This window comes from Dromiciops gliroides, chromosome 2, assembly GCF_019393635.1.
Source record: "Dromiciops gliroides isolate mDroGli1 chromosome 2, mDroGli1.pri, whole genome shotgun sequence".
Taxonomy (NCBI): Eukaryota; Metazoa; Chordata; class Mammalia; order Microbiotheria; family Microbiotheriidae; genus Dromiciops; species Dromiciops gliroides.
This window is the reverse complement of record NC_057862.1, coordinates 664456348-664600105: the sequence shown is the minus strand read 5'-3', so window position 1 is coordinate 664600105 and position 143758 is coordinate 664456348. Positions and strand designations below refer to the sequence as shown.

The window sequence follows — 143758 nt, the reverse complement described above, 5'->3', positions numbered from 1 at the left end:
CAGGCACTATGCTAGCAATTGGGGATACAAAAAACAATAAAAAAAAATAACCCCTACTCTCAATAAGCTCATAGTCTAATGGGGAAGATAAGAAGGGAAGGGAAGAAGTATGTATTAAATACCTATATGTGTCAGGTACTGTGCTAAACACTTTATAAATATTATCTCATTGTTCTTTACAATAATCTTATACATATTATTATCCCCCTTTTACAGTTGGGAAAACTGAGGCTGTACATAGGTTAAGTGACTTATCCAGGGTCATACAGTTAGTGTTTAAGACCAGATTTTATCTCAAATCCTCATGATTCTAGGCCCAGAGCTCTATCAACTATAACACATGAAAACAAGTATAAACATGCACACATGTATCTATAACATATGATAAATTACAGCTAATGTACACATGTGATATATAATATTTATGTGTGCATATATGTGTATGTGTATTTTAAAATACATATACATACATAACACACTCATATATAGGATAAAATGGAAGTAACCGAGGGAAGGCACTAGAATTAAGAGGAACCAGGAAAGCTTCTTATAGCAGTAGGATTTTAGCTGGGACATGAAGGAAATCAGGAAACTGAAGAGGTAAACACAAGGAGGAAAAGCATTATTGGCATGGGGGAATGTCAATGAAGGTGCCCAGAATTGATAGATGGAGTGTATTGTTTTAGGAAGAACAAGGAGGTCAGTGTCACTGGATTAAATGATACATAGTGGTGAGAAGGGTCTAAGAAGACCAGGAAGTTCGGAGGGCACCATATTATGAAGGGCTTTGAATGCCAAACAGAATATTTTATATTTGATCCTGGAGGTGATATGGAGTCACCAGAGTTCGTTGATTAGGAAGTTGATAGGTTCGGACCTATGCTTTTGGATGGTCAATTATAAGCTGAGCAGAGGGTAGACTGGAGTGGGGAGAGACTTGAGGTGGGCAGACCCAACCAGATGCTATTGCAGTAATCCAGGGGTGAGGTTATGAGGTCTTCAACCAAAGTGGTGGCAATGTAAAAGGAGAAAATGGGGAATATCCAAGAGATGTTATGAAGGGCAAATTGATAGCACTTGGTAACAGATTGGATATGGGAGTCAAAGAGAGGGAGGAATTGAGAATAACACCCAGGTTGTGAACCTCAGTGACTAGAGGATGGTGATACCCCTACAGTAATCAGAAAGTTAGAAAGAGCAGAAGCTTTTTTTTTTTTTAAAGTTAATTTCACTGTGGACATATTGGATTTAAGATGTCTACAGTTTATCCGTTTGAAGATTCTAATAGATAATTTTCTCCTGATTTATTCAGTAGCATGTGAGTTTTAATAGTGGGAGTTGAATTCAAGGATTATGCTTAACAGGGCAGAATTTGAATGTATATCTTCTAGAAGGAGGAAGAGATCAAGGAACACCCTGAGCCCCTACAATGTTATGATAAATATCTGGGATAAAGGGAAACTGAGGCACACATTTCTGAGCATGATCAATTTATTCACAAGGCTGGTATTTCCAATAAATGGGATCCAAGGACCCTCAGAAGTCAGGAATGCATCTGACAAACAAACCAACTCTTTCCTGTGGTTGGTTACATAAGGTACCAGTGATACAAATTAAGCTAATACTGTGATTGGTCCAACACAGAGATGGTGGGCTTACATTTGGCTTGATACAGAGAAGGGATTTCCAGAACCCACAGCAATGAGAAAACCTTAGAGTTGGCTGACATCCTCTGGTAAGTCTTCTGGTGGGCAGACATCATGTGACCAGATTGAATCACATCCCCCCATGGTCAGCAGAAGCTCACAGATATTGAATCTTTGTGATAAGGCTGTAGCCAATAGGAACAGGGAAATTAAACTTACAAACTCTACCATGGAGGCCTATACAACCCAGTCTAAATCTGGTACATAAGTATTGATTTCTGTGATTAGATACAATTCTCAATCAACAATTAATAAATAATACAAAATAAAGTGGGGTGTCAATTTTCAATTTCTCAGAAGCATCTCTGAGCAGATAATTTTGGTTGAAGCTACTCACCATACCCACCTCTTTGGGAATTGAGAGTGATTCGAAAAAAAGATCTGCTCTTTCATCAACTTTTCTTCCCTACGTCTGTCTAGTAATAAACAATGCAATGTACTCTATTCAGTTCTTTTACCTAAATATTTCTTGTGTACTTATTTTTGCCTCGAGCATAAAGAGATCATGGATTAGCTAAAAATACACTTAAATTAGGCTTGATCCAGAGAGGGGATTTCCAGAACCCACAGCAATGAGAAAATCTTAGAGTTGGCTGACATCCTCTGGTAAGTCTTCTGGTGGGCAGACATCATGTGACCAGACTGAATCACATCCCCTCATGATCAGCAGAAGCTCACAGATATTGAATGTTCGTGATAAGGCTGTAGCCCATAGGAACAGGGAAGTCCCCAAGCCAGCCATGATCACTCCTCTTGGCTCAGTTCCTGACTCTCTGAACTTCTCACCACTACCCCCAAACCCTGCTTTTATATGTTGTCTTCCATCATTAGAATGTAAGCTACTTGAGGGCAAGAATTGTCTGTTTTTTTTTGGCTTGTCCTTGTATCCCTAATACTTAGTACAGTGTCTTACACACAGTAGGTGCCTAACAAATGGTTTCTTCCTCTCTCTCTCTCTCTCTAGTCTGAGTAAGAGTTTACACCTTGTTATGATACCCTATGACCCACATACTCTACAGAAACTCTGTAAGATCCATGCTTCTCCATTGAAAGGTTTGGTCCATTTTCTTCCAGAACAGGGGTTCTGAATGTGGAGAGCATTTTCCACCATGAGTTTTTGTCAATGCCACATTTTAAAGATTTATTGATACTTATGTTTTCTAAATATGCAGCATACATGGGTAATATTTTCCTTTGTACACACCAAGCACAAGCCCCACACTTGTAGTTGACATCTGCTTCCATCTTGGGCCAATAAAATCAAGTTTTTAATTAGCCCTAGAGTGGTTCTTTGAATACAATGTCCGCAGTCATCATGAAGAGTTTTCAGGGCCAAAGAGCAACATGCCCTAGGAAGCACCAACTACTTTCTGGTACCATGTGTAGGATCAGTAACAGTCTGGAGCGCCTCTCTGTTGGACTCTCCAATTTTTACCATTGTCTCAAAGCACGTTGGAGACAATGACACTTAACTCTTTTGGTGTGATGGACCTCTTGGGCAGTCTGGTTATTATTTATTGTCCCATCAATAGATAAAACAAAGGCTCTATCTATTTTTTTATCATCTTTTTTTCTCCCAGAATAGCTAAACAAATTATTTTTTCTTTTCCTTAGCTTCCCTTACCAGCTTCAGCTCATTATGTGCTTTTACATTCCTGTTGCCATTGTTTATGGGACCATGACCTACTTTTATATTCTCCCTCTGCTGTGTGGTCTTGCTTTCAGCTCCTGTGCATTTCTTTGTAATCCATTAATTGTTGGTAAGTTACTTGCTAATTCACACCAGACAGTCTCTGTTCTCATGGAGCCCACATTCTAATGGGTAGATGACATGCTTAGAAGTCTTAAGCTTTGGAAGGTTCCCATGGTACTTTGGGTAGAACAGAAAACCACATGGTGATATATTTTCTCTACTGTCATTTACACTGACAAAAGCCTATTTGTTTCTGATTTTGAGCCATTTCCAAGACCAAAATGGTGTGGAGAACTTTCTCTTCCAGGTCTTCCCTAAATGTGGTTGCTTAGGAGGTAGAAGTTGTAGCTCCTGCCCATTGATGGTGGGTAGTTAGTGGCTGACAGTAGCGACTGAGGTTGTGGCAGTTGCTTGCCTCACCTGGCACCTAATGATCCCCGTATCTCCCTCAGGTGCCTTGCCACTTCAGCTAGATAGGCATGTCTGACAGTTGGGATTGGTTCCTATTGTATTGGATCCAAACACCTAGAGCCAGGGGATGGTTATCTTGTTAACACTGGCACTTTCTTCAAGAAATCTCAAGTTTTTTTCAAGCAAATCACACTTTCTTCTGTATTGTCCCTTGGTATCTTCAGAACTTTATTCTTGAGCATCATCTATCCATCCTGAACTAACTTCCCCTGTAGCATTTTAATTTATTGGGATCCTACCTCTCGTTTCTCTGAACCCTTTAAAATTTGCTTCCCCCTAAGCCTAGGATACATGTCAGATTGTTTGGATTCCCTCTCATTTAACACAAACAGTAGGATGGAGTATGAGGTCACTTCTTTTTAGGGTTTCCATCATTTCTACCCCAGCAACTAGTTTTTCCCTGTTAGTGACCATCACATCCATAATAAAATTTCTCGGTTTTGTCCGTCCACTTTTTGAAGTCTAAGCCCAAACCCCAAATCCATTAGTATGAAATTCTCTCTTCATTGGAGGAAATCCATGCCCTGTGATGGCTTGAGGCATGGCGTAGAGTTGGGGAGAATGGGAGATGCAGGCTTTTCAGGTTCTTCTGGCTTCTGGCTCTAAGAGAAGATGGAAGATAGCAACCTTACTTCAGGTTGCTGAAGGGAAAAAAAAGACTAGGAAGAAACTAACATGAGAGGGGTTGATAGTTTCCATCGTGTCTCTATCTTCAGCTTGCTATGCTAGATACTATGGGGGAATTTTTCCTTTGTATGAGATCCAAGACCCTCTAGGTTCAGCTGAGTTAGTTTACAACCAGTTTGAGAGTTTTTCCCCATTCCATATTGTCTAGCCTATATGCTTATGTGTATACTTTCTCTGATTTCTGTGTGTAAAGTCTGAGTGATCCCATGATTTAACCTTGCTCATCCTTTGAGGACATGCACAGTCAGCCTATAGGAAATGGCAGTGCACATGCTCATCAATTGCATCTCCTTGTGATATTGTGATGAGAGAGAAGCTGACCCCATATCATTATTACACATACCAATCAAAATACTTTTACCCTAGGGTATGCTTTGTCTGTAAGTGGGAGGGGTGCTTTAAGAGAATTTGTCAGACCTTCTGGTCCAGCAGGACAAAACTTCTGGCAAGAGGTGAGATCCACCAAATTATTGAAAGGGGAGGAGGGCTATGAAGAATCATCCACTATGTGGGGCCTTTCTTCTACCTTAGCCTTGGCAACTGCAATTGCCCAGAACATCAAACCCAGCAGTTGGTAGTATTATTATACAGGTATTTCCTCTTACTGATTTTTGATTAGACTTTTGGTGGAAGATAAAGAGGAGAACTGTGAGATTCTTTCTTTCTCTCTGCTTTCACAACCCTAGCCAGGTTGGAGATCACCAAGAAAAAGACAAATAAGAAAAATAAAGATTTTTTTTCTTTCTTTTCCTCCCAGTTTGTAGATATTTATGGCATTACAAACTAATTAGAAATTTGAAACTGACATGTAATATTGTTACTGTAAACTTTCTTTTTTTATTTAGAATTGTAATATTCCCAAATTACATGTAAAAACAAATTTTAACATCAATTTTTTAGAACTTTGTGTTCCAAATTCTCTTCCTCCTTCCCTCCCCACCCCCCTTAAAACTCAAGCAATTCAATATAAATTATACATGTGTAGTCGTGCAAAACATTTACACATTAGCCAGGTTATGAAAGAAAACAGACAAAAACAAAACTTCAGATAAAGGAATTAACAAAAAAAATTATGCTTCAATTTGTATTCAGATACCATCAGTTCTTTCTCTGTAGATGGAATGAATTTTTCATAAGTCCTTCAGAGTTGTCTTGGATTATTATATTGTTGAAAATAACTAAGTCATTCACAGAAATCATCTTACTGTTATTTTGTATACAGTACATTTCACTTTGCATTAGCTCATGTAAATCTTTCCAGGTTTTTCTGATAGCATCATGCATATCATTTTTTAAATAGTAAACTACATTTATATAGTACTTTAGCCAATTCTGATGAGTGTTAGATGTAGATTACTATACCCAGTTGGGTATGTGTGTTAATCCCTCCTTGAGGCAACTCTGATGAGTTTAAGGTCTTTGAGCCTTTTCTGATGAGTCTAAAATTCATTTACTGCCCTGCTTCTCCATCTCTTCTCCCATTTCCCATAAGCCCTTTCCTGTTTCTTTCATGTAGGATTTCACCTCTCCCCCTCTCCCAGTACATTCCCCTCACCCCTCAATTTAACCCTAAAAATGTCATCATAGGACAGCTAGGTGACACAGTGGACAAAGCATCTACCCTGGACCCAGGGGGATCCCAGCCAAAACCCAGTCTCAGACACAAGACAGTCACCCACTGCACGACCCCAGGTATGTCCCCCAACTCCAATTTTTTATGGTTCTCTAGGTTCTTATATTTGAAAGTCAAATTTGCCATTCAGTTCAGGTCTTTTCATCATGAATAACTGAAAGTCCTCTTTTCCATTAAAGTCCCATTTTTTCCTCTGAAAGATTATAATCAGTTTTGCTGAGTAGGTGATTCTTGGTTGTAATTCCAATTCCTTTGCCCTCTGGAATATCATATTCCATGCCTTCTGGTCTTTTGATGTAGAAGCTTCTAGATCTTGTGCTATCCTGAATGGGGCCCCACAGTTCTTGAATTCTTTCTTTTTGACAGCTTGCAATATTTTCTCCTTGACCTGAGAGCTCTGGAATTTGGATATAATATTCCTAGGAGTTTTCCTCTTGAGATCTCTTTCTATTTTATCTTCTGCTTCTAGAATATCAGGGCAATTTTCCCTGAGAATATCTTGGAAAATGATGTCTAAACTCTTTCCTTGATCATGGTTTTCAGGTAGACCAATAATTTTCAAATTATCTCTCTTAGACCCATTTTCCAGGTCAGCAATTTTTCCCACACTGGAAACTTTCAATCTATGGTTTAAAGATTTTTCTAGCAGCTCAAACATCTTTTTTATTCCACTGAGATAAAAAGGATTTGAGAAACTTTTTTAGAGAAATGCCTGTTAGCAATTTCAGATGGAAAGTACTTTATCAAATTATGATGTTTACCAAATGGAAACTCTTAGAAGTAAATTAACAGAATGAAATTATTTGACTATAGCATACTAACATTGTCTTTGAAGGACCATTTGAAGGGCATGTCCGAATCCCCAGAACCTCATGGGGGCTCTAAAATTTGAGACGCTGGCAGCTTATGGAGATTTTGAATGCTACCATTAATGATTATAATTTCAGATTTTATTTGGTTGAAATTTGTCCTGAAACTAAATTATAATGTGGTTCCATTTAAAGTGAGATGTGGTCTCCTATTAAGATAATTGTAGTAAATCAGATGCAAAATACATGTGATATTTGACATTAAGGCAATTTACTTGGAAACCTGAGTTCATATTCAGTCTCAGACATTTATTGACTATGTGGACCTGAGCAAGTCACTTCATCTCTGTCTGCCTCAGTTTTCTCATCTGTAAAATGGGATAATAATAGCACCTAGCTCCCAGGGTTGTTGTGAGGATCAAATGAAATGATTGTACAGTGCTTAGCACAGTGTCTGCCGCATGGTAAGGACCATATAAATGTTAGCAATTATTCATTTTTGTTAAATGTAAGCAAGCTATCCTGGGTTTTGAATATAATTGACACATGATGCCAAGTTGGTAGATGATGATTTTCTAAATAAGAGTATTTGGAACTGCATTTAAATGAATTGATATTATTTGACTGGCAAAAAAAAATGAAAGTTTTTTGTTATGTTTTAAAAAATCCATAATGGTTGCTTATGTTACTGTTAGGCTTCTTGTTTTTCTTGTGTTGTGAAATTTGGGAAACAATTTTATCAGAAATGGTGTTTACTTGAAAATGAAACCTAGAAAGTTTTGCAATTACATCATTAGGAAAATAATTTCCCTGTTAATCTGGATTCTATTAGATTTTGAATTGAGCTGTTAAAGAATATGGTCACAATGTTTAAAAACTGTCAGATACTTAATTGGGTGTGTTTTGCTTTAAAATGGAGAATAATAATTTACTGTTTGGAGAAAAAAATAGCAAAGGCCTGTGGTCCTTATCTCTTAAGTTTTTAGGCTTTTCTATTCAGGCAGGGTCACAAGATCTTATCAGCTCTGTTGACAGCATGTTATAAAATTCTAAAATAATGGAGTTTGAGAAAGTAGGACCACTCCCAGTTGAAGTGTGTGTGGGGGAGACTTATAAGTTTGCTTATAGTAAAGAGTGAGTTTCAATTTATATCATTTGACCATTGCTTATGAAAATTATCAAATTGTATTTGTTAATAATGTGTTGAAGGTACATAGTTGAACCAATTTAGTAACAATAGACCTCAGATTCAAAAATTTCATTTTGTCTTAAGGATTAATAAGAAATACAGATTGGGGGCAGCTAGGTGGCGCAGTGGATAAAGCACTAGCCCTGGATTCAGGAGGACCTGAGTTCAAATCTGACCTCAGACATTTCACACTTACTAGCTGTGTGACCCTGGGCAAGTCACTTAACCCCATTGCCCTGGCCCCCCCCCAAAAAACAGAAATACAGATTGGAAGCTTATTGTAGTCAGTTTTTTCTTTAGTTTTGAATGAATTATACCATGAATAAATGGTATGTATGAAACTACAAAATATAATTATTTTTAATTTATAAATGAAAGATGAATAAAATGTCCTTAACTGTGCTCATTGTTATTGCAACATAACAAAAATAATAACCTATCTCTAAGATGTGATTAGTTGAATTTTGCTATTTGATGTAAAATCTCTTGGAACTGTAATTTTATATTATTCTAAGTTTTGATTTCAGGCATGATTGCATTATCATTAAGCCAATAGTCTACCATTCAAGGGAATGCCATGGGGCTGCCCACAGGGAATGTGGTCTGAGAACTGCTATTGATGAATGTCTCTGGTAAAGTTGAGGGGACAACCTTGTATAGGGGAAGATAGGATTCTCTTGACTCAGTTTCTCCATGGTGCTATTTCCTTTCTAAACAGGACATTTTCCCACCTTGTTCTGAGCCTGTTTATGATATCCTATGAATACAGTAGAACTTTACAGAATGATTGGCTATTAACTATGAAGTAATTACAGACCTTAGGAAACAGGACATTTTAAGGATATTAGGCAGAGAAGTGAAAGGATTGAAAGTAGGTACAATTAGGGCCAATGATATTAAGGCAGGTGAGACAATTCAGGAAGTTTTTCTAATCCTGCCTGAGAATTTTAACCACAGAGATATACCTGAGGAATTGACAATAGGGAGTTATTCCTAGAAATTTCAGATCTGTCTATCCTTTGAGGATGAGGAATTACTTAAAGAAATAGGGGCCCTACTAATCAAAGGAAGCATTCTTCCAGTGAGACTGAATGTCACAATTAAATACAGGAACTTGATTTCATCTACAAGTAAGGCAGAGACCATACTTTTTTTGTTTGTTTGTTTTTTGTTTTGTTTTGCAGGGCAGTGAGGGTTAAGTGACTTGCCCAGGGTCACACAGCTAGTAAGTGTCAAGTGTTTGAGGCCGGATTTGAACTCAGGTCCTCCTGAATCCAGGGCCAGTGCTCTATCCACTGCATCACCCAGCTGCCCCAGAGACCATACTCTTTATGAAAAATAGATACCATCAGCCCCAAATTGTCATTAGAAGAGAGGCTTGATGTAACTTGGAATGTTACTTGGTATACAAACTGTAGTTAAGATACTTCTCCTTGGAAAGGTAGAGGACCACAGAGGGCAAGAAAGTCTGACATAATAGCACCTCCATCAGGTTATCTTCGGAGAAACAGATCCACCTGTTGGGATAACTGTGGAGTAGATGGTCTTCTACTCCTTATGGGTCTACTCTACTTCAGTTCATAGGACCTCAAGCAGACGTGACGGTAAAAATGGAGAATGTGGACTACAATGTGGTCCTGAACAGTGGACTCAATTTACCTTCCTTGTCCAATCTTTCTTATGACAGGTATTTGGGGAAAATATCTTTAAAGCCTGTGATAGGGCTTGGACTTGCTCGTTTGAGTGATACTGTCCATATCCAGCATGGCAGCTAAGTGGTGCAGGGGATAGAGTGCTGGGCCTGGAGTCAAAAAAGACTCATCTTCATGAGTTCAAATCTGGCGTCAGACAGCTGTGTGACCCCTGGGCAGGTCACTTAATCCTGTTTGCCACAGTTTCCTCATCTGTAAAATGAACTGCAGAAGGAAATGGCAAACCACTCCAGTATCTTTGCCAAGAAAATCCCATGGACATTACGGTACAGAGGATGACAAAAAGTTGGACACAGCTGAACAACCCAAGTTTTATGTATACCAAAGGTTGGTTACCTGAGATACCAGGAAAATCACCCTTGTTGTTTCAAAATACTGATGTTTGTTTTTATACTAATTACAGATTTTGGACTCACCCTGGCTGATCTTTGCAGAGGACTGAAAGGAGTTTCAGTCCAGGGGAGAAATATAACCTGAGGTCCAAAGGCCATTGGTCATCGATTCTCTCTTCATTGGTGGAGAGAAATGCCTGGGGCATGAGGGGCAGGAGAGAGATAGTCTCTTCTGTCTCTTTCAGCTCTTCTAACTTCCAGCTCTGAGAGAGAAGGGTAATGCCAACCTCACTTCAGGTTGCTGAAGGGAGAAAAAGACTCCTGGACCCTACACCCAACTTGCTATACTAGAGACTTCAGGGAATTTCCCATTTGGGTGAGATCTGGGTCTTTCTCCCTAGGCTGAGTAGAGATATCTTGCTGCTAGTGGGGAGCTCCGTTACCCTGTCTTGGGTGTTATATATGCCCCTCCGCACACTTTCTCTGATTTCTGCTTTGCTATCAAAGTGGCAAATGGGTTTCTTTGCTATTCACTAGAAGAATTCATTGTGAAACTAGTACTTGGTGAGAAAAGGATCATGCCCTTTATATAAAGGATAGGACTCTAAGGTTCCAGGCACCTTGCTAAATGCTAAGGATACAAATAAAAAGCAAAGACGGTCCCTGCCCTCCATGAGTTTACATTCTAATAGGGGAGACAACGTGTAAATAAATAGGAACATACAATATACATACAGATGAGGTTGCTAACAGCTCAAGGAGGGGTAAGAAAAGGCCTAATGTAGAATGTAGTGTTTGAACTGAGACATGACAAAAACCAAGGTTTCTAAGACATGGAGGTCAGCAGGGAGAGCATTCCATAAGTAGGCATGGCAGCTACTTGGTTATGGCACAAATAGAGACACTGTAAAGAAGATGCAAGTCGCAGGAAACATCTCTCCCCTTGTCAGAATGGGAACCTCCATAAGTGCTAACTAAGCTGACCTTGGGAGAGTGTTCACCACAATGGGGAGGGCAAGGACCCTTTCTCCATCTAATTATTTTAAGACATGCTGATGGGGCAGCTGGGTGGCGCAGTGGATGGAGCACGGGCCTTGGATTCAGGAGGACCTGAGTTCAAGTCCAGCCTCAGACACTTGACACTTACTAGCTGTGTGACCCTGGGCAAGTCACTTAACCCCCATAGCCCCGCAAAAAAAAAAAAAAAAAAAAGACATGCCGTTATACATATGATGGAAGACCGGCCAATGAGAAGGGTCCAATGACGTGGAATGGAGGGCCCCAGACAAGGGTAAATGGAGCCAGTTTGAACCAGGTGGTTAAATTTTCAGGGTGAGCATTTCCATCTCAGAAATCAGCAAATGCTACAAATCAGGGATTGATTTATTGTTTTGTTGATTGTCTAGACTTAATAAAGTGATGGAGAAAATGTTATTCATGTGTGTCCTTGCATACATAATTGTTGCTGTTGTTGTTACTATTCTTTTTTTTTTTTAGTGAGGCAATTGGGGTTAAGTGACTTGCCCAGGGTCACACAGCTAGTAAGTGTTAAGTGTCTGAGGTCGGATTTGAACTCAGGTCCTCCTGACTCCAGGGCCGGTGCTCTATCCACTGCGCCACCTAGCTGCCCCTACTATTATTATTATTATTATTTGGAGAGCTATACAAGAGTTTGTCATCAAATGAAGAGGGTGAGTAAATAAATAGTACCCAAACTAACAGTGGATCCATAGCTGTGTCTTGCAAAAAAAAGAGAGTAACTATTAATCAGGTAATGCCACATTCAGAAGCAAACTGGAAAGGATGAATGCTTTGTAGTAATTGCTTTGAATTTGAACTTACTTTCCCCAGAGATCAGGTGGCAATGGGGAGATTGTGCCCCCACTTTGTGGGGAGGCTTTTGTATTTCTGATCTTGATATATTTCCTCAGGAAATATCCATTTGTAAAAGCTCATTGATGTTCACTTACTAGCCGGGTGACCCTGGGCAAGTCAATAATCTTCTTTGCCTCAGTTTCCTCTTCTGTAAAATGAGCTAGAAAAGGAAATGGCAAACCACTCTCGTATCTTTGCAAAGAAAAGACCAAATGGGGTCACTTAGAGTTGGACACAACTGAAAATGATTGAAATCAATGTTCATTGGTCAAAATGATTTTGGATTACTAATCGCTGAGTCAATCAATGATATAGGAAAGATTGTCATTGATGAGTGATATTGAGGAGAACATAATGGAATGGAGGCTTGAGTTGCCAGGATTTAATTCCTTAAGGGAATCTCTAGAACCCTGAAGGGGAGATGGAACCAGTTGTATTTTAAGAACCCCACCGGCTAGCACAGGCATGTAGGTCAGGAGAATAAGTCCAGAGTGTCAATTGTTGTTTACTCATGTCCAGTTCTCTGTGACCCCATTTGGGGTTTTCTTGGCAAAGATCCTGGAGTGGTATGCCATTTCCTTCTATAGTGGATTAAAGCAAACAGAGGTTAAGTGACTCGCCCAGGGTCACACAGCTAATGAGTATCTGAGTCTGGATTTGAACTAAGGTCTTCCTGATTCCAGGCCCAGTGCTCTATCCATTGAGCCACCTAACTGCCCCCAGAGTGTTAATACATACCCCTACTGAAAATGGATTCATGTTTGATTTCCAAAAGTCAAATATAATGTAAACATAATTGCTTTACTAATAACTGACATTCACTTTTAAGGCCTACAATAAAGCTGGGAGAGAGGTAGTTCTATTATCCCCGTTTTAAAGATAATAAACATGAGGGATTGAGAGGTCAGCCAGAAAGCATTTAACATGGGCTTTGACACTTAACATGTGCAGGGCACTGTGCTAAGAACCAAGGGATATAAGCAACATGGTTTCTAATGGAAGAGACAACATGAAAATAACTAGGCACTGTCAAGTGATCTACATCACAGATATAAGGATTGTCTGAAAGGAGAGGCACCAGTAGCTGGGGGGGACCAGGACAGTCCCCTGTAATATTGGGGTAAGAAAGGAGATTAACAGCCTCTTTTCAACAAACAAAACAGGTTTTATTAATGGGAACAAATCTACAACACAGGTGAAGTTAATAGAGCTAGGGACAATGAGAAAGGGGATAGAGAAAAGGAAAAATATGTCCCACTTCCCAGATAGTTAGAATCTGAATCTCTAGGGTAAAAAGAGCCTAGGCACCCCAAACCTGCCTCCAGCCCAGCTAGCCCAAAGAGCTAGCCTAGCTTCAACAACACAAACTCACCACCACCTGGAATCCGCAGCTCTAAGGAGAATGTGCCATGTCTCCTGGCTCAGTCAGAAGCTCAAAACACCCCAGCTACTCTCTCCCTCACTCCCAGGTGACCAGACAAGCACCCAAAAGCCTCCCAAGAAACCAGAAAAAGGGCCATCCACACATACAGCCCCAAGCTAATGGGCTGATAGCTTTGATTGACAGAACTAAAAGGCGGCTCTACAGCTGAAAGCCAGCCAGCTTCTGGATGCTAATGTGGCATGGCTTTTAAGATTATATCTTTTCAGTCTGACCATAATGAAGCAAAGATGTAGTCATGGAAACCCCAAATTACAATTAATTCCTTACAGAAGTTAAACAGTGGAGTCAGGGTCCTCCACAGAGACAGGAGATGGAGTGGGAGAAACAAGCCAGTGTCCCTGAGTTGTAGAGTGTGTGAAGGGCAATAAGGTGTAAGAAGACTGGAAGGGGAGGAAGGGGCCAGGTCCTGAAGAGCTTTAAGTGCCAGTCAGAAGACTTTACATTTGATCCTGGAGGTGATAGGGAGCCACTATAGTTCACTGAGATGGGATGGGGAGGTGGGATAGAGTGATAAGGTCAGACCCACAAATCACCTTGGTGAAGTGGCTTATCTAAGGTCACATGGCTACCAAGTGTCGGAGATGGGATTTAAAGCCAACTCTTCTGAGTCTGGTGTAGCATTCTTTTCATTCTGTCACACAATCTTGTAATTGTAAATTCATATTTTCATAGGTAATTAAAGAAGCAGGAAGGGACACAGTCTAAACCTCTCCTTTAAAAAGGAGGAAGAGGAAGTCAAAGGATTTGAGGCAACTTTCCCAAGGTTGTGTATTTGGCAGCGGACTTGAAATCCAGGTCAGGAGGGGAGAGGCTGGCACCTAGAATCACCCCAATCAGGATAAAACACAACCATCATACAACATATTGGTGACAAGAGTTTTTCAGACACTGGTTATCATCATAGGTGCTGGAAGCCATTTGGTTATGTCAGTTGAAAAAAAAAAACTGACAATGGCAAGATGCCCAAGAAAAAGGAATTCTGAAGTGTTGTTTTGGGGCTCAGGAATAAAGAAAAGAAGGCTTGAAAATTCTCAAGGATGCTGGGATCCAAGAGGGAGAGCACTTCAGAAGGTTCTAGTTTGGAAGTAGGAAGCTTGTGAATGCCTTTAGGCTGCCAGGGGGTGCAATTTTGGCTTCAGCTTTGTATTGGGATGATAAGAACATGGAATACATTCTACTGTTGCTAAACTTGTCTAACCTGTGGCTCAGATCCCTGAAGGCTTTTGGGGCTTACATAAACCAGCTCCAATTTGGGGGCAGCCCTATGAGAAAATTTCTTTGGTTCATTATGCCCCCACTCAGAATATACTCTAGGAAAATCACCCCAAGTCATTCATGGCTAGGTCTCCACAAAAATGAGTGAAAGAGATCTCTAACTCCCATCAAGCATTCAAGGTAACAATGGTATTAGGTAGACGGTAGCTTCTGTTTCACCCCACCCTCTGTGGGGTCATCTACGACTATTAATAATCGACATAATTCTCTTCCTTCTCTGTTGAGTTCTACAGGCTACTCACAGTCTTCCCCCAGACTTGTACTAACACTATATCATTTGGACTCCTCCTCTAGGAAATACATTTTACAGCTGCTAGTCACTCAGGCGAATGCCTATTACTTACTGCCTTCCTCCTTCCCCACCTCTGCAAAAGACTCTCTGAACACCTGGAGTCCCTGGAAGGCAACTGGGTTGCTTGCCAATCAACCCCTTTGTCATTTTACCTGCACTGTCTGATTTTTTTTAACCTGACCTGTGAGTTAATTGGAATAAGGAACAACCTAATGAGGAAAACTTCCTCTTCCAGTGTATGTCAGTACCTTCTCTGCAAATTATAGTCTTTGAAAATTGCTGAGCACTGACAGGTTAAATAACTTGTCCAGAGTCATGTAAGGCAACTCCCAAGATTGGCAAGGTATAGGAAGTCTCTGATCAGGTCACACAGAGGGGCACTTTACCGTTTTAGCTCCATGCCTCCCTGTTGCTCTGATTGGTGAGTTCTTCATAGTCTGCTCTCTCTAGGGAGCCTCAGTCAGGCTTCACCTTATGTTCTAGCCAACTTCCCATCCACTGTCCTGAGCAGATAGAGGTCTGGCTTTGGAGTTAGGGAGACGGCTTTAAAACCTACTTCAGGAGTGAGATGAGCAGAACCAGGAGAACATTGTACACAGTATCAACAACATTGTGTGTTGATCAACTGTGATAGACTTGATTCTTCTCAGCAGTACAATGGTCCAAGATAGTTCCAAAGGACTCATGATGGAAAATGCTCTCCAAATCCAGAAGAAAAAAAGAACTGTTGAATCTGGATGCAGATAGAACCATACTATTTATATTGTTTTTGTTGTTGTTTTTCTTTTTTGAAGTTGTTCCTTTTTGCTCTGATTCTTCTCTCATAACATGACTAATGCAGAAATATGTTTAATGTGATTGTACATATATAACCTATATCAGATTACTTGCTGTCTTGGGGAGGAGGGGATGGAGGAGAGGGAGGGAGAAAAATTTGAAACTAGAAATCTTATAAAAACACATGTTGTGGGCAGCTAGGTGGCGCAGTGGATAGAGCACTGGCCCTGGAGTCAGGAGTACCTGAGTTCAAATCCAGCCTCAGACATTTAACACTTACTGGCTGTGTGACCCTGGGCAAGTCACTTAACCCCAATTGCCTCACAAAAAAAAAAAATTAAAAAAAACCAAATGTTGAAAACTCTCTCTAAATGTAACTGGAAAATAATAAAATATCTATATTTAAAAAATCTACTTCAGACCCTCACTATGTAACAAGCCTTCAATCTCTAGGTCTGTGTCCATAGAATGAATCTATTGGACACTATGGACTCTAACATTTCTTCCAACATTAAACCTCTGATACCCCTTCCATGTTCTCTCCTTCCCCACTGCACCCCCTATTCAAGTTTGGAGCCGTAATTGAATCAATACCATCATTGCTACAAGAAATCACCTGTTAATCTACTTCCCTATTACTCTACTTACCAGCCTGTAGATTTCCTTCTTTTTCTTTTCTTTTCTTTTCTTTTCTTTTTCTTTTTTGCAAGGCAATGAAGGTTAAGTGACTTGCCCAGGGTCACACAGCTAGTAAGTGTCAAGTGTCTGAGGCCCCATTTGAACTCAGGTACTCCTGACTCCAGAGCCGGTGCTTTATCCACTGCATCACCTAGCTGCCTCAGCCTGTAGATTTCCAAAACTAAATATCCCTTGCTGGCCACCATTCCCTTATATATGTCCCCACCCCCTAATAGAATGTAAGTTTCTTAAGGGCAGAGAATGTTTCAGATTCTGTATTTGTTTTCCTGTTACTTAGGACAATTGTACATAGTAAACACTTAATAAATGCTTTTTCATTCATTCATTCATTCATTCATTCATTCATTCATTCATTCATTCATTCATTCATTCTCGTGTAGCTTACCACCTGTTTCTGCTGAAAGGCAGCTGTTAAAGATTCCTGGGGGAGGGGAGAAGATACTCCTTCCTGCCACCCTCTGACTTAGATCTCTTCAACAGAGGTGAAGCTGAAAACCTCACAAATCTTTCAGAGGGACTCCTTTCATTGGACAACACACAAGGTGGCTGTTGTGGCAATGGTCTCTGCTCCCAAGAATCCGAGCCGACCAATTCATGGTGGGCTATCTCTCATTACAGCAGGTCATCCACCAGGAGGCACCAGGGGAACACATCCATTCCTTCTAGAGCATGTGTCGCAGTGGATGGAGATAGGTAGATAGATTGGGCATTTATTAAGCACGGGGTCCTGGAGATGCAAATACAAGTAACAAGACCATTCCTTTCTTTGAGATTACGTTTCATTTGGGGAAGACAAGACATAAAGGAAAGAGGGATAACTTCACCTATGATAATAAGTTAGCATTAATTCAGTACCTACTATGTGTTAACTTTGCTAAGCACTTTACAAATCTCTCATTTGATTCTCACAACAACCTGGAAGGGAGATGCTATTATTAGTCTCATTTTACTGATGGGGAAACTGAGGCAAACATAGGTTAAGTGACTCTCCCAGGGTCATACAGCTAGTTAAGCATTTGAGGTTGGTTTTGAACTCAGGTCTTCCCAACTCCAGGCTAAGTGCTCTATACACTGTACCACCCAGCTACCTCTGCTTCCTGCTTCAGATGTCCCCTGAGGAAAGATGGCAAAAACTGGCCTGTGACTTGTGCTTGAGACTTCCTTCTCCTGCTGTACCTGTCTGACCTGTGAAGAAGAGAGGTAACATAAAATCTACTATCTGATCGTGTCTTCCATCTTCTGCTGTACCTGTTCCCTGAGGGTAGTGGAAGAGGGAAATCAGGTGGGATCATGACTTCTATCTCCTACTCCAAATATTTAACTTCCATCTCTTACTGAATCATCTCCAGACTCCTCTGGGATGTCTTCCACTCAATGATTAATTTACTCACACCAGGTCATACTCTAAACAACCCAGCGATTCTGAACCCCTGTAGGTCATCATCAAACCTCATCACCCTCCATTCCTCATCACCCACCATTTATTTCTTTATTCCTATCTCCCGAACCCTCCTATCCCAAAGTCCCAACTTTCCCTGCCCCGCCCCCCACTTGAGAGAAATGATTATTAAATAACAAATGATTGGAGAGATCCTTGACCTTTCCCCAAAATTTATCCCATGTAGAATATCTTATCTAGGTGGAATTGTTGCCTGACCCAATTAGAAAACCTTACAAAGAATTTAATCTAAAGTCAATTCTAGCCCATTGTGTTCCACTCTGTCAGGTTTGGGCAGGGGGTGGGGTAGATCCTTTGCCTACATTGTCAAAAGCTAGAGGTAATGTAGAAGTAAATGACATGATGAAAGTCATCTCCCCCAGCACCTCATTAGGATGGGTTCACCTTAATTATAATATTAATTCCTCTCATTACTTGTGTTTTTGTTTTTGTTTTTTTGCAACAAACATTTTATTTTTTCTGATTACATGTAAGGGCAGTTTTCAGCATTCATTTTCTTAGGATTTAGAGTTCCAAAATTTTCTCCCTCCCTCTCTTTCCTCCCCCCTCCACAAGACAGCAACCAATTTGATATAGGCTATATATGTACAATCAACAAGTGCTCTTTTTATCATTACTTTCTATGGGAATGCATAGTATGCTTCATCATTAGTCCCTTGGGATCGTCTTGGATCATTGTATTGCTGAGAGTAGTTAAGTCATTCACAATTGCTCATCTAACAATACTGCTGTCACTATGCACAATGTCCTCCCAGTTCTGCTCACTTCACTATACATTAGTTCATATGAGTCTTTCCAGGTTTTTCTGGGGTCATCCTGTTTGTCATTTCCTATAGCACAAAACCATTCCACTATAATCATATACCACAGCTTCTTCATTCATTCCTCAATTGATGGACATTCCCTTGATTCCCAATTCTTAGTCACCACAAAGAGTTGCTATAAATATTTTTTGTACAATTTCCCCCCCCTTTTCTCTTTTTCACTATTACTATTGTTAACTGTTTCTCTCAATCCTATTCCTTTCCCCCATGATATTTACTCTATTATCTATTTTCTTTCACCCTATCCCTCTTCAAAAAGGATTTGCTTCTGTCTGTCCCCTCCCCCAATCTTCCCTCCCTTCTTTTGCCCCTCTCTCTTTATTCCCTTCCCCTCCTATTTTGCTGCAGGGTTAGACAGATTACTCCACCCAATTGAATGTGTATGTTATTCCCTCCTTGAGCCAATTCTGATGAGATTGAGGTCTTTGAGCCAATTCTGTTGAGTGTTAGGCTCATTTACTGCCCAGATTAAATAGATTACTCCACCCATTTGGGTGTTAATCCCTTCTTGAGGCAACTCTGATGAGATTAAGGTCTTTGAGCCTATTTTGATGAGTGTAAAGTTCATTTACTGCCCTGTTCCTCCCCTATCTCTTCTCCCATTTCCCATAAGCCCTTTCCTGTTTCTTTCATGTGGGATTTTACCTGTACTACTTCTGCCCTTTTCCCTTCCCCAGTGAATTCCTCTCAACCCTCAATTTTGCCCTAAAGATGTCATCATGGGGCAGCTAGGTGACACAGTGGGCAAAGCATCCACCCCAGACCCAGGGGGACCCCAGCCAAAACCCAGTCTCAGACACAAGACAGTCACCCACTGCACGACCCCAGGTATGTCCCCCAACTCCAATTTTTTATGGTTCTCTAGGGTCTTGTATTTGAAAGTCAAATTTGCCATTCAGTTCAGGTCTTTTCATCATGAATAACTGAAAGTCCTCTTTTCCATTTAAGTCACATTTTTTCCTCTGAAAGATTATACTCAGTTTTTCTGGATACATGATTCTTGGTTGTAATCCCAATTCCTTTGCCCTCTGGAATATCATATTCCATGCCCTCTGGTCCTTTAATGTAGAAGCTGCTAGATCTTGTGCTATCCTGACTGGGGCTCCAAAGTACTTGAATTCTTTCTTTCTGGCAGCTTGCAATATTTTCTCCTTGACCTGGGAGCTCTGGAATTTGGCTATAATATTCCTGGGAGTTTTCTTTTGGGGATCTCTTTCAGGAGGTGATCAGTGGATTCGTTCAATTTCTATTTTACCTTCTGCTTCTAGAATATCAGGGCAATTTTCCATGACAGTTTCTTGGAAGATGATGTCTAAGCTCTTTCTTTGATCATGGTTTTCAGGTAGACCAATAATTTTCAAATTATCTGTCCTGGACCTATTTTCCAGATCAGCAGTTTTTACAAGAAGATATTTCATGTTGCCCTCTATTTTTTTTATTCATTTAGATTTGCTTTATTGTGTCTTGGTTTCTTGGAAGTCACTAGCTTCCATTTGTTCAATCCTAATTCTTAAGCAATTATTTTCATCAGAGAGCTTTTACATTTGGCTTTTCAAGCTGTTGACTTTTTTCTCATGTCTTTCCTGCATCACCCTCATTTCTCTTTCCATTTTTTTCTCTACCTCTCTAACTTTATCTTCAAAGTCTTTTTTGAGTGCCTCTATGGCCTGAGACCAATTCATATTTTTCTTGGAAGCTTTAGATATAGGGGCCCTGACATTGACATCTTCCTCTGAGGGTGCACCTTCATCTTCCTTGTCACTAAAGAAACTTTCTATGATCCTCACCTTTCTCTGTCTGATCATCTTGCCTTTCTTTTACTTGACTTTTAGCTCCTTAAAGTGGGACACTGTTTCCAGGCTGCACTATCCCAGGATTCTTGAGGTCCCAGGTGGTATGATTTAAGGAGGAGCAGGTTCTTCATTCACCTGGCCTGTTCCCTGGTCCATAGATGACCCCAAACAAACTTGCTAATCAACCAGTTTTGTGTGCTGTGGTTGTCAACTCTGACAAGCCTGTGCCCCTCCCCTACCTGGGCCACTGCTATTCAAGCCAAGTTCTGCTTTAGCACCAGCAGAGACCCCTGTAATCTCCCCCCTGCCAAGGGCTTATCCCTCTCACCTGACTGTGAGCTTAGTTCCAGAGGACACTGGCACTGCAGCTGATTCAGAGGCTCTGGGGGTCTCTTTCTCTGGTGAGGCCTTCCTGGGACTGGATCTGTGTCATGGTGACTGTGGGGTTGGACTCCACTCCTGTCTCAGCACAGCAGCTCCCTCCTTCTAACCTTTCAAGCTGTCCTTCATTGGAAAATGATCTCATTCTTCTGTGAATTTTGCTGCTCCTGGAATTGTCCTATGGCATTATTTGGATGTTTTTTGGAGTGATCATGTCCTGAGTTTGAGAACTCACTGACTTTTTTCCTCTTATTACTTGTTAACCAATCAGAGTCAGTTGCCACCCTCAGGAACACCTACTCTTCCAAGGGGATATAAGCACTGAGTAGGTTTCATTGAATGGATCTTTGGCATTTGAGAGTATTGTTGATCCCTTTTATCAATTATATGCTAGGATGATTAATAAAATTATTAATTACCCAGAAATTATGTCTCTCAAACTGAGTATGTTACATACTCAATTCTTTATTCCCATCTCCCTTAACCCTTCCACCCCCTAGTCCCAACAATATACTATCCACCCCTTCCTCTGTGCCTGATAGAATGCCTGTTCCATAGGTAAACTTGCCTTTATTTAAATCATTTCCTCTCCCCATCCTATCATCTTCTGGTCAACACCAAAACCTGGCTTCCCTCTGATGACACAGCCTCCCCAGCCACTGTTTCCAATACAGACTACTTCCTCTCATTCTCCTCAACTCACTGGCCAAGGTAGGGAACTTAGAAACCAACTGGCTCCCCATGGCCACTTCCAGGTTCTCCCTCTACCCCCATCTCTCTAACTTCTCTTCCTTTGAGGTCCGTACAGTCCACATCTTCCACCCAATCAAAATCCTTTTGGCTGTTGTCTATGGACCTCCAGAACACCCTTCCTCGATGAGTTCAGTACCTGAATCCCTATCTTTCTTCCCCAATTCCTGCCCTCGTGTCAGGGGACTCCAACAAAACCTACTGACTGCCCCTCAAACACCTCAACCTACTCATTTCCCATAAGCTAGTCTTCCATACCACCTCAACCACACACAAATATGGTCATAGCCTCCATCTTGCCATCACTCACAAATGCACCATCTCCTTGTTCAAGAATTCTGAAATCCCCTTATCTGATCATAATCTATAGGCTTTCCTTTTCTTCTGCCTTATCACACCAAACCCTAGTCTGGCCCCCACTTTGACCTCCAAATCTTTGCCCCTGCTCAGCTCTTTGCCAGGCCATCACCCCTGTACTAGCCACTCTCCTCTTTTCTCTATCTTGACCCTTTGGTGAACCAGTTCAACCTGTCGTCTTCTCTTGTCTCTGGCTTCCTCATTGTATCACTAATTGTATCCAACCAAGCCTCCACCTGAGAAGACTCCCATCTTTGTGGTTGGTTAGTCAGTCATCAAGCAGACCTGCACCTGGTCAGGCTTTGTTTGTTATTGCTTATAGAACCTCTACTGTCACCTGGGATGATCCTATGCCCTATAAGAGAAAGATCAGTGAAATAACAAAATAAAAGAAGGTACTGAAGAAAGTTTTGACTCTGCTTGCCTCTGAGATCATCTTCCTTTTACATTGTAACATACATAGTTATTTATTTGTTGTCTTCCCCATTAAACTGTGAGCTCCTTCTTTGTAGTTCTGAGGCTTGGCACAACACCTGTCACATAGTAAGCGATTAATAAATGTTTGTTGACTGACTGAATGACCGACTGTAATTCAGGATTGTAGCTCATAGAAATTAAAGAAATGGACTAGAAATAGAATAATCTATCAGTTTTTAGGACAGCTGGAGAGGTGGGAGAGCCAGGTCACAGGCCTGGGCAGGAATAGCTATGTCCTATAGCTCAGTCCTCACAACACTGTGAATGGTGACCATTCAGCGCTATTCAGAGAAGTTATAGTGCTCAGAGAGAGAGGGAAAGATAGAAGGCTTCCTGGAGATGGAGAAGTGTGGCTTGGGGGGGAGAAAGGATGGGGGCCAGGGGCTTTCCCCTGGGTTAAAACAGCACAAAACTGTTCTCAAATCATCTATACAAGTCACGGTGTAAAATAATATAAGCAGTGAGAAAAACAAATTCAGTTGAGTGGGAGAGGGAATTAGTTATTATAGTGGTGCACAGATGGATGTTATTAACAATGTTTCCATCTGGTAGTCTCTTCTTTTAATTACTTATGCATGTTAAAACTAGGAGCTAAATTCATTTGCTTCTACTCTTGTGGAGAGAGTGCTGGACCCGGAGTCAGGAAAACCTGAGTTCAAATTTGGCTTTCTAGCTCTGTGACCTTGGGCAAGTTGTTAAATCTCTGTTTGCCTCGGTTTCCTCACCTGTAAAAAATGGGGATAGTAATAGCATCTACCTCAAAGGGTTGTTGTGAGGATGAAATGAGAGAATAATTGTAAAGCACTTAGCTGAGTGCCTGATACATAGTAAACACTATATGTTAGGTATTATTATTATTGAGGTGTGTTCATTACATTTTGGCAGCCTTTATATTTTAGTGCACTGGATTGAAGTCCCTGTTGCCCTACACTAGTTATGGCGCTGATCCTGGGTAACATTTCTTTGATGCTTACTTTTTACTTTTTTAATTAATTTTTTTTTCTGTGGTGTTTCTTAGACATTTTCATTGTTCTTGGAGGGTTGCCTCAGATGTGAGCGTGCTCATGCTGGGCAGGGGGGAGTCTCAGGCAGCTGGCTACACTGCCGAGTTGTCCAAGGTCCTAAACAGGATTTATATGAGGCAGCTGGTTAGTAAAGTGGGTAGAATGCTGGACTTGGTGTCAGGGACACATGACTGAAGTCCAGTTAGGTTTGTTGACTTGCCAACGTTACAGAGCTTAGCAGAGTCAGGATTTGAAATCCGGTGTTTTTTTTTTTTTAACTTGTTTTTGTTTTTGTTTTTTTGCAGGCAATGGGGGTTAAGTGACTTGCCCAAGGTCACACAGCTAGTAAGTGTCAAGTGTCTGAGGCTGGATTTGAACTCAGGTACTCCTGAATTCAGGGCTGGTGCTTTAACCACTTTGCCATCTAGCTGCCCCCTGAAGTCCGGTGTTTTAACTCCAAGTTTAGCCCTTTTTTCAATGCACCCCATTATCTCCCTCCTTTTTTAAAATTAAATTTTATTTTTTAATGGAAAGAAATCCATTTTTTCTCCCTCACCCTACTCACTTTATTGGGGGGAAAAAGGAAAACAAAATCTGTGAAACACATTTGTATAGCTAAGCAAAATAAATCCTCTCACCAGCCATGTCCGATCAACTAAGCAAATGCCTACTGTGTCCTAGGCACTGTGGAAAGTGGCTGTCCGAAAAATAAATGTCTCCTTCCATACTCTGAATTCATCAGCTCCCTATCAGGAAGTTGGAAACATGCTTCTTCATTTGTCCTCTGGGATTCCAGGTGACAAATGTGTTGATAAGAGTTCTTATAGCTTTCCAGGCAGTTTATTTATTTATTTTGGTTTGTTTGTTTTGGTTTGGTTTTGGTGAGGCAATTGGAGTTAAGTGACTTGCCCAGGGTCACACAGCTAGTAAGTGTTAAGTGTCTGATGCTGGATTTGAACTCAGGTCCTCCTGAATCCAGGGCTGGTGCTCTATCCACTGTGACACCTAGCTGCCCCAGTTTATTTTTACAGTATTGTTGTCATTTGTCATTTGTTCGCCTACTACTACTCATTCCATTCTTCAGTTTATACAAGTCTTCAAAATTGTTTATTTTTGTAGAATTCAGCATGATTGGGACTCTCTCCTTATTGGTGAATATCAACATCTGATGGGTGGGGAACTGATCTCCACCAACAAGGAGAAAGTGCCATACTCATGGACTTTGGGACTGGGGTTACAGGAGTATAAGTCGTTTCCCTTCTGCTTACTTTAATCAATCAATTAATCAGTAAACATTTATTAAAGCAACTACTATGTGTCAGATACTGTTTTAAGTGCCAGGCATAAAAAAAAGGCAAAAGACAGCCTCTGCCCTCAAGGAGCTTACAATCTAACAGGGGAGAAGATATGAAAACAAAGCTATACAAAGCAAACTGTATACAGGATGAATAAGAAATAATTAACAGAGGGAAAACACTAGAACTAAGAGGGGTTGGGGAAGGCTTCTTGTATGAGATGAGACTATTTTTCTTTTTTTTCTTTTTGTTTTTTGTTTTGTTTTTGCTGGGCAATGAGGGTTAAGTGACTTGCCCAGGGTCACCCAGCTAGTAATTGTCAAGTGTCTGGGATCGGATTTGAACTCAGGTCCTTCTGAATCCAGGAGCAGTGCTTTATCCACTGTGCCACCTAGCTGCCCCGGGACTATTTTTCTAGGGTGAGAAGGCTACTTCCTAACTCTCAGAATTCTTATCATCTTTCAAAGTTCCATTAAGTGCAGCTTTATTCATGAAATATCCCCTGATTTCTCCAGTTCCTAGACTTCTCTTTTGTGAGCATGCATCAGGGGGCAGGCCTGGAGTGAGTAAGACCTGAGTTCAGATCCAGCCTCAGGCTCTTACTAGCTGCGTGACATTGGGCAAGTTATTTAATCTCTGTTTGCCTCAGTTTCCTCATCTATAAAATGGGGATAATAGTAGCACTTACCTACCAGGACTGTTGTGAGGATCAAATGAGATCATATTTGAAAAGCACTTAGCACAGTACCTGACACACAGTAAGCACTATAAAAATGCTAACTACTACTGCTGCTGCTGCTGCTGCTATTACCTCACTTATAATTTACAACAAACTGGGACAGGTAGGTGGCGCAGTGGATAAAGCAGCGGCCCTGGATTCAGGAGGACCTGAGTTCAAATCTGATCTCAGACACTTGACACTTACTAGTTGTGTGACCCTGGGCAAGTCAATTAACCCTCATTGCCCTGTCCCCCCCAAAAAAAGAAAAAATTACAACAAATGATTCAGTGCCCCCACAACTCTGTACTTAGTAAACAAGGCTCAGTTTTAGAGTATCCTCAGAATAATACCTCTTTGGCTCATTCTACTCCCATCCTGAATTTCCTCCAGGTCTTCTGAATATGCATGGGTCTCCACAGATATAATCAAAAGGGCTCCCAGCTCATGCAAGTTTGCAAGGTAGTCAATCAATTGATCCATTTTATCAAATGTATTATTATTTATTTGTTTATATTTGTTAAGTGCCCCCTATATGCCAGGCACTGGGCCAAGGCCTTTGGATACAAAGACAAAACCAAAACGTGCCCCCAAAGTTTACACCTGAATAGGGGAAAGACAACAGGTGCATGGATGGGTATAATTAAGAAACATAACTTGAATATCAGGAACAGGTTTCATTCTACAAAACAATGCAGAACATCCAGAGGATTCAAAGTAGCCTGTAAATTACCCAAGGCTCCTTCTTTTCCAATGACTTCACCTTATCCCTGGGATCTATCCCGTTCTCCAGCCTCATAATGGCATTCTGTGATTTAAAGAGGAAACTACACCATCTGAAGAATTTTGGGGAGTAGCAGAGGGTAAAACCCTGATAAGTCTTTTGTTTCTCCATTTTACTCTTGCTCCTTTTCTCCCCAGGAGGCTGATACTGCCAAGGAATTCCCAACTTTTTGTCTAGAATATTAAGTTCTGGAACTATTGAAATTGGCCACATGGTTTCTCATCTCTTGGGGCCATTGTTATGAGCACCTGCAACATGAGTCTATCCCTTGTAAGGGAGGCACTTTGCAAGCCTTGAAACGTTTTATGAATGAATAAACATTTCATCAAACACTTATTATAGAAATAGAAAAGTTTGGGGGCAGTTAGGTGGTGCAGTGGATAAAGCACCAGCCCTGGATTCAGGAGGACCTGAGTTCAAATTCAGTCTCAAACACTTGACACTTACTAGCTGTGTGACCCTGGGCAAGTCACTTAACCCTCATTGCCCTGCCGCCCCCCCCCCAAAAAAAAAGAAAAAGAAAAAAATAGAAAAGTTAGAAAGTCTCTGCTTTCAAGGGGCTCACATTCTAATGGGGAGACAACCCACAGGGAAGGTTTCAGTTGAAAGTCAGATTTAAAAGTCCCATGGTTCTTAGCATGTAGTGGCAAAGCAGATATTAAAGCTTCTTCTTAAATGTTATTTCCACTGGTGAAATAGCAGTTTGTGATATTTTTTTTTAGGGTTTTTTTTTTTTTAGTGAGGCAATTGGGGTTAAATGACTTGCCCAGGGTCACACAGCTAGTAAGTGTTAAGTGTCTGAGGCCAGATTTGAACTCTGGTCCTCCCGACTCCAGGGCCAGTGCTCTATCCACTGTGCCACCTAGCTGCCCCTAGAAGTTTGTGATATTGAGCCATGTGACAGTGCCAAGGACTTTACTGCAGCCCCTGCAGGAGCAGTGGCCAAGCTGCTTCTCCACAGGGGCTGCTTCCCAGGAGGATGGCTGAGGGCACTGGGCTGGAAGCATTTCTTTTCCCAAGGTTCTTGGGTTCAGGGTCCTGGACTGTCTCATCAGTGTCTGACGTCCATAGGAAGCTAGGGTGACCTACCAGCTCTGTAAATGGCAGCTGTTGGCACTTGGTGGATTTGGCTGGTTCCTTTTCCACAGCAGTTGCCTTCCTGGATCATAGCCATGAGGGCTGGGCTAGAAGCAGGGGAAGTGGTCTGGTGAAGGGGGTGTTACCAATTCCAGGGCTCCTGGGCTTATCTGCCTCTCAGTGACAGTTGGTTAGCAGTTGTTGCTGGTGATGATAAATATTTATAAATATAGGCCTCTACCCAGATCCTGTAAAGGCTCTCTGTGTAACTAGTATCAAATGGTATAATTGCATGCAGAGTCACTGAGCTGAAAGATGGGTTTGGACCTAACCTTAAGTATACACAAAGGTTGGATTCTTTTAGTATTTATTTGTAAAGTTCATAGAATAACTAGGGGCAGTGAAATGGCTCAGTAGATAGAGTGCCTGGCTTGGAGTCAGGAAGACTCATGTCCCTGAGTTCAAATCTAGCTTAGACATTTACTTGTTATGCGACCCTGGGTAAGTCACTTACTCCTGTTTGCCTCAGTTTCCTCATCTGTAAAATGACATGGAGAGGGAAAAGCCAATCCACACCAGTATCTTTGCCAAGAAAACCCCAAATGGGGTCTTGAAGAGTTGGACACAACTAAACAATGACATAGAAAAACATGTAAAATAAAATACAATCGCAATATCGATGTGGTTTGTATTTCAGCATTGTCAGTTGATTAAACATCAGGAGATTAGGTGCTTTAAACAAGAAATTTAGAATATTCATGCCCCTTTAATCATAAATCCAACCCTAAGTACATGGCATAAGCCTAAGTTGCTAAACCGAATTTGGGCTGAGACTCAAAGAAATTAGATACTCTAGGTAAAAGTACTTTAGAAACCCTAACATGCTATTTTTATTTATTTGTTTTTATTCTTCAGATAATAATCGCTAGCCTTTCTATAGTGCTTCCAGGTTTGCAAAATCTTTTACAAATATCTCATTTGATCCTTGTGCCAACCCCAGGAAGTAGATGCTATTATCATTCCCATTTTACAGATAAGGAAACTGAGGCTGACAGAGGTTAAGGGGATTGGCCAGGGTCATAGAGCCAGTTAATATCTGAGGCCAAACCCGAACTCAAGCTCTTCTGATTCTAGGCACAGTGAACTACCTAACTTCCTCCTGCCCAAATCAAGGATGCAAAGTCAGTCACTTATGATTTTTTTTTCCTTCAAAAATGTATCCCTGGGACAGCTAGGTGGCACAATGGATAAAGCACCAGTCCTGGATTTCAGGAAGACCTGAGTTCAAATATGACCTAACACACTTGACATTTACTAGCTGTGTGACCCTGGGCAAGTCACTTAACCCTCATTGCCTTGCAAAAAAAATGTATCCCTAAGACAGAAGTAGTAACTATGAAAGAAATGATGAGCAGGATGCTATCAGAAGGATGTATGAAAAATCCAAACTATCAACAGAGAAAGAACTGATGGTATCTGAATACAGATTGAAGTATAATTTGATTTGTTAGTTCCTCTTTCTAAAGTTATTTTGTCTATTTTCTTTCACAACCTGACAAATGTGAAGATGTTTTGCATGACTGCACATGTATGACATATTGAATTGCTTGATTTCTTAGGGACGGTTGAGGAGGGAGGGAGGAAGAAAATTTGGAACACAAAGTTTTAAAAAAGCAAAAAAGAAAATTACTAATATGAACATTTTAAACATACACGTTGTATACTCAATATCTGATTGGTTACTTCCTCATAGAGAGAGGGAGGGAGGGAGGGATAGAATTTGGAACTCAAAACTTTAAATAAAAATGTTCATTTAAAAAAAGTATCCTGTATTTCATTCTAAATTTTCCCTAGTATTGGTAAGCAAAGTGAATGCTAAGAGACAGACAATTCTTTGCTCTACAATTATTATGTAGTGTCTTCATGTAGGGTGTATGGGGGTGTTCAGGAGGATTAACACCTCTGGTGCAAGGGCTACTGGGCCTTTTTCAGCACTGCTCGTCCACCTTTGGTGTCCACCTTTCACCCAACTCTCAGCTGTGGCTCCAAGAAGCTGGAGTATGTGTAGCACACTCCAGTCAACTGTCTCAGCAGATAGGTAGGCTAAACCAGGTTGAGGGTAATCGACAGGCCTCAAACATGTCAGTGAGTTAAGGGGCTGTCTACCCCAGGCATATGAAAACCTCCCTCTTAGAATGGGCAAATGAGAAGAATTTGTTCCAATGGCCAAGAAGGCAGCTGAAGCAGGCGTTGTAGAGCCCTTCAGAGCTGGGTCAGTCCTGCCATTTTGTTTTGTTTTCACTGGTAAATATCACCCTTTCCAAACTTGGCTTTTTAGAAACACTAGTTTTTGGCACTCAGTACATCAACAGAGACTTCAGCAGGATGGGTGAGTAAAGCTGCATAATTACCTCACTTGTTCCTCCACGTGATGCAATTTAGAGAATTATTAATAGAAGCATTTGTCTTGTTGCAACAGCAACCCATTGTTGACACATCCTCTACCATGCACGGCATAATGTCTTAGACACATAATGCCATAGGCTTCTTTTGGGATGATTAAAGATCAGTCACCCAGTCTCAGGCCCATAATCAAACCAGTAGATGTAAAAATAACTTTGAGTGGCCTTGTCCTAGACTGCAGTGATCTCATGCAGTCTACCCTGTGGGAAGATACCCTGTGGGAAATGGGGCTGATTTCCCCAGGCAGCACAGAATGGGTGGAGAAATGGAAGCAGAACTTTCATTTGGCTAAACAGACATCCTGGCCCAGTCTTTCACAGCTTTCCACCAATGAATGGTGTTAGTTACTGGGAGGGGGTGGGGAGGAGAAATTAACAACAAAATGGAAGTTTTTGAATGTTTAATGACATGAATGGGGGGGGGGAGGGAGAGAGAGAGGAGAAGAAGAAGAAGGAGAAGAAGAAGGAGGGAAAGGGAGGAAAGACAGAAAAGACAGACAGAAGGGAGAGAGAGGCAGAAGACAAAGACAGATGAGGGACGAGGGAGTGTATAAAACAGAGACAGAGACAGAAATAGAGAGACAGACAGAGGAAAGAGAGGGGGAGACAGGAGAGAGAAGAGATAGAGATGAGAGAGAGAACTAATTGGGGAAGAAAATGGTTCCTCTTCATCACAATTATTTAAAAAAATCCACTACATCAAAGGAAAAAAAAAAGACACTTTGTACAAAGATGTTTGTAGCTTATAGTCTGTGTAAGATTTAAAAACTAAAAACCTAAAATGCCAAATGGCTAAGTGGATTGAAGATTGCACTAACCTAAACAAAAGCAAATATGGAAAATACACTGAAATGTGGAAAAGTCTACATGAAATAATGCAGAGTTCAAAGTAGAGCTGGAAGTTCTGTATATATCTATGTAAAACAATGCATAAATATTTGAAAGTATGATCATAAGGACTAAAAGAAGGGCCATAATATTAGTTATTAAGAAGTTTCCATCGATGTCTGCAGGTTTATTTTTTATTGTAGGCTTGATCAAACATTTCAAAATTATTTATTTTCTTAACTTTTTTTTTTCTTAAGGAAACTGGTTACAGCTGATTTGGGAGTATCTGAGAGTGAACTATTTTGACACCTGAACTGTACTTGAAATTTAAGATCAAGGCTTACATTTTCAGCAAAAAAGTGGGGCTTTCCTGCTCCAAGGGACCCTGTCAATCTGAAAGCTATGTTCAGGGTATGGGTCCTTTATCACTTCCCTGAAATTGGAGAGGTGAGAGATAATGTGGTGCGGTAGAAGGCAAGCAGGCTTTGGGAAGAGAGAATTTGGGATCAGATATGACCCTGGGCAAGGCAACCTCTCAGGAACTCAATTCCTTATTTCTAAATTGGTCTAGAAAAATGTGACACATGAAAAGTCCAAGAGACAATTTCTGGGGTTCTAGCAATTGTTTTATTAATTATGGGTAGTGAATGATTGATAAAAGAGTTCAATAGCACTCTACCAAAGACCAATCATAGAGGCTGCTCAATGCTTATATACCCTTGGAAGAGTGGGTGTTCCCAATAGGTAGAAATCAATTCTGATTGGTTAACAATTTTTTTTTAACTTTTTTTTTTAAGTGAGGCAATTGGGGTTAAGTGACTTGCCCAGGGTCACTCAGCCAGTAAGTGTTAAGTGTCCGAGGTCGGATTTGAACTCAGGTACTCCTGACTCCAGGGCCGGTGCTCTATCCACTGCGCCACCTAGGTGCCCCGGTTAACAATTAATGAGAGCATAAATATTATAATGAGAGGTGGGTTTGTTTTTTTTAAATATAGAAAAACAATTTATTCCATCATAAGTACTTACAGTTAGTTAGTTAGGACAGTTAGGACAGTAACAGGCTTCTGGTTGGACAAGTTACCCCAAAGGGCAACGTATAAAACAAGTGGTCAAGGACTAATACCATTTTTGTAGGGTTTGTTAAAAAAAATTTTTTTTTTTTTGGTGAGGCAATTGGGGTTAAGGGACTTGCCCAGGGTCACACAGCCAGTAAGTGTTAAGTGTCTGAGGCCAGATTTGAACTCAGGTCCTCCTGATTCCAGGGCTGGTGCCACCTAGCTGCCCCTAAAACAAATTTTTTTTTAAGAAAGAAAAGAAGCTGTCCAGAATTAATTTTAAAGTACATGTCAGTTACCAATTGTTCTGTTTTCAGATTACTGGGCAGTCTAGCAGTAGTACATATGTCAGGTAAAAACATGCACCTTTATAATCTGGCAGTCCCAAATTAAAAAACAATTCACAGAAAAGAGAGAAATAATATGAAAATATAGCTCAAAAATATTCTAGAGAACAAAACTATATAAGAAAGGGAACAGAGATATTTGGTAGGTACAGCTACAACATTATATATATGGCTGTTTGTGCTCTACGAGATGAGAAGTGGAAGGAGGGGACTCAACAGTCACTAGTGAAGAAAAAAAATTAAATAAAACAAAAAAAATGTTAATAAATAATTTCTTTTGGTGAGGCAATTGGGGGTTAAGTGACTTGCCCAGGGTCACACAGCTAATAAGTGTTGCTGGACTTGGCAGCACATTCTTTTTTTTTTTTCGGTGAGGCAATTGGGGGTTAAGGTTAATAAAAAATTTTGACTGGATACAGAGGAAACCAGAAGGGGTAGGCTAATTTACAACAGGGTTGATCTGTACCATAGAAGGTTAGTCATGCTAATTTTAGTCTTTGAATATCTATAAACAAGGGAAACAGTTCAGACATCTGCTCAGATTCCTCACTAGGATATAAATCCTGTCCATTCTAATGAGGGGAAGGGGACCTAACTTTGATCACGTCACTTCTTACACAGACTCATCTCAAATTAGGGCAGTCTATACAGAAGGATCGATCCTGAAGCCAGTCAGTGAACAATGAACAATGGACAATGGCAGGATAAGAATTCCACCTCAATAAGATGATCTGGGTGGGGTGGATTCTCTGGACAGGGTCAGAAATGTCCTTGAGGGGCTGCATTTTGAAAAGAGGAAATAAAAAGGAAAAAAAAAATTCCTGGAATCCTCATTTCTCCCCACTGCACCATATATTAGTAATTAGTTATGTTATGTTAATCATCTAGATACAAATGAAATGGTTGATGAATATATAAACTACCTGGATTTGATAGAGATGCCTTATTATCCAAAAGCATTTTATGAAACCTTGGATTAACAAGATCAAAATGCCCTCCAGCTCAGGCCAGACAATATACAAGTGGGTGTTGAGTAAACCCCAGAGTTACTTGTGTATCGTATATCATTTGCCTTTCCAAATGTCTGGGAGTTTATAGCTAGAAGATAAGCTCCCTTGTACTGTGACTTACTTCCCTAGGATAATTGGTAGATTTTATGGTTCTCTAACAGACACCTTCATCTATGGGACCCATCCTGTCTTCCTCCCCAGTACTTGTGAAAAACCTCTGGGTACCTTTGGAATCATACATTCTTGTCATATTGTTTGCTTTTAAGTTGAACTGTCAAAATGATTTGTATCATGCTAATGAAAATGAGAACATCCTGTAACTAACAAGACAGGAAAACAGAACATTAATCAATCTGGATTTGATGGATCTACCGCTGAGCAAAGAAGGTTTAAATACTTTTGCTCACAAAGGAATTTTGAGTTTCTTTTTCAGAAGGAGTATCCCCAGGTACATGCCTGTTTGCTATTGGGACAGTGAACTGGTTCTGTGTTTTCCTAATGGCTCTCTATCTGTTCTGTGAATTTCTCACTGTTTTCCACAGAAGATGGTTATGAAAATATATTTTGGACACTTATTAACAATCATTTCTCTCATAGAGCATTTATTAAGTTCCTACTCTTGTGCTGTGCTAAGCACCAGAGATTCAAATACAAGCAGACATGACAGTCCCTGCCCTCAAACTGTTTATATTCTTTTTTTTTTTTTGTGGGGCAATGGGGGTTAAGTGACTTGCCCAGGGTCATACAGCCAGCAAGTGTCAAGTGTCTGAGGCCGGATTTGAACTCAGGTACTCCTGAATCCAGGGCGGGTGCTTTATCCACTGCACCACCTAGCCACCCCAAACTGTTTATATTCTAATGAGGAAGAAAACACATTTAGAGGTGTTGAAAAAGGGTCTTTTAATGTTCATTCTATCTCTGTCAAAAAGTCTATGGAATGTATCTATAATAAAGTTAATTTAAATACCCCTGATCTTTTGTTATTGTTCAGCTAGTAAGCACAGGAGGCCATATTTGAACTCAATCTTCCTGACTGCAGGCCTGGCGCACCACTTTTCTCATCTAATTCGTTTATCTAATCTTTTACTAGGCACCCACTTATTCATACTGTTGTTTTGTAACTATAAAAATATGGTCAAAATAGGCTTGACTTCTGCACTTGAGGAATTGACCATTTAGACACTCGGTCTATCAGAGAATCTATATTTCTCTCTCTCTCTCTCTCTCTCTCTCTCAATGGGCAGCTAGGTGGATCGGTAGATAGATACCAGTCCTGCAGTCAAGAAGTCCTGATTGAAAATCTGGCCTCAGACTCTTACTAGCTGTGAGAAACTGGGAGAGTCACTTCACTCTTTCTTGGTTTCCTCATCTGTAAAATGATCTGGAGAAGGAAATGGCAAACCACTCCAACACTCCAATATCTTTGCCAAGAAAACCCCAAATGGGGTCACAAAGAACTGGAACTAACTGAACAACAAATAAATTAAAAACAGGTGTACACATTAAGTAAAGTATTAACAACCTTCATTTTAGTTGAATGAAAATTTCACATTTTTAATAGGTGGTAGTTGGCGAGTTGGCATCATTATCCTTTAATTACTGTATAAATACTTGTTAGTTTTCAAAGTCTTTGTACGTCTAGTATCTCACTTGTGCCTCCTCACCACCGGGAGTGGTGACCAAGCATAGTCTTTATCATTGAGGGCATCTAGGAGAGAGGAAGAACATCAGGACTGGTATCAGCAGATCTGGGTTCAAGCACCACTTCTATCTAGTTCATACCACCCACATGAGCTTGGGAAAGTCCACCCTTCAGGTCTGTAAAAGGAGGGGGCTGGACCAGATGACCTCGGAGGTCCCTTTTGGGAAGGGGAAGGGATTCCTGGGGAAAAGGTCTAAGGCATGGTAAGGCATGGCAAGGCATGTGCTCCAGAGTCATGGGAGACAAATTTAGGATGATAGCATAGGGAGGGAATCGGCCAGATTTCATGAGTTAAGAAGTGAAGGGGTAGTGGAAAAAGTTATGAAGAATGAATGAGGGGGCAGCTAGGTGGCACAGTGGATAGAGCACTGGCCCTGGAGTCAGGAGGACCTGAGTTCAAATCCAGCCTCGGACACTTAACACTTACTAGCTGTGTGACCCTGGGCAAGTCACTTAACCCCAATTGCCTCACTAAAAAAAAAAGAAAAAAAAGAAAAAAAGAATGAATGAGGGGGCAGCTAGGTGGTGCAGTGGATAAAGCACTGGCCTTGCATTTAGGAGGACCTGAGTTAAAATCCAGCCTCAGACACTTGACACTTAACTAGCTGTGTGACTCTGGGCAAGTCACTTAACCCTCATTGCCCTGCAAAAATTAAAAAAAAAAAGAATGAACGAATGAATGAATGAGAAAGCACTGTGCTAAATCCTGGGGATACGAACAGAAAAATAAGACAGCCCCTGCTCTCAAGGAGCTCCTCTTCTAATGTGGGAGATAACCCTTATGAAAAGTTTTAGGTTAAGTCTGATAGAAGAGGCCTTTTAGTGCAGCAGCAGCCAAGTAGATGGTGATTTCTCCTCTTTTATGTTATTTCCCTTGATAAACCCTTACCCATTTCTGAAGTTGGACCACAGGGGAGTGTCAAAGACTATCTTTTCTAGGTCTTTAGCAGCTGTGGGCTTGAAGGAGGCCTGTAACAATTGTAAAGGGCCCTAAGAGCCAATTCTGACTTTGATTTTAGCTCTTTGGGTTGGGCTGGAATTCTGCCATTCTTGAGGTCTTTAGGCTTTTCCAAGCAGCTTGTAAAACAATTTCTTTAAAAAATATGGCAGGTGATAAAGTTCTAACTGGGGTGATCACAGTAGAAATCAAAGAACTGATTCAAAAAGAAAGTAAAATGGGAAAAGCAGTAGGATTTGGTGACTTGGGGTGGGGGGCAGGAAAACATATCCAAAAGAACTGAGATCCGTTTTGCTATTGACAGGAACAGGGAAGTCAAGGAGAGTGGGTTTTTGACAAAGGTGATGTTTTGGACAGCTTAAGATCAAGGTTAACAATGGAGATATTTAGGCACTTGGGAGAAACAGGTGGGGTCAGAGACAAAAATTTGGAAATTTTCTATTTGGATGATGGCTAAAGCTAAGAGAATGGATGAGTTCTCCCAGAAAAGCATATAAAGAGAAAAGAGCAGAGATGGAAGGTCTGAACTTTGGAACACTCCCAGGTAAAGAGTGGGAGTTGGAAATAGAGCCAGGAAATGATGCAGAAAAGGAAAGAAGTAAAACAAAACATTTAAAAAAAAAAGGAAAGAAGAAAAAAGGTGGCACTGAGTCTCCTGGAATGAGAAGGGGGGAGGAGGTCGTGGAGCGTGTGGTCACTAATGTCAAAGGCTGCAGACAGGTCAAGGAGAGTGAGGACTAAGGGGACTGATTGACACTGAATTTGGCAAAGAGTGCTGGAGCCCTTTGAGTCCTGGGGCAGAGTAGGGGATGGGGGAGAAGCCAGACTTCCTGACCCAAGTAGGGAATGGGTGGTGAGGAAACAGAGGAAGCAGGTACAGAATTATTGTTTAAGCGTGCTGACAATGAAACAAAGGAGAAGATAAAGATAGTATTTGAGTATTTGAGTAAAGTGGAGTCAAATGAAGCTGGCTCTTCCCCCATCCCCAAGATACTATTTAGACATACCTGACCAGTAGAGGACAAAAGATGCAGAAGAAGGGATGATTGTGGGAGCAGGGTCCCAAAGGAGGCAAAAGGGGCTCCAGACTGTAAGAAAGCCTTGGATAGCTAATAATAATAATAATAATAATAACATAATAGCAGTTATATAGTGTTTTACAAATATGACCTCATTTGATCCTCAAACCAACCCTGGGGATATTAGTATTCCCGTTTTACAGATGAGAAAACTGAGGCAGAGGTTAGGTGATTAGCCCAGGGTCACACAGCTAGTGAGAATGGATTTGAACTCAGGTCTTCCTGACCCCAGTTACTAGGAGGATGGGAAGGGATACTTTTTTTTTTTTTTGGAAGCTGAAGAGATTGAAAAAGTAAATTTGCACTGATCTACTGTTGATGGAGTTGTGAAATGATCCAACCATTCTGGAGAGCATTTTGGAACTATGCCCAAAGGACTATAAAATTCTGAATGCTCTTTTATCCAGCAATATCCCTGCTAGGTCTATATCCCAAAGACACCCAAAAGAGGGTAAAGGATCTATCTGTACAAAAATATTTATAGCAGCTCTTTTTTTTTTTTTCTGGTGGCTAAGAATTGGAAATCAAAAGAATGCCCATCCATTGGGGAATGGCTAAATAAGCGGTAGTATGCAATGGTGATGGAATATTATTGTGCTATAAGAAATGACAAGCGGGATGATTTCAGAAAGGCCCGGAAAGACTCATATGAACTGATGTATAATGAAGTGAGCAGAACCGAGAAAACATTGTGCACAGAGACAGCAATTTTGTTTGATGAACTGTGAATGACTTAACTATTCTCAACAATACAATGATCTGAGACAATCCCAAAGGACTAATGGTGAAGCGAAATATCCACCTCCAGAGAAAGAACTGATATTGATGGAACAGACGTGAAGCATACCATTTGTCACTTTCATTTTTTTAATTAAAAAAATGACTAATATTATGTTTTACATAATCGCACAGCACAACCCCGTATTTGATAGCTTACTATCTTACAGAGGGGGGAGGGGAGGGAGGGATAGAATTTGGAACTCAAAAGTATAAAAAAAAAGTTTATGATTTTTTTAAAAAGAAAAAGACAATTTAGAGAAAGCGAACAGTTTAGGGGCATGACCACGGAATCGGCCAGGCAAAGGGCAGGGCATATGCAACGGCACGGAAGAAAGAGGCGGCAGGTCCCGTGATTGGGTGGGGGAGGATGGGGTGGGTCAGCTCTGCACCGCTACAAACCAGAGCCCCCTTTTCCTGGCTCCAGCAGCAGCTCCTCTCCCTCCTCCTCCCGTTCCGCAGATAAATACAAACACACGTACACATGGAAACCACAGTAGCCCCGCCCTCTCTCAGCCGCACGTGCGGGCACGTGCAGAAACCACGCGCCCACTCGGCTCCACCCTTCTCCTGCGCTTGCGCCCTTCCTGCCTCCTTGAACACCCCCCCCCCCCGCCCCCTTCTCCCGCTGAGCCAACCGGGTTCTAAGGTCACTAATTAATCACAATGACTAATAAAAGCCATTGGCTTGCTCCTGCGGGGGAGCCAGTCCCGAGTCGTCCCTTCCCATCCCAGGACAGTTGGTAGGGTCGCAGCGGCTGGCAGAGCCTCCGCTACCAATGGGGCCTGGTCAAGTTGGCCACCCCCGCCCTGGCCCAGGGGAAGTCGGGGAAAGGAGAGGAGTGGGGATGTGGTGCGCGCGCTTCCTTAGGCAGTGTCTGTGTTTCTCTTGCCTTCCCGGCAGAGGTTCCCCCCTCCGACAGTGAGCCATTTGGTTTGGCCTGGTCGACCCGGATTGGGGGAGGTTTGATGTTGCAGTCTTGGATTGGAGGAGATTTCCTCATGACGTATGCCTTCTCTCTGGCCGCCAGGCCATAGGCTCGTTTTCACGCCGTCCCCGGGGGAGGAGTTAGAGGCCATTTCCCACTGGATGCGGAGCCTCCCCTTTTCCCTTCACGCACTCCCTTTGGCCCGGAGAGCGCGGGGGTGTCCGGTGGTTTCTCCCTGCTTTCCCCCTCGCTCGCTTCCCGTGGTACGGCCCACACTTTAACCGCGGCTGCGCGCGGCCGGCCCCGCGCTCGGCGCTGCCTGAGTCCCGGGTCGTGGCGCTCGCTCCGCTCTTCTGTCCCCCTCTCTTTTCCTCGGACGGCCCGCTTGGTACAGCCCGCGTCTCGGCGCTCCCTCCCCGCCCTCCCCCTCGGGCCGGCGGCTCTTGGTGCCGCCCGGGAGAGAGAACCAGGTCATCGGTCGGTTCCTGTGAAAACAAAAACAATCGGCGGTGGTGGCAGCAGGAGCAGCAGCAGCAGCAGCGGCGGCCGAGGCGTGAGCCGGGGCCGGGGCGTCATGGAGCCGGGGGACGCGGGTAGCCCGGGGCGCCGCCACTGAGCCGCCGCCGCCGCCGCCTCAGCCTCAGCCGCGGTCGCCGCCGCGCGGCACACGACGAGGGCCCGCAGCGGGCCGGGGGAACGGGGACGGGGCCTCGGGACGGCCCGGCATGGATCAGTGCGTGACGGTGGAGCGGGAGCTGGAGAAGGTGCTGCACAAGTTCTCGGGCTACGGGCAGCTGTGCGAGCGCGGCCTGGAGGAGCTCATCGACTACACGGGCGGCCTCAAGCACGAGATCCTGCAGAGCCAGGGTACGAGCGCCGCGGGCCGCCCGGCCCGGGGGCGGGGGCGGGGCGGGGGGGAGGGAGGGGGAGCCCCGGCGGGGCAGGGGCGCAGCAGCAGGGGCTGGGGTTGCGGGCCACTGACATCTCCAGCTCCCTTCCTCACGTCCCCCAGCCCCGAGGAGCATTCGCGCTGGGCCCCGGGCGCCGGACCTCGGCTTCAGTCCGGTCCTCTTCGTCCCTTGCCCCAGGTGTGGTCAGCGCAGGCCCCCCACCTCCAGCCAAGAGCCCGAAGGCTCTCCGCATTCATTCCAGGGGCCGCCCCCCCTTTTCCCTCGGAAGTGCCTGGCTCCGGGGCTCTGGGCGCCCCGATGGCCTCTGGGCCGTTCTTTCCCCCCTTTCCTGTAGGGACCGGCCAGGACCCAGCGAGTCATCATGGCCCAGAGCCCCAGGGGCTAGTCCGGCAGCCCCCTCCCCCCCTTTCCTTCTCCCCTGGCCCGGGGATCCCCCCACGGCCCGATGACTGGAGAGGGCTGGGCTTCAGCCCATCCTGGGGTCTGTCTTAATGATCTCATCGCAGACCCTCATTAGCCTGGTTCGTGACCGCGAGAGGTCTGTCACTTTGAACCTGGCTGGGTCTCAGTGTCTTCATCTGTAAAGCGAGGGACCCGTTTTCAGTGACCCAACTTTTGTTCCTGCTCTGACTCGGTTACCTTGTGAGTATCCCTGGTCGCATCCTCTTCCTTCTTCGAGAGATGAATTACGCCTGGAGGGCAGTGCTGGGTACCCGATCTCTTCTAGTTACATTCTCTTCCATTTGTTTTCTCTCTCCTTCTTTCCTGGGTAATGTTCGGAACTGGATCCCTACTGTCCAGAACTTGCTGGTTTGTTTTTTTTTGGGGGTGGTGGTGGTTAATGCATTGGTTAATGGGAGGTTCAGCACTGTCTGGGCTTTTTGGCAGCTCTATTACTGCGAACGTGTAATCTATTCCAGTTGCATCTTTCTCTTCCCTTCCCGTCCTTCTTCCTTTTTCAGAGGGTTCAGCATGGAATCCCATCTCCTAGAGCCCCTTTGGGTCTTTTGCCGCTCAGTTATTGGGATTTTCTAATCCATCCTCGTCACATTCTCTTTCTTTTCCCTCCTTTTCTAATGAGTTGAGTGTCACAGGCCTCCTGGGTCTTGTAATCCGTTGTAGGGAGCTTTTAGCATCAAGTTGTGCTGTTCAGAGCCACCTGGGTTATTGGGTCTCTTCAACTTTTCAGCCCTCGTACTAGCAGCACCTAATCCATTTTTAAAGTTGTTTTTCCCTTAGACTCCTCAGAGTTCCATTTTTTGGGGGGAGGGGGTCACCCTTTCCTTTCTCCAAAGCTCAGCCCTCTCTGGAGGGTGGGGGAGGGCAGGCTTTCATGTGGTCTCTGCTCTTGAGTATCCCTTGGCTCCACCTCTTTGGGCTGTGGAATCCCTTTCCAACCATCTTTCATTCAATTATTAACCTGCAATCCTGTCAGGAGTTGACAGGATAGGTGGGTGGGTAGGTGAGGTTTTTTAGTTTATTAAAGAGCTTCAGAGTCCAGAAGGGATCCAAAAGGGATCCAAAAGGGCTGGCTTCTTGGAACCTCTTGGATAATGCCATGTATTCTTGTATACCTATTTGTTTTGGTTTTTTGGGGGGCAGGGCAGTGGGGGTTAAGTGACTTGCTCAGGGTCACACAGCTACTAAGTGTCAAGTGTCTGAGGTCGGATTTGAACTCAGGTCCTCCTGAATCCAGGGCCGGTGCTTTATCCACTGCACCACCTAGCTGCCCTAATGACATGTATTCTTGAAAGTCAGTGACTGAGTTCTGAAGTTAGTAAAGAGTCAGCAGGAGGGGTTGATGCAGGTTGTCTTAAATAAAGGACAATGTTTGCAGTTGTTTTCCTTTAGAAAAAACAAAACATTTGGAATTTTTATTCTTTACCAGTTTGCTAGCAATAGTAACCTTAACCGTAGCTTTTTGGGCTCTTCTGGAAGGTACTCATTGTGAATTGCAAAGCTATCATAATCTTGCCTGGTAACAGGCTGAATTGACCCGGGCACTTAGCTTGCCAGCATAACCGCATGAGGAAATACGTTCTTTGCCTGTGTAGCTGAAGCCGTTGGCGGTCTAGTTTGGTGGGGTAGTGCAGGGTGTTTTCTGCCCAATCGTCTTGTTTCCCAGCAAGCCGAGTTCTTGGAGAGCTTTTCCCAGGAGAGTATATAGTGCCTTCAGTTATCCTGGTAGGAATGGTTAAAGGAAGCCCAGAGTGAACCTGCCTTTTTTTGGGGGGGGGGAATGGTGTGGTTGAGGGGATTTGTTTCCATGGAGATCTTGATGGGGCCTTACGTAAATGAAAGCTCCAAATGTCAAATTTTTGCACTTTTTTGCACGGTTTCTAGACCTGGGTTTAATTCAGGAGCCACTGATAGGATTCTGGGGGGGCATGATAAGAATTTCTCTAATCTTGCTTCACCAGCACTCGAAGTCTTAATTTCCCATTACTGTTTCCCAGGAGGACTAAACACATTCTAACTTGCATTAGTTATTTGTGTTTGTAGTTATTTCAGGCCTGTCAGACTCTTTGTGACCACATTTGGGCTTTTCTTGGCAATGTGCCTTTTAAATGGTGTGGCTACTGTTTTCTAAAATTATTACTACTTATATATTAATGGCTATTGCACCCGTTTTGGCAGTAAGCATTTATTATTAATTAATATCATATATACCAGTAAAGAATTGGCTGCCTGTTTCCCTAACTTCCTCTTAGTCTTAGACCTTCAGGCCTTCGTAGCTAAAGAGCATGTACCAAATGACAGCATTCGGAGCCAAGGGAGTGGGTTCAGGAAGCCAAGAGAGAGAGGGCCAAGACTGCCAAGATGGTGACCCTTAGCTTTTATCCTCTTTTGATAGTGGCTGGTACATTGATCAAAGTTAATTGGTTAGCATCATTCATTTCCATTGTTGACAGGACCTGAGGGTGGTCCAAATTAAAATCGAATTCTACCAAATGATGTCAGGGTTTGAATGCAAAAGACCCTCCCTTAGGTTGCTCAAGCCAAAGTCCATTAGATAATGGTTTAATTATTAAATTAATTTAGTTAATTAAAGGTCTTTGGTTTAATCCCATCAGTCTTTCAGTTAGGGGCCCCCTCCCAGGGCTGAACTTTCTGGGGTGTTGGGGAGAGAGTAACTAAACTAATCTGTCTCTCCCCTAGAAATCCATTATTAAGAGTTATTTTCTCACATGAAGATATTGGAGTCTTTTGCCACTTCCTTTTTTAGCTCATTTTACAGATAAGGAAACTGAGGCAAACGGTGAAATGACTTGCTCAGGGTCAGACAAGCTAGTAAGTGCCAGATTTGAACTCAGGAAAATGAGTCTTCCTGACTCCAGGTCCAGAGCTCTATCCACTATAGCGCCACCTAGCTGCCCTAGTTATATACTTGTTTCCTTGCTAAATCATATGCATAATGTTGTAATGGTAGCTGCTGCTGTTGTTGAGCCTTCCTTCAGGGAGGAGGGTCTTTCTTTTCCCTCATTGGATAACGTGTGTGTGTGTGTGTGTGTGTGTGTGTGGGGCTGTTGAGCATTTGTGTAGTGCTGTGTTGACTGTAAGGCCACTTGCTTTTGACCTGTGGAAAAGAAGCTGCAACGGCTACCTTGTGCCTCGTCTCCCCCCACACCTTGGCCTCACTGTTGCAGCTGTTAGACGCCCTGGACAAGCCAGGTGGTGGTTAAGTATTTTGAAATTCCTTTTGTGATGCTACCATGGAATTATTCCAAAATTGCCGCCTCACCCGACTTGGGTAAGCCTATAATAAGAGTCAGGTAGGATGTGAGGAAGTTTGGGGTGGGTTTGGTGAATCCAAAGCCATTTCAGCTTAAATTGACTCAAATAAAATGTCCTGAGGCAGAAATAAATTGTGGCACTAAATATGGTGACTAATACTCTACTGTTCTTGACCTTATCATTTCAAGGAAGGTTTCTCAGAAGAGTACTTGGTATGAAAAGTACCTTCTATATGTCATCTCAGTTTATCTGCACAACAGTCCTGGGAGGTAACGAGGTAACCCAGACTCCAGTGAATTGATCTGCTCTTGTTCACACAACTGGTCAGCTGCAGTCGCTCTCTCGGCTCTAGGGACAGCCCTTTCCAATGTACTTTACCCAGAAATGTTCCTATTTCCTGGCTGGCCTACACTGATGCTTCCTTGCGTTTGATTAGTGACATTTGTACATTTTATTAAGCTCTTGGATTAACTGTCATTTTGACAGTCCTGGGAGGTGTAGGTGTTCTAAGTTACACCTGGCCTTGCTGGAGGGCCCAGTGACAGGTGGCATGGGGTAAGGAGCACAGGATCTGAGGTTGGATGATCACGGGTTCAGACTTCGGCTCTACTCAGCAGCTCTGGGCCTCCTCTGCTCAGTTTACCTCTACAGATCTTGGAGGGTACTGGCCTCTTGATCACTGATGTTTGAGGTAAGAGAAGATTCACACTCAAGTTTTTTTCCTCCATGGTCTTTCCATGGAAAACATCCAGATGTGCAAGTGAATTCTTTAACATTAAATGTGTTTTTTGTGTTGTCTCAAGTTGAGAGTTCTCTCTGTGTTTGGTTCATTTATAACTTTGGGTGTAAGATGATTTAACTTAATCATTGATCTGTTTTTTCGCCAACCATGTAATCATTTCTCCTTTAGGTTTTTGCGCTATTACAGGTTATTTCCCTAGTTAGCATAGCCAGGTCCCATTTAGTGTGACTAATGAATCCCCCATGTGGTTGTATTATTCAAATCTATACTGTATATTTCCAGTGGACTGGAACCAGTTACTTTATTTTATATAATTACGACTTCGATGAGTGCAAAATTGAATACATTGGATAACTTCATTATTCATACTAATCAGGACCTAGTGGAATCTAATTTAAGGCATGACTCTTGGCCAGCTTTGCTGTTGGTATTGCTTAGATGATGTGGAGAGTATTCTCTCCACTCTGCGTGTATACATTTATTGCCTCCATGAGTTTGTCACAGATGGTTGGTCGGCCCCATGTGCTCGGGGCCCTCCTTGAACTTTCTTTTTTTAAACATTTTTATTTAAAGTTTTGAGTTCCAAATTCTATCCCTCCCTTCCCTCCCCACTCTGAGGCAGTAAGCAATCAGCTATAGGTTATACATGTGCAATTATGTAAAACATTTCCATATTAGTCATTTTATGCAAAAAGACTTGAATAAAAGATAAAAAACAGCATGTTTAAGGCTGTGTTCCATCAATATTAGTTCTTTTTCTGCGGGTGGATAGTCCACTTCATCATTAGTCTCTTAGGATTGTCTTGGATCATTGTATTGCTGAGAATAGTTAAGTTCCTCAGGTTTTCATGAACAATATTGCTGTCACTGTGTACAACGTTCCCCTGGTTTCATTAACTATGTATCAGTCCATAAGCCCAGCTTCCCAGGCTTTTCTGAAATCATCCTGCTTGTTATTTCTTATAGAATATTCCATTACAATCATATACCACAGCTTGTTTAGCCATTATCCAATGGATGGGCATCCCTTTGATTTCCAATTCTTAGCCACCACAAAAAGAGCTGCTAGAAATATTTTTGTACAAATAGGTCTTTTTCTCTTTTTTAGGATGCCTTTGGGTTATAAACCTAACCAGTGATATTGCTGGATCAAAGGGATTCACAATCTTATAGCCCTTTGGACATCTTGAGCTTTCTTGATATCTATGGAGACCAAAGGGAGTGTACAGACCATCTCTGAAGTTTTTCCTCCCGTATGTGACCAGACTGTCACCTTCTGGTTTTGTTTATATTGTGAATGTTGAGATTTGCAGTCTTCACTGCCTCAGGTAGTACTTGTATTGAGAGCCCCAGGAGCTAAGTTCATAGTTAAAAATAAAATAAACTGCACTTAATTTTCAGCTCTGAATTCTCTCCCTCCTACTCACCCCTCCTTGAGAAAGCAAGAAAAATAGAGCCGCCATTATAAACCTGGATAGTGAGGCAAACACGTTCCCACAGTGACTGTATCTCTATTCCTTAATCTGCCCTTTGAGGCTATTTGCCTCCTATCTGGAAGTGGGTTAGCTAAGTTGTCAATGTTTGTGGACGGTCCCTGTGCCCTCTTCTTCTCCCCACCATTGCCCCATCACTCCAGAGGTAGAAGGTGGCCATGCAGGACAGAGGGCCGGAGTTTGTGTATTTGTTTGTGTGGTCATAGCCACAGATCTCATCACCAAGTGGCTGGGCCATTGGTGGCAAGCTTCTCTATATTGAGGTAGGCTGGTCATGTCCTATTGCTGGGACTGTACTTAAAAACCTTTCTAGCTTGGTAGTACTTACTACTCAAAGCTTGTGGTCAGGAACCATAGGGCCACAATAAGATGTTGGAGTAGGATTCTTCAAAGGAATTTCAGGAAAGGCAGCTAAGTGGCAAAGTGGATAGGATAGAGCCAAATATGGCCACAGACACTTATTAACTATGTGACCCTGTACTGGTCACTTAACCTCTGCCTCAAGTTTCCTTATCATTTGTAAAGTGCTTTGTAAACTTAAAGCATTATATAAATGCCAGCTATTAAATAGGGAGAAAATCATGATGGCTTTTTCCTTGAAGAATGGAATGCACCTACTAAAAGCACTTCTAATATCTTGGTCATCTCCCAGAATACACATGTTCTCTGCTGTTCATTCATACAACTAATGATAAGCCCTTTGCTAGATGCCCTGGTGAATACAGAGAGGTATAAATGATAGTGCCCGCAGCGGAGGAGTTTGCTTGGCAATCGAGGCGATGGAGACAGAGCCACTTATGAGGGCTTAAGTAACCATGGGACAGCAGAGCAAGATATGTCACAAGGGAGTGTGTGATACAATTAAGATAGCGTACAAGATGAGTACTGGGAATTCAGGGGAGATGAGGGTCAAGTCAGTCAGTCTTCACAGTGAACAGTGGAGCAGGATTTTGACCTAGGTAGAGGAGGGAGGGCTAAGAAGGGGAGGCAAGAGTGGTTAGGTCCTGTGGAGAATATGGGCCAGTAGGTGAGGAGAGAGAGACAGACAGAGAGAGACTGAGACTGAGGTGTTTGTGTTTTATCCCAGTGCACTGGGGAGCCGAGCTCCCATGACTGCTCAGTACAGGATGGAAGAGAGAATGGGGCTGAAGAGCTAGGAGGTTGATCTGATTAACTAAGACAGGAAGAGCTTGTACCAGCATGGTGGGTGGGAGAATGGACAGATGGAAGAGGGCTTAGTGATCAGATGTGGGTGGAGGGGTAAAGTCCATGAAATAGACTCAGTAAATGCTTTTCCGTTATCCCATTAGCCAAAAAAAGGAAGTCGGGAAGGGCTGCTTCTGTTTGGGGGAAAACATAATTTGGTAAGTTGAGTTTGAGGTAACTGCAAGTGTTAATGTCCAGGAGGCCACAGAGATCATCACGTGCGTCTTTGTAGAGTCAGGTGCAGGACTCTGAGATAGTCCAGCCCCTTTTATAGATGAGGAGACTGGATACCAGAGAGAAGGAGGTCGTTTGGCCAGGGGTGGAACACTGGTCTCCCAGATAGATGCCTTGTTCCATTTGGAGGAGGGCTAGAGATAGATTTGGGAGACGAGTGTTACAGGAAGTTCTTGACCTGAGGTTCATTGAGCCCCAGGGATTCCTGGTTAGAATTCAGGGGGATGCCTGTGAACTTGTTTTTTTTTTTTAATATTTTGTTAACTAGTTCAGCATATTGATTTCCTTTGCAATCTGATGTATTTTATGTCTTTAGAAACTTTAGTCTGAGAAGGGGGATCCCATGCGTAAGGGGCCTAGGACACACACATTGGGAAAGAAAAATTGAGGGGCTCAGGACACACATGCCTTCCACCAAGAGAAGGCAAAAGGGTCCAGTTGCTGAGAAAGTTAACTCAGAAGTGAAAAGGGGGATCCAGAGTAGTGTGTGAAAAGAAAGTAGACAGATCAGTCGGGAGGATCCAAGACTACTTGGTTTGGTGATGAGGGGGAAATAACGACTTTGAAAGAGCAGCGTCTATACTGTCAGGGACTGAAGGCAGATCGATGAGGGCATAAAAAGGTAGGATGGAAATAGGACTTGGTTTAAGGGGGTGGGTTGGGCAGACATGCATATTGGAGAATAGGAAGGAGCCAATGAAGAGGGAAAGGCTGCTCAGTTTTGGGAGAGACAAAGACAGAAGGTGGATGGAATGGGAAAATCGAGTTGTATTCGATGCTAGTGAGTTCCAGCAAAGGCAGGGAAAGGCTGCAGAGGGTTTGCTGTGAACTTAGTGTGGAGCTGGGCTGGTGGCCCTGGGTTTGTGAAGGAGCTTTCTGATCCTAGAGCAAGGATGGCGTGAGGCTCGATGTCATGGGCGAGCTGAAGCCACTTGGGCTGGTCACAGATCACGCTGGTTTCTTTGTGGATAGTCTAGACTTTAACAAGTGATGGAGAAAATCTTAAAAATGCAAATCAAATTGAAAGGGATGTTTGCAGTTTTTTTTTCTGGAGAGTCAGTTAAACATTTACCAGCACATCCATGATCCAAATTGATAGATACTAACAACTTAAACTTATATTTTAGAAATTAGTTTTGTTACCGTTTCCTTATTAAAACTTTTTACTGATTCTTTTTGTTTTCACATCAGTCATTTTACTGTCCTTATCCTAAGACTCTCCCCCCTTCATCCCCCCCCCACCTCATCGCTTGATGGTTTTTCTGTGATTCAGGAGTTGGATTTTATTTTATCCATGTTTTCGTTTACCTTGTTGGCCTCGTACATATTGTGCTTTAGGCTGTTTATTTTGTTCAGCTTCAGTTTATACAAATTTTATCCTGTTTTTCTAAACTCCTTGTGTTTTTTCTTACATACTATTAAAATGTTTCATATTCATGCCTTTCCCCAGGGGAGGGAAATTTACTGTATTTGAGGTTCATTGCCACCACAGGGTTTCCCTTTGGTGTATATTAGACGTCGGCTTCTGTCTTTGCTTTGCTTGGGATGAGTAAGCCCCTAGTGGGATTACTGGGTCAAGGGCTACTGAGAGTTCATCACTTTACCCGCAACCTTCCTGTTGCTATCCAGAGAGACGGGGCCATTTCCCAGCTTTACCAGTGGTGACTTGACTGTCAAAGCTTTCCCAGCATTGATTTGTCTCATCTTTGGACATCTTTGTCAATTTGTATGGTTTGAGTCAAAACATCCGTTGTTTTGGCTTTCATTTTTCTTAGCGATTTATGGTATGTTTTCATATGGTTGTTTATAACTTGCAGTTCTCTTGAAAACTTAATATACTTTGACCCCTTAATGTAAAGAGCTCTGCTGGTTTGTATATACAGTTTCAAATCTCAGTATGTTTTGGATACGTGACTTCGGTGATCTTTGCAGATATCTCCCCTTATACAATTTCTCAAATTTTACCTTCTTTGATTTTGTTCTTGGGTTTTTTTCTTAATGTTGTCAAAATTGGCCATCTTCAAATGTTTTCTATCAATTGGTTAGTTAAGAATTCTCCACTAGATACATTTGTGAAAGAGGCCTGATTTGTCCTTTTCTCCTTGTGTTGTGACACTTTTATGTGGAGGTAACATTCATTTTGAGTATATTGTACAAAGTGTAAGTTGAAGGCCCAAGCCTAGTTTTGCCAGAGGCTTGCAGTATTCCATTTCTTGTCTCAAGGGGAGTCCTTCCCTAAGAAGTACATGTTCTTGGGCTCTTCAAACAGTGGGATTATTGCTTTGGTCTGCATCTATTTTTCCCTTTTCTTGTTCATTCTACTTTTCTGTTCTTTATTCATCCATCTGTCTATCCATCCATCTCTCTTATCTCTCTCAGTCATTGTTGCTAAGATTCTTGCCAGAGTCCTGCTTAATAGGCTAATCCTTCACCTGGAAGATGGTCATTTACCTGAGTGCCACTGTGGCTTCAGAAAGAGCTAAGGAACGGTTGGTATGGTGTTTGCTGCTGGACAGTTCCAGGAGATGCCTGGAGCAGAGCAGAGGTCTGTACACAGTGCTCATTGATCTAACCAAGGCCTTTGATACTGTCAGTCTTGAGAGCTTGTGGAAAGTTCTGGAAGAATTTGGTTTCCTGGAGAAGTTCATCAGAATTGTACATCAGTTTGCACAGGTCCTGGGTTATGGACAGTGCTCTCGAGCTTTCCCAGTCACCAGTGGAATGGAGCGGGGTTGTTGGTTCGCATGCTTTTTATTTTTAGCAAGATGTTTTCTGCAATGTTGTCAGATGCCTTCAACAAGGACGAAAATGACATCAAGGTTAGCTACTACATGAATGGTAAATTGTTTAACTTGGAAAGGCTACAAGCCAAGACTAAAGTAGAGGGGGAGAGTTGGTGTGTGACTTTTTGCTCACTCAGTGCAGCCTCTGAGGCTGAGATGCAAGAGTATGGATCGATTCTCTGCTGCTTGTGCTAATTTTGGTCTAACAATCAATACTAAGAAGCACCACACTGTCCATACATATATGGAGCCATTGGTTACAACAAATGGAGAAACTTTGAATAATGTGGATAAGCTGACTTACCTTGGCAGCAGTGTACTTTCTAGGGATGTGCACGCTGATAAATGAGGTTGATGCACGATTTGTTGGAGCTAGCTTAGTGTTTGAGGCTCCAAAGAAAAGTGTGGTAGAAAGGAGGTATTAGACTGCCTATCAGACTAAAGGTCTATAGAGCTATTGTGCTGACCTCATTGTTGTCTGCCTGTGGAACCTGGACAGTGTACCAGTGCTGTGCCAGGAAATGGAATTGCTGCTGCTGCTGCTTCTTTTGTTAAGTGACTTGCCCAAGGTGTCACAGCACAGGGTTAAGTGTCTGAGGCTGGATTTGAACTCAGGTCCCCCGAATTCAGGGCCGGTTCTTTATCCACTGCCTTACCTACCTGTCCCCTGAATCGCTTCTATTTGAATTGTCTTAGGCAGAATAAGGACTGGATACTGAGGTCTTTTTTTGAACTGAGCTGCCAAGCATTCAAACTCTGCTTCAGAGGGCACAACTCTGAAGGACTGGCCTAATTATTCAATGGTATGTTTGCCTAAAAGACTATTTTATGAAGAACTCACCCAAGGTAAGCCCTCACATGGTGGTGGTCAGAAGAAGCAATAAAAGGATACTCTCAAGGTCTTTCTGAAGAAGCTTGGAATTGATTTTGAGACATGGGAGACATTGGCACAGGACCACCCAGCATGGTGTGCCCTCATCAAAGAAAGCACCATGCTTTATGAGCAAGGAAGAATCCCAGTGGCTCAGAATAAACGAGATGCAGTTTTAGAGAAATCTCTCTTCTCCCTGTGGTATAGAGCCTTCTGAACTCCTTTGGTTTACTCAGCCACAGTCAAGACACATTGTACCTTGACCCAACATAGTGACGCAATTTTGGTCCTCTTCATGGAAAAGGACAACTACGTATTTCCCAGTACTTAAAAGGTGTTATGATGCTTTGAGGCCTGGTAATGCTAGGATTCCCTTCCTTCATACTTTTTCTCATTATTTTTCTTGAGATTTTGTTCTCTGAATGAGTTTTGTTTTGCCTAGTTATAAAAATCATTCATTTGATAATGGGGATTATGCTGTAGTGTGCTAAATCTAAATTAATTCAGGTAACCTTATTTGGTTTTTTTCCCTTTTTATTATATTGGCAAGGCTCAACCATGAGCAGTGAATATCTTCAATTTTTAAAGTCCTCATTTATTTCTGTACAGGGAGTGTTTTGTAGGTTTATTCACATAAATCTTACAGATGCCTTGCTTTGTTTACAAGATAATTTTTATGCATTTTGTAGCTATTTTGCCTGCAATTTCTCTGTGTTTATGAAAATGTTGATGAATTCTATTGATTAATAGTGTATCTTACTACCTTGCTTAAGGTATTAAAGTCTTTTTTTTTTCCCCTGGTGGGCCAGTGAGGGTTAAGTGGCTTGCCCAGGGTCACACAGCTAGTGTCAAGTGTCTGAGGTTAGATTTGAACTCAGGTCCTCCTGAATCCAGGGCTGGTGCTTTTATCCTCTGTGCCACCTAAATCCCCCCCCCCCCCAATATTAAGTCTTAATAGGTTTCTTAACTTTTTCTCTGGGTTTTTTTCCCCATAGCATTTCACATCATCTGATATGACATTTGTCTTTTTTCTCTTTGATGTTCAGGCCTTTAATTTTGTTCTCTTGTCTTATTACTATAGCTAGCATTTCTATATCAGATAATAGTAATGGGTGGGGAGTCATTTTTGTTTGACCCCATTTTTTTTTTTGTCAGTTGGGGTTAAATGACTTGCCCAGGGTCACACAGCTAGTGTCAAGTGTCTGAGGCCAGATTTGAAATCAGGTCCTTCTGAATCCAGGGCTGGTGTTTTATCCACTGTACCACCTAGCTGCCCCTTGACCCCAATTTTGTTTTTTTTGGTGGGGCAGTGGGAGTTAAGTGACTTGCCCAGGGTCACACAACTAGTGTCAAGTGTCTGAGGCCGGATTTGAACTCAGGTACTCCTGAATCCAGGGCTGGTGCTTTATCCACTGCGCCACCCAGCCGCCCCAACCCCATTTTTAATGGAAAAACTTTTAGGGGTTCTCCTTGACAATGTTAGAACTTGGTTTTGAAATGTATGCTTTTGATCATACATATGCTTTTTAGGGTTTTTTAGCAGCTGTATTTTTGTCAAACTTTTTCCTGTAGCCATTTATTGAAGAAAGTACAAACTTTTTGTGTTCCAGGTTGTTTTACTTTTTTTTCTCTCCAGTGGGGGTGACTGAACACAGCTGTGAAACAGAAGGCAAAGAAAGCCCAGGGAACTATAGGAGTTTGGTTGGTGAGGCCTGCCTTCTGTAGGAGCAGCACAGTGTGCAGCTTTTTGATACAGTTAACTAGGAAGACTGTCATCTATATTAGCTCAGTGCTGGTGGCGTTTTTAGAAGCACAAATCAGCCGGCAGGTGAGCTGGAGACGTGGAGGCTGTTTTTGAGAGACTGCAGTGAGCTGTCCCCAGATGCTCTTGAGGGGTGGCCCTGTTTAGAGGGACCTGGGGACCCGGCGGCCCTGAGGAGAGCTGCCCCTCAGGGGGCCTTTTCCCTCAGGTCCCAGGGCTGGGAGGAGAGAGGGATCTTTGAGGTGATGGGACTTGGGTGTACAGCACAGACCTGGGCCCTTGTACCTCCTTGAAGATTTGGTACCCTTGGTACGAGCCCTGGGCAACGAGTTGATCTTGGACTTGCCTCAGTTTGTTCAGCTGTAAAATGGACCGCACCTACCTTCCTCCCAGGGTTGTGAGGACCAGATGAGATCTGTGTGTGTACGAGGCTCCATACAAATGCTTATTCCCTTTTCCTCCCTTCAGCCTTAATTCCAAGCACAGATTAGTCCCGTGATCTCATTTGCTTAACAAATGCAGGAACAACTTGCCAGGGAGGCAGCCCCGCCAGCCTGGGAGTTTCCTTTTGTATTTAACAATAGCAGGGCATGTTACTTCTTCTCAGCCTCTACCAGGAAAGGAGCTTTAAAGGTTGATCAGGAATTTTCTTCATTAGCTCTTTGAAGCCAAGAAATGGAAATCCAGATGATGGGTTTTTGCTGCACTAGGTTGGTTTAGATTTGGGTAAAGGAGGAAGTTGGGTTCAAATACAGGAATTCGAGATTCTGTGGCCTGTGGATTTCATTGAGCTGTCTTATTCCTGGTTTCCATTTGCATAAATAAAGATGAAAAAGTATAAACATGTTCTTGGGTGCAATTGTGGAAGAGCAAAGATTTTGTCTTATTACTAAACTTTCTTGAAAAAGTGGCTCCAGGCAGTTTTGAGATTATCCTTTAGTTAATGTGGCATTTCCTGCCTAGGCCCCCTTACTCTAACTCTGGTTTAGGGATAGCATTATCCTAGTTTGAGTTGGAAAAGATTAACTCCACTTATGGTAGTGTACAATCTGTGCTGACACCTGACACCTTTTTTGTGGTCCTTGGTTGCAGCATCGTTGGTCTTAAACCTCCACAGGCCTCTTGGGCAGGGCTCCTGGCTGCCAGTCACCTGGCTTGTCTTCCTCCATTCTTGAAGGAAGGCTCTTTGGTAAATAAGCTGCTTGGTGAAAAGCTCTTGAGTTCTCACCTATGCAGTCACTCTCTTGTGGGGCAAGGTGCCCAACCTAGGGAAGTGAGCAGGCTAATGAGAACCAGAGTGAATGTGCGATATTTTGGGTGTAGTTTTCTATTCCACATTTTGGATGCTGTCTTAACTTAGATGTTCATATTAAAATAGGCATATCTACATATGTGTGTGGGGCAGGGTGAGCTTTAATAGCTTACATCCACAGGCAGCTTAGTCTTAAAGTGTCCCCTTCCTCTACTGGGTAAGGAAGGGAGGTAGTTTTTTAGATAGAAGCCGAGGTAGCTAGATGGCAAAGTGGTTAGCTCTGGACTTGGAGTCAAGAAGATCTGAGTTCAAATTTGACCTCAGACACATACTCAACTGTATGGCCCTGGGCAAGTCACTTAACCTTCCTTTGCTTCAGTTTCTTCATTTGTAAAATAAAGTAATGGCCCCTTCCTCTCTGTTTTTGTTGAGGATCAGTGAGATACAGCTCATACACAACTTCATCATCCCTCCTCTATGCATGTCCCATTTTCCCTTCTCACTACTTCAGATTTTGGGCAGTTGGCTAGTCAGTTCATATAATTGCTATTGTCTATTGACGCTTCCTTTCGACTGTATTTGGTAAGGGCAGCCTGCGTCACTCATTGTCTCCCATTTGTTAAGTCTCCTTTTGCGAAAGACCACAGTGTGTATTTTTGATGTGTGCTTGTCGTCTCCCAAGACAGGATGTCAGTTCCTTGAGGGCAGGGCCCAGTGCCTGGCAGTAGTTAGTACCTCACACATTATTATTGTTGTTCAGTCATTTCAGTCATGTCCAACTCTTATTGACCCCATTTGGGGTTTTCTTGGCAAAGATACTGGAGTGGTTCACCATTTCCTTCTCCAGCTCATTTTACAGAGGGGGCAAACAGGGTGAAATGCCCAGGGTCACACTGCTAGGAAGTATCCGAGGCCAGATTTGAACTCAGGAAGATAAGTCTTCCTGACTCCAGGAGAGTAAGATTTTATTCCTTTCTGTCTTGGCTTCATTGCATTCAATATATATTGTAAAAGCTTGTAAATTCCCCATCTAGGATCTCTCTCAGTTCTATCCTCTCTTCATTCCTACTGTTTCAGGTTAGGGGCCTTGAGTGGTAAGCTAATGAGAATTGACACTCTAGGGTAATATTGAGGAATCTGTTAAGCTATGCTCACTGCAACACCTAGCTCATATTCTGTTTTTAGGTGTAGAATCCAGTCCTCTACACAGTGACATGGGGGTTTTGTTGTGGTTCCTAGGTATTCCTCAATAAAGAATTACACTCTCAAACACAGTCCAATCAGAATTAAACTTATCTTTATTTGGTGCTAGGGAAGGTGACTGAGGGAAGTCAGAGGCAGCCTCCCAGGGAGGAAATAAGTATTCCGCCCAAAACAGCAGAAAGGGCAAAGATTTTTTTATAGAGTATGGATGAGGTGACAGTTGAAAACTTTTGGGATGGGTTGGGAAAGCTCGGATGCTTGTCATATTTCTGAGAGTTGAGGTTTTTTTTTTTTTAAATGATGGTCCTGACCTTTGGGGTCCTGCCTCTGGCAGGGTGGTAGCCACACCTGATTGATGTTCCTGCCATAGAATTTTATTTCCCCTTATTTCTCCGGTGTGTTTGTCCTGGTATCTAGTTGGCCAGTCTAAACTTTAATAGTCCCTTGATTCCTTGATATGTCTGTCCTGTTAATCTGGTCATCTTTGGTTTTGCTTTTCACAGGAGAGACCCTTTCTGATTGATTCTAAGCCCATATCAATACTTTTTGTCAGCTGAAATATTGCCCATTATTTGGGTACTTAGTCTGAGTGCAGCCTACTTTAGTTCCTAGTCTGTCTCTAGCCAGACAGGATCTCACCTGTGAAATCTCATAGACCCTCCCACCTTCATGGACTTGCTAGCTTGTTTCTGTCACCTTCATTTCCTAATGTATCTTATAACAAAGAAGGAACAAATGGGAAGGACAATGGGGGAAAACTTCAGCAAAACTAACCAACATTGACAAAGTCTAATATTATAGAAGGAACTTTGTTACCAGTATTCCACCCCCCCCCTCCCCCAGTGTTGGCAGTGGCTTCTTTAGGACTTAACTGGGTGATTGCAATTTCATATTCAGTTTCAATAGGTGGCAGAGGGGGAGGGCTTTCCATGGGCTGTACTTTGGAATATATTGTTTTCTTACCTTTGTTTACTTCATTTTGCATCAGTTCAGAGAACTGAATTCATCACTGTGAGGGAAAACAATCCTCTTCTCAGTAATTCTCAGGAACTCAGCATCGATGTGACAAAGGCTGGTTTATTTCCTTCTCGTGAGAGGGAGGCACCCTAGTGTGCAGCTAGTGGGTGCAAAGAATGGGGGCTCAAAAGCCCTGTTTTAAACCCTAGTCCCTAATGTGAATGGACCCTCCCCTTTTTCATCCTTGGTCCAATTACTCATGGGTTACAATCTATGAGCAAAAACTAGCTAATTGGAATGCAGTATTCCCATCCCTAATCAGTTCTTCCTTATATGGACACAACTCAGGAGCAGACCTTATTCTTCCTTATGATATAGTGGGAAATGGGGTACGATTTGGGGTTGGGGTTCTTGGGAATTCCTCTTTAAAGAATTACACCCTCTTGCACACAAAACTTAGTTAGAACAAGGTGATAGTTTATTTAGGGCCAAGGGAAGGGAAGGGTGGGGGGAGGGAAACCATGAAAGAAATCCTTAGACTTTTCATGGGGAGATTTGGCATAAAGCACATGGCTCAGAGGTACCAAATCTCCTCGAACTGGAGACCGGAAGGTACTTTTATAGAGGACTGATGGGGGTGGACCATCTGCCCGTGAAAAGTTCCTTTAATGAAGGTGGACCATCCCCCACTGGTGGTAGCTGGGGGAATTGGGTGAGGAGTGGAGGACCATCCCCCACTAGTAGTGACTAGAGGAATTGGGTGAGGGGTGGCTACGGATCCCTCTTCAGAACACAAAGGCCGAAGCCACACCCAAATTTATCTCCCCAGGATAAGGGAGACCGGAATGAAGGGTAGGAATCCCAAGCTAGCTCAGTCTGATTTGGTTCCTCTAGGCCTTATCTGTCCTCTGGTTTAGTTTCTCAAGGAGAAGATTCCTCGGTGTGCCCCAGAGAAATTCTGGGGTGCTCTGCGCCCCATGACACTTATATGAACACAATTCAGGAGTGGACCTTATTGAGATCAGGGCTCCTTGAACCGTGTGATTTTTGTTAGCCAGAGGGGGAGGAGGGGATCTGAGACCTTTGTCCTAATGAAAACAGGTCAGGAGGGGTATGATTGACTGTTATTGTTATATTTTCATTGAGAGGAGACAGTTACCCATTTTCTTACCATCACCTTTCTCACACTTCTGCTATTCTATTTGTGAAGTGTTATTCATCTTTGTATCCTTCCCAGAACTTAGGGTTATCTCCTAAATATAGTAGGTGGTCAGTAAATTGTGTTGGAATGCTTATTGATAAAGGATTCAAAAGCCTTGGGCCAGGGCCATGATCATCTACCAAGCTACTTGTTTTGTTTTTTAATAACCTCTTTTACTTCACCTTCTAACTCCCCCTTCTCCCCCCCCCCATTCAAGGTTTTGCCCACCTTACCGTACCTGCTTATCCCCCTGAAATGACCCCATATCTATTTTCTAAGTCACACACATTCTTCTAGATTGTGAGCTTTAGAACAGAGAACATTGTTGCTTTTGTCTTTGTAGTGTCTGACACTGGGCCTGGCATGGTAGGCCCCTAATAAATGCTTGGTTTAGAGTGGATACCCAGGGTACCTCAGCAGACTACCTGTGGTGGTATTTTCATGACTCAGGGACCCAGGGACCTTACTTTAGTTACAACTTTAGCAACTCAGTCTTGATTCTCCTAGAATGATGCTTTGCTAACCATTGTCCTCTTATTAGTCAAAATAAACTTTTTTTTTAAGGGGGGGGGGTAGATAGCATCATTTAGCTTATTTTGAAAACTTAGCGTGAAATCATTTTAATATGTAGTGAGAGGAAAGCAACCCCTTCTCAATAATCCTCTGGAATTCAGCAGAGAAATGTCAAAGGCTTGTTTATTTCTCCCTCAAGAGAAAGGGCACTGCTAGCCAAGTTTAGGGGCTCACAGGCCCTGTTTTAATCCTTAGTCCCTAATGAGAAATGGACCCTCCCCTTGTTCATCATTGGCTGATTACTTAAGGGTTACAATCTAATCTCGGAAAGCTAGCTAATTGGAACACAGTATTCTTAACTCTAATTTCCATATTTATTCTTTGAATTCTTGGTGTTATAGGGAAAATAGGGTAGGGGAGGTTTGGGTTGGGGTAGGGATTTGGGGTCCTTAGGAATTCCTCTTTAAAGAATTACACCCTCTTGCACACAAAAGCAATTAGAATAAGATGGTGGTTTATTTAGGGGCAAGGGAAGGGAAGGGAAACCATGAAAGAAATTGTAGGATTTCTCATGGGGAGAAAGGCATGGCACAGAGCACGGCTCTGAGATACCTATCTCCTCCAGCAGGAGACAGGCATGTACTTTTATAGAGGACTGATGGAGGTGATCATCTGACTGGAAAGTTCCCTTAGTGAGGGAGGGCCCTCCCCCACTGGTGGTGGCTGGAGGAGTTGGGTGAGGGGTGGCAGCAGATCTCACCAGCCATCTCTCTCCTCAGGACACAAAGGCAGCAGCCACACCTAATCTTATCTCCCCAGGGTTGTGGGAGACTAGAGTGAAGGGTGGGGTTCCCAAAGATACCTCAGTCCCATTTAGTTCCACTTATCTCTTTTAGCTTCTCCAGGAGAAGGTTCCTTGATGTGCCCTAGAGAACTTCTGGGGCTCTGGGCCCATAACATTAGCTAATGTGGAGGTGACACAGGGACATTCCTTCAGTCCTCCCTTACATGGACACAGCCCCAGAGAGGACCTGGTTGAGACCAGCTCAGGGCTACTTGAACCACGTGATCTCTCTGCTGGAGGGAAGGGGGACTGAGGAATGTAATTTGAACGGTGCCGATGTGGCAGTTATCTCTTACTGAGAGAAGACCATCACTCCTTTCCTCACTTGTGGGCTTAAATAAAACTAAGACTACGGATGTTGGGAGGGTGCCATCTTCACTTGCAAGTGAATACAAAGCTGTGAAAAGTCGTCAGCCTCTCTCTTCTAGAGTCATAGGGAGTCTAGATCAGGATGACTGGCGGTGGCCTAGGATGCAGTAGAACAAAGCTTCTTAAACTGTGGGGGTCGAGAAAATTTTGACAGCAAATGTTTGATTTGTATACCTATTTTATATACTTATATGCCCAGGGTCCAGTAAAAATTTCTTGGGGGGGGGGAAGGGGTTTCAATGAGAAGAAGCCCTGCCTGCTGTAGGAGACCTTGGCCTTTTTAAGCTAAGGTCTTTCCCATGCCTTAGTTTGTCTGAGGCAACACCCATTCAGTAGTAAAAGCCTAAGAATTTGCCTTCACAAAAGAGTCAGTCTGGGAGGGGAAGACCCTCTGTTTCTGGCCTGAACGGAAACAATTGCTATTTACACTTTTACACTCACTCTGAGCCATCAGACCCAAACAATGAGCCTTTAAGACTAGAATAATGACTTTAAGGCAGAGGTGGGAGGGGCATCTAAACTTGTTGAGAGATTGGATTTGGGCTGGAGAAGGAAAAGCTAATCAGTGTATTGTCAGGACTTATGTGTCATTTGGTCAAAAGTGAGTGTCCTTATGGGTTTGCCAAAATCTGTTACTGAGCTTGTGAAAGTAGCAGAGACAGACCTCTGATTTGGGAGATGAGGAGTGCTAATAGGACTTACTGTTGATGTCTTTTTCTCAGGGTTATCACTTGGACAGCCTTTTCCAAACCACAATCAAAGGGTGAGCAGGGGAGGATACCAACCTTATCCAGAGAGATTTATCGGTCTGGGAATGATTTGCATAGAGATATTTGTTAAACTCTTGAACCCTTGAGGTCACCCAGAGAGTGAGGAACAATCTGGGATAGACAGAGCTTTGGGTACAACCACAGTTATGAGCAAGGGAGGCTGGGGAAAGGAAAGTAGTGAAACCCTGAATGGGAGAGAGTGTTGAGGTTGAGAGGGAAAAGGGTATGTGGGGGAAATAGGTGGTGGGGGTCTTTAGGTGTTTCTCTGTAAGGAATTACACACTCCAATTAGAATTAAAATGGTTTTTTATTTGGGCACTAGGGAAAGTGAGGGAAGTCAAAGACAGCCTCCAGGGAGGAGATGGCTCAGAAGAAAAGGCCAAAGCTTTTATAGAGGATAGATGGGGTGACTGCTTGACAACCGAAGTTCCTGGTTGGTGGTGTTGCATGGGAAGAGCTTGAATGAGGGGTGGTGGTCATGACTTCTGAGTTATCTCTGTCCCTGGGGGACCGCCCTGATGGACTTGTCTCCCCTTACTCCTTTAGTTTCCAGTCTCCAGGAGAAAACTTCTGTTATCCTAATGTCCTCATTGAGCCCCATGCCAGGTAGTTACAGTGTCATTTATTTGCTCCAGAGAAAACAAGGACGTTGAAATGTTGAGGAAAAGCCATTGGATTTGGCTCAGTCTCCTTTGCTTCCTCGCCCCCCAAGTGTAGGGTTCCCCCTCTGGCCTGCATACTCCAATTTAAACTCTTGCTGCACAGAATGGCCCCAGCATGCCTTTCAGACGTGCAGGCCCTTTGTTCCCTACACGTGGCCATCCCATCTTTCAGTGCCTTTATACATGGCTCTCACCTTGTGCTTGCAGTGCTCTTTCTCCTTACCGTAGCCCCCGGAAGGCCCTTACTGCCAGACCCAGATAGGAAGTCTTCCCTTGATTTCCCCTCCAGCCCTCCGAACCGCTAGGACCCATAACTGTGTCAAGGGTCTACCTTTCTCAGTCTTTTCTATAGGAGTAGTAGAGAAGTTTTTGTTTAGGAACTTGGGTAACCTCTAGCAGCATGATAGAAATCAGTGAGCGCTTGCGTGTCTACTCTCTGCCAGCCACGGGAGGTGCACAGGAGATGGGAAACAGTCCTTACCAGCCAGAAGCGGGAGGGCAAGGCCGCAAATGAGCCAAGTTCAGGGTGGATCCTTAGGTTGACGAGGAAAAGCCTGGATAGATAGGTTGAGGCCCTCTTGTGAAGGTGTTTCATGTCTAAGGCAGGAGGGAGGCCCCTGGAATGGATGGGCAGGGGATTGACACGGGCACATGCTTCAGGAGAAGCCCGTGGTCAGCCTGGTGATGTGCTGGCCAAAGAAAGGCTGGCCTTGAAGTTAGGGGGACCGCATGGCGAGCTCTGCTTCTGTGGCCCTGGGCACATCAAGGCTCTGCTGAAGGGCCCAGACGTAGTCACTGCTCTGTGCTGGGAAGGAATTTCCATTCCAGTGACTTCAGTTTGCTGCCTGCCCCGCTCCGCGCCCCCCCCCCCCCCAACAAAAATACAACCAAGCAACAATTCAAGAGAGAGGGGTATTGTGGGGGGTGGTAGGGAGGTTTTACATGGAATTAAAGAATTTTAGAGCTGAAAGTGGCAGGCAGGCAGTCAGTAAACATTAAAGTGCCCACTGCGTGCCAGTCACTGCTAAACTCTGGGAAAACAAAATGAGGCAAAAGACTGTCCTTGCCTCCAAGGAGCTCAGAGGCTAATGGGGGAGACAAGCAGACAGATGTATACAAACAAGCCATATAGAAGATAAGTTGCAATAATTAAGAGAGGGAAGGCACCAGACTTGAGGGACTGGGGAAGATGAGATTTTGTTCTTTGTCCTTCATTCTCAAAGAGGACCATGACAATGGGAGGTGATGTCATAACTTGGAAGAAATTGGATTTAAGTGAGGAAGGGCTATGCAAAGTCACTGAGCCTTACTTACCTCTAGTCATCTGGGTCTAGTGGCAAGATGTACATCAAGACAACTGGAGATATGGCCCCTCATGTGGCTTACATGACTTGCCCAGGGTCACACAGCAAGTAAATGTCAAGTGTCTGAGGCTAGATTAGAATTCAGGTCCTCCTGACTCTAGGCCTGGAGCTCTATCCACTGGACCACCTAGCTGACCCTGATGGGATTTTAGTTAGGACATAAAAGAAGCCAGGAAGGCAAGAGATAAGGAGGGAGAGTTCCAGGCATAGGGGTCAGCCAGTTGGGGGAGGTTGTGTAATGTATATTTGGAGTGGACCTTGTCAGAACCGGGGAGTGATTTTTCTCCACCTCTGAACAGCAGCATGTGTGGAGGAGCAAAGGCAGAGAATGATGGGTATGATCCAGGGCTTGTCGATGATGTGATAAGGGGGCTCAGGATTCAGGAGAGGACAGGGTAGAGTGGAACTGGCTCAGCGAGGGGTCAAGAGAGAGAGGTGAGTGCAAAGGAGATGGTCTGGGAGAGAACTGAGGGGCCATGCAAGGGATTGATTGGAGGTCATGGTGGGGATGGAGAGTGGGGTTTGGTAAGGAAGACAGGGAAATGGGAAAGCCAGTAGATTCTGCCCTGATAAGAAGAGGCCTTGGAGATGATCTGGCCCACGTTTCATTTTACTTATTAGAAAGAAAACTGATACTCAGGGAGGTTAAATCCTAAAAGGAAAGTTGTCCATGTTGAGCTTCTCCCTTCCTCTAAGCCCCGCCTCTTTGCTGTCTGCCTTCTCTGAGCTTGAGGACTTCAATTAACTCCAGTTCATGTGTGAACTTGCACTATTTTTCACATTAAGAATATCAGAGCGAAGTGGTCAGACCATAATAGTCTCCTTTGAACACAGGAGCCACCGGCTGTGTTTCTTTGCAGGCTTCATGCCAGAGGTTAGAGTTCCCTTAAGTTGTGTTTGTCCACACTCAAACCCATCTGCCTGGGTGCTTGTGTAGGCTCGACTTTGTCCTCGTGTGCAGGGCTTGGTTTGGTTTTTAGCACTGGCCTCTGGGAAGCTGGAAAGCTTAGAGCCTGGAAGTGTGGCGCCCCCGCCCCCTACCCCCCTCTCAAAGCAGACACAGAAATCTTGCTGTCTTTTCCCAGATACGGTAGGTGCACCTGTGCATTAGTCTTGGGAACACCTTGAAGAGAGATCTCTCCCGGAACTGGCACACTCAGTGACTGCTTGTTGGTTGGTAGGTTTTCTCCAGCTAGGGAAGAGGGGCCGGCTAGGAATAGGTTTTGTAGAGGTGTATCTGGAAAGAGCCTTGTATCATTCAAAAGATGTTAGTCGTCTTTGCGTCCTGTTGCTGATAATAACCAACAACTAAAAACCAGCATTTCTGTGTCGCTGCTGTCAGGCACTGAGTTATAGTGCCTAACTAATCTTATCTCCTCGTGCGATCCTTGCCACAACTCTGGGAGGTAGGTTCTTTTATTATCTCCTTTTATAGATAAGGAAACACATGGACAGAAGTTAAATGACTTGTCCAGGGACACACAACCAGGTGTGTGAGGCTGGATTTGAATTCAGGTGTTCCTGACTCCTCCAGGCCAAGCACACTCTATCCTGTGCACCCATAAAGCTGCCTCACCATCTTGGAGAATGGTTTTCTAAAAAAAAACCAAGGTCAGGGATCCCAGGCTAAGAACCCCTGCAATGAAAAGGAGCCCCCACATCTGGCCTATCTTTTATGCTGTGTTTTCTCCATGAAGCATTCAGAAAAAATGACAGGAGGTTACTCTTGTGGGTCCCCTGCACTCCGTTCACAGGCCACTCACTGGTGGCGAGCTTTGTTGTCGGTTCAGAACAGGATCTTCTTTCCTCCCTCCCCAAGGCCTTCAGTCTCAGTCCTCCTCCAAGTGAGGATTTATTTGTGATCACAAATGCTTAAATTCACAATGCAGCTTGACTTGTGTTGACCCATTTCGTTTTCATTTCTAATTTTTATCTGCCTCTTGGTTTTTCCTCTTGTTTTAAAGATGACGCTTTTTCCTAAATATATCCTGTCCCGTCTCCCCCCCTAATCCCGTGCACCAGGGATTAAGCAAACAGGTTCAGGTAGTGCTGCGGGCCCAAAGACCTGTGATTGCCAGCTAGCACGCTCCAGTAAGTGGGGAGGAGGAGAGGAGCATTTTCTCCTCTGCAGCCAGGCCTGGCCCTTCCACTTACTCCTTCGGCTTTGTTCTCTTCTTTCCAGTTACCTCGTTATGGTGTATGTTGGCCAGGTTTTGCTTACTTCCCTCTATCCCCTTATATTACTTTCCCCATGTTTCTCTGAGTCCCTCATTTGTTTCTTACAGTGCAGTGGTATTAGGTTCTGTTTCTATACCACACTCTTTCTATTCCCACGTTGATGGTGACCTGCTTTGGTGGGCTAGAGGTACAGAACAAAGCACTCGTTTTCTGAGCTAACAGTGTCCATATATTTTATTTGGTTTGGTTATACTCCTCACAAGTCAGAGGGCTTCTCTTTGGGGAAGTTAAGGGGAGTTAACAGTGATAGAAATGCAGAAAGAAAAAAGTATCAAGAAAACAAAAATAGTCAGAAGAAAATTAGAAAGTTCAGAAGGGGACACAGTTTGGTTACTCCCATAATACATTTAATATTCACTTAAAATCATAACAAGGTCACTTTCACATACAATACTTTTTTTCTTTATTTTTAGGGGGAAAATGTGGCTATTAATATTTTTGTATATGTAGGATCTTTCTTTGACCTCTTTGTGGCATATTCCTGTGGGTTGGGATTGCTTGGTCAAAAGGCATGGACATTTTTCTTTTACCCGCTTTTGGGGGGGTAGGAGTGGGGGAATAATTCCAAACGGCTTTCCAGAACGTTGGACTGAATTAGCGTGGTGTGCCCATCAGTCCTGTGCCATCTTGGCCAGCTTGCCTGAGACCCACTTTGAGCAGTAGAACAGGTTTGCTGAGTTTTATGGAGCCACATTGAAGCTGCTGTGTGGTGGTGCAAGGCAGAGATGGATTGCGATATAACTGAAAATATCAGAGCCCAGTCCCCAACTCAGAATCCTAGACTCACTGTTTCCAAAATCTGATGTCAGTTTGTGTGGGTTTAGAGGGCCATGGCTGTCCATCCCAAGCTAATGTGTGTGTGGGTTCTTAAAGCTAGAGGCTTTGAGGTGGAAGAGTTGGGGAGCACACAAGGAAGCATTGATGGGGCGGGTGCCTTGGGGCCAAGAGAATGCCGGATTGGCAGGACCCGAGTGAGCGGGCACACAAGGAGTAAAGTGTAAGAAGGCTGGGAGGGTGGGGAGCAGATACGTTTATCTTCGAGGTAGGGAGCCTCTGGAGTTTGTCAAGGATTAGGGGGACATGGCCAGGCTCAGGATTTAGGAAGATCACTTTGGTAATATGGGGAGGATGGATAGGAAGGAAGAGAGATTTGAGGCAGGAAGACTAATTAGGCCATTAGTTCCGGTTAGAGGTGAGAGGAGTCTCGCCTAAGGTGGTGGCTATGTGAGGAAGGAAGATGGCTATATGAGGGAGGAAGATGGATGTTGTGGGACAATGTTTGGCAGATGATTAGGTGCTTGGGGTGGGAGAGAGATGCATGGAGGGGGATGCTGGGTGCCTAGAAGGAGGATGGCACCTTGCACTGGAATAGGGAGATCTGTAAGGGTGGTTTGGGTATCTTGAATTTGAGATGCCCACGGGGCCAGCTGGCAGTCGTTGATGTGGGAACTGGTACACCAGAGAGATGTCTGAATCTAGAAGTGCAGAAATCATGTGCAGAACGATGGCTGATGAAATCACTGAGAAGGACAGGGAACCTGTGACAGCCATCGAGTATTTCTACTTAGGGGCCAGCAAAGGCACTGGGAAGGAGTTGGTAGACACAGGGCTGGAGAAGTAGGAGACAGGAGTACCCTAGAGACTCTGGAGAGGAGAGAGAATTCCGAGGTAGCTGGGGATTCTGCAGCGCCCTGGGCTTCTGAGTCACATTGGGCCATAGTTGAAGGCGAGCCACACTCTGGACGTGTGAAGGAGCCTTGTTTCCATTGAGGCTGGAAAGGCTCACCTGGGAAGGACCTCATTTGCCTGGAGGGAGGAGTCAGTGAGCAAGAAAATAATCTGACCGCATCTGTAAACAAGAAAGATCATTTCACTGGTGTGTGAAGGAGAGATGGGAGAAGAGAAGGCTTGGTTGCTCTGGTGAGCCCCAGGAGGTGGGGCTTGTGGTAGAGCAGGTCAGACTCTGGTGATGAGTGGTGGGACTCGGTGAACAGCTGAGGCATTTATAGCCTGGGTGAGATGGGGAGACCTTGTTTAAAATCAACAACAAAAAAGTCATGAGAATCTGGGCCAGGTGGTCATAACGTGAGCAGATGGAGGGGGGACAGATGATGTGAGATCTGTCGTGTAGGTAGAGTGACGAGGCTTGATGACCAATGAGATGGGGAGGACATGGGAGGACACTGAGTGCAAGAGGAGGGTGCTGATGTTAAAAGTCTGGGCAGCTGAGAGGATGGCAAGCAGGAGCAGCCAGTCTGGAGGGAAAATGAGCTGAGATCTGGACACGCTGCGCTTGAAGACCTGGTGGGGAGTCCAGTCTAGATGGTGAGGACCTGCCCTCAGCTGGAAATGGTGGCAGGAGTCATTCACACAGAGGTGCTGACCCAAGTGGGTTGAGGGGCCCCCACATGAAGTCAGAAGCAAGAAGATGCACTGGTACACCTAGGAGACTTGGAAGGAGACCCTGAGAGGGGAGAGGGTGCAGGAAGATCCAGGAGAAGGGGAAGAGAACATGTGCTCATTAGAGGGGCTCTTTCAGAGTGTGGGCCCAGTGCTGCGTGAATCCTCCCATCTTAAGGCTCCAGCTTTTAAGCATGCTTCTCAGCCTTGGTTTCTTTCCATTTGGTCCATCTGAAAATGCAACAGGGGAAGCTTTGTCTGAATCGGTCTTTCTGGGTCCACTGATCTTCGTGCTGGTAGCTGCTTACTTACTGTGTGTCTACTGTGTGGCTTCTTAACCTTTCTTGTGTCATGGACACCTGGTGACATCTAGGAGCTTCTTCTTTCTCAGAATAAGGTGCTTAAAGCAAAATAAAGCATGTAGAATTACAAAGGAAGCCATTAATATTGAAATAGTTGTTGGTATATTAAAACATTTCACTGACTCCGGGTAAATAATTCTTGCGGTAAATGTTTGTTTCAAAGGCCTTTCCATAGAAAAGCACAGGAAATCTTTTTTTTTTTTAAAGTGAGGCAATTGGGGTTAAGTGACTTGCCCAGGGTCACACAGCTAGTAAGTGTTAAGTGTCTGAGGCCGGATTTGAACTCAGGTACTCCTGAATCCAGGGCTGGTGCTTTATCCACTGCGCCACCTAGCTGCCCCTGGAAATCTTAATCTTACATATGAGCAAAACACCCAACAGCGTGCATCAAACGTTAGTAAAAACAACACTAGAAGATGGATGAAAATAAGTGTAAGATAGTAAGAAAAGCAAACTCCAGGTGAAGGATCTCCAAGCTCCCCCAAAATTTCACATTCTTTGGGGAGATTGGACTTTGAGCGATGTGACTCTGGCCTCTCTTCAAGCTCATTTCTATCCTTCCTCCCCAGCCGCCACAGCTGCTGTGTTAATCGCTCACAGAAGCAGAGCTGTACAGGGATCTTCACTAGTGAAGGTTTCACTCTAAAGTGTTTGAAAGGATCTGTGATTCTCAGTGGGGATTCTTACTCAGGAAGATCCCCCCCCCCCCCCCCCCCCCCCGCCATGTTTGCGTAGATACTTTTAAGGAATTTCTGTGTCTGTTGTTATGGTCAAGAACCTCCTAGACGTTAGGGAGCCTGGCCCTTGGACAGTGGGTGCAACGCTCAGACTTCTGCTCAGTTTTTCCTGCTTGAGAGGATGGATCAGAACTTATACCCTGACTTGGGAGCCCATTGTGACCTCCATGGCACATGTCATGTTGGAGTAGTAGCAGGCTCATTCTTTTTGTCCTTGACTAGTGCAAGGGCAAAGAATCACCCCTGTTGGCATAGGACCCGTGATTGATTTGAGGGGACCAGACACAAACACAGAATCACAATGCTAGATAATTGGTGAAGGCAAGAAGTCAGTGAGTACATTAGGCATTAATGGGTGACATAGCCCAGTGCACCAAAGTGCTCAGGAAAGGAAGGCTTTGTTTGCTCAGGTAGGTTTTAACTTGGGCTTTTAGTGATGGGGAGGGAAGGAGGAAGCCAGTCCTCCTGAGTGGGGGCGGGAACAAAGGACCAAAGGAAGACGTACATTCTATTATCCCGGAGTCTAGGGAGCTCTTCACAAAGGTTATTTTTGGGGAACAATGAGCAGAGGCTGAAAATTTCTGAATGCATAGTCTTCATTCATCATATGTAGTAAAGAAGTTATTGGGGTTTTTTGTTTGTTGTTTTTTGCAGGGCAATGGGGGTTAAGTGACCTGCCCAGGGTCACACAGCTAGTAAGTGCCATTGTCTGAGGCTGGATTTGAACTCAGGTCTCCCTGAATCCAGGGCCGGTGCCTTATTCACCGTGCCACCTAGCTGCCCCCAGTAAAGAAGTTATTGGAAGTGAGAAATGGTTCATAGACTTGAGTTTAGCAGTTGTAGCAATTTCACATTTTCACCATTCAAAAATAAGGGTATGTTTTAAAAGTCATTGTCCTTACCTTCTTTGGGCTTTAGTCTGTTAAATGTAATCAGTCTTTATTAAGTGCCAAGCTAAAGTACTAGGGAGACAGAGACTGAACTACCCCTGTTCAGTCACTGCTGTTTTAGCAGAATAGCCAGTGTGTCTGTGGCTCCGTAAATGCAAAGTCAGTTATTGAGGGAGAGGACTTACGTTGGGGATGATCATAGAAAGCTATGAGCCCCTGGGGTGTGGGGGAGAGCTAAGTAGCTGGGTTGACTGGAGACCAGTTCAAGATCTCAAGGAACAGAACTCTTGCTTCATACTCCCTGTTTGTTGATAAAGTAGAAAACTCCAGGCGGTTTGAAAGTCAGTTTTGCTGGGCTGCTTAAGTCTCAGCTCTTCTAACGTCGGAGAGGCAAAGGAACACGTTGGTATGGAGAGCAGCCCTAGCCAGAACTGTAGCCTGCTTTGGAGGAGTCCGAGCAGTTAACACTGAGGATTTGGTATTGTAGTGTAGAGGCCATAGGGAGCCACTGATGTCTTTTGAAGAGCTGAGTGACTCAGTAGACCTGTGCTTTGGCAGACGAGTGGAGGGTAGACTGTAGAGGGGACAGACATAAGGTAGGGAGACCAATTAATTAGGAGGCTATTTTTAAAAGTCAAGATAAGAGATGATATGGGAGCCTTAAGTAGGGTGCTTGTGTGCCATGCAGTTGGGTAGAGAGAAAGGAATCATTCTAACGCTATTCTGGTGATTAAAATCAGCATCATGGGGCAAAAGGGGTGGGGAGAGAATCCATATTTTGGAGGTTTACAAAGTTAGGTGACTGGAAGGGTGGAATTGGTAGGAAAAATGTTTTAAATGAGTTTTGGATGTGAGAGGTTTGTTTCTCTTGTTTCCCCCAATGCATTTTTTTTTTTGGGGGGGTCAGCAACCTTGAGGTTACCTGTCCCCTGGCCGGCTTTTGCATTGTATTTATATTCTTCCCTTAGCCTCTGCCTCCTGGCTCCTTGCTTTTCAAACCCTGTTTGTATTTTGGGGTGGTGGATGGAGTTGTATTTCCCAAGGTGGGTGACTTGATGGTAAACCAGCTTCCTTTTATCTAGGGTAGGGTCCCTGATCTTAATTGCTTATGATTGACCATGACAATGTATGTTCTTATTCTCCCCAATAAAAGCAGTCTGTATCTGGCTTTGGGGAAGTGGGAAGTGTTTGGAATTGATCAGGAGTAACTTAATTCCTAAGTCTGACCACAGATTTCATGACAATAAGAGAAGCTTTGTTTTTTGTGACGCCTTTTGCTTCTGTGGGACCACATAGATCATCAGACCAAGCCCACTTTTCAGGGATGTGAAGCCCTAGCAAAAGCTTCTTGGAGATGACTTTGTCTATGAAATGATACATTAAACGAGAGTTCACTGAAGTATTTAATGATCACTAATTAGAAAAATGCTATAACATGTTTAAAATATGGTGGGAAATGGGGCATAAATCTTGACTTCCCTAATTTCAAAAGCTCATCTTGTTGCTAGGAACACGTAGGATCAGTGCTTTCCCAAGCTTGGGGAACTAACGGCGTATGAGAGTCTGCTAATAAGTTGGGACATAGGACGATTGTGTGCCTTGGTCTCTTAGCTAATAAGGATCAGAGGTGGGGTTCGAGCCTCTAAGGCAGCCCATGATCCACCCGACTGCACCCTCCCTCCTACTGATAGGCTCAAAGAAAACCCACCTTTTCTTAGAGTTGGTGGCCTCCCCTCCCCCCTTGGTGTGCTTTGGGTTAATTGTGCTGCCCTCATTAAGTTCATTTTCTCTTCCTATAGGCCAAGATGGCGAATTATCAGGGACGCTGTCACTTGTTTTGACACAGTGCTGTAAAAGAATAAAGGACACAGTCCAAAAGCTGGCTTCCGATCACAAAGACATCCACAGCAGTGTTTCCCGGGTTGGAAAAGCCATCGATAAGGTAGGTTATTTACGGTGCGTGCTGGTAGCTGAGAGTCCTGTGACTTTTTCCTGAGGGGCGTCCTTCCAATTGTTGGGGAATGGCTGGTAACCTTGGGGGCCCCCAACAGTGAACAGTGGGCTCCTGCCTGACAACTGAGTCATCTTCATCTTGTAAGTACATGCTCCTCCCCTTCTCCCTTTGGTCAAGGGGCTAGCTCCTTTCTTTCCTCTACATCTTCCCCGACCCCACCCCCCCAAATCCTTTTTGGCTTTTAGAAAGTGGGTGTCTCCACAGGGAAAGGAATCCAGGGGAGTGGAACAACTGACAGACGGTGTAGCTATGCCCTTCCTGATCTTATGTGCAAATACACTGGGGACAGACCCCTTTTTAATTTTTATTTATTTTTATTTTTTTTTGCGGGGCAATGGGGGTTAAGTGACTTGCCCAGGGTCACACAGCTGGTAAGTGTCAAGTGTCTGAGGCCGGATTTGAACTCAGGTACTCCTGAATCCAGGGCCGGTGCTTTATCCACTGCGCCACCTAGCCGCCCCCCCAGACCCCTTTTTTAAAAGGTTTCCATCTCATTGCATTAGCTCTCCTTATTTCCCTAAATCTAGGAATCAGCAGGGCCCAGAGCTTGTAGCCATTTCATGATCTTTCATGTTCATTTCTTTTCTTCCATTTTACCTCATTCAGTAGATTCAAAAGTTTCCTTCTCATGCTTCTATCCCGTTAGTAGCCACGTAAGGGGAAAACTTGGGTCCTCATAGGTTGGGGCAACATCAGTTTGTCACGGGGGCTTTCAACCCTGGCCTCCATATTATGCCTTCACCTGCCTTAGGGGGGAATGGGCTCCCTCAGGCCCTGTCTCTGTACCTGCTTGTCAGCATTTGGCTGATCAGACAGCCCTGGGATGAACTTGACCATCTCCTTTTGGATGGGTTCTTCTTCAGGCTGCCTGCCTCCTATTTTCCCGCTCAGGCTGGCCTTGTGGACCTTTTCCCTCTTTTGGAAGCTTGCCCACAACTGGCTGCCACCAGCAGAACCATCGCCTGCTCCCTCTGCCTCAGCCCTTGCCGTCTCTGGTGGCTGGCAGACTCTGCTTCCTCCTTTTCTCTGGTAACTGCCACTGGCCTCCAGACTTAGCCGGTGCGGCCTCTTTCAGTACCCCCGGGATACCTGCCCTGCCTGCGTCACTGTATACACTCTGCTCAGCCCCCCAGGAGGGTGTTTGCTACCTCACAGCAGCAGGCACACAACAGGCATTTGACACTTTGGCTGTTTATAGATTTGGAGCCCAAAGGGAAGTTGAGTTCATCTGGTCCATTGTTTTGAATTTACACATGAGGAAGCTAAGGGGATGAGAGGGAAGATAACTTGCCCAGTGTTTCTGGGGTCATGTAAAGTTGAGACTTGGGCCCCAGTTCTTTGATACAGAATCAGAAGTTAAAGCATTTGAGTGGAGTGTTAGGAGAGAAGGATGGGACAGAACTAATGTGTCAGGCAGTGGAATGGATGTGCAAAAGGCTTCTGGCCAAGGGCCGGTATCCCAGGCCTTCAAGCAGTGAGGAGACAACTGGTTTTCTGTTTTTTCCAGGTGAATTTGTCATGGAGGTAGATTTCCCAGAGAGGAGGCCTAGCAAGAAATGTTTTGAGCAGTAGCCTTGTCATTTGGGGACATGAACTTTGTAGCTTGCCCCTATGTCAGCCTCTCCTCCCCTCACATCCACGCCTGCCTCTCTGTAGGAAGAATCTGAAGAGAGAAGGCCTTAGCAGTTTGTGGGGAGGCAGAGAAGGAAAGGCCGCCTGCAGAAGGTGGGATTTGGGCTGAGTCTAGAAGGGAGCGAGGGAGAACGAGGCAGAGGTGGGCAGAGCCTTGCAGGCTGTCGGGGAAGGCCAGTGGGAAGCCAGGAGAAGCCAGTGGGCCAGTGGTGTTGCTACTGAGCCCCCACAGGAGAGGAAGGTCTGCAAAGACTGGACAGCTAACAGAGGGGGTGGGGTTGGAAGGGTGTCAAGGGAGGAGGAGCTCAGTGGCCCAGGGGGCCTGGAGTCAGGAAGATGACCTGCATTCAGATAGAACCCAGCTCCCAGCCGTAACCTGAGATCACACCAGTACCTACCTCCCAGGGCTGCTGCAAGGATCCAGTGAGAACTTTTCTTTAGGCACTTAGCACAGTGCTTGGCTTATAGCAGGCGACAGAGGAATTCCTATTTGTTCATGGGGTAATAGGGAGCCACTGATGCTCACTGATGCAGCTGATGGGGAGAAGACTGTTGAAGCAGTCTGGGTGAAAGGCAGTGAAGGTCCAGACGAGGGCTGGACTCCAGGAGGCTGAAACAGCAAGCCTCGGGGGCTGATTGAGGCCAGTCACTGTGGAGGGGAGCAGGCTCAGGTAGGATGAGATTTAACGTGTTTGTAGTGGGCCTCGTCAGAGTAGCTGTGCAATTTCTTCTACCTTCATTCCCCCGCATGTTAACGAGTGAAGGAAGCAGATGGTGGGGAGTAATCCAGGGGTAGGGGCTTGACAAGTCACAATGGGTGTTAGGACGAGTGTGCGAGAGAATCGAGGGGGTAGAACAGGGTGCAGGAGAGTTGGTTCAGTCAGGGGTAAGGTCGGGGAGGGAGGAAGGTGCCACCAGGTAACAGCCCATGAAGAATGGGCTTGATGGAGGAATGAGAGAGAAGAACAGGATTAGGCCTTGTGTTAGCAGCCTAGGGAAAGATAAACACTTATGACTTGGAAAAGGAATTGTAAATTCATAACCTTGGAAGTGGAGCCTTGTGGCAATAGCAGGGTCAAGAATGTCACTGTCTTGGGGGCAGCTAGGTGGCGCAGTGGATAGAGCACCGGCCCTGGAGTCAGGAGTACCTGGGTTCAAATCCGGCCTCAGACACTTGACACTTACTAGCTGTGTGACCCTGGGCAAGTCACTTAACCCCAGTTGCCTCACTAAAAACAAACAAACAAAAACAAAAACAAAAAAAAGAATGTCACTGTCTTGATGTGTAGCAGAGCAGGGCTTCTTCAGCTTTTTTCCACTTGTGACCAACCCCAGGTATATAGGCATAGAAAGTAGGTATACGTGACCTTTTACTATTGCCAAATTTTTCCCGACCCCCACATTCAATTACACGATGCAATATGGGGTCGGGACCCACAGTTTAAGAAGCTTTGGAGTAGAAGAGTAGGTTGTGGGCTTTCAAATTGTGATGCTGGAGAAGACTGGAGAGTCCCCTTGAAAGCAAGGAGGTCAAATCAGTCAGTATTTAAAACAATCAATTCAGATTCTTCCCGAGAAGGACGGATTACTGAAGCCGAAGTGCTTGGCCACATAAGGAGAAGACAGGACTCATTGGAAAAGACCCTGATGTTGGGAAGATTGAAGGCAAAAGAAGGGGAAGGAAGAGCTTGAGATGGATGGGATGGTGTTACTATGGGGGGCAGAAGATAGAAAGAGGGAGAAAGTCCGGGGCTCCAGACTGAAGCCGGCTTGTTACACGGAACCAGAATCGCAGAGGTCCCCCAGGTGGGCAGATCTGCAGTGGGACATTGTAGGGCCATGGCCGACAGGGGGTGCCAGTACCGGTGGGGCATCAGTGAGAGAGACAGGGTCTTAGACTGGATGTTAGAGACTCAGCAGGAGAGAAACGTTTTCTCCATTTCTTTTGACTGTTCCCCATTTGAAAGATGAACGTGGTCCATTAGAAAGATAGTGTTTAAAAAGGCAAACCAGGGGTTACACTTCAGTTTGTAACACATTTTTCTTCAGTTTAAAAAATGTTTGGAGAAATAAACGATTGTCTGATTGGAATCGGTCAAACCCCAGGCGATATTGTGGGCAGCTGCTGGTTAGAGCTGAAGTAGGGGCTTCAGCAGAGGGAGACTGGCCCAGGGCTGGCTTCAGTTTGCACACGGGGCTTCCTCTGAAGTGGGGGGACTGGCCTCCTGGAGTGATGATCCTCCTTCAGTGAGTTAGAATGGCTGGGGGGGGGGGAATGCCATTCAGCTGTGTGGCCCACCTTTGGAGGTTCTTAGTTAATACTCTTTTTTAAGGGTTACAGGATGATGTGAACAGCCAGCTGAGCCAGTGAACTGGGACGAGCCAGATATCGTTGGTAATGTCTTATGAGAAAGTAATTGCTAAGAATCGATTTTTTGGGGAGACCCAGAGATCACTTTCACAGCCCTCCTCCCCCAACACACTCCAGAAAGTTCTCCTTGAGAGATTTTGTCAAATCTCATCTGGGACAAACCATAGGGAACAAAAGGAATGGAGATAGATGCATTTGTCTGGATCCATGGACTTACCCCTGAGCAACTTGAGTGAGGGGTTTTTTACGTTCCTTTCCCTGATGTCGTCCTAGAGTTCACTATAATGTAGCCCACCTTTATGTCATGCCAACCAATAGATTTGACTAATGCTCACCAGTTAGATTTGATTGATATAGAATGGTCCACCACCCAGGGTCTTCTGGGTCTTTTCTCCTGCTCAAACCACCTGGCTCACTCTCTGCCTTCTCTATCACTTGGCCTGAGACCATGAGAAGTTAGGGAAATGTGGTCATTTCTTTACTGATATAATATTGATAAATTAATATAAACTTATCCAAAACTGGTTCAGCGTCAGTTTTCAGAGTGAAATGGTGTCATTTTACTGCTCTTGGGTGTGAATCTCTAGTCAGCTTACAGTTGCCCCACCTTTGAAAAGGGTTTTTTTTTTTCCTGTAGTGTTTTACTGAGCTTTCCACAGTATTAGAGAAATGGGATGAAGTCCTAGGGACTTTGGTGAATGAAGACTGTTGAGTAGTGGGTTTCCACAATTTTTTTTTTTTCTGAGGCAGTTGGGGTTAAGTGACTTGCCCAGGGTCACACAGCTAGTAAGTGTTAAGTGTCTGAGGCCTGATTTGAACTCAGGTACTCCTGACTCCAGGGCCGGTACTCTATCCACTGTGCCACCTAGCCGCCCCCACAATTTTTTAAAAAGCTGAATTCTTCCCATTTTGTCCTTTTTTTTTTTTTTTTGTCAGTTGCCTGTAAAAGTTAACAGTGGTGAACACTGAGTGACCCACCTTTTGTATGTACTGAATTTTCGATTGCTGTTCAGTGCTGCAGAAGGTAGCCTGTGAAGCCATTTGGAACAGGTGGTGAGTGAGGCAACCCCATTAGCCTTTGGAATAATTCTGTAGCATCAGGACTAGAAATAATGGAACCAATGATGGTAAAAGAAAACAGATGATGATTAAAGGGAAGGTTCCGCTAGCATGTTCTGCCAGGTATGCGGCCACCTGGCAATGAGTTCTAAAGGGCACTTCTCGTTATTTGGTAAGAGGACTCCTGAGTTTTTCTCCCCACAAATGAAAGGCTTGGATCCTTTTTGCAATACTGAATTCATCTACCTGTTAATGGTAGGCAAGGTTACTTAGGCTTAGTACCAGCATTCAGAGCAAGGAAATTTGTTTTTCCAAAAACCCATATGGAATTATGTCTGTAAGCATCGATTACCTGCCCAGTCTCTGACCCAGCAGGGCAGCCTTGTCTCCTGAAACTCAAGGATTTCTTATTTGAGCTCTTCAGTTGATTCCTGTGGGTTTGGGCACTGGGCTTAGTTATCAGTATGCCACAAATGGAGTCGTGTTCTTGAAAGAAAATGCCAGATCGATCTATCTGTACATACATACATACATACATATACATACATATATATATATATATATATGTTGCATACGGCCTCCTCAAAAATCTTATGTCTGCATCTGTCTCTTTCTGTCCTCATTTAAGCAACAAACACTTATGAAGCACCTACTGTGTGCCAGGCTAGTTAGACACTGGGGATACAAAATACAAAGCTGCATCTCTTCAGTCAAGGTGATCACATGGGGTGGGGGAACAACATGTACTCGAACAAGTAGATACAAAATATGGAGACTATAAATTAGATGTTATGGACAGTGGCTCAGTACAGCTAGAAGGCTGAGAAACAACTGGCAGGTGGAGAAGAGGAAGAGGAGGGAGAACATGTGCGGAGGCATCCAGATGGCAGCATGACATATGTGAGAAACAGCAGGAAGGTCAGTGCACCATGAAGTGTGCCAAGGAGCGGGGGGCAATGTATAAGCCACAGAGGGGGGAGCTGGGTCGTGGAGCTCTTCAAATGCCAGACAGAGGGATTTGCCATGAATCCTGTTGCACGGAGGATAGGAATTGGAGGATAGGAATGCTGTGCTCGGACCTGTGCTTTAGGAATATGGCTTGGCAGGAGGGGTTTGGGGTTATGGACTTGACCTTGAAACTTTAGTGTTCTGAGTTATCACCTCTCTCCCCACAAGCGGTAGGCTTTTACAATTTTATTTTTTACAAAGATTATTACAATAGTCCACCTGAACAATGAGGACCTGAAGTAGTGTGGCCACTTCTGTGAGTAGGCGTGAAGTTGTTCGGTAGATTCCTGAGTTTGAGATGTCTGTGGGACAAATGTCCACTGGGCAGCATCTGTCTGGTGATGGTCATTGGGGTCCATAAAACAGACATTGTAAGGTGAGAAGAGACAACACCCAGGGTAGGCCTTGGGTTGTCTGTGATGAATCAGTGAAGGGGGCTGAGGAAGGGCTGAGGAATGGTAGGAGAAAAGTTGGGAGGCAGTGTGTGAAGAACACTTAGAAATGGAAGGAACACCAGGGTGAGAGGGTTTATTTCTGGGTTTCTTCTATGTAGGTTAACATCTTTGTAGCTCTTGAGGGTTAGAAGGGCTTTTCAAGTAATTTTTATTAGATTTAGTTCTAGAAGAAGGAAGGGGGATGGGGTGGGGTTGGGGATGGTTGTCCAAAGTTTACTGAATTCTAGCCCATCCCCAGAAGCTGCCTCCGTATTTGGTGTATGTGGGTAAATGTTTAACAGCTGGTGATGGAGGGAAAGGGGGAGGATGTATGCCTAAGACATTTAAACTTAAGTTTAATCTACATTATTATCACTTCCAGACAATCCACAGGATTTGCTGCTGCAGATCAAGGTCTGATTTTTAGTGCTACAGAAATACTTTGAAAATGTAGTCTCCTATTGGCCTGGGCCCCAGCACTGCCCTAGATATCAGGTCAAACAGTACTGCCAAGAGGAGAGCAATGGTGCTTACTGGATGGGATGATTTAGGCCTTATTGTCCAGAGGGGACCTCAGTTCCTTCAGGTGAAGCCCCTGAAACTAGCAGACAACCGGGAAGTTTGTTGTGAAGGATGGAATTAGTTGTGAATTAGTGTTTGAAGAAACAATGAATGGCAAGGCTGTTGTAGCACTCCTCAGGTGTGCTTGAGCAGTGAAGTGGAATGTATCCTGCAGCCTAGCAAGGGCGTGAGTACCAGGCTAGCGAAGAGGCCAAGGGCTGCCTTCCAAGCTGGCTCAGTTATTAGGTGTGCTAGCTGATGATGCTGTTTGCTAAAGTACAACCTAGTGAATTTGAATTTTTATTCCTTATTAAATATTTAGCTTCTTAATTTATTTCTCTTCATTTACTCCTTTAAATTATTTGTTTTTAGTGCCATTTAGAAATCCTCCAGGCAGTCTTGCCCCAAAGTAAGGAGCATTTTCATTTCATGCTAAGCACCAAGGCATTTCATGATCTCTAATTATTACAAAAGGGCCATAAAGCACAGTGTGGGTATCAGTTGGCTCCTAAGGTGTTGACTCTTTTGGAACGAATTGGATCATGGCCAATTTGAGTTTTTAAAATAGTCTCCATTTTTTATTGTGGAGACTTTGTATTTTAACTGGGGGTGGGGAGTGTGAGTTGGTAATTCAGAACACTGTATGCCCAAGGCAAAATAGCAGCCTTGGGTATGTTGACTACTCTGTTAGCCCTAGATTCTGTCTCAGGTTACTTGACTCACGTCTTACTTTGAACTCAACCAGTCAAAACACTTCTTGGGTTAGTGGGACTGTTTGAACTAGTAGCCAAGTCGTACTCTCTACTCTAACCTTTCATAGTGCTTCATTCATTCCCCTATCAGTTGTGGGGAGGAACTTTTCTGATAGGGATCAAAAAGACAGGGACTAAGTAGAGCATGAACGTGTTCTCTGATCCTTTGTGTCAGGGATGTTGACTTGATCTAGAGCCTGTGTTGGGGGGTCTTGTCGAGTGCACAAAAAGGGGCCTTGGAAGCCAGGCAGAGAGGAATGGGATCTGATGTGGTCAGGATGATTTCTCCTTGGGGCAGCCAGCACAGAGAATTGGTCCAAAGAGTCTAGTCATGGGTGGGGAAGGAAAAAAACTGAAGGGCTGGCAGGATCAGGAAGATTTCAGAATGTTTGAAGATAAAGGAAAAGATGGACGGGAAAAAGAGGGGATGGACATGTATGAGGTTTGGGGAAGTACAACATTTGGGAATCCAGATCACTGCTAGAGGGAAAATGATAGATTTATCAAGAGCATGTGTGGAAATAAAGTGGAGAAGTCATTGGAGATGGTTTCTGCTTTTTTGATTAATTTAAGGTTAGGATTAGAAATGAATTTTATTTGGTCATGGAAAAGAAAAGGAAGAAAAGTCAGGGTGAAGTATTAGAACAGTTCTCAAGGAGGGGGGATAGTGTTGGGTGGTAGCTCTACCTTGTAGAGTATCAGTTGATAGCATTTTTGACCCCTGATTTAGGCACAGAGACAGAGCTTTACATCCAGTGGTATCCAACAGTGCTGCTGTTAACTATGTACAATGTTCTCCTGCTTCTGCTCACTTCACTCAGCATCAGTTCCTGTCTTTCCAGGTTTTTTCTGAAATCCTCCCGCTCGTTATTTCTTACAGCACAGGAGTATTCCATTACGTTCATATACCACAACTTGTTCAGTCACTCCCCAGTTGATGGGCAGCCCCTCGATTTCCCATTCTTTCTTTGCCATCACAAAAAAAGTGAAATATTTTTGTTTATGTGGATCCTTTTCTCTTTACGATCTCTTTGGGATACAGACCTAGTAGTGGTATTACTGGCTCAAAGGGTGTGTAGTTTTATAGCATTTTGGGCATTGTAACGACTGTTTTCTCTCTCCACTTCTCACGATGCTGGCCAAGAATGGTGCTTTCTTTTGCTGGTTCCATACCAACACTAATTCTGACTCGACCTGCTGTGATGGTAGAGAGGCAAGCAGCATCCATTCCCTGCCTCCCCAAGGATGGGGGAGAAAGATATCTTTATTTTCACTAACTGTAGTAGTAGTAGTAGTAGTAGTAGTAGTAGTAGAAGTAGAAAAGGGGTATTGTTTGAAATTATTTCTAGGCCTCTTTCTCTCTCTCTTCAATAAAGTCTTATTTTCCTTAATAAACGCTTAGAATTCTAAAAATAGTAAACTTCCTGGTAGTTGCCCAGGTGATAATGTAGGAGAAACAAACCTGGCTTCTATTCCCCCTCCAATATGCCTGATGCCATGGATGTCTTAATCCCATGCATCTGATTAAGCCTGACTCAGTTTCCTCCAATATTTTTATGAGAACTTACCATTTAAGACATTAATTTTACCTTCATTCATGAGAGGAACATATACAAGAGCAGGCTTTGAACTCTCACAGAAGGGGAGACACGTATGAAGTACAGGTACTGCACTGAGCCAGTGCTAAAGAACTCCACATTTTCTACCATAAAGAACATTATGACAGAATTAGAAAAAATCAATAATTCGGAAACCCCTGCCACTTTGGCATGCAGAGCAACTCTTGGTAAAGCTTATAATTTATTAGCGACCACTCATTAGATTTTTAGACAGTATAGCTAGAATTTTAGTCCCTTACAGCTTGGTTCCCAATTGCTCTTCAGAATGCTTGGTTCAGTTCACAGCTCCACCAGCAGGGCATTTGTATTCCAATACCCCCACATCTCCAGCATTTTTCATTTCCCTTTTTTGTCATATTAGCCAATGAGATGATAGGTGTAAGGTGGTACTTCAGAGCGGTTTTAATTTGCATTTCTCCATAATCAGTAGTGATTGAAAACTTTTTTCATATGGCTGTAGAGAGCTTTAATTTCTTCATCTGAAAACTGCCTGATCATATATCCTTTTGTTCCAGTCTAGCCCCATTTCTCTTCCATTTTAGTGACCCTCAGTTTGTATTTTGTTTCCACCTCCAGTTGACAAAATTGACAAGTGGCTTTAATTCTTGTCCTTCATTTCACTAGCCAGAAAAATGGGAATAACCCCTACCCAGCATGTGCTTTATAAAATGTGATGCAAATATAAGGTGCTATAGTTCTGTGGAGAGGCAGGTTGGATATTTGCATTTGACCTCTGATCACCAATTAGACTCTGGTCTGGGAGCATCTTGACCAACTTGTTCTAAGCTCTGGTTTCTGTGGAGGTCAGTTCTCCTGTGCCTCCACTGTGTCTCTTAGTCCATTGATACTATACTCACCGTAATTAAGCCCTTCCAGATCATTGTCATTGGCTTGTTTTCTCTTTCCAATTCATCCTCCCCAACTGCCAGATTGAGATTCTGCAAGCCCAGGGCTGACTCTTAGAACCTGAATTTTGATTTTTTCTTTTTTGCTGGGTAAGTAGAGCTTGAGCTATATACAAACAATAATTCTCTATAGAGAGTATAAGGTTGGACATTAAATCACTGTGATAGGACCTCAAGGGCTCGTCTAGTTCCCTCCCCATTCATGCTTAATTACAGCTGAAATGAGTAGCTGCCTAAGCAAGGAGAAAGTAAAATAGTGTAAACATCATCTAAAGGATCAAGATTTTCCCATGTATACACACACACAATCTAATAGTAAAGGATTTTTTGTTGTTTGTGGCCTAGTAGCCCCTTCCTGTTCACGTAGTAGAAGCCTAATAAATATTTGTTGGAACCACTTGAAGTGGTAGGCAGCTATAAAATCTGGTTTAATATGTATTGTTCAGCAGAACTGATTGACCCATGACCTGAACCAACTGTTGTCACTGTGAAATTTATTTCATTCTCACGGAGGAAGAAAGAGAATCCTTTACTTGGACTATTTAAGTGGGAACCAGAAATTCACGTTTGGTTTGGTTTGGGTGGTGCTAAAAGTCAGTGAAGAGTTTCTGGTGATCAAAGCCTTGGTCTGTGATTTCTGCTCACTGTGATATTTTTTTGGGGGTGGGAGTTCTAAACCGCTGTGGCCATTGGTAATACATGCCATTGTTCCCTCTCTAGACACCCACTCCCCATTCATTTGAATAGCTCTTTGTCTGGAGGCTGGTTGGGAGAGGACTTGGGGGGGGGGAGAAGGAGGGTTTCGGATGGTGATACCATCTTTCTCTATTCCCAGCCCTTGAGGACTTTGGGGAATGAATCCAATTGGGGTGGGGGAGACCTGAGCTGTCACAGAGAACAGAAAGATTCGATAGTGTGCTTAAAAGTATTGAACTGTTATGTAGAATCTGATAAGCTGGAGTGGAACTTGGCCTTGGCCCTGCGCTGCCAGCCCCCCTCCAGGCCTGGCTGACAATAAGTGCTTTCTCTCCCATTGGTCCATGGGTGCTTTGTGTTACTCCTTTTCATAAAGTAAATTAACACTGAACCTTTAAGAGGCATAGATGTCCGTGGAGAGAAAATGAATAAACAAAAGGAAACAATGTGTATTTCCATATTTCTGTATATGAGTTTCACAATTACGTATGCTGTTGTGTGCCATTGTCTTAGGCATTTACATGGCAGCTCTGTTTAGGGCACTTACTACTTAGGGGGATATTTTTACGCATTTAGAGAAGAATGAACCTTTGGGGGTTTTGGAGTAGGAGACTTCTTTACCATTGTGATGAAAATGACCTTTTGTGATCATTTGTTGTTACATGACTATTTCTTGTTTTCACATGTTTGCTTTTAACAATTCTTTACTAACTTGACTTTGTCTTCCAGCAAAGGGTTGGATTTATAATTAATTGGCTAGGGTGTAAATCTCCATCGGGAATCTACATGACTTGGGCAATGAGACTGGTTTCAGGAAGGAGCCAGTGGAAGGATTGATGTCCTAATGAAGCCTACTAGACTTTTGGAATGAGTGATTGGATGGTTGGGTGGGAAACAAAAACATCTGAACAGTGTGTTGCACGTGACTTCTAAGGTGATGTTCCCTGGCCAATTGAGTGTTCATTTGTGCCTTTCAGAATTTTGATTCCGACATCAGTAGTGTGGGAATCGATGGCTGTTGGCAGGCAGACAGCCAGCGGATCCTCAATGAGGTGATGGTGGAGCACTTTTTCCGACAAGGAATGCTGGACGTAGCTGAGGAACTCTGTCAGGTAACTGGGAAGCAGACACCGGGCACATGGGGAGACAGGAACACAAGCAGAATACACTCAGCACTGTACCATCTCAAAGTAGGGGTCAGGTCTTACTTTTAGAACCTGGGCTGATCATTACTGGAGGATAGTTGGGTTTTTTTTTCAAATGTTTAAAAAATTACTTTTATTTCATGAAATATTTCCCAATTACACAGAAAAAAATTTAAACATTTTGTAAAATGTTTCAATTTCTCTCCCTCTTTGGGAAGGCAGGCGATTTGATATTGATTATGCATGTGAAGTCATGTAATACATTTCCATATTAGTCATGCTGAAAAAAGAAAGCACAAGCAAACCCAATAAACATAAGGAGAGTAAAAGTGTGCTTCATCCTGCATGCAGAGTTCGTTAGTTATCTGGAGGTGGATAGCATTTTTTTTCATCGTGGATCCTTTGGAAGTAGCTAAATCTTTTTCAGTTGATACTGTGTATAATGTTCTCCTGATTCTACTCACTTCACTCAACATAAGTTCTTTTAAGTCTTTCTGGGTTTTTCTGAACTCATCCTGCTTGTCATTTCTTATTCCACTACGTGCCATTCTCCCATTAATGAGCATACCCTCAATTTCCAATTCTTAAGGCCACCACAAAAAGAGCTGCTATAAATATTTTTGTACACATAGGTCCCTTTTCCTTTGATCTCTCCTGGATACAGGTGCAGTAGTGGTATTTCTGTGTCTAAGGGTAAATATAGTTTTATAGCCCTTTGGCAGTAGTTCCAAATTGTTTTCCAGAATTTGGACTGGTTCACAATTCCACCAACAGTGCATTAGTGTCCCAATTTTCCCATATCCCCTCCAATATTTGTCATTTTCCTTTTCTGTCATGTTAGTCAATCTGATAGGTGAGGTGGTACCTCAGAATTATTGTAATTTTCATTTCTTTAATCAGTAGTGTTTTAGAGCATTTTTATATGATTATTGATAGCTTTGATTTATTCTCAAAACTACCTGTTCGTATCCTTTGACCATTAATCAACTGGGAAATGGCCCTTATTTTTATAAATTTGAAAAATGAGGCCATTATTAGAGAAACTCAGTGTAAAAAATTTCCCTGAAATTTTCTGTTTCCCTTCTAATGCTGGCTGCATTAGTTTTGTTTGTGCAAAACCTTTTTAATTTCATATCTATTTTACTTCTGTGATCTTCTCGATCTCTTGTTCCATCATAAACTCTTCCTTTATCCGTGGATCTGATGGGTCCCCTAATTTACTTATGATATCACCTTTTATGTCTAAATCATGTACCCATTTTGATCTTACCTAGGTGTATATTATGTGAAATGATGGTCTATGCCTAGTTTCTGCCAAACTGTTCATTAGTTTTTCCAGAAATTTTTGTCAAAATGTTTTACGAGTATGGGCGTGTTCTGTTTTGTGTATGGATAGACTAAATCACTTGTGTAGACCAAGGCTCCCAACAGAAACTCTGGTCTGAAAGTGGAACGTCACATTTTGATCATAGCTCAAGCTGAACTCAGAAGCGCCCCTCCCTCTGGGGACTTGGAACTTGTGTGTAGCTGTGGTTCTTCTCAGAGAGATGGATGCCTTTTGAACAGAATTTACTTGAAGTCGTCCCGTGCCAGGTCACTTTTCTTTGATGCTGCTTCATGGTTCTGCCTAAAGGTAACCAAGGCGCTTTTCTGCTTTTTCAGGAATCTGGACTATCTATAGACCCAAGTCAGAAAGAACCGTTTGTGGAGTTGAATCGAATCTTGGAAGCATTGAAAGTCCGAGTCCTGAGGCCTGCTCTGGAGTGAGTCATTGAGCTTGATTTGGATATCTTGGAAAGAGAAGGGGAAGAAGGGATGGGAAGAGATGGTTATACGGTGTCTGCCAGGTGCTCATCTGAGCCACTCAGCAGCCCCGGGGAGTAGCTCCTGTAATTATCCACATTTTACTATTGAGGAAACTGGGCCAGACAGGTGAAGAGACTTGTGAAGGGTCACACAACTATTGAGTGTCTGAGCCAGGATTTGAACTTGGCTCTTCTGCATCCGGGCCCAGCACACTGTCTCCACTGGGCCAGCAGCTTCAGGGCCATGAGGATTTGGGTTCCAGCTGTTTCTCTGATTCAAAACTGGCTGTGTGATCCTGAGTTGCATCTCTTAGTGCCCTGGGCAACTGTCTGAGACTGTAGGTGGCAGAGAAGAGACCAGTCTACCTGCGCAGACAGAAGCTCCTTATCTGGGAGTTCTCTTTTTTTCTTTTTTTCTTTCTTTTTCTTTTTTTTCTCTCAGGGCAATGAGGGTTAAGTGACTTGCCCAGGGTCTCACAGCTAGTAAGTGTCAAAGTGTCGAGTGTCTGGGGTCATATTTGAACTCGTCCTCCTGAATCCAGGGCCGTTGCTTTATCCACTGCGCCACCTAGCTGCCTCCTCTGGGAGTTCTTTTACCAGTGAAGTCACAGGCCCCGCTCTGTCCCTATCTGGAGAAAACTTAATAGAAGAAGCATGGGATGCTTGCTAAGCTCCTGGAGGGCAGAGGCGGTCTTCATTTTCTTTTGTGGCCACACAGCAAGCACTCAGTAAGTGTCGAGTGATTCTGATAAATGGATATCTTCTTGGGCAGCTTTTGGAGACACTGATCAAATAACATTGTTTTAACTCTGAAATGTAGGTAGTATGTGGTGGCAGTAACAGAGCAGAAAGCAGCCAGGCCTCATCTCTTTGTTTTTGGTCTTGACGAGAAGAAAGGCTTTCCTGTCCCCTCTTCTTGCATGCTCTTCTCTCTGGCTCCCATCTGTCCTCAGCTTCCTTGTCTGTCCCCTTCTTCATCCCCACCAAGAGCCTTAATTAGTCTCAGGTGTTCAGGGACTATCCGTCTGCTCACAAGAGGCTTGTTTCATCTCTGAGGTCCCCGCACAAGGTGCTAGGTCATTGGCAGAGATTGTTAATACTAGGTGATAGAGATCCAGCAAAACCGAGGTTGTGCTGTGGGGCCTTGATCCCCATTGGGATCATTGTAGTGGGAGTTGGTTTGCATGCTCTCTCTCCTTGTGTCTTTTTAACCTGTGGGTCAGTGTTTTGTAAAGAAAGGGCTTGTAAAATAGCCAAGGCCTTGGTTGATGGAAGCAGATGCGGTGAGATGTAGTTTGGTACCTGTCTGCCCTTCAGAATGGAGACAACAGCTTTCCTTGGAGAGGTCGGGGCCCCAGGGCCTCTGATGAGGACTGGCAGAGCCCCAAGGCCTCAGAGGGCACATTCTCAGTGCTCAGTAAATCCCCATTTTCTTGTAATGGGCACTTGGGTGCCCTCCCCCAAGGGGGTGCTTCCCACCTTCCCTACCACTTTGCTGGCAGTTTGTAATTTCTCCCCCTCCCCATTTATTTAAAATACGAGGCGTAAATCTCCTGACTTGGCAGAGAAGGGCTGGAAGTTCTGGGAGATGCTCAGCTGCTCCATCAGCAGAACAGCAGGGTGGCTGGCATTCCTTCCTGACACACCCTTGGGCACCTCAGCTCACCTGGCCAAACACAACAGCTAAAAGAGGTTTCTGGGCTGGGTGTGACCAGTGTGGCCCCACCCACCCTCCAGGTGAGGAGCACCCTGATTGGCTGGGCCCAACTCCTTGGATTAGTCAGGTGCATGTGGGAGGTGTAGGCATTTCTGAGAAGTTTTTTTAGGGGGAAGTGGGTATAAATATCCTCATTGTTCCAAAACCAGCCCTAAATAATGGACTTTTGATCAGTGCTTGGCATCCTCATGGAGTGGTGTGCAGCACATCTCTCTCTCCCCAGAGTTCTCTAAAAAAGGCTTCATAACTCTGGAGGATTTCCCAGACCGGAATGCCCGGGAATATGTCCAGTGGCCCTTAGTTGTTAGTCGTCATCATCATCGTTGTCGTCATATTGTCTGGCATCCCAGTACAGGCCTGCACTGTTGCAGAAATGTCCCCGTCTGTTTCAGTCGGCCATCTGATCCGGGCACTTCTCTCTTCAGTGAGCTCGATGACTCCTTGTTATCTTCAGGATCTCTCTTAGCCTTGACACTGGTCACCCCGCTAGACACCAGCCTCCTTGCTTTTCCTCCAATAAGGTCCTCTCCTTCCTGTGCCTTTTCACTGCTGTCCCCATGTCTCTACTTGTCCCAGAAGCCTTTCCTCTTCCCTCTCTCTGTTGATCCTGCATCTGTCATTTGTGTGTTGTCTCCCCTGTTATTAGACCGGGAGCTCTCTGAGGGCAGGCACCAACTGGCTTTGACATTTTTATACCTCCTGTCTTAATCAGAGTGCCCAGCACAGAGGAAGCACTTCATAAATGCTTGTTGATTGACTCTTAGCTGACAATACTTTTTCCAGACTTGCAATTTTCTCTCTTTAAGAAGTTTTACACATAGACATGTGGCAGCTCCTATCAATGTAGATTGGCAGTCTGTAACTTACCCAGGATCACACAGCTGTTATGTGTCCAAGGCAGGACTTGAACCCGGGCTCCTTTGTGTCTATTCCATGCCACACCAGGCTGTCACCCTTGGGTATACTTTACTTTTTTATGTGTAAGGATGACCAGCGATATTCAAGATAAAAAGCATTAATTTCCTTTAATTTATCCTTTCCTACTATTTGTGCATAAACCTCTCCCAAGGGAAATATAAAGAGAGGCTTTACTTCCAGAAACTTGCATTCTTCACCACTGAAAGAGTAGAATACAATTCAGAAGGCCTTTTGCCAAGCTCCTCAGTCAAGTCTGAATCTTTGACTAACATCATTTCAGTTCAGCTTCGTTGCTTCTGGCCACTGTCATATATCAGCGCAGAGGAAGGTGTTTCCGGATTAGGGAGCAAAGACTCAGAGACCAGACAGTTCTTTTGCTTTTCTTTTCCAATATGGATTTGATTTGTGAGCTTCTATAACTTATTTCGTCTGCTTCAGCTTATTGTATGGGGAGAATAATTCTTCAAAGCAAATGTTTTGTTTCCATTCATAATGCCATGCTCTGAAGCCTCCTGATGTGAACGACAGAAAGGATTGGTTCTTTGCCTACAGTATGTGCTCGATGTGCCCTGCACCAGCGGGGCTGTGGCCTCATTCAGGTGCTCTCTTGGTTACATCTTGGCATCAGTCCTCCTGAAGTCCTCCCTGGAGGCCACAGCCGTAGCACTGGGCATGTCTGTTCAACCTTTGGTTCACAACCTTTCCCTGTAGTTTTCTTTGGTGCCGTTTTTGTGCTAGAGACGTTGCTCCAAGTGCTTTGATGGAAGGCAGCTCCAGTCCAGGCAGAGCAGTGACAGCTTGGGTAGGGTCTATTGAGGGGAATGGGTTCTCTTCCTTCTAACGACCCAAACTAGTATTGAAGAAAGAGTGAAAATGCATTTTGGTCTCGAGAGGCTAAGGGCGCACATGCAGCCTTCCCAGTGTTGTCCAGAATGATATTTAGAAATGTTATCTCGGTTCGTAAGGGGCAGCAGGAGTTGTTGTGCTCATTGTTGTGTGTTGTCAGTGGAGGCGAGTGGCCCCAAAAAAAGTTCCTGGTGCCACAAAACTATTACTTTGATAGTGGAGACGAGATGCATGTGACAGACGTACAAGGGGGCTTCAGCCACCCAAGGTGGGGTTTGAGCAGAGACTTGCTGAGAAAGGAGAGCGTCCCAAGCGTCAGGGACCTTGGGACTGTTAGGTGCAGAGGTGAGGGAGCAGCAAGGAAGCCGGAGTTGCTGGTTACCGAGTGAGTGCAGGAAGGCCAGGAGAGAGGAGGGACTGAAAATGCCCAATGGAGTTGAGTCAGTAATAAGCCTGCATTTATTAAGTGCCAATTGTATGCCAGGCAGTGGGCTAAGTGCTGGGAATAGAAACAGAAGTCAAAAGACCGTCTCTCCGGGAGCTTGCAATCTAATGGAGGCTGGGGACGGGGGTGAGAGCCAGAGGAGTCTGCATTTTATCCCAATGGGGCTCCTGGAGCAGGGGGACAGCCTGGCCAGGCCTCATCCTGGCAGGTGGATGGAGTGCCAAGAGACTTGAGGCAGGTGCTAGTTCAGGATGCTGCTTCATTCATGTAGAGGAAAGGTACTGAGGGTCTGGACGTACGCCAGAGATGTTGTGGAGGGAGAAATGACAGGACCGGGAAGTGGGTTGGATGTGTGGAGTGAGAGGTGGGGAGCGAGGAGGTCACTAGGAGGAGCCTGGTGCTCATCTTAGTCACAGGGAAGTGTAGAAGAGGGTTTGGTGGGCAGAGGGAACGAGTTCTGCTTTGGCACTTCTCATCGGGGTGTTCAGATGGTATATGTCTGGGCATCATCTACATAGGGATACATGAATTCCTGGGCAGATGAGATCACCGAGTAAGATAGTATGGGAGGAAGAGAAAAGGGGGCCCAGCACAGGAAGTCGGGGCACCCACCTCTGGATGAAGAAGTCTAGGAGGAGTTTGAGTGGAGGAGAACCAGAAGAGAAATGTCCCCAAAAGCTAGAAGGAGGAGCAGATGAGCAACAGGAGTAAATGCTGCAGAGGTATTATTGCCCTTGTCCCCAGTTTCGGAAACGGGGGCTGGGGGCAGGGGGAGTTGTGTGGTCTCCTGACTCAGTCCATTAATCTGTGTTTATACCATGTTGCTTCTCCTATAGCCAACTTGAAGAAAGCTGGTGCTTCCTTCCTTTTTTTTTTTTTTTAAAGGGCTGGGACAATTAACTTTTTGCCTTGTGGTTCTTATTTTTGATTTCTTGAAATATAGCTCTGGACAGCCAGACTTTTTAGAAGCCCATGATGTTTGAAATAGAGCTACTTGACTCCACCGTACAACCTAAATCATTCAGGCTTTCATAGAATGGCCAGTGACAGCCTCAATTTAAGTCTTTGTAGAGGTGGGAGTGGTAATGATGCCAAGGACCGCATGCCAGTCTGTGTGGCAGAAAGAAGGGCTGTGTCAAGAAGGCACAGGCCTGAGCTGGGAGGGCAGGGTCAGTGTTCCCTGTGACATTTGATGTGTCCTCTTCAGAAAGCTCCATATGGGAGCTCAGTGGTTCTGTCCTTTGTATATGGAAATATTAGTATTTGATAAAGGTTCCTAATCAGGTTTTTTTTCTTGAATTTGGAAAAGGTTGTCTTCATTTCATTTAAATAAATTTCTAAGTGCCAGGAGGAAAAAAGAGAACTTTTTTTTTTTTTGGTGGAGCAGTTGGGGTTAAGTGACTTGTCCAGGGTCACACAGCTAGTGTCAAGTGTCTGAGGTCAAATTTAAACTCAGGTCCTCCTGAATCTAGGGCCAGTGCTCTATCCACTGTGCCACCTAGCTGCCCCCAAGGAGAACTCTTAGTAGCCTGCCTTCTTGTCTAGGTGAAATCCAGAGCTGTGATGGAATGGCCTCCCTCTCTGTGAAGCAGCCTGTTTTCCTGATGCTCCTCTTCAGTGCGGCAAGGGGCCTGTTCATTATTCTCTCCATGGCCTTTTGGTTCCTCAGCTATTCATTCTGGCAGGTGTTGGCCAAGTTTTGTCACCATCCATCTCTGGAAGATAGTCTGGAAGATAGCGCTGGGCTTGGTGGCTGGGCTTCGGCAGCACCTACACAGACATCTGAGGGTGCCCTCTGTAGCCTGATGACCTCTGCAGGCAGCCGGCTCCACCTGGGAGCACCTTGTTTGGTGGGAAGTTTTCCCTGACATCCTGATCTTCCCTTCATCGTCTCTGTTGCCTTCTTCTTTCTGCACAGTTCAGCTTTTCAGTCAGTGTGTTCTTAAAAGGTAAAATGAGAAAGCCGGGTGAGTCGGGGTGTATCAGCTCCTGCCTCCCGTGTACCTGGCAGTTGGTGAATTCTGATGTCCTGGCCAGTTTTAGAAAGGTTTCCCAATGGCCAGGAGCTGCAGGATCCAGTATGGCTGGCTTCAGCAAGACTGAGAGGTGTGAAGATCAGACACAGCCCGTGTCGTCTTCCGCCTTCTTCTTTTCTGATGTGGAAGGCTTTTCCCTTGGCTTTTATGAGCTGGGAAATACAGTTCTTGAGTTAAGGCCACTTGAATTTGAGTTTTCTTTTTCGTTTATGACTTTCCTTTTCCTGAGATCAGTATTTTGTAAGGTGATACTAGTGCAATGAGAAATCTTTTTAAGAGGACTGAAGAGTCATTCACTATAGCTAACAAGATAAAAGGGATGCTGAAGACTAGAACGAGATTAGAAGGATTGAGGATTATCTTGAAATTAACTCTTAAAGAGGATTTAGCTTATCCATTCAGGAAGATTCCGTGGTCAGTATGATCCAGACTTGGAACAGAGGGAGCCATCCTGGGCTGGTTCTAGAGCTCATTATATTGGCAGGGGTTTTTTAAAGTTAGATTTTGTTTTTAAAAATCAAACATGTGTTTTTTCCTTCCTGGAAAAAAAAAAAGAAATAAAAAACCCTTGTAACAAATAGGCACAGCCAAGTGCAGCAAGTACCTGCTTGGTTGTGTCCCAACCAGTAAATCCCATTCTCCACATTCAGACCTGGTGAGATCTTATAGCTCTGTTGTTCATGAACATCCTTCCGCTCCTTTTTCTCTGGACACTAACAGGACATAGCCCAGTGTGATCAACACTGACCACTGAGACCACAGGCTCCCTTGGCTTAGCACAATGCCTGGCTCATGCATAGTAGGTGCTTCATATACATCGATTCACAGACTGGGCACGATGAGTATTGGTGGAATCATTACCTGTTTGTGTGTGGGGTCTTGGCGTAAGGTGCCCAGACACAAAGTAAAACGTAAGTCAGCCCCTGCCTTTAAGGAGTTTACACTCTACCCAGGCAGCAGAGCTGCTTCAGGGAACAGAGGGCTGGTCTTGGGGCTGGCTCAAGTCCTTTCTGATCCCCACTGGCATTTGGACATCTTGTCAGTGCCCCCGCAGCACTCCTAGGATTGTGGGGGAGAGCTGCCCATCTCCACTGGTGGAATAGGCTCCTTTTCTTCCATGAATCCAGCTCCCAGCACAGGCCTTCTGCTTCTGTCAGAAGCACATCACAGACTGGAATCATAGGAAGGAATCTGAGGAAGGGAGAGCACCAGCCTCGTCACATACCGTGTTGTGGGCTGTGGGAGGCCTTATTCTTGGGGAGATTTCACTGCACATTTAGTGGCATTTCAGATGGTGTCGCTGCTCTGTACCCGGCTCTATGCTAAGCACCAGGGACACAAAGGCCCCAAATGTCCCTGTTCTTGAACTTAGCATCTGCATGATAAACTCAGCCTGCAAACCACCGTAGACAGGCTCAGCTGGAGACGGTATCAGAGGGAGGGCGGTCAGGTGAAGGAGAACAGGGAAGGCTTTTCGGAGAATGCAGGACAGGAGGCAGGGGGGCGGGCAGGTGGGATGAGGAGGGGGTGGGAGACAGCCAGTGAGACCCAAACTTGGGTTTGAAAGGTGGGGGGTCTGTGTCACTGGGTCACAGAGTCACGTTAGGAAGGGCTTGTACTTGATCCTGGAAGTGATGGGGAGCTGCTGGAATGTAGAACAGGAGGGCTTGGTGTGGTCAGGCCTGGGCTTTAGGAAGATCACTGACAGTTGAGTAGAAGTGGGCAGACGTCTGACGGCCGTTTGGAGATCAGAGGTCTGGAAGGAGGCTAGAGCTGGACATCATAGTAGTAGGCCTCCACCAGTCGCAGACAACCATGGATCAGTGCCTTGCAGAGCCACAGGCCACAGTGTGGCTGTGCAGTCCTATACGGGAGCCACAGCTCCGGAGTGACTTATAACCGGTAACTGCCGCATCCCCTGTTGTATCTGCTCCATGAGGAGGAGCTGGAGTGTCCTCTCCAGGGCGCTGGCCTGGGCGGATCAATATGGAAAACAAGCTGTTGCCCATGCAGCAGGTTTTCCCTCTCTGCAACATTGGTGGATCCAAAGGAGAGGCAGAGCCAGTACAGTTTGGCACCAGTGCCGCCGCAGGAGTTACCAGAGGGATGTGATGTCCAACATCCAACTGCCTAAGGGACTCCGACTCCTGATTTTTCCTCGGGGTTAACTCCCGAAGCCTTTCCCATACATGGGTATAGCCACAAGGCAGCAGAGGTTTCAAATCAGGGTTCCTTCCCCTAGGCGGCTTGCCTGCCAAGGCTAACAAGCCCCACCTGCCTGAAGTGACTGGTTTTAAAGTGCCAGTGACTCGCCTTCGCCTCTTCTTCTGTTAGTGGAAACAGTTCCGCCATGAGAAGGCCGGGAGTTGGGCTTTGGTTGTCAGAGGCCATTTGAGACGCACGCTACGGGAGCATTTTATAGAGAGTGGGAGCTTATCCCCACTCCCACCCCGGCATGACAACCCTTTGGAACCTAGAGCTGGACATCAAAGATTTGAAAATCATCGGCCTAGAGATGAGGATTGAATCCATGGGGATTGAGGAGATCAGCTAGGGAAATGACCTAGTGGCAAGGAGAAGAGGGCCCAAGCCTTGGACTTCCCCTGTCATCAGGGATGACTCGGATGGCGATCCAGCAGAGGACGAGCTGGGGAGTCACCAGAGAGGAGACAGCGTCCAGTGTCAGAAGCTGTGGAGAGGAAATGACCATTAGGCTTGGGGAGTAAGAGCCCCTGCAGAAAGTGAGGAGAGGGAGAGGAAGAAAGTCAAGGCGCTCACTGGACACACCTTCCTCAGAGTGTGGCCCAGAAAGGGAAGAGATGCTAGGGAATGGTTAGTGGGCACGGCCCAATCCAGGGAGCGGTTTGGAGGCGGCACGGAAGCAGCCCATACATAGGGAGAGGCTGAAGAACAGTGAGGAGGAGGTGAGATGGAGGGGGGCCATGTAGAGGGTTGGCCTGAGCAAGGAGAAGACCTGCCCCTTTGTATGAGACTGATGGAGGAGGATGGCCAGTGATGGCACATGAGGAGAGGGGAGAAGAGAAGGGGATGTTCAGGAGAGGAGGAGGGACCAGGAAGTTTGGAAGAGCTGCTCCTTTGTCATGGTGATGGCCACCAGCCCATCCCCAGCAGGAGCGAGGGCAGAGGATGGCTGGGGGCAGGAGGGGTGACCAATGAAGCTGTCTTTGGGAGGAAGATGGGGGGAGCTTGTCACGTATGGAGCAGGTATTGTAGAGCACACAGTAGGACTGCGGACCGCTTTAAAATGGGGTTTGGGAGCCATGATTGGGGAACCGAGAACAAGGCTTGAACAAGACAGCTGGGGCTCCTGAAGCCTTGGCATGGGAGGAAATGAAAGGGTGCAGCATGTTATTCACTGCTGAGTGTGTACAAGTAGGCTGTCATTTCCCCCAGGGGTTCGGGTGTTAGGCAGCTTCGTAGAGCCGGAGAGTCGGAGCAGGTAGGGGGTGGGGAGGGAGATGGCCACAGAGAGGCCCTGGAGCATCAGGGCTGGCCTGGTTACCCAGGGACTTCTTGTCCTTTGTCCTGTTTGATAGGGTCCTTCAGCATTGCTGGAGATTAAGGAGGTGCCTCTGTCTCACCCTCCTGTTTTGATTGTTAATAGTTAGTCATCACTGATTATCATCAAACGTCCTGATTTACTTCATTCTCCATAGGGGCCCTTGGGTATAGAGATATACAGTAGCTTTGGAAAAGGGACAGAAATAATGTTGAGCTAAATTCTTCTGAAGCAATGAACTGATTGGTTGCATCTTTAGCAGTCATTGATCCTGCACCACTGAGCCAGTTTTTCAGTCATACCACCAGTTTCAACCAGTCAGGAGTAACCTTCCACCTCGCCTAAAAGCAGCATTGTACCACGAGTGGACTGTGGCTGGTGTCTCTGTGGTCCCTGTGTTCCACAGGGAGAGCTTGCTAAAAGTGTGCCTGGAGCCTCAAGTATAACAGTGTGTGTTCGGGGCGGGGAGACAGGAGGTGGTGCTGCCACTGGAGCAGCCTGGGCCTTTTCACTCACTGCTCCTTTGGGACTGTGGTATTGCTAAGATGGATGGGAAGGCATGACCCTGAGACAAGGCTCTGACCAGTGACCCCACTTGTACATGGGATAGGGTGTGGGGAGAGGGCGGGGAATGGCTTGGGCTAGCTAGATTGAGATTAGCCTTCTCTGAGTGCTACTTTTGTCCTTAAAGTTTGTACACAAATGTCTTTCTAAGTGACTTGAAGAAAACACAGCATGGATGGGGAAATGGGGGAATTTTCCAAAGCTGACTGGGGGCTGCTGATTCTTTGATCTGATTGGAGATACCGGTTTACACTCCCCTCAGAGAGGAAGGGCCCGGGGGAGAATGACATACAGCTGCTCTGAGACTCAGAGGATCAGGGAGCATGACACTGGCCCCAGAATGCCCACTGATGTCCGTGACAGGTGGCGGAGTGTTTGAAGCACAGCCCCATGCCCATGGCCCCGACTGCTCAGGAGGACCAGACCCTGGTCACTGCACCTTCTGTTTTGTAACTCATTGCACCTCTAACTCATGGAAACCCTTGCAGACTATTTTCTGCAACCCCAGGGTTCAATGGAGCATCTTTTGAGAAAGACTGTCCTAGGAAGCTCCCCAAAATATGGCCCTAAAGAGGGCTGGAAAGGTGGTCTTTGTGAGTCCTTGGTGTAAAAATTAGACTGAGAGAGACTCAGTAAGAGGTATGTGTTTGTTTCACTGTTAGAAAAACCCCGCCCTGCTAAAATTGAGAGGAGGTGGGCTCGCTCTTTGAATGGGGGGGCAAAGGGAAATTGCCAGAGCTAGTAGTCCCCTAACTATTTTAGGATCTTTGAAAATTGTGATGACTAATGCTTAGGTGTCTGGGTAGCTTATGAGTTGCCTTGAACTTAGTCATCCAAACAGGGTGTTTCTTCTCTTTGAGGGAAGCGTGTGTTGGAAGAATGAAGCAGCAGTGAGCAAAGCTAATCAATTGTGATGCCCCTGACCTCCCGAAGGTCATTTTCTGGCTCTGAGGTAACCTTGGGGAAGTGCCCTGAGCCTGAGCCCAGTTAGTCTGCCTTATGGCACTGGGGCATCTGTCATCTCTTTGGGGGCAGGGGATTGTTGATTTAGGCTAAAATCTATATTTAATTAGAAACCCCAGGTAGCTGGAGGGAGGGGTTAAGGGAAGAACTGTATTAACTTACAGTGACAATGCAAAGGGAACATAACATTTTTATAGTTCTGGCTACATGCCAGGCACTGTGCGTCCACCTCATTGGATCCTCGCAGCAAGTCTGAGGAGGCTGGGGCTGTTGTTTTGTTTTTTGTTTTGTTTTGTTTTGTTTCGGTTTTTTTGCATGGCAATGAGGGTTAAGTAACTTTCCAAGGGTCACACAGCTAGTAAGTGTCAAGTGTCTGAGGCTGGATTTGAACTCAAGTCCTCCTGAATCCAGGGCTGGTGCTTTATCCACTGTACCACCTGGTTGCCCCTGTTGTTAATCCACATTTTACAGTTGAGGAAACTGAGGTAGAAGTAAAGTGGCTCATAACTGTCTGAGACTGGATTTGAACTCAGGTCTTTCTGACTCCAGGACCAGTGCTCTATCCACTACTAATAGAAATAGCCAGCAGAGAGAATAGCTGTTGGAAGGAGAGGACACTGAGGGGGTTGGACTGGGTGTCTGTTCCTTTTCAGCTCCTTATAGGAGGTGGATGGAGTAGGGATAGGGGTGGGTAGATATTTACTTCTGATCTTAGTCCCTTTTGTCTGTAGCTCTGTCACGATAAGGAGAATCATTTGGAATGATGACTCTGACCATTAGAGCCAAAAAGGATCTTAAAAGTCATCTAGGGGGCAGCTAGGTGGCGCAGTGGATAGAGCACCGGCCCTGGAGTCAGGAATACCTGGGTTCAAATCCGGCCTCAAACACTTAACACTTACTAGCTGTGTGACCCTGGGCAAGTCACTTAACCCCAATTGCCTCACTTAAAAAAAAAAAAAGGTCATCTAGGCCACCTCTCCCATTTATTTAACAGATGGGGAAACTGAGGCCCAGAGAGATGAGGCAGTGTGACCTTTGGGCAGAGCTGGAGTTCAGACGTGGGCTGTATGCTGCACTTTCCATTCCACTGTAACACTGATGATCTCTGTAGGAGTTGGAATCATCCAGTGAAGCTTGTATGAATGCATACGCTTTGGAAGATCTTCACTTGGAAAGGCTCGTAGTTGTTAAGCATGACCACTATTCCCCTGTGTCCCAGTTAATGGAGCTGCTGGTCCATTTCCTATTTTACCCACCCCACCCCACCCCCGGCTTCTTATGTAGTGAGGCAGTAGTGGTCTCCCGGTGTGGTTTCTGGCTGTATCCAGGGCTCTTTGGGCTCATATTGGCTCAGGGTATGGTTCTCTCTAAGGCTGTGTCATTGTCAGCATTGGTTGTTGTCATTAAGGATTGGTCTTCTGCCTCCCTTCCTCATCCCACTCAGAATTAAGAGCCCGTGTGCTTTTAGAGCTGCTTGTAACACAAAAGAAGACGACCCAGGGTGGAGAATGCCCCAGAAGCTTGCTGCTCCCGTTGGGGGGGGGGTGGGGGTGGCAGCTGCTAGGGACCATGCGACTCCTTTGGAATCTCGTTGGGAATCCCCGTGCAGGAGTCCAAGTGGGACAGGGGACGTGGCTCCCATCTCAGTTCTTTGAATATTTAGGACGTGAGGATCCAGCTGTAGAGTCTGTTCTCAGAAGAGTAACCTTATTTTCAGTTATTGGTCAGAGTTGAACTGGAGTTTTGTAATCCTGGCCATTCTTATATAGGTGGAGGGATTGTGTGTCATGGCAGGGCAGGGATTGCTCATTGCCACCAGCAGCGCCTGCTGACCATGGGGCGGATGGGCAGAGGCTGCCTGTGAGGGCAGCCGGGTCAGCCCCAGAAACAAGTGTTTTATCAGCAGGGTTATCTATCATCTATCTATCAGTCTATCTGCTTCGCCATGGACTGAGACTTAGCCGTCTGACTAGTGGGAGCCCTCCGGGAACAGAGACTGGCTGGCTTTTCTGTGGTGCCCGCAGCACTTGGCAAAGGGTTTTCTCCATGAGTAACCAGATGTCCGCACCCCCCCACACTGATGGGATCGTGTGTACAGAAGCCAAGGTGTAAAGGGGCTGCGAAGGGAAAAGGTTGAAGCAGCCCTGTTGTAGAACACGGCACCATCTCTGTCATTGGTGAGCAGGCCGAGAAGCGTTGAGCTTCCTTTGGACTGTCAGTTCCTTTCAGCTCCGACTGCTCAGCGAGCCTTCTGAGAGTCCAGATACACGGGGCAGGGCCTCCAGGGCTTTGGTCGGCCCCTCCGATGTCGGCAGGGGTGCTGGGGAGGAGACCTGTCCTTGTTGGCTTGTGAAGCCTCACTTCCTACTTTGTGCTGATCCCATGCGAGTTTGTTTTCAGGAGCCTTCTTCAGGCTCAAGTAAGAAATCTGCTCCAGGAGTTGACATGACTCCGGACAGCGCCACTAGGGGGCAGGGCAGACCCTTTCTTCCTCAGAGCTTTGGGGCAGTGACTTGCTTGCTCTTAGGTGACTGAGCGTGCATCTAACTACAGTTTTCCTTTGCTCTGATCTTCTCTAGATGGGCGGTGTCAAACCGGGAAATGCTCATGGCCCAGAACAGCTCTCTGGAATTTAAGTTGCACAGACTATATTTCATTAGCTTGTTAATGGGTGGAACTGCCAACCAGCGGGAAGCATTGCAATACGCTAAAAATTTTCAGCCGTTTGCCCTAAACCATCAGAAAGGTAAGTGGCCCCATATGTTCCAGTATGTCAAATGTGGTGGGTCTGGGCAGGAAATGGACTTATTTGGAAAATACTTGATTTAGACGGCCCAAATTATTTAATAATAACAGCAGTGTTTCCTACTTCACTGAAGGGTGGAGGCCATTTGCTGCGCAAGATCTCCCTTCTCTCCCCTCCCTCTCTCCCATTGCTCAGATGTCTTCTGCTGCGGTCTCCGCTTTTGTCCAGGTCTCACAGCTCTCTGCCCTTCTGGCCAGTGGGATCCCATTCTTCTCCATCTTCTCCAGAACGCCACCCCCTCTATCATCTCTGTTCTCTCCATAAAATCTTCTGTCTGCTGGATGCTTCCCTAATTCAACATGCTCTTGTTGTTGCCCATATTATTATTTTTTTTTTTAGTGAGGCAATTGGGGTTAAGTGACTTGCCCAGGGTCACACAGCTAGTAAGTGTTAAGTGTCTGAGGCCAGATTTGAATTCAGGTACTCCTGACTCCAGGGCTGGTGCTCTATCTATTGCGCCACCTAGCTGCCCCCTGTTGCCCATATTCTTAAAAATCCTGTGATCTAATCATCAGTGCTCCCTGGCATGTTTTCCAAACCCTTTGAAATCTGATCTCCTTATTCAGCCGAAATTTGCCCAATCCAAGGGCTTTTCCTTCTCTTCCTCCTTGACCTCTCTGCTGCCTCTAACCCAGTCAGTCCCCCCTCTTCTTCTGAGTCCTCTCTTCTAGGCTTTTGAGATGCTGCCCCTCCCTCCCTCTTTCCCTCACTACTCTTTCAGCGTCTTTGCTGAGTTTTCGTCTAGGTCATGCCCACTAATGGAGGGTATCCCTGCAGGCTTGGACCTGTGCTCTTTCCTTCTTTACCATCTCATCATGATAATCTTGTTAGGGTTCAGTCATCATCTTTATGCAGGTGATGCCCAGATCTGTGTATGTAGTCATGGGCTCTCTCCTGATCTGGAGTCCTCTGTCACTAAATCCCTGTTGGACCTCTTGAGTTCAATATGTCCAAAGTAGAACTCACCTCCCCCCCCAAAACAAACAAACAAACAAAACAGCCCAAACCAAACCCAAGACCTTCCTCTCTGCCCAACTTCCCTCTTCTTGTTGAGGATACTGCCATCCTCCCTGTTACCTAGGCTTGGCTCTTCATTCACACTGGCTTTCCAGATTCACACAGTTGCCAAGGCCTGTGTACTTTGTGACATCTCGTGTGTGTGTGGCCCCTATGCCCTCTGACATGTCCCCACCCTGGTGCAGGCCTCACCGCCGAGACTCTTGGGAGTAGCCTGCTCAGTGTCCGTGCTCAGCTGCCAAAGCACACGTCTGGCCCTGCCGTTCCCCTGTTCAGCCACCTCGGATGGCTCCCTCCAGGAACAATCAGAGCTCTCTGTTGGGCCCCTGGGCCTGCCACAGCCTGGCCCTTTCATGCCTGTCCAGGATTCACATCCTCCCCGACATTAATACTGTTCCTCTCATCCGCCTCTCCTCTGACTGCCTGGCCCCAGCTCCTGGGGTGGTTCTCCCTTTTCTCCTCTGCCTCCTGGCTTCCTTCAAGACTCGGCTCCAATCCCACTTAGCACAAGACGTCTTTCCTGGTCCTTCCTCCCCTGCCTTTCCTTAATGCCCAGCCCTTTCCTCCGAGGTTATCTCCCACTTATACTGTGCGCGTGTTGCGTGTACATCATATCCCCAGCACTCAACACTGTGCCTGGTGCCTGGCTAGCATTCAGTGAATGCTTGTTGACTGACAGAGATGCCACTTTTACCTGTGTCGGAGAGATCTTGGTGACCAAATTTATATCATTGAGATCAGACCATGGGGAAAAAAGGTTAAATATTGCATTACTTCTAAGGAAACATTAAGACAGAGGCTAGAAGCCTTTTTGAGCTTCCCTGTTGGTCTAAATCAGACTGTGGGTGTGGTCAGATGTGTGTCCCCTGCTGGTGCTTCTTCCTACTCTGTTTGACCCTGGCTGCAAAGATGGTACAAGAAAGGAAGGTGGTCTGGGGCTCGGCTGGTCCTCAGGGCCCAGACTGCAGTTTGGGAGCTGTGTGCAGCCAGAGACAAGCCAGAGACAAACATAGTTATTCTATCCACTGATCCAGACAAAACCTCTTCTCCTCTGTGTTCCACACCCATTGAATCACCCGGGAATTGCCCTTTGTGAGCAACATTATTTGTGAAAGAAGTGATTGAGCACATTGATTAGAGGGTTGGGTGGGTGGGTGGGTGTTTGGTTTTGGGTCTCTCTCCTCTGCTTTCTTCCCGTAAGTGGAGGAGGAAGAAGTTAGTTTTCATTCCAGCGGCACTGCTGCTAACTTTTCTTTTTATCTCATCCTTCAGATATTCAGGTGTTGATGGGGAGCCTGGTGTACCTGAGGCAGGGCATCGAGAACTCGCCTTATGTTCACTTGCTTGATGCGAATCAGTGGGCGGACATCTGTGACATCTTCACTCGCGATGCCTGCGCTCTGTTGGGGCTGTCGGTGGAGTCGCCACTCAGTGTTAGGTATGGCTCAGTCTCAGCAGTAAATGCTGCTCAGGTTCACTTCCTTGTCCTATATGCCAAGCAGAAAGCCTTTCTGGGGAAGGGCTAGTGTTCTCCCTGCAAAGTCATTGTGTCGGGCTTCCTCTCTCTGCCTAATGGCTCTGACAGTGATATCAGCCTGCAGAACGAGTTCTTCATTCCCAGTCATCAGAGGCGCTTGTGCTAGCAGAATCCCTTCTCATTGCTCAGGCTTGCAGGTGTGATCCAGACAAGTGTGTTTGGCCTCAGAACATCTGGGTTTGAGTCCTGGCTGCCTGTTTTACTGCCTGTGTGATGGGGGGGGGTCGCTCCTCCACTCCTGGTGTCTTTTCCTCATTTGTGTGAGCCCCATGATGTTTGACTGTTAGTTCCCTGTGAACTCTGACCTCACTCTAAGTCCTTCGTCAATAGCATGAACCCCTGAGCCAGTTGCTTACAGAAGATGAAGGTGGTGTGACCTCGTAGGATCTGTTTAAGGAAGAGATTGGGCTTGAGTGGAAGATCAATGTCCTTTGTACAGATCACTTGGTCAAGCTGTCCTTCCCTCTTGTGTCCTGCCCGGTGTAGTAGAACACAGAGCTCCTTAAAAATAGCTCTTCTTCTTGCCCAATCTTGGATGTATTCCTTTATGTTTAGGTAGGGTCCCCCATTGACTTAGTGCTAAAGGGAAGTGTTGGGTACATTTGGTTGTATTTCCCACTTCCACATTAATCTGCTTCAAGTTGCACTTGGAAAGGTCGAGGGCTGCATTGTTGACCCCTCTGCTCTAGACCACTCTGATTTCTTATTTTAAAAATGGAGGTGAGGGGCAGCTAGATGGCACAGTGGTTAAGCACCGGCCCTGGATTCAGGAGCACCTGAGTTCAAATCCGGCCTCAGACACTTGACACTTACTGGCTGTGTGACCCTGGGCAAGTCACTTAACCTCCGTTGCCTGCAAAAAAAAAAAAATGGAGGTGGCCAAGGGCCTGGGGTACAGGGTGGTGTTCTGGTAGCTCCCCCACAGAAAGGGAGCTTGTCCTTGCGCAGACCTGGCCAGGCCGGAAAGGAAGGAGCACACATGCAGAGGGTCCGGGGGGACAAGAATGTGGCAGATAATCAGCACAGCCTGGTAGAGACGGTTGGTGTTCCTTTCAGTGGCTGGAGAAGGCATGTCTACAAAGGTAAGTGAAGGGCAGATGACAGTGTGGGGCAGTGGTCAGAGCCGCTGCTGGGGAGTCCCGGCTTCCAGGTGTCGCTCCACCCCTCAGTATGAGGTCATTTACCTGTGGCCTCAGCCTTCCATTTCTTCCTCTGTGTAATGTAGAGCTTGGACTGGATGACTGACCTTCAGTTTCCTCCTCTGAAATGAGGATAATAGTACGACGTATCTGTCAGTTATCATTATCAAGATTATGTCTGATCGTTCTGTTCAGTGGTTTCCAAATCCGATAGGAAGACTCCTAAGAATTCTGTATGTCCAGTGTCTACAATTGGGTCTCGTTTTTGTTCTCTCCCTGCCAGTTTCTCAGCGGGCTGCGTCGCCCTGCCGGCTCTGATTAACATCAAGGCGGTGATTGAGCAGAGGCAGTGCACGGGTGTTTGGAACCAGAAGGACGAGTTGCCTGTGAGTGAAGGGTCAGAGGGTGGTTTTCCTCTTCTGCCAGAGCCCATAGTGACCAGGGGGGATTGCTGGGGTTTGTGGAACAATAGAAGGGAGAGGAGGGAGCAGGACTTTGGTGGCATCTGTAAGATTCTTTGCCGTCAGAACCTTGGATAGGGGTGGTGAAAGGCAGACAAACAAGAAAACAGAAGGGTGACAGAGACCTTCCAGTCTCCTCTGTGAGAGGAGGGCCAAGCGGCAGAGTACCTGGTGTGCCTGCCTCTCCCAGGCTGTCAGCAGGTGCAGAGTCCCTAGAGTACAGTGGTCGGGACAAGTCTCCATTCGGTGTGAAGAGACTCTTCTAAGGTCACTCTGAGATGGTCCACAGGGAGGCCCCAGGACTCCTTATTAGTTAGAGCTTGGGAAGGTGTCCTCTGGACCTGACTTTGCTAGAGACTGTAGCCTGTCTTTGGTTTGGATTTTCTGACCTCACAGACTGCAGCCTTTATGCCCAGAAGAGTTCAGCTTCATGTTATTAGCCTTGAGTGAAAGATGAATTGGCTTAAAGGGCTCACAGCCATCTGTGACTCATCAGGCTGTGATTTTTAAAAGTGTCTTTGGATGACAAAGTTTTTCTATTTGTGAAACTTATTGCACTAAATCCACGATGAAGAATCATGTGTGCCAGTATCCTCAGCTCAGCCCGGAGCTCGTGGTGCCTTCCTGTGACCTCTCTGTGGCCTCCAGTACTGGTCATCACCTCCTTTGGGGTGTGCGGTTGTGATGTTGCCATCTTCTGGCTCTCCGCTACCCATCTGGCTGCTCTGTATCCTGCTCTTTTGCTGGTTTTTCACGCACAGATCCCCTCTCACATCCTCTTGGCCCTCACCGCTAGGCTGTTGCTAAATCTACCATCACAGCGTCTCTTGTCCACACCTCTGTTTCTACAGTCACAGCCCCAGTCTGGCTCCTCATCAGTGGCTTCCATTCCATTTCAGTTCATCCTCAGTTAAAAGTATGTGCCTGGGGACAGCCAGGTGGCACAGTGGGTAGAGCAGTGGTCCTGGGGTCAGGAGGACCTGAGTTCAAATCTGGCCTCAGATAATTGACACTTACGAGCTGTGTCACCCTAGGTGAGACACTTAGCTCTGCTTGCCTCACCAAAAAGTCAGTACAAGCCTGAGCACATCACTTCATGTTTGTGGAGCTCCCCTGGCCTGGTTTGTTTCCTCAGCCTCTTCTTCCCTTCTACCTTCTTGAACCTGGAATCAGCCACACTGGCCTGCTTGCTGGTCTTCTTACTCCACACTCCATCTTCCCCCAGCTCTGGGTCTTCCTGATGTCCCTCGGCTCAGATATCCCCCCTTCTGCAGGATGCCTATTCTGGATGTGCCCTGGTCACTTTAGCCTTCTCTTGTCCTGAGTTACTTAGGTGTCATCTCCCCCACTGGAGCGGGCTCTCCTTCAGTGCAGGGAACCCTGTATTTGCATTCCTTCGTACCGGCAGCCTGGCACAGGGGACATATGGAACAAGGCAGCCCAGGCCTGTTGCTTGACTTGGGCGGGCACTGGTCCAGGTGGTTCATGTTGTATGGAGATAAGAAAAGAGCACAGAATTTGGGATCAGAAGAGCTGGTCTGAAACCCCCTGCCATCGCTCCCTGTCTGACTTGGGGCTATTTCCTCAGCTCTTTGGGCCTCAGTTTCTTTCTTTTTTTTTTTTTTTAGTGAGGCAATTGGGGTTAAGTGACTTGCCCAGGGTCACACAGCTAGTAAGTGTTAAGTGTCTGAGGCCGGATTTGAACTCAGGTCCTCCTGACTCTAGAGCCGGTGCTCTATCCACTGTGCCACCTAGCTGCCCCCTCAGTTTCTTCTATAAAATAGAAGAGGTGTCCAAGGTGATCTTCCTTAACTTTGCTGGAGTCCCATGATCCCAGGTTTCATTGTTCTGATAGTCATGGCTTTGCTGTTGACTCTGCCTCTTGGGAGAGGCCCATCTGGAGGCCTCTCAGTGGAAGGTGGCCTCCTTACCTGGAGCTCTGTCCCACCTTTCTGGGGCACACTTCAGGACCAAGAGGGCTTCACCATTCATGGAAGTGGAAGAGGCCTTTGAGTAGGTCGCAGAGTCTATGCCCTGGACTCCCAGGAGAGAATACCTTGGCTGATCACTTGCAACTGTATTCTAAATGGACACACACTTGTAATGGTCTTCCCCATTGGGTGTCTGTCAGAAGCAGCAGATGGGGCAGGGGGCAGAGAGCTTGTTTAAAAAAAAAAAAAGCAGGCGCACACATGCCGAGAAGACCTAAAAACCACGGAAATGTAGCCCAGAAGCAGATGGCTTTGGCTGACTCTGAAGCTCTGTTGGAATGACCCGTGCTCATGGTTATGCCTTCGAGGCACCAAGGAAAAGTTAAATGATATTCAGGATCCCGGTGAAGAAGGCAGAGTGTGCAGAGAGCCAAGTTGTCCTGCCCAGAACATTTTTGCTTCCTGAAAACTCCTCTTTTGGCACTATTTATCCTCAGAGCCCAGACTGGAGGAAGTCACCAATTTGATTAATCATGGCCATTGGTTTGGCTCCAGATCCTCACAGGTCAGCATTGAAAGTTAGTTAGCAGAACCCAAGGAAGATGTGGCTCAGAGATGGAGGAAGGGGGGGAAAGTCGCATTTTGGGACTTGATAAGATTTTCTTTGATGCACAAGCAGGCAGACAGGTAGCCAGCTCTTGGTTTCACCCCTCTGCTTATTCATTCATTCATGTATTCATCTACTTATTTTTGTTTATTTTCAAAAACAGATTGAAGTGGACCTTGGTAAAAAGTGCTGGTATCACTCCATATTCGCTTGCCCCATTCTTCGTCAGCAAACGACAGACAACAACCCACCCATGAAGTTGGTCTGTGGCCACATTATCTCAAGAGACGCACTGAACAAGATGTTCAATGGTAGCAAGTAAGTGTCGTGATAGTCAGCACTTGGGACATTTGGGGCGCCGCGGCGGCAGCAAAGGGGGAGGAGGGGCTTAGTGCTTGCCTGAGCAGAGCCAGATCTCAAGGTGATCAGTGGTGGGGCCCGTCACAGGGAGGGCCAGCCTGGGAGTCTGGAACACACCCCCTCTCTTGGCTGTGGGACCCTGGGCCAGGCAATTAATTAACCTCTTATTGTCCGTAAGGGAGTCGAAGAGCGCCAACCTGCATTGGGGGAGGCAGCTTCTATACTGAGTGTTGGTTTAGGGTGATGAAATTACAAATCTGCCCTCTTAAAGAACAAAACCACACAGACTCCCTGACCACATCTTTGCAATGTGAGTTTGTAGTCTGTATGTTCTTTTGGTCAAGTGTCTGCACATAGAGATATATGCTCAGATCTCCTAAGCAGAGGCCATGTACCCAGCTGTGGCTGTCAGTGTGTGGGCTAGGCCAGGAGTGGTTTATTTGTAGGGATGCCCCCTCCAGGCCACCTCTTCCCAAGCCTTGGGAACAGGAGCTTCAGGTCAGGCCTAGGTTCATCTTCTGTATCTCTCTTTCTCTCTCTTTTTTTTTTTTGGTGGGGCAGTGAGGGTTAAGTGACTTGCCCAGGGTCACACAGCTAATACGTGTCAAGTGTCTGAGGCCTGATTTGAACTCAGGTCCTTATGAATCCAGGGCTGGTGCTTTATCCACTGCGCCACCTAGCTTGCCCCTCTCTTGATCTTTGCTGGGAATGCCCTTAGCTGCACACATTTCTCTTTAGTACTAGGGGCACAATTCAGATCTTTTGGAGTCATCTGATTGCTTTGTTCATTAAAAAAACCAATTCCTGGCTTCTCCTCAAGGGTGGGAGTATGTGTGTGTGTGTGTGTGGGGGGGGGTGACCCTCCCCTGAGCTGAACTGTATATGTTTTGAGACTTGAGTAGTGTAGTCCAGTGTTGACTCCTGGGCACATAAATAATGTGGGCGGCTTGATGGCCGAGGACCGGGACTTCCTGTGGTTGGCAATCGAGGAGAGAGTTGAATTACAATGTCACCAAAGGGAAAGTGAAGGGATTGTCCCCCCAGGTGCCTGGTATTTACTGGTGTGTTCCAATGTCTTTTCTTTGTCTCTAGATTAAAATGTCCTTACTGCCCGATGGAACAAAGTCCAGGAGATGCCAAACAGATCTTTTTCTGAAGAAATTACTTCCGACACTGCTTGTGAGTGAGGCCTTGCATCACAGGCTCATTCTGAGGACTAGACAGCACTTGCTACGTTTGCTGCCACAGACCACTGACTTCTTGGGTCGCTAGAAGCCGATGCTTTGGAACCTTGGTCAGCGTTTGAGTGTGTCCACCCGTGGGCAAGTGCTCCTGAATTTATCTCACCATAGGGCTTTATTATACTCTTGGTCTTCATTTCTGATCAAGGAAATACACCAGCAGCTGTCATTCAATGCCGGTTTTTGTATAATTATATGGTGATTTTTTTACTTTTTAAGAGCAGATATGAGAAGTCACCCTCCCCCATGTGTTGAATATTTCTCCTGCTTTTATTCAATCATCCTCTTCTTGATGATTTTCATCCTTGAAGAATGTTTGTGAAAAAGTTTTATTTCCTGTTGTGTGTACATAATTAAAAAGACTTCAGAAAAAGTTTGATAAATTGAATAGTGGTTATAAAACTAATTTGTATTTTTTTGCTTAAAGAAGATAAGCTGTGATATATTCTGAGTCTGCTTTCAGATGTTTCCCTCTGTCTGCTCCTTCTTGCAGCTCTTCTCCATGTCAGACACACATACAGTCAGATGTCTGTCTGTCTGTGGCCCTGCCCCGGGGCTGGCTGTTAGAAGGGCAGCTGACCTGAGGGCAAGTCACCATCTACTGGAGAAAATGGAATGGGCAGCACTGGGCCCAGTGTAGGGACTGGGGCCCGTCAGGGGGCTCTGCAGGCATGGCTGTTCCCAGGAGCCCAGTTCCTTGAACTCTTTTTGCCTTGAGGATTGGCTTTTCTGCGCATCATCTTGCGTGACAGACGCCACTGCCAGGCTGTCAGATTCTTCACTGCCTCCAGGGAGGGAAGACGCAGGAGCCAGTCGTAGGCTGCATTGTTTTAAGTCCTCCTTTAAATGAGAAGCTAGCTGACTTAAATCGGTAACTCAGAATACGTTTGCTTATTGCCATTTGTATTTTAGCCGTTGTGTGCTCACACTCTCCCACGCGGTATGTCACATCGTGGACTGTGAATCTGTGCTCGGCTCCTGATACAGATTATTCCCTTTTCTCTCCTGAGGTTTCCTTATTGAATGCACTGTCCCAAAGTTTGCCGTACGGCACGTAAAGGTAACTGTAAAGAATCTTTCTTTGTCTTGTGGACTCTGTAGAGAAGAGAGCTCTTTGGAGAGAAAACACTGGCTTCAGTGTATTGGTGTCATGTGTTGTAGAGAAAGAACATTATTGGGAAATCTTCATTTTTGGAACCCTGTTTCACTGGACTTGGAACCGGACACTGATGTAAAAACTCTTCATGAGGAGTGAAGAAGGATGGCAGACCGGAGGAGTTTGAGGCTTCAGGACGTACTCTCCAAGTTTGACCACTGGGATAGGATGGGGCAGGGCCAAATTTGGTGCATTGAGTTACCAGGTGATCTGGTAGGGGAATGGCCAGTGACGCATTTAGGCCTTTTCTGGTGGGCGATGTTGGGCATGAGGGGTTAGGTGGTGGGTGGGAGAGAGTGCCAACATTGTCTGTTTGAATTTAGCCTGGGGTTCAGACGAAACACAGACCCTCCTTGGCTGGTTGAGCAGGTCTTCAGGATCTTCAGTTTACGTGGTTCTCACATTAATTTGGCTAAGATTTGAAAGAGGAGGCTTTTGCTTCTTTGGCCCTACTTGTTTGCCTGTGTTGTCTTCTGTTCATACTGAAAACTCCCACAAGTCACTTGACAACCAGCAGAGTATGGGCCTGCTTGAAGCCAATGTGGGAAAGAAGCAGTCTCGGAGTTCTTGTCATGAGGTTATTTGTCAGGTCTCTGCTTTTTCTCTCAACAAATTTAGCCCCAAAAGTTTTCCCTTCCACCCCTGCCAAGCTAAATTTAGTGTTATTCTGACCATGTCCTCTGCTATGAACTTCCTATGCCTATATATATATATATATGACACTTAGAATTGATGGGAAACCTTAAAAATACCTAGAAAAATGTTGTCAGTGCTTGGTGGGCCCAGACATTTCTGAGAGCAGACACTTGCTGTCTGCAAGACCATAAGCCATAGACTTGTTACAAATTTTATTTATCCCAGTCCTAGACATTTTGTTAGATTTGTAGCTCATAAAAAGTGTAAAGAGAACACAACTTAACTAAAGCATTTGGACTTGGCTTGCCATTCCCCTAGGGCAGTGTTAGGGCCTTAGGATGTGAACATAAATTTTGGTGTAGGTGATGACTGAGTTTCAAAAACATTTTGTCTGAAGACATGCTTTATAAAGCACAGCACATGTTGTTAATTCACTTAAGACTAGATGCTTCGGAGAAAAGCATTTGAAGAGACTAGGGGCTGAGCTTTTGTATATGGTAACCAAAGATGATGAAGACCACCTGATTCCGGTCATAGTTCACTAACTTAGGAGATGGCTCGTCCTCACAGGAGCTGATGCCCACATCCTCAGGGTACAGAAGAGGGGCGTGGTTTGTGTGTGCGGGTGGGCGTGTGCAGGTGTGCCTGGGGCCTGCCTCTCACCTGTCAGATGCTCATGGGACAGTCAGGGTTTTTTACAGGGTTAACAGCAAACCACAGGAGTACAGTGTGAAGTCAAAGCCGTTTCCAAATGGATTCTCCAATTTTTGAGTTTGAAAGTTTTTTTGTGAGTCCTGGCCATTGGTCATTCATGGACATGGGCCACGCTACTATGCTAAGCCAATTAAGACCTTACTCTCTCACCCTCAAAGGGCTGGCCTATGGCCAGACTTGCTCTTTTCCAGTACAGTTTTTAAGTGACTTGGGTTGTCTTCACCATTCTCCCTTGTATGCAATCCCTTCGAAATGCTGTTGCTTTTGCTTTAGTGTGGTGATCATCTGAGTTCCTTTTAAAGGTGAAAGATTTATCATCTATAAATGAACGGGTATTGGTGCTTCTTGGGACACAAGAGCCACCTCACATTCATAGGGTGTGTGAGTAATATAAGTGTGCGAGTATTTAATTGAAGATAGGATGCTAAAGAAACACAGCCTTTTGTTGTTACATAGATTAGCTCTACAGAAACACTAACATCCTTGAGACAGCAGGGTGTGGAAAGGATGGCCCCCTTTCTCCCTTAGCTAGGTAGTCTAACGGAGCTGGGGCCGAAGCTGCCTGCTGCTGCTTGGGCCACGCATTGTTTCCACGATTCTTCAGCATCCGAGCTAGAACAGGGGCTGTTTCTCAACCAGGAGAGTTTGCTTAGCCTCACAGGACAAGCTGCTGGTGTGAGTCATTTGGGTAAACCGACAGCCAGTCAGTTTGTCTAGTCAGCAGACTCTGTTATCTTCAAAGGGGTGGTTTGCTTAACTTTATCAATAGGATGGAAGCCAGAGCGCTTGGATCACTCACAAGGGCAGTCTCTGTGACTGCACCGATGGCCAGCTACCCACAGGGGAGGCGAGGCAGCTGCCCTGCGTCTGGGTCAGGTGTGGGCAGGCTCTAGACACGGAGTAGTCCATTCATGTTTACCTTAAGCAGGTACAAGATTCACGAAACCTTGGTTTTGAATCGTAAGCAGATAGATACCAAAAATCAGTAGCATGACACATAGACGCGTCATTTGCTTTGCAGTGTGCATTTTTACAGCTATTGTTCTTACTTCCAAACCAGGGGAGAGACTGAGTTTTGTTTCTAGAACATTCTGTCCCAACCCCCTCAGTTTTCAGCTGCAGTGATCATATCATTTATTTTCTCCCAGAGGGGGATGAAAAAGGAAAAGATAGTTGGCTTAGCAACCTTTCTTTTGTGAGCTCCATCTGTAGTTAGTGGGACTCTACACTTGCTAAGGCCTCTGCTTCTAAGATTTCTCTTTCCCAGCAAGCCAGGTATGGAGTTCCCTAGGACATAGTAGTGCCTAGTCCTCTTGTGGGGAGAGAGGGTGTGATGAGTGTGAGAAACTGGGTGTATGTGTTAAGGGGGGTGTGCGCATGGATTTAAAGTTGAACAGAAAGGACCTCCAAATTCAGGTCTCTTGGGAGGGCCAGGAGTTTATTGCATAGTTTTATCCTCAGGATTGCAAGCAGTGTGCATGTGTGGTATTTCCCCCCACTCTTAGGTTTTCTTTTTTAAACCTATGTTGAAAGCAGTGTCATCTAATCATCTTGTTCACATGGCTCAGGATTGTATTTCTTTTGCTTCTTTTGTGCTGTAGGGTTCGATAGTATTTCTACAATTATGTAACAAAAATAGTGTTGCACTGTAATGTATCATATAGAGCTATATGTATGAAATTTGATCCGTTTTTTAAAAAAATATATGTATCTTTGCAAAGGCACAATAAAGCTGCATCTTAGAGACTATAGGCAATAACGCTAACAATAAACATTATTTAACACATGAATTGTGAATATTCTGTCCAGTTGATTGGGGGGGGGCGGATCTTGTATATTTAAGTGACTTCAGGGATTCCATTTCATCCCAATTAAATCTATTTACAAATTTCACTACCTGTGGCATGTCATATACATTATTGGGAAACAGGTGCAAAAAGTGCTTTGAGTTCATATGTAAAACACATTGTTTCTTGTGGATGGGTAGGTATGAACGTGTACTTAAAAAAATGCCTTCACCTTCATGAGTTGTTGGGTGGACTGGTCCTGTATACACAAAATGATGTGTATAAGGGAGGGAGCCTGAAGATTCTGGTAATGACTCTGGAAGCACTGAAATCTCTTCTCTTGACAGCTGATGTATAATTTATTCTGAAAGCTTTTGTTGTTGCTACTTTTCTATGTTCTGAGGGCAAGTTCAGAGAAAAAGTGGCTGGAAATCGAGTGCTTCTAAGTAAGAAAAATGATTCACACCTCCTAGGTTACCTCCCCACCCCGCTTTGCCATTTTCAGGGTTTAGACACAGCCATGGGATCCTAACACCTTCTTGTCACCCCCACCCTGACTTGTAGGGAGTGTATTGGAGTAAGGTGTCAAAGACCCATCACTAAACTCTTCTCTTCCCAGAAAGCAGACACGTGGTGGTCCTTTTCTCTCCCCTTCTAGCAGATTGATAGAATCCTAATCGTTCTCATCCAGCCTCCCAGAATTCTCCCATGTACCTGTAGAGCTATAATGATCATTTGGGAAATTTGTTTTCTCACAAAGGGGTTTAACTTGTCGTTTTTTCCTGTAGTGAAGACCAACTGTCTGATTTGCTCCTTCTGCATATTTTTAGAGATAGACACAGATATTAAGTCTTTTGACGGTTTTAGAATTCTCCTCATTGAGTGATAGGCCATATAGTTCTAGGCTAAAGGCCTGTGTGATAGAGAGAAAAGGTTGATAAGTGTGCTAGGGAAGCTGTCATTTATTCAAAGCTTTTGATGATCTGTTTTCTTATTTGTATTGTGCTCCCTTTATCAAAATGAATTTGGGGCTAGAAATCTGCTTTGTGGTCTTAATTTTATTTCTGGTTAGTTTGTGAATATATATTCTTTCATTCCCTGCTATTGTTCAGAGCTAGACTTCTGAAAGGGGTACAAATAAATAAAATGAAGCCTCTTTTAGTAAGCTGATTATGACCTAATTGGGAGCGATAGTTATATATGTTTTAGAATACAAAAGAAATTAATTCCTAAGTACAAAAGAGTGCCTAGCACTCACTGTTCCTGGTACACAATAGATGTTTAAAATAAACACTTGATTAATTGACATAAGGTGTACAAAGAGGTGCTTATAAGATCAGATGGGGGACAGATCACTTCCATATTGGATGATTAGAGAAATCTTCAGTGAAGAAGTTTGCATTTGCATGCTTCAAGGCATCTGAAATAGCTGATAATTCAGCATTTAAAATACCGAATGGGTTTTCAAAACCCATTACACACTTTGGAATTTTGAGCCTTAGAACAAACCTGTGAAATCACAGATCATTGAAGTGTTGTGCATTCTTTTCCCAGCCTATGAACTGACACCCTTCTGGTGGAACTGAACTATAGGTATATATTTTTGTTATAAACGAAGCTAGAAGAAATTTTAAAATTACCTAATGGAAGGGAAGGGCAGCTCACATTCGTAAAGAAGTTGACAAAGGTGCTTACATCATATTCCCCCAAATAGCAAGAAACATCCCTTAATGTAAGATGAGCATCTCACCTTGGAGGGTTCAGAATGAACAAAAGCAACACTACCACCGTAAAGATTATTGCAGCTTGCAGAGGATGAAAGAGAGATTCTATAAGTAACTTGACAACACCCTGTACAAACACTTTAATATGTGTATGTTCAGTCTTCTTCAATCATATCTGACACCATGACCCCCATTTGGGCTTTTCTTGGCCAAGTTAATGGAGTGGTTTGCCATTTCCTTCTTCAGTTCATTTTACAGATGATGAAACTGAGGCAAGCAGGGTGAAATGACTTCTCCAAGGTCACACAGTTAATAAATGTCTGAGGCTACATTTGAACTCAGGAAGATGAGTCTTGACTCCAGGCCCAGCACCCTATCCACTGTGCCTCCAGGCTCTTATCTACCACCTCCATTGCTTTAACCATGCAGTCTCTGCCTCTTAGAATCCCTGGTCTCCTTGAAAAGTCAGTTCATTTGTCACTTCCAAAGGCTCTGCTGATTCCTTTTCTCCTCAAATAATCATATTTGCTTTACTTCCTGTGAGCTACTGCTTTGCAGTAGGTAGAGGGCAGGAAGACATGTACTGCCTCTGATGTGATTGCTATGTGGCCGTGACAACCTCTTAAGGCTCTTCTTACCGATGAGTTGCCATTTGCCTTAATGGAGGGAGTTTTCACACAGCGAGTCCATGCCATGAGTGAAATTTGATTGAAGCATTAAGTGCATATATGCCAAGTACTAGACCTTAACAAATCCTTATGTGTATATTGTATCTCCTCAACTGCAATGTAACCTAATCTCCTTGAGAGCAAGTATTGTTCATTTTATCTATATAACGCTGATGCTTGTTAGATGAGCTTAGATACATAGTCATACAGCTGTCTGAAACATGCGGACGATAATGTGATCCAGCTCTGTTTGGTGATAGAAAAGGAGTGTACAACCAGAGAACAAAATGCAGCCCTAAAAGGCTCTTTTACAACAAGGTGTTTCCCACGCATATGTTAACATCACATCAGATTCTCTTGACAACTGCAAAAGAGGAAAGAACGCTCTTCAAAGAACTGCTGAGTAACAGATTTAAGCGAAGGAGAAAACAAGGACATCTGACCCTACAACATCAACAAGGATGCTCCAGAAAGAGACCAAGTGGCAGTCTGTCCAGATTCTCAGAGGATATTGCATTAACTGCATATGGAGACTTTGAACACTGAAAAGGCTCTTCAGTGAAATCCATAGTGATGTCAAAGAGACCAGCCTACATTTCTCTTGGGTAAAAGAAGTGAACTCAACAATAATACCAACCAACTACCCTCATTTTGTGATGTGCAGTTGTTGGAACCAATCCACTGAGTTTCTTCATCAGGATATATTTCAGAGGGACCTAATGATCAACCCAGTTCCAAAAGAAAGCCCCATCTGTACAACATACTACACAAGAAATTTATCTCACTTTCTGCTTAAAGACCGCCAATGAGGGGGCAAACCCACTACCTTCTTAGAGAACCAATTTATCCTTTTTTTCCCCCATTAAATTTTTATTTAAAGTTCCAGATGCTTTTCCTTCCCTCACTCATTGAGAAGGCAAGAAATACAACACTTATAAGTCTTCCCAGATGTTTCTGAAACTGTCCCCTTTGTCACTTCTAATGCACAGGTCAGGTGGTAGAGCTGTGATTCTGGAGAACAATAGTATTCCATAATGCACCATAACTTGTTCAGTTATTCTCTAATTGATGGGCATACACTCAATCTTCTAATTCTTTTCCATCAGAAAAAGAGCTGTTATAAGTATCTCTGTATATATGGGTCCTTTTTTTTTTTTTTTTGATCTCTTTGGGGCATATACCTAGTAACTGCAGTATTGCTGGGTAGGGGGCATACAACTTTAATAGCTTTTCGGGTGTAATTCCAAATTGCTTTCCAGAGTGGTTGGACCAGCTCACAGCTCCACCAACTGTGTATTAGTGTTCCTATTTTCCCACATCTCCAGCATTTGTCATTTTTCCTTTTCTGTCATCTTAGCCAATCTGATGGGTATAAGGTAGTACTTCAGAATTGTTTAAATCGGCATTTCTCTATTATTGATTTTTTTGTTTGTTTTTTTTTGGTGAGGCAGTTGGGGTTAAGTGACTTGCCCAAGGTCACACAGCTAGTAAGTGTTAAGTGTCTTGAGGTTGGCTTTGAACTCAGGTCCTCCTGACTCCAGGGCCAGTGCTCTATCCCCTGTGCCACCTAGCTGCCCCTATTATTGATTTTTTTGTTTTGTTTTGTTTTGCTTTTTTGTTTTCGCAGGGCAATGGGGGCCAAGTGACTTGCTAAGGGTCACACAGCTAGTAAGTGTCAAGTGTCTGAGGCTGGATTTGAACTCGGGTACTCCTGACTCCAGGGCCGGAGCTTTATCCACTGCACCACCTAGCCGCCCCTTTAAGAGTATTTTCCTATATGACTATGGATAGCTTTGATATCTTCTTCCAAAAACTGCCTTTTCATAGCCCTTGACCATTTATCAATTGGGGAATGACCCTTGTTTTTATAAATCTTGCTCAGTTCCTTATATATTTGGGAAATGAGACCTTTCTCAGAAAAAAAAAAACTTGTTGCAAAGATTTTCTCAAAAGTTCCTACTTTTCTAATTTTAGCTTTGTGTAAAAAAATTTAAATTTTGTGTAATCAAAATTAGCCCCTTTATCACTTGTGAATCCCTCTGTCTCATTCGGTCATGAACTCCTCCCTTATCTATAGATCTGACAGCTAATTTCTTCCATGGTGCACTAATTTGCTTACGGTGTCATCCTTTATGTCTAACTTATGTACCCATTTTGAGCTTATCTTGGTATATAGACTAAGATGTTGGTCTATGCCTGGTTTCTGCCAGACTTTTTTCCAATTTTCTCAGTAGTTTTTGTCAAATAGTGAGTTGTTGCCCCAGTAGCTGGGAATCTTTGAGCACATCATACACTAGGTTACTCCCCTCATTTATTTCTGTATATTATATATCTGTCCCATTGATCAACCCATTCATTCACCTTTTGGACATCATTATATCTTTATCTTGGACAAGCAGTGTGGATGGGCATTAAATTGCTCAGAGTTGAACTTGAGGAGATAGAGCTAATTGGCATTTGGGAAAATAAGTGACACTTTGGGGGATCCTGAAGTTCTTGCCACTGCAGAAGACCATTTAAAAAAATTATATTCTAGTGATGCTGGGTGATTGAATAATGGAAAACAACTATCTCAGAAGAATCAAAGGGGGCAGTCACCTAAAAGGGTAGTGGAAAGATATATGGAACTTTCTGTGGTAACAAAGAGCTATAAACAAGATGGGTTCTCATTGGGAAATGACTGAATAAACTATGGTATATAAATGTCATTTGTTCTCCAGTGTTGTTGAACTATATGAAATGATAAATATGAAGAATTTAGAGCTTCTGTTTGGAGGAGGGAGTTGGTGGGTAGTGACAGAAATGCAAAAATGAAAATTGTCCATGAAAAAAGATAATAAATGTTCATTAAAAAATAAGTTCAGAAGGGACACTGACAGCAGTTTGATTACTACTGGGTTAAATTTAATATCCGCTTAAGAAGCAAACTGTTACAAGTTAACAGCTTAGTGTCCAATCCTATCTTTGTATGTTAAAATGTTTATGTTTAAGGTTTCTAATAAAGGAAGCTAAAGTGAAAAGAAATCAAGGAAACTTGAAAGGACTTGTATGATGAGCCAGTGTGAATTGAACAGAACCAAGAGAAAATTGACATATCGACTACAACTGTTTAAAGAAACTTGGACAGACATCAGAACTCTGACCAATGTAGGGACTAATGGCAACTCTTGGTTAAGCTGTCTCTGTCCTTTGGGCCATTAGGTCATATTAGACTACAGGACACTGTTGTCCTTCCTTCTTGAAGAGGACCATGACATTGGGGTGATGTCATGACTTACAGTGAGGGAGGGCACAGAAAACTGATGTTATCTCTTGGAGCCAATCCATGTGTTGACTGATTTTGCTTATCTAAATGGTGAATGGACAATGCACCAAGGAAGAATACTTCCTTATTACAGGGGAAGATCATGCTGGGTAGTTAGACAAAAGGCATTAAAAAATGACAATGATTTTGTTTTTCGAAGCTACAAAGTGTTTCATTTTTAAAGAGATTTCTGGAGTTTGTTGGAATTTATAAGAGGACATGGACAAAACCGGTGCATAAGGTGAGATTAGTTTAGGAACTCCACTCATATGATTGCTATTCTAATTCAGACCTGCATGCCTGCTACCTTGTGCTATTACAATAGCTGCCTTATAGGTCTTTGTGATTCCAGTTTTTTCCTCCTATATAGTCATCCCTTCACACAGCTGCCAAATTGTTCTTAAAACATCTGTTTCACCTCAAAAAAAATTTCCTTGCTTTTTTTCTGGTCACTCAGTCCCTTCTCAAGTTCCTGGGTGGTGAACTTCCTTCCCACTGTATTCAGCACTTTCAACCTAGTACCAGAGTATGGTGATTTATCTGTTGCCCTAAGCTGGGTTTGATCCCCTGTGTGGGTCCCCAGCTGAGGCCAACTGGTATCAGAGGACCTGGCTGTGACTTAGTCTCTGCATGACCATGAGCAGATCATTTCCCTGGGGGTCAGTGGCCTCATCTTTAAGACAACGGTGTTGGAAGAGATAGCTTCTGATGCCCCTTCCAGCTCTAGATATGATATTAAGAAAACAGGCTCCTAGCCCTCTGAGTTTACAGCCTAGGATGGGAGATGAGGCAGGGACACAAGTAGCTAAGTACCACATAGCATAGGTTAAGTGCACAGGATAGCTGCAAAGTACTATGAGGGACTGGAGGTGGGAGAGATCGGGGTGTGTGTGTATGTGTGTGTGTAAATCTGGGAAGGCTTCATGAAGAGATGGGCTTTGAAATATAACTTGAAGGATGATTGGGATTTCAGTAGGTGAAAATACCAAGTACCAGCCTCCTTTAAACAGTCTAAAGTAGGATTGGGCTCCTGACCCCCTTTTAATCCATACTGTAGGCAGAAAGAGTGTAGGAGACAGAAAATAAGTAGCATGGGGCCCTATATCATCTTTAAAATAGGATCTAGTTTACAGAAATGTTCTTTATGCTATGAAAGCCCTGCATTCAATCCCTGTGGGCAGGGGTGGCGAATGGAGAGGGCACCAGAGTTGTAAAAGGCGACTCCCTTGATGGGCTTCATGGAGTAGCATATGAAATAAACCTGGAAAGGTAGTTGGGAACCAGACTGTAGAAGGCTTTCGTTGTCAAGTGGAGGGCTTTGTATTTAATCGTAGAGGTAAGAAGGAGCCTGCTAATGCTTCTTTGTGTGTGTGTATATGTGTTGGGGAGTGGTGGTGGTGGTGGTGGTGGTGGTGGTAGGGATTAAGTGATTTGCCCAGGGTCATGCAGCTAGTGTCTGAAGCCGGATTTGAGGTCCTCCCTACTCCAAGGCTGGTGTTCTATCCGCTTGCGCCACCTGCTGCCCACTGCTGATCCTTCTTGAGTAGGGGGAAGATGTGGTTGGATGGTCGAACCAATTTGGTATCTTTGGAGGAGAGAGATTAGAAGCAGGGATCCCAAATAGGAGGTGATAAGGACACCTGAACTGGGGTAGAGGAAGGAAGGAAAGAAACAAGCCTTTCTTAGGGGCCGGCTATGTACCAGGCATTGTGCTAAGTACTTTACTAAAATCTTTGATCATCACAGCAACTGGGTAAGGTAAGTGCTATTATTATTATTTTATTTTATTTTTTTGGATAAGGCAATGGGGGTTAAGTGACTTGCCCAGGGTCACACAGCTAGTAAGTGTCAAGTGTCTGAGGCCAGATTTGAACTCAGGCCCTCTTGAATCCAGGGCTGGTGCTCTATCTACTGTGCCACCTAGCTGCCCCATTATTATTTTTTAAAATTATTTTATTATTATTACTTTACTGGAAATTTTTTTTATTATGGTGGAGTAGGATGCTAGACACAGTTTAGAGGATTCCAATTTTGTTGGCAATGTCCAAAGCATCATAGTCTGGAGCCAGTCAGACACAGGGCTTCTCTCCATCAGGCCACATCGATGTCATAAAGCTTCTTTATGACTTGCTTGATCTGATGTTTGTTGGTCTTGACATTCACAGTGAAGATAAGGGTGTTGTCCTCTATCTTTTTCATAGTAGACCCAATGGTCAAGAGAAACTTAATGTTGGCATAGTGATCAAGCTTGTTTCTTCTCGGGGCACTTTTCCAAGGGTACTTGGGCTGCCTTCAGAGTCTTAGAGTCTTGAGTTGCCAGAAGGTGGGGAATGTTCAGATCTTTTTGTGGCTATGGACACCCTTCAATACTGCCTCCTTGGCCTTCAAGGCTTTAGACTTGGCTTCCCTCTTGGGGGGAAAAACTGCTTCCTTCTCTGTCCTCTGCACCATCTTGGGAGAAAGCTATTATTAATCCCATTTTATTGTTCAGTCATTTCAGTCACGTCGGACTTTGTGACCCCAGTTGGGTTTCTTTTGGCAAGGGTATTGGAGGGGTTTGCCATTTCCTTTTCCTTTCACTTTACAGATGAGGAAACTGAGGCAAATAGAGTTACATGACCTAGTAGGTGTCTAAGGTTGTGTTTGCCTTGCTAGATCTCCCTAACTCTTAAGTCCTGCATTGCAGTCACTAGCTGAGCTGTTTTCTCTAGGCTGTATGAGTGGAGGGATGGAGATGGTTGTCAGAGAGATACTGTAGAGTTACATCTTCTACATTGATCAAGCTCCTAAACATTTGATAATCGTGTCACTGCTTTGTACACTATCTCTCTAGAAAAATCTCTCTTTCTCTTGGAGGTTTCTCTGAGATGAGGACCTCTTGCATCTCACATTCCAAGCCCAGCATTCAGACCCATGGGTTTTTTCTTTATTGTCCAGTTGAAATAAAAGATCTGATTCCCATAAAGAATCCCCTTCTCAAATAAAGACGTTTTTAGGCTTTGAGCACAGGTCTGACCAAGTCACCTCCCTATTCAATCCACTCCAGTGTTTCCCTGTGGCCTCCAGGATCAAATAGGAGATCCTCTGTTTGGCTTTTTATTTTATTTTAATTTCTTTAATAAAAGTATTTTATTATTTTCCAGTTACATGTAGAAATAGTTTTCGACATTTGTTTATATAAGATTTTGTTTGGCTTTTTAAACCCTTCCTGACTTGGCCCTTTCCCACCTCCCTGGCCTTCTTACACCTCACTTCCCTCCCTGCAGTCATTCTACGCTCCAGTGACACTGGCCTGTGTTCCTTGTACACAGAGCTCCATCAACCCTCCAGGACTCTGCACCAACCGTCCCCCAAGCCTAGAATGTTCTCTTTCCTCACCTCTCTGTACTTAGCGCAGTTCCTGACCCATAATGCCAATGGTTGTTGACTCTCCTGGCCCCTGTTTGGTACATAAAAGGGGGAGGGTTATGATATAAATAATCCCCAATAACTTCATATAAAAACAACCATCAGTTTTTGCTTTTTTTTTTTTTTTTTTTTTTGGTGAGGCAATTGGGGTTAAGTGACTTGCCCAGGGTCACACAGCCAGTAAGTGTCAAGTGTCTAAGGTTGGATTTGAACTCAGGTCCTCCTGAATCCAGGGTTGGTGCTCTATCCACTGCGCCACCTAGCTGCCCTAACCATTAGTTTTTAAAAGACTGATTACCCCAGGAGCAGGTTGACCATTCTAAGCTTCCAAGGCATAGCTTCAGAAAAGGCTCCCTTAATTGCTTCATTGAACAGGGGTGTGGGATGATGCAATGGAAAGAGGCCCAGACTAGGAGTCAAGTGGCCTGGGCTCCACTTAACTCCCTGTGGGACCTTGGGTAAATCCCTTCTACTCTCTGGGCCTCAGTGTCCCTATTTTAAGGGTTGGCCTTGGTGATTTCTTGGCTCCCCTTCCAGTGCTAAACTGCAAGAAAATCTCTGCAGAAAGGATTTTTCCTTCTTTCTTGGACTTCCCTGGCAAGTTAAGGGCTCTTCAAGCCATGCCCAAGGTTCATAGATCTCCCCCAAACCCTCATTATAATAGGGGATGTATGTAAAATCAGCTGACATCTTACTTTAGGGTTTACAAAATGCTTTGTGTGCATTCTCTTATTTGAGCTTCACAAAAGCCCTCTGAGGTAGGGGTAATTACACCTGTAATTATTTTCATTTTGCAGATTAGAGACGTTAAGTGACTGGATCAGGGTCACACAACTAGTGCCCATCCCGTCTCTGCCGTATTAGAGGGCACAGTATGATCTAATTTCTCTGCTGTTTGTTATTGCTCCCTTTTCTTGGTAGCAGACACTCCATCCCCATATCCATTACTTATGGTTTCTGGTTTAGTTCAACCCATTCTGTATGTAGCCTGTGTAAAAAAACCAGACTTTTGCAAGGTGAGCCTGAGAGCTGGGACCCCTGTTCTTCAATTCCAGCTTGGCCACCACTGAGTTGTTGTATGACCCTTGGTAAGTCACTTTGTGTCTCAGGTGCTCACTTTTCCTCATCTGTAAAATAAATGCACTGGACTAGACCAGTGGTGTGATAGTAAATGTTTAACAACCAGCTTTTTGGAAACAAACCCATACATGTACCACATAACACACTTTTTAGTTTAATTTGCATTACTAACATTTTCTCTATCACTTTCTTAAGACTGGAAAGTCAGCAAAACAATAAATCAAGACACTATTTGTAGTATATGTTGTATATGTTTTTAAATCTGGTTTCCAAATATATAAATACTCCCACTGAGAATTTTACAACTGGTCTCCCAAGAACTGTTGTGTGCTGGCTCCAGCACATCTTGGGGTGAGTCCATCTTTTTTTATTTTTATTTTATTTATTTTTTTTGTGGAGCAATGAGGATTAAGTGACTTGCCCAAGGTCACACAGCTAATAAGTGTCAAGTGTCTGAGGCCATATTTGAACTCAGGTCCTCCTGAATCCAGGGCCGGTGCTTTATCCACTGCACCACCTAGATGCCCCAGGATGAGTCCATCTCTAAGCCTCCTTCCCAGGTCCAGGATGGGCACCATCCTGACTGTAGCTCCGGAAACAAAGTTCATTGTTTTTGCAATTTTCAAAATAAACAGAGAAAATGATCACACCCCCCCCAGACACACCTATTCCCCCCCTCCACCTACCCCCACCCCCAAATAAAGAGGAAAGAATGAAGAAATAGAAGGGGGAAAAGGTTAATTTATACAGTGAAATATCTCAGTTAACAGTCTTGTAGTAGTCACCATCATGGTTATTGCTGCTGCCTGTCCATTAGCTGGGTTAAACATATCTCTCTTGTGGGCCAGACTTTCCTCCTGGTCTGATCAGAGGCCTACAGAGTGGGAGGGAAGAGACAATTATCATTAATAATATTTCACATTCAATCTGGTAATTGACAGCAAGAGCTATTGGCCTTTGGGCCAATAATCCTGCTAATTAATTAGTTCTATCCCCAAAGGAGATTTAAAAGAAGACCCATTCATACCAAGTTAGAGCATTATATTTTATAAGAGTCATGTGTCCAGATTGAGGAATAACTGAATAATAATAATAGCATTTATGGATCACTTTAGGGTTCACAATCCACTTTACAAATATCTCATTTGAGCATCACAACCATTTTGGGAGGGAAGGTGAAATGACTTGCCCTGGGTCACACTGTTAGGAAGTGTCTGAGACTGGATTTGAACTCTGGTACTCCTGACTGTGGGCCGAGAGTGCTAGGCACTATGCCCCACCTAGCTGCCAAAGAAGTAACAGCTATGAAGAATACAAAGTTATATGGAAAGACTTTATTGAAGGGATGCTAGGACTGTGGCTTTAGAAGCACAAGGGACCTTAGCAGCCATCTGGTCTAACCCCTTCATTTCCCAAATGGGAAACTGAGGCCCAGAGAAATAACATGACTTGCCCAAGGGCACATAGGTATCAGCAAGTAATAGAGGCAGGATTTGAACTCAGGTCCTCCAATTTCAAACTGCCTTTCTGATGCAGATGTAAGAAATCAGAATCAATCAGAACAATGCAAAAACTGATAAACAATATTTTAAACAAAATTATAGAGACAAAATCCCTAAAAACACATGGCAGAAAATGAGTTGAGAGAAGGGGCATGAACACGGGCTATTATGGTGACATATATAGTTAAACAAAGAAAACCATGAGTAGTGGCATTTAGTCTTCTATGTGACAATTTTCTTATTATCATTTTTGTTCATCTGAATGTCTTCCCTGGTGGTTACTAAGTTCCTTGTAACTTTCTGGACCAAAGTACCCTTCCCTGGTTACCACTCTCCTATGTATGGTGTTTCCCTTATTAGAATATAAGCTTCTTGAGGGCTGTATTTGTACCTTACCCCCTGCATCATGCCCATGCCTGGCACACAGCACCAAAATGCTTTGTAATTAATTCATTCAAGTTTAGAATAAATAAAAATAACACTTAACATTTCTATCTCATTTTACACATTTTCACAATCTGTGAAGATGGAGATAGGTGGTATCTGATTTGTCCTCCCCCCTCCTTCTCCCTGTATTTTGCATATGAGGAAACGGAGTGTCACAAAGGTGAAGCAAGTGGATTGCCCACTGGGGTCATCCACGTTGGGAAGGGACAAAGTTGAGATTCAGATGTAGCTTGCATCTAATGTGCGTCCCCTTGTGTCAGTGGCTGGCTCGTTAGATAATCAAACTCTACCATAAAGCACTGGGCCAGCGAGGTTTTGGCTCCCCATCACGTACCAGGCCACACCCCCTCGTTCAAGCATATTGACCACAAAGTCTTTAAGGGGGGTTATATTGACTTTCCACCTCCAACCTCAAGCTTCTGCTCATTGTCGCATAGAGAGGAAGCACTAAGGTGGGCGAGTCGTAAGAGGGAGGATGCTCAGGCTGTCTTCACTGGTAGGTAGAGAGAGGCTGTGCTGAGAGGCAGCCTCTCCTTCTCCAGAGCCTTCTGACTCTGAGGTCCAGGAAATCCTAGCTCTGGATCTGGAAGAGACTTTGGAGGACAATAAGTCCAACCCTCTCATTTTACAGATGAGAAAAACTGAGGCCCAGGGATGAGAAGGGACTTGAATGGGGGTCACACAGGTGGTAAGTAGCAGAGGTCAGTCTGCATAGGTTATGAATGGAAGAACTAGGATTCTGGACTAGGTCTCCCGACCCCAAATCCTGTGTTCTTTCTACCACACAAGTACCTGGTGTTAAGGTCACTGTTAAAATGCATGTTACCTGGGAGGAGTTCCTATTCACGCCCTTTAATACATCGGTATATTTTGTCAGCTCCAGATCATAAGATCATAGATTTAGAGCTGGCAAGGACCTAAAGCCAACTAATCCAGTACAAATGAGGAAACCAAACCTGCTAAGAAACTTGTCTAGGGTCACACAGGGATCAAGTATCATAGACAGGATTCGAACCCAGATCTTCCTGCCTCAAAGTCCAACATACTAATCGTCAACATTGAGTGTTGATCTACTGTGATGGACTATATTCTTCTCACCAATGCAATGGTATAGAAGAGTTCCAGGGAACTCATGATAGAAGAGGATCTCCAAATCCAAGGGAAAAAAAAAACAACTGTGGAGTATAGAGGCTGAATGAACCATACTATTTCTTTGGTTTTTGGTGCTGTTGTTTTTTTTTTTTCTATTTTGAGGTTTTTCATCATTGCTCTGATTTTTTTTCTCTTATAACAGGACTAATGCAGAAATAGGATTAATGTTATTATGTGTATATATATATGTGTGTGTATAGATATAGATATATCTATGTATATAGATATGTAGATATAACCTATATCAGATTACCTGCTGTCTAGGGGAGGGAGGAGGGAGGGGAGGGAGGGAGGGAGAAAAATCTGAAATTGTAAAGCTCGTATAAACAAAAGTTGAGAACTATCTTTACATGTAACGGAAAAAATAAAATACCTTATATGTTTAAAAAAAAAAAAAGTCCAACATACTACCGGCTGGACCCATTATCACCTTGGAAATCCACAAGTATTTCCTCATTTCAGGCCACAGGACAAAAGATGGGTTAGGTTGATGGAAAGGCAGACAGACAGGTACGGAGTGTGGTGTAGAAGTCAAAGAGGACAGGCCTGGGTGCACTGATAGTAGTTTATCAAAGAGAGACTGGGAGGTTTGTGGGGGAGGTAGAGGCAGGATAGAGTGGGGAATACAAAAAGAGGAGGATGCGGAGACACCAGACGCAATTTCATCCATTCCATGGTTTTGTGGTTTTGCCTTGGGTGGGTCCTGATTATTCAAAGTGGGGTAAGGAGTAGGTATATTTCCCCCATCCCATTTTTGCCCCCTCTACAAGACCTACGGCCTACCAGGCAAGAGAGAAGCAAAAATGAAAAGGGCAAAAAGAGAAGCAAGAGAAAATGATAATGAAAAGGAGAAACAGTAAAAATGTAGAGATAAAGGGAAAACAAGGAAGTGAATAACAGGGGACCCCAATGTTACCTCAAGAACTCCTTTTAGGGTCTTTTTTCATTCAGAAGACAAAGTGCCAAGTTGAGGGAATAGCAGGGCAGATGCCTGGGGAGACTGAATTATGCCCGGTTTGCCCCATACCCCAGACTTGGTTAAAAAACAAAAACAATACCCCATTAAAACAGGCCTTATACAGGAAGCCAGCACAGATCAGATGGGAGGAAGGGGATGAGTTGGGTTTGGGGGAGGGGATGAGAAGAGGGGCCATTGGGTTAAAGCAAACCCACCCTGAGCATTTACTGTCTCGAGTCAGGCAGGCGGATGCTCGAGCCTGGAAACTGTTTTTCTAAAAACGAAACTCCCATCTGGCCTCTGACATTGGAGGAACCAGTGTCGAGACACAAAGTAAGTGTGTGACCAGAGGAAAAGAAACCCAGTTCTCATTCTGTAGAGAAAAGACTCATCCCTACCCCCATCTACCCACGTATGGGCCACTACAACAAAATACACGGGCCCCAAATTTTCAGCACATCCAATAAATTCTTTGTGTGTGCGTGTGTGCGTGTGAACAAATTGTGGTTGGCCACTAACTCAATGTGACTTTGGGCAAGCTAAATTCCCCTCTCTGAGCCTCAACTTCTTCATCCACAAAGAAAATAGATTAGTCTTGAGGATCTCCAAGGTGTTGGCTAATTCTATCATCCCATGACCATATGATACTACAAATAGAACTTTGCCCTTCCTGTGGTCTGAGTTGTGTGGCAGGAACAGCTTCAAATTGTCTCAGCCTAGAGATCAATTGGCCCAAGAACTGTTGGGAGCCATCTTATAACTGCACGGCAAGAAAGAACATGAGAACAACTAGCAGGGAGCAATGGGGAAGGAAGATGGCGGGGTGGATACTCACAATAAGGGAGAGTACTTCTATCTGCCTAACATCACTGGAAAAAAAAAATTTCCTGCCCAACATGTTGAGAAGGCAATGAGAAGAACCCAAGAGAAACCCCTCAAACCACCCAGTTCTGCTGTTCATCCGTCATTCTTGAAGGGGACCAATGGCATCAAGCAGGTGATGTCTTGACTTGCAAGTGAATTGGACTTAAGTGAGGCAGGGAGGTGCAAAGTCATCAGCCTCACTCTCTCCTCCAGAGTCACCAGAGTCCACTGGCAAGACATAAGTGAGGATGACTGGAGATCACCTCTGATGGAGTGGAGGGACCTCGGTCTTTTTAAACTAAGGTCTTTGCTGGATCTCGGTTTGTCAGAGGCAACAGTCATTCGGTAATTAAAGGGAAGAACTGAGGCAAGAGATGACCTAGTTTGTCTTCACAAGATACTCAGTCTGGGAGGGGAAGACCCTCCTGCTCAAGTGAATTGAAATAATTAAGACCTAAATGAGAAATAAATTAGAAACTGGTCTCCTATAATAGTATAGCATTCAGTTAATTTTATAGGTAACTAAAGAGTGGAAAAAAAAGTGCTACAGCATGGAGTCCTGATAGTACCAAATGTCTCAAGCAACATAACAAAATTCAGAATTGAAAAATGAATAGAATTGTAAGGAGAAGTAGACAAAAGCATAATTGTAATCAGAGATCTCACCGCTTTCCTCTCAGAATGTGACAAAGCAAGCAGACAAAGGATTGGAAAAGGAAGGAGAGGGTTTGAAGGCTTCATTAAGTACAGTAAAATTAACCTATGTAAGGAGAAATATTTTCTTTCTAAATCTATGTGGACAGGGGCAGCTAGGTGGCGCAGTGGATAAAGTACCGGCCCTGGATTCAGGAGGACCTGAGTTCAAATCCGGCCTCAGACACTTGACACTTACTAGCTGTGTGACCCTGGGCAAGTCACTTAACCCCCATTGCCCCGCAAAAAAAAAAAAATCTATGTGGACCAATCACAGAAATTGATTATATACTGGCATATACACAGTCATACTTAGTGACACAAAAAGGCAGAGGTTTTATATACCATATTCTCAGACCTCAATATAACAAAATTAGAAAATAGATACATAATTTAAAACTTCCTGACCTCATGGAGATTTTTTTTAAAAGGCAACCAGATTGTTGAGATAACAGAAGAATCTGAGAAAATCTATAATATAACACACAATATTTTAAAACCAATAAAAATACAAGAAATGTTGTTGTTCAGTCACTTCTGGCTCTTTGTGACCCCATTTTGGGTTTTCTTGGCAAAGATGCTAGAGAAGTTTGCTGTTTCTTTGTTGGGTTCATTTCAGCTATAAAATGGAGATAATAATACCTTCCCAACAAAGGTTATTGGGAGAAAAGCATTTTGTAAAGCATAAAGTGCTCTAGAAATATGAATCATGATCTGTTCTCTTTCTGAGTTCTTCAGGTATAGAATTCATTATTTCGCTCTCTTTCAGATGAGGAAACTGAAGCAAAAAGCATTAAGTGACTTCCCGAGGATCACATAGCTAGTGTCTGAGGCCAGATTTGAACTCAGTTCTTCCTGACTCCAGGCCTAACATTCTATCCACTGTACCACCTAGCTACCCCATCCCTCACCTGAAATATAAATACGATATATCAAAACATAAATGATATAGACAAAGTAGGACCTAAAGAGGAAGGTATATCCACCAGTGCCTACATTAGGAAGAAAGAGAACGAAATAATGAATTCTCTCCCTGGAGAACTCAGAAAGAGAACAGATCATATTTCATATTTCTAGAGCACTTTATGCTTTACAAAATGCTTTTCTCCCAATAACCTTTGTTGCGAAGGTATTTTTATCTCCATTTTATAGCTGAAGAAACTGAGACACAGTCACAAGGCCAAGAAGGGACAGAGCCCAAACTCAAACCTATCATGAGCTCAGGCCTACACAAAGTAAGAAAAGGAGATTTCAAGTATCAACCCACCATTGAAAAACAAAACTAGATCTTGTTTTGAAGAAATGAGCAGAATTGATGAAAACATTAGCCAAACAATCAAAAGAAAGGAAGAAAAGCAAATGAATAAAATGAGAAATGAGAAAGAAAATAATACATTTATCTAACACTTTAAGAAATGCAAAGTACTTTATATATATTATCTTGTTTTTTTTTTTTTTTTTTTTTTTTGCGGGGCAATGGGGGTTAAGTGACTTGCCCAGGGTCACACAGCTAGTAAGTGTCTGAGGCCGGATTTGAACTCAGGTACTCCTGAATCCAGGGCCGGTGCTTTATCCACTGCGCCACCTAGCCGCCCCTATATATATTATCTTATTAAAGCCTCACTTCATTGAAGGAGGTGTTATAATCTCTATTTTGTGGATGAGGAGACTGAGGGCTGAAGAGCTTTGCCTTCAGATATAAAACTTTTGTCAGAAATGGGATATGAATTAAGGCCATTTGGACTCCGAGCAAGTCAACCATCTTTTTTTTTTTTTTTTCCGTTATGCTATAGTGATCCCATACCAACTAACACAAAAGAAAGGTTAAAAAAAATTAGAGAATATTTATCATGTTTTAGGAAATAAATATCACACATAAATGTGATATCTAAACGCACAAATGTCCTGAACAGAAGCAAGAAATAGAGACTATGACTACCTCAGTAGCATGAAAAAATAAGGAAAGTTATCAAAGAATGCTGGAAAAGAAAATTGGAAGAAAAAAAACGGTACTTGATTTAGATGAGATGAGATTTTCTTGCTAGAGAATTTTCCTACAACTTCAAAGAATAGCCACGTTAGTCAGTGGTAGAGAGTTGGACCTGGAGTCTGGAAGATACTTAAATGTTGAGACTTTTACTAGCCTTGCTGCCCTGGGCAAGTCACTAAATGTCCAAGTCTTGATTTTCTTCACTTGTAAAATGAGGATAATGATAGCATCTTCCTTAAGGGGTTGTGAGGATTAAATTAGCCTTTCTAGGCTCACTTTGTAAACCTTCTAGGGCTACACATAAATGCCAGCCATGGGAATGGCTTCAAAACATACGTGGCAAGGGGCAGTTAGGTGGCACAGTGGATAAAGCACCAGCTCTGGATTCAGGAGGATTTGAGTTCAAATTCGACCTCAGACACTTGACATTTAGTAGCTGTGTGACCCTGGGCAAGTCACTTAACCCTCATCGTCCTGCAAACCCCCCCCCAAAACAAAAACAAAACCACAAAAAACCATATGTGGCTTTTTTCCAAAAACCCGCCAAAGACAACCCCAAAAAAGAAAATTTTTGACTGATCTCACTTAAGAACTCAGATGAAAAAAAAATCTAAAACGAAATCTTAACAGATAGAACACAGCACGACACAGAGCTCTAACTAGCAAATTTTGAAACCTTGGTAAGCAATCTGTGAACACTCATGAAACATACCTTCAAATCCACTTTAAAAGACCAAAGGGATGGGAAGAGAAACTAGGAAGGCTGGGGAGGGGGTCTTCACTTCACTCGGAGTGTGACCAAATAAGGAGGGGAGAGGAAGAGGCCTGATATTTCCATTTTTTAAAAACTAAAATAGTTAAAATTTTAAATTTTTATCTAGGGATGTCAGTATACTCTAAATTCCTAAACTCCCAGGGCAAAGCCATAATGACCCCATTCTAGTATAATTCTGTTACTTAATATTTAATCACTCATCAAGCATTTTGTAAGTGATTACTATCTGCCAGACACTGTGCTAATCTCTGGGAATACAAAAAGAAATCATTTTTAAAATTCTCTTCAAAATGACTAGAACTAAGTTGAGCAAAGTGGCCATCTAAATCTGCCTCTAGCCTCCCAAATTGCATACCTATATACAGCTGTCACATAGGTAGAAAATATGAAGAAAGACAAATTCTACTCAGTTAACAACATGAATTTGAAACAGAGGAAGATTAATCTAACTCTGGATACAAAGTTAACTCAAAGAAAACTATGAAACCTTAATGGAAGAAATAAAATGAAAGGCAGTAGTTCTCAAACTGTTTTTGTTCTTTGGATCTCTTTACACTCTTTTTTTGTGGGGGGGGCAGGGCAATGGGGGTTAAGTGACTTGCCCAGGGTCACACAGCTTGTGTCAAGTGTCTAAGGCAGGATTTGAACTCAGGTGCTCCTGAATCCAGGGCTGGTGCTTTATCCACTGTGTCACCTAGCTGCCCCGTAAAGGAGATATTTACTAGCCCCCCCCCAACTTCTAGAGACTTCTAAAGATGTTTTCCATCTGCTCTTTACGTATTTTGCATAATACCTAATTATAAACAATTTGTCTTCCTATTAGAATGTAATGTTCTTGAGAACAAAGACTTGTCTTTGACTTTCTTTATGTCATTTAACACAGTGCCCAACCTTTAGTAAGTACTTAATAAGTTCTTGTGTATTAATTAATAGTGTTTCTCTATCGCACCTAATGCTAGCTTTTGGATTTAGCTATATCCTTCTTATATTAAGAAATTATCGGGGCATCTAGGTGGCACAGTGGATAGAGCACCGGCCCTGGAGTCAGGAATATCTGAGTTCAAATCCGACCTCAGACACTTAACGCTAGCTGTGTGACCCTGGGCAAGTCACTTAACCCCAATTGCCTCACTTAAAAAAAAAAGAAAGGAAAAGAAATTATCCCCTCTCTCTATGCCTATGCTTTGTCAAAGCATATATGATCTTGTGGTTTTCTTTTTAATAGGATAATGTTAATCATTTCCTAATGTTATCCTGTTATTGCATCGCTGGTATAATTCTAACCATCGTCATTAATCATTTTTTAGATCTATTGCTGTAGTTTTGTGGGTTTTTTTTGCTAGAATTGTCCTTCCCTAGTTTACATGTTAGAACCATATTTACCTCATAAAAGGAGTTTGTAGAGTGTTTCCTTTCTCAATTTTTTAGGATATCATTTATGTAGGAGAGGTTTTAACAGCTTTTAAAACATCTGATAGAATTAATCTGTAAATCTGCCTGACCAGGGTGTTTTTTCATCATAGTCAGTCCCACTATTTGTTTTTGAGGTTGTATTAAGATCTACTTTTCAGGTTCTACTAATTTATATATTTTATGGGTAATCCTTTATTTCTTTTAGATCCTCAGTATTTCTGGAATTAAATTGTATATAATTGGTTCTCATAATACTCATTTCTTCTATTTATTGTGATTTTTCTTAGTTCATTTTAAATTTTCATAATTTAATTTTCCTCCCTGTCTTTTAAACTGGTTAGCTAAAGTTTGATCAATTTGTTAGTCTTTTTTAAAGAAGGAGCCTTTAGTTTTGTACATTCCATAGTCTTTTTGATTTCCATTTTGTCTCATTTTCTTCTAATATTAAACTTTTCCTCTGTGTTAATTTTTTTAAATCTCTTTTCTCATTTGAACATTACATCTTTTGTTCAATAACCCCTTCCTTTTCTATTTTGTTAATGTGTGTTTTCAGAGATGTAACTTTTACTGTAAGGTCAGATTTAGCTGCATCCCAGAAATTTTGATATATTGTCTCATTTTTGTAATTCTCTTTCATGTTATTACTAATTGTTTCTATGAGTTGTTTTATTAGTTTTGCTTGTGTCTGCTACATGATTATTATTTTTATTGTGATATTCTTTGTAAAGGATATGTTTCATATTTCTGCTTTTATATGTAATTATAGTTTTGTTTTAGCCTCTCTTATGCCATAGTGCATGACCTAGAGTTGTTTTTTTTTAAGTGCCATGCAGTGCTGAGAAATATATATATATATATATATATATATTTTTTTTTAATGTTCCCACTTGGAAAACGACATAAAGTTTTTCTTCAGTCTTTTAGTTTCCTTTTTCTTTCTTATTCTGTCGGATTCATTGAGATCTGAGAGAAGAACATTACTATTTCCTGTGATTGTTGTGTTACTATCTATGTCTTTTTGCAATTCAGTTAACTTTTTCTTCATGAATGTAAAGCTATATCGTTTGGTGCTTATGTGTTTAGTATTGATATTGTTTCTTTATCTATGATTCATTTAAGTGTTCTTTTTTGTTTGTTTGTTTTTGTTTTTGTTTTTTGCAGGGCAATGGGGGTTAAGTGACTTGTCCAGGGTCACACAGCTAGTAAGTGTCAAGTGTCTGAGGCCGGATTTGAACTCAGGTACTCCTGAATCCAGGGCCGGTGCTTTATCCACTGCGCCACCTAGCCACCCCGATTCATTTAAGTGTAATGTAGTTTATTTCTTCTGATAATAGCATATGGATAGGGACTGGGTCCATGATTTCATGGTATAGGAAGCTTCTTAGTGAGGAAATTCCATCTATTGAGACAGGCTGGCATCTTCTCTTCAACTTGTAACTTGAGAGAATTGCCTAGAACACTAAGGATACAGTTAAGTGACTTACCTAGGAACAGGTATGCATCAGAGAAAGGACTTGAAGGGAGCTCTTCTTCACTTCAAGACTGGGTCTCTTTTGACTGCACCAGGCTCCCTTTCTTGGTAATATGTATTTTTCTTTTTACTTTGTCTGATAGCATAATTGGACATCCTGTTTGTTTGTGTTTTAAGTTCATCACATGTAATTTTGTTCCAGCCTCTTACTTTTAGTTGTTATTTTTTAGATATGATTCCAAGGCAGGATGACTTGGGTTTGAATCTTTCATTACTACCAGCTATGGGACACTAGACAAGTCACTTATATCTCTGGACCTCAATTTCCTCATCTGTAAAATGAGTAGAATAACAGAATCCACATCACAGGTTGTGGTAAGGATTAAATTGGGTAATGTGTATAAAATGCTTCCCAAAATCTTAAAGCACCCTCTATCTGTATCAGCCATTTTAAATGTCAAGTCAGTTTCACAATCTTAGACCATATGTTCGCTCTTTCCTGTCCTTGTCACGATCCTTTTGCCCAGAACTTAGGAAAAGGGGAAATAGGCCCTGGCTCATGATTTGTGAAAGGTAAACTCTGGAAAGAACCTTTTGTTTCATAGCCACAATGTCCAGGGAGTGGGGGTGGGGGTGGCAGCATAGAGTAGAGTAGAAATCAGTTGACCTCATTCTCAGTCCTCTTCCTCTCCTCCAGCCAATCATAAGAGCCTACCTACCTCCTCCCCTCCACCCAAACCCCCAAAGTTCTTTGTAGCTTCTTCTCCTTGGAGGAGGGGCTCAGAAGTTAAGACACCAATGTGGCCGGCTTCACTTTCTTGTGTAAAGCCTGGGGATCCTTGCTGTTTGGTTGAGCCATCTTTTCAGACAGGAAAGCCCTTAGCAGTGTGGTTCATTGGAAAGAGCAATCTGTCTTTTTGCAGTCAAAGAACCCAGGGTTCAAATCCCACCTCTGGCCCTTTATCCCACCCAATGTGACCTGCTCAAGGTCCCACTTTACTTCCCTGGGCCTCAGTTTCCCCCTCTGTAAAGTGAACCTCAGTGAAGACATTGATTAATAATGGAAGGTAGAGTGCCCATGAATCTAATGAGGTCAAATAGGGTATCAGCACTGAAATTAAAGGTATTGATTTCATCTTAATAATTACTACTAAATTAACAATTCACTGATCAATCTTCCTTGGAAATGAAGGGAACGACAGCTCTGTGTGTACTTACTTCACGGAGGGAAGAGAAAGAGTAAACATAATGGGCCCCTCTTCTTTTGAAAAGATCACATGTTTAGTAATAGCTAGAATTTATTTATATAGCCCTTTAAGGTTTGCAAAGTGCTTTACAGATATTTTCTCATATGATGCTCTTAACAATTCCCATAGACTTGAAAAAACTAAGGCAGGCAGACTTGCTCAGCATCACACAGCTAGTAGGTATCCAAAGCTGGATTTGAACTCAGGTATATCATGACTCCAAGTCCCGAGATCCCTAGCTGCCATTAGAGTTAGGAGAGGCCGCCCAGTCAATTTCCCTCATTTTATAAATGTGGAAATGAAGGAAGGCCTAGAGATGTGGGATCGTATATCTGGTAAGTGTCTGAGAGGGGATTTGAACCCACATCTTCCTGACTCCCAGTCCAGAACCCTATCCGCTACACCAAGCTACTTCTCGTGCCTGCTCTACATTTTTGCCACCTACCAATGGGTTAAAAATGGAGGAAAGCAAAAGTTTCCAATCTCTCACATGCCCTAAAATACCCACAGGCTCAACTGGCCCACTGGTTTCTTTATCAGTTGGCAGTCCTCCAACCCCTTGAGGGCCTGGCAAGGGTGTATCAATTACAAGCCCCAGAAAGGAGATGCAGAATGGACGGAGATCATTATCTATATATTTTAAGCTAAAATTGCAGTGTCTCACATACATTAGGTGCTTAAATCTGTTGCAGCGGAAATAACTTTTCTTTTACTCCTGAAACCACCAGACAATTCAGGTAGAAGGTGGTAGTGGGGTTTTTCTTGTTTTTGTTGTTGTTTTTCTGGACTCCCTAGATGATATCTTTACTGCTTTATTTCCTTGGGATGTATTTTCAAGATCACAATTTTTAGAGACCCCACCCCACCCCAAACCAGGCACCACTTTAGGCATTTTGGCCGTAAAAGTCCTTTAAGTGGAAAAACAAATCAGACAAGTCAGGTGTTTGACGCTGTTTCAACAAAACAAATATGAGTCTGCTCCTATTACTTCCAGATGCTATTCTCCTCTCCCTACCACTATCCTGTACTTATTTGTATGTACTTAGATATGTACATGTTGTCTCCCACAATAAGGACTGATTCATGTTTGTATTTTGTATTCCCAAGGTGTCTGGGACACAGCAAGTGCTTAATAAATGCTCATTGTCCCCTTGATCCTGTCAGACTATTGATTCATAGCTTGGCTTGTTGAACTATGTTTTCCTCTCTGTCTTTTTTTTTTTTTAATTCTTTGTGACCAAGGATGGTTTGCTGGGGGAAAGAGAGCGGAGGGCTATAAGATGATATAAAAATCAAAAGATAACAATAAAATGTTTAAAATCCCAGCTCACAGGCATTTTTACTGCTCAAGTAGGTTGTTAGAGCAGAAAATCTAGGAATCCAGGGAAACTGATTGCTCTTCCTTATGTAACTCTGCGACAGCACAATGGAAGTTGTAGTGATCCTAGAGTGGGAGGGGTCTGGGTTCAAATCCTGACTCTGATGCTTATTACCTGGGTGACCTTGGACAAGTCCTCTCACTTCCCTAGGCCTCCATTTCCTTTTCTGTAACAAAGAGGGTTAGGCTAGATGGTCTCTGAGGTCCCATCCAGCGGTTGATCGATCTATGACTTAATGGGGCTACCTTGAGGAACACATACACAAACATGTGAAAATTTCTGAATTATGGAGGCTAGGTCAGGACAAAGGCAGCTATCCCATTCATTCTTCCCTCCCCAGGATCTTCATTTCCTATCCAGTTCTGTTTCCAAGATTGGGCATCACTAGTCCTTAAAAGTTTCCTGCCTGGGGCAGCTAGGTGGCACAGTGGATAGAGCACTGGCCCTGGAGTCAGGAGTACTTGAGTTCAAATCTAGCCTCAGACACTTAACACTTACTAGCTTTGTGACCCTGGGCAAGTCACTTAACCCCAATTGCTTCACCAAAAAAAAAAAAAAGTTTCCTGCCATCCCCAGAACCTCTGGTTTCTGAGGCTGGGACCTTTCGCACATGTTGCATTTAGTGTTTATTAAATAATTGAAGGATCTGTGATTGTGTCCGGGGAGGATTTGAACCCCAGACTTCCTGATTCCAAGTCCAGCACACCACACTGCCTCGATCAAACATTTACTGAATAATTATCAATGAGGCTAGTTACAGCAATCTCACCCAGATGAACTATAGGGGACTTACCTTGGACACCGGCAGACTCGTCTTCGTGACCCTTTAAACAAAAAAATCAGAGAATTAAAAAACAACAGCTAAGAAATAGACATCTATCTTTTAGACTAGTTAAGACCAGGGAATGTGTTTTGGCTTTCTTTGTATGTGCAGAGTTTAGCACAATGCCTGGTACATTGTAGGTATTTTAATCCTTGTTAACCATCTACCTCCCTCCTCACCTGAAAGTTTCCTTCCATTACACTTGTGTCCTTTAGCAAGAACAGGACAGCATAGAGTCTCTTGGCTGTATGCCTGTCTTTCCAGGCTGATCTCACATTACTCCCTCTCACCCACTCCACACTCCAGCCAAATTAGTCCAGTTGCTCATTCAGCTCCAGGACGCTCAATCTCCTGACTCCTTACCTTTGCATAGGCTGACCCCATCCCTGGGATAGCCTTTCCTCTCATCCTTGACTCTTGGAATCTTTCATGCCCTTTAAGGTTCTGCTCAGGGGCCATCTTCCAGTGGCTTTTCCTGATTCCTCCGGTTGTTAGGGCCTGATCCCACCCCAAGTTTTTTGCATTTATTCTGTGAACATATTATATCTCCCCCCCCCCCCCGCCCCAGTGCCCCTTGAGGGCAGAGATTTTTGTTTCTGGATCCTTGGGGACCTGGTACAAAAGGAAAGGGACTGGATCTATAATATTACTCATACAGGAAACTCCCGGGTCAGGAAAATCACCCTACCAGTGCAGGTCACCGCGTCTCTGAAGTTTAGTCTCAGAGAGTTGCCTGGGGCACCAAGAGTTTAAGCAATTTGGCCAGGAAAGGGCCAGAGGCAGAATTTGAGCCCACGCATTCCTGGCTACAAGGCCAGCTCTCAGTCTGTGTTAATATATTAGATGCTTGATTGATTGATTGATTGACTGTGGCCAACACAGGCTCTACTTGGATAGGTCATCTCTGAACTGGAGGATTTTGAGGGGTTCAGGAAGGCTCTGAGGCCAAATAAAACCTTCCCTCCAATGCCACTCTTGGCGCTTTATGCCTTTAATGTTACATGGCTGAGCTCTAGGCAACGGGCTGTGATGGAAAAAGCACTGATTTGGGGATCAGAAGACTTGGGGTTAGGTCTTAGCTCCCGTTAGCTGCTTAACATTGGGGAAGATGCTTTAGACTCTACTAGGCAGTGGGGAGCATTATGGACCAAAATGAACTGTTTGGGGGATGGAGTCAGGGAGCGTTATCTCCCCTTCTGGAATCTGAGAGAACAGGCAGTCACTCTGGGAGGGGAGAATGCAGCCTTGGGGTAGATAGGTGGGTGTGGAAAGGATTGCCTCTTACTCTGGCAGATGATAATGGTAGTGATCAGGGCCAGGAGCAAGACGACACAGACACCGGTCAGTGGCATCCAGATGTACAGGTCACAGGAGAAATCCAATCCTTTCTTTTCTGTACATACAAAACAGAGGGAAACTCAGTAAGGCACATTGGAGCTCTGACTTCCTAACGGTGCCAGAAAGCTGGTGTCAGCAAAGGATTTTGGAGAGCATCACCAGAATGAAGATAAAATGCAGGAGACCAATCAGGAATTCCCTCTCGGTCCGATGGGACACAGGGTCAGTCCTCAGACTGCCTGGCTCTCTGGGAATCCTTTCTTTTCTTTTTTTTTTTTTTGCAGGGCAATGGAAGTTAAGTGACTTGCCCAGGGTCACACAGCTAGTAAGTGTCAAGTGTCTGAGGCTGGATTTGAACCCAGGTACTCCTGAATCCAGGGCCAGTGCTTTATCGACTGCGCCACCTAGCTGCCCCCTTGGGAATCCTTTCAATTGAGTCTGTCATCACATCTTATCGGACCAAAGATGCCCTTCTCACCAGAATTTATAAAAGGACCAATAAATCCTTCTAAAGGAACCCTGTTCCTCAGTAGCGGTGGAAGGGATCAGGACACACTTCTCACATCCCAGTGTGATCTTTTTAATCTTTATTCTGTTGACCCTCCAATGTCTACACAATAAAGAATGAACTCCTGGTCTTGACATTCAAGGCCTTCCACACCCTGACTCCAAATGATCTGTTCAGCTTTATCTCACACTCTAGTAGACTCCAGCCAAACTAGATTCCTCACCCTCCGCTCCCCATGCTGTGCTCTCTCCTTTCTGGGACTTTGCAGGTCAGCTCTTCTATGGATGAAATGGAAGCCCTTACATTTCCAATCTACATGGGTTGAAATGTCTCTCTTCCTTCTAGGCCAACTCAGAAGCAACCTCCTCCAAGAAGCCATTCCTACCTGCCTCTCCCTACCCTCCACACCGCGTGGTGATTTATATAGCCCATCCATTCGATTCTGCAGAGCCCCCTGCTTGTACTTGACCCTTGTGCTAATCTCACTCCCCTCACCCCCAAATAGATTATGAGCTTCTTGAGAGCTGGGGTTGTGTGGTATCCAATGTTTGAACTTGTACTGCCCAACATGGGACTTTGCACATAGTAAGAACTTAATAAAACATTTGTTGAAATCTTGATGCACTCCATTTGGGAATGCCCTTTGGCTCTGATAGCACTGAAGGTTCTGAGAATGGGGAGAGGAGACAGGCAAGAGGGAACATGTAGAGGTGGGGGGGGTATATGTGGGGGATGGAGCCCAAGTTTCTGGTCCAGGAATTCCCACTGTAGCACTCTAACAGAATTACCCTCCAATTGCAATGAGAGATGTCAGGGTTGGGCTGAAACCCCTTAACTAAGAAGCTGGGGGAGAGGAAGGGTAGGAGTCATTTCCTCACCTTTGGATTTAATGAAGGGTTTGCATTTGCCAGAACCAGCTGAATTCTGGATAGAAGAGTTGGTGGTGGTCGCCAGAGTGGTGGTCGTGGGCTTGGGAGCAGAGGTGGTGGTGGCCTTTACTGGACAAAGACAGAAGGGAGAAGAGTCAACTGAGTTGGTCTATATAGCTCCTTACCTCTTCATATTTCCTCATCCTTTAAAAGTAATGAATCATTCTCTCCCTGCTCTTTCTCCCCAGACAAGGAATAGTCTCCCTGCTGCTCACAGTTGAATGCAGAGATACTGGGCAGTGGTTATCTATTATGCTTCCAGAGTCAAACAGTCCCAAGTCCTGCTCAGGGCTTCCTCTAGGCTCCCCAATACTCTCCCCAAGCTGGGACCAGAGGAAACACAAACGTGGCCTGCAGCCATGCACTCAGCACTATTCATTCAACAGGAGAAGAAACAGAATCAATTCTTGCAGAATTCAGTTGACAGGTTGACACTATTTAGAGATGGAGCAGGGCACCTATGTTTCTACAGATACAGAAGTCGATTTTTTTTGGTCTTTCGTCTAGGAGTGGCACATCCATATATTTGTTTTTCTGTGTTTAAAGACCCATGGACAGAATAGCATGCTCTATCCTTGGATAGATTTTGGGTCAGTAGCCTTGGGTTCTAATCTGGATTCTTCTCTGAGCAAGCTGTTGGACCTCTCTGGGTCTCAGCCTCCCTCTCTGAAGCAGTCTTTGAGGGTGGGGAAAATGGGGGGAAACCAACCACTTTGGGGCTTGGAGTCAAAAACTTCCCTAGCTAACTTTTGTGACCTTGGTTGGGGGGGGGGAGTTACCTCTGGGAGCTCAGTTTCCTTATCTTTAAAATGGAGACAATGACACCTGCAGTACTTAACTTCAGATGGTTAAGGCGAAGCTCACATGAAGGAATACAGGAACCGCGCTTTCAGAACTTTAAAATGCTCAGATGAATGAGAGCTCATCAATTGGGAACTTCAGCTGCTGTGATGCTGATTATAACCCAACCCATGCTCCCCCATCCTCAGCTGCTCCTGGCCTGGTCCTCCATTTAGTCTGTGACGGGGGTGGGGTGGGGGGCTCCACCGGATATGCTTTCTTTTCATTTTGGGAGGGTACCAGCTCCAAACTTTAAAGGGCCATCTAAATGGCCCTTAGAGCGTTATTGGGGCTATTATATAACTTTTTGTGTAGTGGGTGGATGGGGTCGATCTGGGTCCGCTTCAATCTAATGCTGTGTGTGTATGGGGAGGGGGATCAGGAGATCCTGTGATACTGAGGGAGGTTGGACTAATGATGATCGCCAGTAATAATAGTGCCCATTCATTTAGGGTTCCAAGGTTTGCAAAACCCTTTGCATGTACTAAAGGCTCCTAATGTACGAGCAGAAAGAACCTTAGACGCCCTCATTTTACAGGTCAGAAAGAATTACCCCAGAGAGGGTGAGTAACTTCTCTTTTGATCTCCGTCAGCCCTCGCTGACCAAGATGCTTGTAGTCACCCAGCCCCCAAGACTCTCCTCTAGTTCTCTGGTTTCCTGGGGGCGGGCAGGATTCCCCACTGGAATTCTGACTCTGTGGAAAAGGGAACCCTGACGGGGAGGGGTCCCCGCATCCTGGCACTCTCGGAGTCCAGCTGTGCCCGGGACAGCTCCCGGCTTCCCTCCATCCGTGCCCATAACCCGGGGAGAGGTAGGGACAGCTCCCGGGCCCCTAGCAGGGTTGAGCAGGCTCTGACCTGGCAGGAAGACGGGCACGAAGTGGCTGAAGTGCATCAAGCCGTTGCGGACCAGCACACAGTAGTAGAAGCCCTCGTCCTCTTCTCTGAAGCTAGTCAGGGTCAGGGTGTAGATTGAACTCGACTTCTTCCCTCCCTGGAGCCTCTTGTCCACGTTGTCTCCCATCCTCACGGTCGTGCTGGTGCCCGAGATGAAGAGCAGAAAGGTAGGCACCCGGGCCCCGGGGGGCAGGCGCAGCCACGAGCATCCTGTCTCCGCAATGGCCAGCGTCTCGCACGACAGCTGTATCCTCTGACCCAGCTGGGCGTCCCGCTTCTCGGTGGGGACCATCCGGAATTTCCCCTGTGCCTGGCACGCCACGGGCTCTGGGAAGGAGAGAGCAAGACACGCGGACAGAAGAGCTAGAGTCGCGTGATGCGCGGCCCGGGTGTTCCCACCTCAGTGCCCAGTGTCCCCAGCGGAGCCTGTGCCCTCGGCGCTCCGCGAACCTGGAATCCCTCCTTCCCCTCCCCTCCCCACCTTTCCTCCATCCGGCATTAGCCGGATCGCCCTGCGCTCTGCTGTGGCCCCTGGTTCGGGTCACAAATCCCGGGCTCATTGTGGTTACTCACGGAGCAGCAGGACCAGCGGCAGGAGCAGGGATCGTACAGCAGACGGGGAGCCCATCCCTTGCTCCCTTGCTACTTCCCGCCGGGCCAGAGGGCAGGCGGAGCAGTCACACTGGAGCCGGAAAGCTGGCAGCTCCAGGTAAGAGGAGGGGGCCCCCCGGCTAGGTGAAGGGTGGTGAAGCTTCTCTATCTTGCTCCGTGGAGACCGGAGGATGTGATGTCACTTGGATACCCCACAGAAAAAGAAAAAAAATCACCCTCCCTGAGGCTGGCCACCTCCCACCTCCTAGTAGTGGAGAAGCGAGGGAGAAAACTGTGGATAGAGCTGAGCTGTGAGAATCCTTCCCAATCATCTACTGGTTCCAGCTAGGAATTTAGGACATCACGGCCAGCGGGAAAAAGGACAAATGGGTGGCTTGTGATGGATGTGGGGAAAGGGCTTAGAGCGACCCAGCCTTAATTTGTTAGCGGGTTCGACTGAGAGAAAGGAGAGGAGAGGTGATTCAATACAATCTAACCGACCTTTATTAAAAGTCGACTATGCGTAAAGCATGGTATCCTGCAGGGTAGGCTGGGGTGGGTCAAGAGCAGAGGCCCAGTCCTTGTCTGCAGGGACCTCCTTACAAAATCTTCTAGCGGAAGAAGGGCAGGACAAGAAAAAGAGATCAAAGTATATGATGGTAGCATTCGATTGGAGCCGCGAATCTTTTTTTTTTTTTTTTTTTGGTGAGGCTATTGGGGTTAAGTGACTTGCCCAGAGTCACACAGCTAGGAAGTGTCAAGTGTCTGAGGCTGGATTTGAACACAGATCCTCCTGAATCCAGGGCCGGTGCTCTATCTACTGAGCCACCTAGCTGCCCCTGGAGCAGCAATTCTTAACTTGGGGTCCATGGGTAGATTTCAGTTCACCTATGATTTTGGGTGGGGGAAAAGTAACTTCTCAATTTTCACTAATCTGGAACTGAAACTTAGCATTTCTGTCAGTTATCAAAGCAGCAACAAACCTAATTATGAGAAGGGCTCCATGGGCTTTACCGGGCTGCCCAGGGGGCCCATGAGATCACAGATTTAGAGATGGAAGAGGAGCCTCAAAGGCCTAGTCCAACTCCCCTAATTTTATTTTATTTTATTTTGGGTGAGGCAATTGGGGTTAAGTGACTTATCCAGGGTCACACAGCTACTAAGTGTCAAGTGTCTGAGGCCGGATTTGAACTCAGGTCCTTCTGAATCCAGAGCCAGTGCTGCCCCATTAAAAAAAATTTTTTTTTAAATTTTTTATCCACCCCCCCCTCATTTTTTGTTGTTGTTATTGTTGGGTTTTTTTGCAGGGTAATGAGGGTTAAATGACTTGCCCAGGGTCACACAGCTAGTAAGTGTCAAGTGTCTGAGGCTGGATTTGAACTCAGGTACTCCTGAATCCAGGGCCAGTGCTTTATCCACTGCACCACCTAGCTACCCCATCTGCCCCCTCATTTTAAAGGGGAGGAACAGTGACCCAGGGGTTAAGTGATTTGCTCATAGAGCTTGTAAGGGTCAGATCCTCTGATTTCCAATCTAGTCTTTCTACTGCACCATATTGTCTGAGAAGTGAGATGAAATTCCACTAGTATTTCTAAAGTACCTACTATGTGCAATGGATCAGAGTTTCAGGTTTCACTCCTAGTTTAGGGTTTAGATCTTTATGTGTTCCTTTCTACAAAAGAGGGATAGGGATGGAATGATCATACTTTCTATGAATCTTCTCAGGGACACTATAAGGGCTTGAGTGACTGAGAGAGGGTGCCAAACACTATAAATAGGAAAAGTAAGACAGTTCTTATTCTCAAGGAGCTCCCCCTCAGACAACACATTTAGGGGTTTCATTTGCAAGTCAAATGGAAAGATCACACAGCCTTTTGGGTGATGATGCATCTCCACTAATGTCATTTCCATGGGTAAAACCATGTCCACTTCTGGTGTTGAGCCATTTGACATTGCCAAGGACTTTGGCGGTGAGAGCTTTCTTTTCTGGGTCTTCAGTAGCTCTGTCTTCAAATCAAATCCTCATCTGTCTTGGAGATCAGGGCTCAAAAGTCAACTGATTCTCTGGTGTGTGTGTGTGTGTGTGTGTGTGTGTGTGTGAGAGGATGCTTTCTGATGGGTCTTGGAGTCCTCCTTCAGGCAGGAATGGGGAAGGGGGTGGGGGGGGCACATTTTCCCCAGAGCTCTTAGTTATAATCATGTGATCATCAGATTTAATACGAGAATGGACTTTTCCCCCAAAGGAATGTTTTGCTCCAGCTGAAGTGTTCTTGATCTCCTTATCTTGAGCACAACATACACTTTCTGGTTCTGGGTCTCTGCTCATTTGGGCTATGTCCTTCTGTCTTGCTTCCCCCCATCTAAATCCTTTTCCTTTGAGGCCTAGCCCAAGTACTGCCTCTTGGAGGAGACATTCCTCAACTTCTCCAGTTTACTTTAGTTCCATCTCCTCTCTTCTCTGAACTCTGATGGATAATGAATTGTAATTAGTGGCAATTGATATCTTTACCACTGACTGTTATGGTCCAGGCATGGGGGACAGGTGCAAGTACACAAAAATGGAAGATGGCAGGCTATGCATGGGGAATGGTTTATAAATCTATAGAGTGTGTAAAGAGGAAAAATATACAATAAGTCTGGGAAGGTGGGCTAGAGCCAGATTGTGAAAGCCTTATAATGTCACAGAGAAGTGTTTACATTGGATCCTTGAGACAAGAGGAAGTTACTGGAGTTCCTTTTTGTTTCTTTTTAATGTTGCTATGTTGTTATTATTTTATATAATATAATATAATAATATTTTAATTTTTTTCTCCCCAGTTACAAATTTTAACATTAGTTAACATTTTTTTTTTCAAGTTTTGAGTTCCAACCTACTCCTCTCTTCCTCCCCTTACCCCTCCCTTAGACAGTAAGTAATCTGATACAGGTTATACATGTGCAATTGTGTAAAACATTTACATATTAATAATTTTGTTCAAGATGACTCAAGGAAGGAAGGAAGGGAAAAATAGTATGACTCAGTCTGTATTCAGATAACATCAGTTCTTTTTCTGGAGATGGATAGCACTTTTCATCATGAGTCCTTTGGGAGTATCTTTGATTATTGTATGGCTGAGAGTAGCTAAATCATTCACAGATCTTTGTACTATGTTGCTGTTGCTGTGTTTAATGGTCCCCTGGTTCTGCTCACTTCACT

General features: G+C 44.3%; 2 protein-coding genes across 2 annotated transcripts; one reads left to right on the top strand and one right to left on the bottom strand.

Annotated features, from left to right (window-relative positions):
* The first annotated feature begins 38843 nt into the window (after window positions 1-38843).
* RMND5A (required for meiotic nuclear division 5 homolog A) lies at window positions 38844-110577 on the top strand. Its single transcript, XM_043983414.1, has 9 exons — window positions 38844-39527; window positions 69959-70101; window positions 82188-82322; window positions 84018-84118; window positions 97749-97915; window positions 100265-100430; window positions 101952-102054; window positions 104831-104985; window positions 106120-110577. Exons 1-9 carry the CDS (start codon window positions 39386-39388, stop codon window positions 106181-106183), a joined length of 1176 nt encoding a protein of 391 aa, XP_043839349.1. The 5' UTR covers window positions 38844-39385; the 3' UTR covers window positions 106184-110577.
* Window positions 110578-121454: 10877 nt separating this feature from the next.
* CD8A (CD8a molecule) lies at window positions 121455-140734 on the bottom strand. The gene is made up of 6 exons (XM_043987194.1): window positions 140545-140734; window positions 139933-140298; window positions 138184-138303; window positions 136745-136852; window positions 135430-135460; window positions 121455-121619 (listed from the first exon to the last, which is right to left on the bottom strand). The coding sequence occupies exons 1-6, from the start codon at window positions 140597-140599 to the stop codon at window positions 121568-121570; spliced, it is 732 nt and encodes a 243-aa protein (XP_043843129.1). The 5' UTR covers window positions 140600-140734; the 3' UTR covers window positions 121455-121567.
* Window positions 140735-143758: the final 3024 nt, after the last annotated feature.

Bases quoted from the DNA above. Each gene is read 5' to 3' on its own strand.
- CD8A (XM_043987194.1), bottom strand. From the start codon at position 140,599: ATGGGCTCCCCGTCTGCTGTACGATCCCTGCTCCTGCCGCTGGTCCTG. The intron at 140,299-140,544 runs GTGAGTAACCAC...TCTCCTTCCCAG, and splicing joins GCCGCTGGTCCTGCTGCTCC to AGCCCGTGGCGTGCCAGGCA. The intron at 138,304-139,932 runs GTCAGAGCCTGC...GTCTTTGTCCAG, and splicing joins CGTGCCCGTCTTCCTGCCAG to TAAAGGCCACCACCACCTCT.
- RMND5A (XM_043983414.1), top strand. From the start codon at position 39,386: ATGGATCAGTGCGTGACGGTGGAGCGGGAGCTGGAGAAGGTGCTGCAC. The intron at 102,055-104,830 runs GTGAGTGAAGGG...TTTCAAAAACAG, and splicing joins ACCAGAAGGACGAGTTGCCT to ATTGAAGTGGACCTTGGTAA. The intron at 104,986-106,119 runs GTAAGTGTCGTG...CTTTGTCTCTAG, and splicing joins AAGATGTTCAATGGTAGCAA to ATTAAAATGTCCTTACTGCC.